We start from the raw sequence: 144,179 nt of genomic DNA, 5'->3' as shown, positions 1-144,179 counted from the left end.
GCTATTATGTTGTAAGAAATGAGAAAGTAGATTGTTTCAAAGACATATAATTTAGAAACAGATACAGAGCAAAGGAAGCAAAACTAGAACAATTTATAATGCAATCTATTGTACAATATAATACCTACTATGTGTCAAGAACTTGGGATAGAAATAAAAGAAAGATAGTCCACTCCTCATAAAGATTAGAATATAATGGGGAGAGATAACACATAAAAAGAGTATGGGAAGGAAAGAAAGGGAAGGCATTGTTTGGTACAGAGAAACATTGTGTTCTACATAGCTGAAACAAAGTAGATGCAGATGGGAAGAGGACTGGGTTTCAAAGTTGAAGTATTGCACTCTATAAAGTAAAGCTTTGGGAGGAGTTGAATTTCCAGCCAGAGGGGAGAAGTGGGAGAGTGGGAGGAAAGAAGATTCAAGATTGAGATATGAAATGACCAGATTCTCTCCTTTTCTTCCTCCTTCCTCCTTCCCTTCAATTTTTTTTTTTTCACATTTACTTTTGTTAACCGTATTTCCCTCTAATCCTATTCTTCCTCCAAATTATTGTATTGTCTTCTTTCACCCTGGCTCTCCTCAAAAATGATTTGCTTCTGACTATCCCTTCCCTAATCTGCCCTCTCTCTTACATCAATTCCCTCTGCTTTTATCTTCTTCCCCTCCTACTTTTTTGTAGGGTAAGAGATTTATCTATCTCATTGAGTGTGTGTGTATGTTATTCCCTCTGAGTCAATTCTGATGAGAGTAAAATTCACTCACTCCCTTCACTATAAAAACTTTTTCTTGCCTCTTTTATGTGAGATGATTTATCCAACTCTACTTCTTCCTTTCCCTTTCTCCTCGTACATTCCTCTCTTAACCCTTAATTTTATTTTTTTAGATATTATCCCTTCATATTAAATTAACACCTATATCTTCAATCTATATACACTCCTTCTAACTTCTCTAACAATGAGAATTTTTTTTTTTATATTTTAAGATCATCTATATAGAAATATAAACAGTTTAATCAAGTATCTTATGATTTTCCTTTCCTGCTTACTTTTTTATGTTTCTCTTGAGTCTTTGAAATCAAAAATGTTTGAAGATCCTCTATTTCATTAAATATCCTCTTTTCCCCTGAAGGATTATATTCTGTTTTGCTGAGTAAATTATTTTTAGTTGTAATTTAGCTCTTGGCCTCCAGAATATTGTATTCCAAGCCCTTTAATCCTTTAATGTAGAAGCTGTTAAATCTTATGTTATCTTGACTGTGGCACCACTACCATCCAATACTTGTTGTTTTTTTTTTCTTTCTGATGGCTTGCAATATTTTCTACTTGACCTGGGAGATCTGGAATTTGACTAAATATTCCTGGAAGTTTTCATTTGGGGATTTCTTTCAAAAAGTGGTCAGTGACTCTTTTAATTTCTATTTTACCCTTTACTCCTAGAATTTCAGGGACGTTTTTTTATAATCTCTTAAAAGATGATGTCTAGGATCTATTTTATATATCATGATATTATTTTAAAATTGTTTAAATTATTAACCATATTTCCCTCCTATTCTTCCCCCCAATGATTCTATTCTGTCTTCTTTCACCCTGTCCCTCCTCAAAAATACTTTGCTTCTGACTGCCCCTCCTTAATCTGCCTTCTCTCTCATATCAACTGTTTTAAAATTATCTTTCCTGGCTCTATTTTCCAGATCAGTTTTTTTTTTTTTTTTTTTTTTTTTTTTTTTAATGAGATATTTTACTTTGTTTTTCTTCTTTTATTTCTTCTGGTTTTCTTGGATTATTTCTTGATTTTTCATAACGTCAATAGCTTCCATTTACTCAACTCTAATTTTTAAGGAATTATTTTCTTCAAAGAGGTTTTATACCTCCTTTTCACTTAGATAATTCTACTTTTTAAGGATTATTTTCAGTGAATTTTTGTGCCTTTCTTTCCATTTGGCCAATTCTGCTTTTCAATCATTCTTTTCCTCTTTGGCTTTTTGTACTCTTTTACCATTTGTCCCAGTCTGTGGTTTAAGTTGTTATTTTCTTCAGTATTTTTGTATGTCTTTTTTACCAAGCAATTGACTTGTTCTTCATCATTTTTTTTCCTTCACTCTCATCTCTCTTCTGACTTTTCCCTCTACTTCTCTGAGGTTTTCTATTGGCTTGAGTGCAATTTACATTTTTCTTAGAGGCTTTGGATAAATGAGGTATATTCAGATTTTTTTTCTGATGTTGTTCATTTTCCCACACTATTTTTTGATTTTATCTCTTTGTTGAAGTAAGGCTCTATCTCCAGTGTGGAGGGAAAATTGTCCCAAGTTTCAGGAAGTTTTGTGCAATTGTTTTAAGAGAAACTTTGAGGGACATACAAGTTTTCAGTTCTTCCAAGGTGATATTTTCTAAGGACTGTTGTTTACCTCTCTCCTTCTTTGAGTTCTGATCTCTGAGTGACCACAGTTCTACCCTGGAATTGTGAAAAGGAACCATGATCTATTGTGGCCACAAGTTTTAGTGTGCTAGTGCTTCTTCTCACCATGGGACTGCCACCTAAGACTGCCACCCAGATCTGAGTATGGGCAAAGCAACAGAATCCTGCCTCAATGCTAGCAAATAGATTTTTATAATCTCTTTCAGACCTCAGCATTTTTGAGATCCCTTACTATTTGTGGGCTAAGAGTTTCGGAAGCAGCTACTGCTAATCCAGTGGCTCCAAGGCTTGCTCCTGATTTGCTATGGCTGGGGTTGTGCTGGCTCCACTGTGAACTGTGCTCCACTCCACCTTATAAGTTGTCTTTTGTTTGTGGGCTAAGAGGTTTGAAAACAGCCAAAGCCTTCACTGATTCAAACACCTGATGCCTGCTCCTGCTTTGCTAGGGCTTGATCTGCAGTGGTAATATTTGTGCTAGACCATGCTTTCTTCACTCTGGTGCCTTTCCTGTTGACCTTCCAAATTTACCTAAGTTGGAAGAGTCTTTCACTTCATCTTTTTATGGGCTCTGCTGCTCTACAATTTGTTTAGAGTCACTATTTGAAGGAATTTGGAGGGGTTTAAGGAAAAGGCCAGACAATTGCCTGCTTTCACCACTCTATCTTAGCTCCACCTCACCTCTCAGAGAACAATTAATGAAACATACTGTTTATTTTTTGACAGTTTTGATAAATTTAGGGTATTGGATAAAGATATACATGCATACAGTAGTGAATTTATTTTGTTTAACTATGAATATTTGTTATAAAAACTTTTTGTTGTTAATGTGATGTGGATTGGGAAGAGAAAAATAGATTTCTGTTAATTAAAAAAACATTAAATAGTAGAGAGGTGCTTTAAATATGAAATATTGCATATTTGAGATTAAGACTGAGATCATTGTATTATTAGTTTTACTAAATTACTTTACTTTGTTATGAGACCTCTCAAAGAATTAGGGCAATCTGGAAATATTTGCACTCCAAAAACAAAAAAAAAAGTCAATTTTTTTTTAATCATCTGCTATGCAGTAGTACTATAATAATATGAAATTTATAACAAAAGAAGACATTGTAAAGATTTTGTGTTTTTTCTGGCAAAAGCAAATAAATTTGTGTAATTTTAGTTTGCAAGATTTTAGAAAAATTCTCACTGCCAATTAGCTCAGTTAAAACATAATGCTAATAAAATCTAAGTCATAAGTTTGAAGTCTAAAAGAATAAGTTTGTTTCTCTCTTAGAAAATCTTTTGCAAACCACACAGTGGCCCATTAAACTTAGCCATTTCACAAAGGTGTACTTGACCACAAATGGAGCTATGCAGAAGAAACAAATAATACAGAGCAAAATCCATCTTTAAGCAAAATTTAAACAAATATTAAGTTCATGTGCTACTGTTAGAGATCAGAAGCACCAGTGGAAAAGAGTACTGAATTGGAAGCAGAGGAGTAGAGTTTAAATCCAAGTGAAATTAGGTCACTTAAAATCTATGGGACCCTGTTTCTGTAAAAATGAGGAGTTTGATTAGATGACCACCAATGTTATTCATAGTTCTAAAATTATGTGTGTATGTGACATATTTATGAATCACAGAATGTCACAGTTGTCAAGAATCTTAAAGATGAAGTCTAAAGGCCTCACTATATGGATCAGGAAAGTGGAGCCCAGAAATGAAGTGACAGATAGAAGCAGGACTCAAATACAAATTTTTGAAATACAAGTTCAATGCTCTTTCTATTACACCAAAAAGAACAGAACATTATTTCAGAATTCTACTCAGTATTATCAGAGATATGTTGATTCACATCTAGTTTCTGTCAAACTGCTTTCCATTTTGGGCAACTTCATCAAATGATAACTTCTTGCTCTCAAAGCTTGAATCTTTGGGTTTGTCAAGCACTAGATTATTGTGTTTATATACTACTATACATTGCCTACTTAATCTATTTCATTGACTCACCATTGATTCAATTTCTTAGTCAGTACTAGATTGTTTTGATGATTGCTGCTTTGTTATATTTAAAATATTTTTATTTATATTGAATATTTCTCCAGTTATTTAGATCTGCATTTATTTGTATGAAAAATGTTTTGTAACTGTATTCAAATGGGTTTTATTGGCAAGAAAAATCTCCAGCATTTTATATTGTTCATAGTTATTTAAATGAATTTTCTCATTCTCAATTTTCCTGACATGTTTTGTTGATAACATATAGAAATCCTGATTATTTGTGTAGATCTACTTTAAATTCTACATTTTTGCTGAAATTACTTTTTCAACTATTTTTTAGCAAATTCTTTAATTTTCTAAGTAAATCATTATGTAGTTTGTAAAGAATGATAGTATTTCCTTATTATGTATATTCATTTTTTTCACTACTATAGCTAGAAATTCTAACATAATAGTGAATAATAATAATAAACATTCTTACTTCATCTCAATTATTTACTTATTTGTTTGTTTTACTTAATAGTACTCTGGGGTTTTTTTCCTAACTATGTGTAAGTACAAATTTCAACATTCTTCTTTGTAAGCTTTTGAGTTCCAGATTTTTCTTTCTCTCCTCTCCTTCTCAAAACAGCAAGCAATCTCATATAGGCTATACATGTACAATCATATTAAACATATTTCCTTATGTGCCACATTGTGAAAGAAGAATGAGAGCAAAAGGAGAACACAAAAAAAGGAAAATAAAACAAAAACCACAAAAAAAGTGAAAATAGTGTGCTTCAATCTACATTCAAACTTTATCTAGAAAAAGCATTTTCCATCAAAAGTCTTTTGCAATTTTCTTAGATTATTGCATTTCTGAGAAGAACTATGTATGTCATCATTGTTTATCACTCACTCTTATAGTTACTTGTATCATGTTCTTTTGGTTTTGCTCATTTCCCTTAGCATCAGTAAATCTGCTTGCTTATTATTCCCTATAAAGCAATAATATTCTAATACATTCATATACTACAACTTGTTCAGCCATGCTGTAATGTATGGGTCTCAGTTCCCAATTCTTTGCCACCATAAAAAGAACTGCTATAAATATTTTCATACATATAGGTCATTTTCTCTTTTTATGTTCTCTTTGGGATATAGGCCTAGTAGCAATATTGCTGGATAAAAGGATATCCATAGTTTCATAGCCTTTTGGGTATAGTTCCAAATTGTTCCTTAGTTGGATCACTTCACAATTCCATCAACAATGCCTTAGTATTTCAACTTTTTCACATTTTTTTCAACATTTATCATTTTCCTTTTCTGTCATTCACTAATCTAATAGATATCTGATGTTTTAATTTGCATTTCTCTAATCAATAATGATTTAGATAATTTTTTGCATATGTTTATAAATAGCTTTAATTTCTTCATCTGAAAATTTCCTGTTCATATCATTTGATAATTTATCAATTAAGGAATGATTTGTTTTCTTATAAATTTGATTCTGTTCTCCATATATTTTAGAAATTATACTTTTATCAGAAACAGTGGTTGTAAAAAGTTGTTTCCAAGCTCAACTTGGAATATATATATTACATATATATGGAATATAAACTATATAGAGAACTTTGTGTAAAAACATTTTAAATTAATGAAACCAAAAGTATCCATTTTGCATTTCATAATGTATTCTATCTCTTGTTTGGTCATACATTCTTCCCTTCTTTGTATATCCAACAGATAAAAGCTGCTTTTGCTCAAAGCATGAACTCATTTCGATCTCATATTGGTATAGGGTGTGATGTGTTGGTCTCTGCCTAATTTCTGTCATACTAGTTTCCAGTTTTCCCAACTGTTTTTGTCAAGTACTGGGTGCTTATCCAGAAGTTGGAGTCTTTGGGTTTATCAGTCATTAACTACTGTGTCTTGTATACTTAATCTATTGTACTAATTCACTGATTTCTTAAGCCAGCAGCAAATGTTTTTGATAGTTGCTACTTTCTAATATAGTTTTATTAGCTACAATTGAGTCAACTTCCTTTGTATTTTAATTTTTTTAATTAATTTTTTAACTTAAAATTTAATTTAATTTAAAATTTAAAAATTTTATAATTAATTCCCTTGATATTCTTGATCTTTTGTTCTTCTAGAATAATTTTATTATTTTTTTCTAGCTTTATAAAATAATTTTTGGTAGCTTGATTGTTATGGCATTGAATAAGTGAATTAATTTAAGTAGACTTGTCATTTTTATTACATTAGCTCTGCATACCCATGGACACTTAATATTTTTCCAATTATTGTACATAGAACTTTATTTGTGTGAAGTATCATAATTGTTTTTCATATACTTCCTGGGTTTGTCTTGGCAGGTAGAATTCCAGATATTTTATATTGTCTACAGTTATTTTAAATATATTTTTCTTTCTATCTCTTGCTGTTGAACTTTGTTGGTAATACATAGAAATGTTGATAATTAATGTGGCTTTATTTTATATCCTGCAACTTTGCTAAAGTTGTTAATTGTTTCAAGTAGTTCTTTAGTAGATTCTCTAGGATTCCCTAAGTATACCAGTATAATATCTGCAAAGAATGGTAGTTTTGTTTCCTTATTGACTAATCTGATTTTTTAAATTTCTTTTTTTCTTTTATTACTAACTTTTCTAGTACTGTATTGAATAATAATGGTGACAATAGGCATCCTTGTTACATGCCTGATCTTATTAGAAAGGCTTCTAGCTTTTCCCCTTTACATATAATGCTACTGATGGTTATAGAGAGATTTTGCTTATCATTTTAAGGAAAATTCTATTTATTCCTATTTTCTCCAGTGTTTATAATAGGAATGGGTTTATAATAGGAATAGGAATGGGTGCTGTATTTTGTCAAAAGCCTTTTCTGCATCTATCAGACAATCATAGATTTCCTATTAATTTTCTTAATGATATGGTCAATTATGCTGATAGTTTCCCTGCTGATAGTTTTCCTAATATTAAACCAGCCCTCTATTCCTGTTATAAATCTCATCTGATCATAGTGTGTGATTTTTGTAATATAATGTAATAACCTTCTTGCTAGTATTTTATTTTTAAAATTTTGCAATAATATATATTAGAGAAATTGACCTATAATTTTCTTTCTCTAGTTTGCTGAAATAATAAACCAGAAAGAGTCCTGGTTTAAATATCAAAACTTTACCAATTTTCCCAAATAGTTTTATATAGTATTGGGATTTATTGGTCCCTAAATGTTTTGTATAATTCACTTACAAATCTATCTAAACCTGGTGATTTTTTTTTCCCTTGGGGAGTCCATTTCTGGCTTGTCCAATTCCTTTTTTTTTAAGATATGATTTTTAAGTAATTTATTTCTTCCTTTGTTAATCTGGACACTCATTTGACTTATAAAAGGAATATTAGGAGTCTCAATTCTAAAACTACTTTAACCATCAAGTTAACTAATTAAGACATTTTCACCCTCTTTAAAATGGATCATTTTTCTGTGAAGATAATTTAGCTTCTCCAGGAGAAGCTTTCTCTGTCTCCCTGTTACCATACAAACACACACATACACACACACACACACACACACACACACACACACACACACACACACACACACATTTATGGTGTATTTTATCAAGAGCAATCCAAAATGGAATGTATTTTGTCTATCAGTTAAAGTTAATCTTTAGTATATTGTACCAAAAATGTATTACCTCATTTCAGAACCAGTTCTATATATAAACTATGGCTTTAGGGATAACAAAAGGCTACTACTGTATAAAATTATCTGCTGTAGATATCCATTATTATTCTTGAAATTTCTTCATTAGATTTTTTTTGAACTGTCAATAAATCCCACATTAAATATTTAATATATGCCAGGAGCAGTGTTGGACACTGGGAACATAAAAAGAAAAGCAAAAGTTTGTGTCCTCTAGGAACTTATATTTTAATTATAGTATATTGTACAAATCTTTATAAAGCAGATACAAGGTAAGATTAGAGGAGTGAGTATTAATAGTTGTAAAGACCAAGAATGTGTTTTAAGGTTCATTTAAAAAATTTCATCTGGCCTGTTGATTAAACATGTATAATATATATATACACATATATTATATACACATATATATACACATATATTATATACACACACATATATATATATATATATATATTACACATACATAATTTACATAGGTATATGTGTTTGTTGTTCAAGGATAGACCTAGCTAAGTTGAAAGAAGTTTATAACCAATTTGACTTCAGGGTGTTGACTGTTTTTTAACCAAAGCAATACAAAGCTGTGTGCACGCATGTATACACACACACACACACACACACACACACACACACACACACACACACACCCTAAGTAATTAGAAGGGATGTAGTCCATATAGATGAACGGTATACCCACATTCTCAAAAGTACAATCCAAAAAGCATATCAAAGTGTGTAATGCTCAAATGATCCTGTCAAATGGTTATTGATTCATAATTTCTCCCCAACATGCAAATGGAAATTCATCCATGCCTGCCCATTTTCCATTTCCTCTATTAAGTTAAGCATAGAGAGTCCATCTAATACATAAGAAACCTTCTTTATTTATTTTTAATATCACAACAATACCAGTATAGCAGTTCAGCTATCCACATCATCCCTCATTTTTGCCACATTTTCTTTTCCTATCATAAAATGTCTTGATGATGTTTTGTTTTCTTCTTATGTCTCCCCATTTTCAAACAATAAGTATTGTAGATAAGAATTCTAGGGCTTTCTATTTGTGTCATTTTGTTACAGTTGGAAAGATCTCTAGCTTTGAACTCACACAACCTGCTTTCAAATCATGCCTATCTTACATAATACTTTAGTAAATTATTGATCCTCTCTGGACCTCTTGTCTTTCCTCATTTGTAAAGAGTATGGATAAAATGGCTTCCAATGTCCCCTTTAATCCTGTGCTTCTAATATCTTTAATATCTTAGGTATTATTTCATATTTCATATTCATATTCCCAATTATAGTCCATGATCATTAATTCAACATAAATTCAATGGGATGAAATGTGTGTGGAGGCAAAATAACCCAAAGGATAAATCATAATAGAAAACTGTGCCATGTTAGCTTTATAAGGTCTCACTTACCATACCCTGTTGAATTTTTACCTTGAATAGTCAAAAAAGCGTTATACTCGACACATTATTTTATAACATAGTCTGTGCTATTTTCTTTCTTTTTCTATAACTTATGAAAAAAATTATGACCAAGGATATCACCTGATGTTTTTTGTCTGTTATATCTAAATAGTAATGTATGCTTTGCTCAAATTCAAGCTTTCATCTATGTCTCTTCTCTGTTAGTGATAGTGGGTACCTTGCAAGCTGATGAACAGCTGAAAAAAATCACCCAAGATACTATATGGCACATGCTATGTATCTGTTTTATACAGTAATGGCATTCTTTGCCCTAAATTCTGTTTTCAGAGTTTGCAAATATGTTTCAAATGTAACAGACAGAATATATTAGCAAAAAGTGTTTAGCATATCAGGAACTTTCTCAAAATAATTGTTAAAAATACAAATGAGATGTAAATGTAGTATATTTTTGTATACAACAGATGATATTAAACAGCCTTGTAGATAACTTCCCCCAAAATGTCTCTGCCCACATTTGCCAATGTTTTAGGAGTAACACACCTGATGGCAGGAAACAGCCTTGGACTAAAAATCCAACTGAATATGAGCTATACATTATATTTTTATCTTTTTTTTCCCTTTACTAGTTTCCCAAAGATTAATTTATTATAAATAAAGTCTGATTTTTCTCATTTCTGAAACTGTGGATATATATGATCATCCCTTTATAGGATTATAAGAGATGGTAGCTACTACAAGCTGAAAAGAAAAACTTCCTTATTTAGGAGTTTCCTAAATTATCAGGTTAACTTGAAAATGACCAGGTACAAAAATATACACCAAACTTGACTTTGGCCTCTTGCTTGTGGTTTGATGTACTATGACCTGAATTTCTGACCTAACATAATTCTCTTATCTGGTTATCATCCAAGCAGTCCCAAGGGCAGTTCAGGTTTTTGCTTTGAATGTAAGAACCATTTCCTCCTTTGCAAAAAAACAAACAAACAAACAAACAAACAAACAAACAAACAAACAAAAAAAAAAAACACTTTCCTGGAAAGAAAAAGTCTCCAGTCAATGACAAGGTGATAATCGTGTGTTCTCATACAAAGATAGGAAGAAAGGAAGGAAACATTTTTTAAAAAGCACTGTGTGCCTGGCACCAGATTAGCAATTAAATATTATTTCTTTCAATCCTGACAACAATTTTGAAAAGTAGGTGCTACTATGTCCCTTTATAATGGATAAAACTAAGGCAGATAAAAAGTTAAGTGTCTTGTCCAAAATCACACAACTACTAAGTGTCTGAGATCAGATTTCAAGTCTTTTCTACCTCCAATATCAATCTTTTACCCAATGTACCAACAAGTTGCCAAATACCCAAACATATTAAATAACATTTGTAAAAGGAAAGTCAATTGAGAATTGGTTGAATATTATTTTTAGCACTGATGAAAGTACTATTATGCTTCAAAGCCTAGCAAAATCCTACCCCCATCAAATAATTCAACTCAACAAACTTATTAAGCACCTATTATTATGTGCAAAGCACCAGAACAGAAAGAAGAATAAGACAGAATCACTGCTCTTGAAGTTATTATAGTCTAGTGGTAGATACAAAAACATATATACTAATAATAAGAAAACAATAAAAAATGTGTATAGAAGCATAGAGAAAAGCATATAATTGCTAAAGAAAGAGGATCAGGAAAAGCTTCATAAAGGAAATAATAAGGCTGGAATATGAAGTATGGACAAAAGTAAGAGCAAAGAAAAGATAAATAAATGCATGTATTTTGCTTTCAATTGTTTCCATCAGCTTAGAAGGGGAATTGGTCCTTTTTGCTTTTGCCATGAGTTTTGGCATCTGATTCACATTTTTTTTTTAAATATGGGTCACTCTTGACCAGCTTGCAAGATACTCAGAGACCAAAAAGCACATTTTAAACAATTCTCTCACATTTCAAATTACCTAATATAGCTTTGAACATAAAAGAGGAAACTAAAAAAAAATTTAAGTAAACAAATTAATTCCTAAAAATGATAAGGTTAAATTCTAGTATAAATGGAGCCTAAAACTGGAACATGAAGCAGTAGGTTCTACCATTCTGTTTTTCAGTAATTATTCTCCTCAATCTTTCAAATACCTATTAAGAATTCAATTTAGTGGTGTTCTAGATCAGTTGTAAGCTAACTAGAGTCATTTTTAGTACTGTTGCATAGTCTTATAATCCATCCATGTGTGGCCAAGGGAAATTATATTTTCCTGAACAATTCTGACTAATGCTTCAAAAATTCAAGGATTTATTATTTTTTTCTCCATGATTCACTTATGACTTAGTAGATATTCTTCAGGAGTCATTCAGTGTGGCAGGAAATTGTTTGGCATATCTATTAATTCATTCATTTTGTTATTACTTAAGTTAAATGTGTCAGGTGTACATTTCCTATTTGTAATTCTGGGACCCTAATGTCAATCCTATTGGAGTCTTTTCCTCCTTCCATTAATCTACTTGTTTTCCTGTCTCAACACCCTCCTCGAGTTTACATGTCAGAGAGGGCTTTAGAAATAATGAGAACCATTCTGAAGAGCAATTTGGGACTATGTTCAAAAAGTTATCAAACTGGGCATACCCTTTGATCCAGCAGTGCTACTACTGGGCTTATATCCCAAAGAAATACTAAAGAAGGGAAAGGGACCTGTATGTGCCAAAATGTTTGTGGCAGCCCTTTTTGTAGTGGCTAGAAACTGGAAAATGAATGGATGCCCATCAATTGGAGAATGGGCAAATTATGGTATGAATGTTATGGAATATTATTGCTCTGTAAGAAATGACCAGCAGGATGAACACAGAGAGGCTTAGAGAAACTTACATGGACTGATGCTGAGTGAAATGAGCAGAACCAGGAGATCATTATACACTTCAACAATGATACTGTATGAGGATGTATTCTGATTGAAGTGGATATCTTCAATATAGAGAAGATCTAATTCAGTTCCAGTTGATTGATGATAGAGAAAATCTGCTACACCAAAAGAAGGAACACTGGGAATTGAGTGTAAACTGCACCATTGTCTTTCTACCCAGGTTACTTTTACCTTCTGAATCCAATTCTTTAGCGCAACAAGAAACTCGATTTTACACGCATATATTGTATCTAGGATATACTGTAACACATGTAACATGTATGGAATTGCCTGTCATCTAGGGGAGGGGATAGAGGGAGGGAGGGGAAAATTCAGAAAAGAAGTAAGTATAAGGGATAATGCTGTAAAAGAATTACCTATGCATATGTAATGTCAAAAAAATTATAATTATAAAATTAATTAAAAAAAAAAGAAATAATGAGAAGCTGTCTCACAATGGTTGTTTCAAAGAGGAGGCTCTTTGAATGTTTTTAGATACAAAATATCCAGATGAGTGGAAACAAGAGTCAAAAATTTCACTCAAACTCTTCTATCCCTTGGGAGAATATTGAGCTAATTCTGGAGGAAGAAAAAGAAATGAAGGAGAAGTCTATTGTTTCATTATCATCTTTCTACCCTTTTAAATTAGTTATACTAATCTCTGTTAAATAAAGTTGGTTTTGATTGAATTTTTTAATCAATGAATGCCTCATTACATTTTCACTCTCAAGCCTGAAATTGCTGGACTGCCCATGAATACTTTTTTGTCAATCTGGTGATGTTTCTCTGAACTTAGCCAGATTAAGTAGTTTCCTTGAGTTCAAATATTTAAGTGTATAAGGTAAAATTTAAAATGGGGGGAGCAGATAGGTGGCGCAGTGGATAGAGCACCAGCCCTGAATTCAGGAGGACCTGAGTTCAAATCTGGTCTCAGACACTTAACACTTCCTAGCTGTGTGACCCTGGGCAAGTCACTTAACCCCCCAGCCTCAGGGAAAAAAAAAAATTTAAATAGGTCTTCCTAACTTTCAGTCTAATACATTATTCACTGTGCTACCTAGATGTTTATACTATAGTGATTTGATTTAGTTCCTCCAGTATTATGTTCATTTATTGGTCACTGGACAATGATATCACAATTACAATTCTAACAACTTAGTTATTTAAAAAAATTAATAACTGTCCTCTAAATTGTGTGATTATTAGGATTTTTTGCTTTCTTTTCTACCACTTTGTCACCATCATTGAAGAAATTGAAAGGATCATATATAACTGGGAATCATTTAGTGTTTTTATTGGGTTCATAGATTGTGATGATAAAATTATACATAACCAGGTATCCATCTTACAGGGTGACAAATCCCTCTGTATTTTCTTATTTGGTCCTCAGAAAGAAGACCCAGTCTCTTGCAATGACAATATTTGAAACTTCTACAAACATTCTAAAACATGCTACGTGCTTTCTGATATTGCCAGTGTTGGCAATTTCTTGACTTCATGTTAAAATATTGCTCATGGATTCCTTTAGTCATTTCCACAGAAAGAATCAAAACATCACTTTCAAATTCCCACACACATTTTTGAAACAATTAAATTGAATTTCATCTTCTTCATGACTATTACAAATTATGGCAAGAATTGTCCCAGATGTCTTCATCTTCAAAAAAAAAAACCTTTTTAAATGTATCATTTAACTAATTAATATTTGTATTTTTGTTATGCACAAGGCAATATACTAGAAACTATTAAGGATACAGGAAAATGCCAAGCAAAATCCCTGCCCTCAAGAAGTTTGCTATCTAGTTAGGCATGAATTAAATTATCTCTAAATAGCTCTTTTAATTTTATCCCTTTATGACATGTATATAAGCAGTTACAGTACAAAGCAAAAAAATGATAAATACCATAGGAATATTTCAGACAAGAAGTGTTCAGAACAGGGAGAAATGCTCAAGAGTCATGTAACTAAATGCTGTTGCTACAAAGGAAGAGTATCAAAAAGAAATAAGAATGGTACTGCAATTAAATCCTTTGGAAAAAAAAAAATGTACCATAGGTCTTCCTATAGACTGCCTTTGACTAAACTATTTGGAAGAGTACATTCTAGTGAAGTACAAAACAAAATCAAACCAATCCTTTATTAAAAAGCACTTTCCTTATTACATCAGGATCAAAAAACCCAATAATAATAAAAATTCGAGCAGAAGTAAGGAAATACAGACTTCTATTCATTCTTTCTTTATTTTTACCTTGAAAGGTTCTTTGATACTTTTATACCTGCAGCCATCACTCTGTGTGTGTGTGTGTGTGTGTGTGTGTGTGTGTGTGTGTGTGTGTGTGAAATTGTGTTTTAGCCTCCCTCTGGACACTTGGGATATTAATATTATCCCCTGTAACAATCAGCAGAAGAAATAAGGCATTTACGTAAATACTACAAATTAGATTAAACTGCAGTTCTGATGTAACCCTGTGACATACAGTTTCAAGTGAATTAAATGAAATGTACAAGTATTTAATGACTAATCCTTTTAGGTATTTTAATGCCCAAACGAAGATTTATTGAGGAGGGAAAAAAAGCATATGCAGTTTTCCATTAGAGCCTGCCTGCAGGCGGAGGATTGAGCAGATTGGCTTTTTTTAATTAATATTTCAGTTCTTTGTGTTTTGGCGGGCCAGTTACACGTGGCTACTTGGTACTGAATGGACAGCTCCTTTTAGCTGGACTTGTTCGCTAAGGGAGAGCAGGCTACAGAGGGGGAAATCAGACCAAGAAGGAAGGGAACAAGGATGAAGAGAAAGAAAGGAAATGAGTCCATTCCCTAGGTCCCACACAGCCATCAGCTTTCCTCCTTCAGAAATTAACCTACTGATCTTTATTGAAGGAATTAGTCAAACTAGCAGCCTGCTCAATTCAGTCACAGAGGGGAGGAGAAAGCTTGTCAGACTCTCTGTCCCTCCTTTGGGCTTACTACAAACAACTTTCTTAATGCTGGGGGGGAGACCTTTGAAGATGAGAAAGATGAGTAAGCCTACATTTTGGGAATCCCTTCTGCAGATCAGTGAATCCCGATTGAAACCTTAAGGACCACTTTTTTTTAATGTTATCAATCTTTTTCGTTCTATAGTTAGAAAGGCATTATAGATATGTTTATTTGTATATTTTCAAGTATGTGTACATGCACACACAAACACACACACACACACACACACACACATTCTGCTTGATCAAGAAACCAAAATTATCAGTGGACTTCTAAAAAACTTTGTTTCTACTTAATGCAGTTACATAGGGTCTTCCAGCATTTGGAACTTAGTTGTGAAGATAGTTTTGATCTAAAAAGTAGGCATAAGGCATAACTGGACACCTGGCCATAAAATATTCTATTTGGAGTTTTGAAAATTCTAAGTAGTTATTTTAGGGATCTGAAAATGTCAGTTTCACTTGGGCATTTTTTACACTGCTCTTGAGTTCTAAATACTTATCTGATTCAGGATATTTTTAGGGGAAAATTCTAGGTTTATATTAAATGAATTGCATGTGTATTCTCTCATCCCCCCAAAAAGCATTTAAATTTAGATGTGATCCTTTCTATACGGAAAAACTCAAGCTTCAGATGGTCTGCAATTCTATTTATTGCACTTACTTGGGATATTGCTGAAGGTCTGAAAGTATTAATGATTAAATGACCAATTTCTCACCCTGGAAAAATGTTAGAAATTCTGATGATAAAAACATAGGTGTTCCTTTTCTACCGCATCTGTTCACTGCAACTTGAAAAAAATTTATTTATACCACAACTTTACTTGACTAAGAGATGGAAGTTTTAGATGTTTCACTAAGGACCATCAAGAATCTGGCATCAAAGGACATGGGTAAAACCAAGCAACAACTAAGTCTATTTATACATTAACTTCCCTAACCCCACCTACCATTATTCCCTCTGTCTTAGTTTCTAATGCCTAATTTAGTAAATGATTCTAAGTCCTGATCCTGTGAAAAGCTTAACCTATCTTTACAGAATTAGATTTTGTGGTTCCAACAGAAATCCAATTATTTAATGGTACTCCAACTATTGTTCCTTTTAGGTCTCTGCCAGATCATTGAACTAAGTTGAAACTAAATTCACATCTTTTTATCCTAAAAAATTTAATACGGCATTCAACCTGTTTCAGTGCAAGAAATTCTATGTGGCTTAATTTTAGTGAATTCTTCCTTTTGAGCCTAACTGGATATTTTATTTATTTTATTCATTTTATTTCTTTATAAGGGTTATATAAGAGATTTGTTTCCACATTATCCAAGAATAGTTGACATGCCTTCATCCTGTCAATAAAAAGAAAGAGAAAATATGACTCCATCTAGTATTTAGAAATCAGAGGTCATTCTTTGAACTTTTAGAACTTGAAGGGATCTTTGCAATTCACCTAATTCAACATTCTTATTTTGCAGAAAATTGAATCACAGAGAAGCAAAATAACTTACACTTATAAGTAGTAAGTAGCACTTTTTTTTAAATTACTAGATCTGCTGTCTCCTAATTCTTCCAATTATATCATGGTGCCTCTCTTGAATTTTATTCCTGACTTTTTATTTGCTTCTTATGTGTATTTCATTACCTGAGATGTTACTGACTTTGTCAGCACAAAGAGCTATTAAAACAATATCTTTCCTTATCCCATTTATGTGGTTCCCATATAAGTCAAGTAAAGGTTATTCTTACAACCTCACCTTCATCCTCAACAAAAATGTTTTTAATATATTGAGCAGGGCCCCTCCTTCTCAGTTGTGTTTAGGTATTTATGTTTTTTTCTAAATTGTAATTTTTTTTTTTTTTTCAGTAAGAGAGTCAATGTGAATGCTGTTTCAAGGTGGGCCTCCTATATTTAACTAAAGAAAGAAGCTACTCATTCTAACTGCTAAGGCATAAATATATGAAGAGTAGATTGTGTTCAATCATACTTTATTATTTATCAGAATGTCTGCATTTATTATAGATAATTCTAATATAAGGTACATCTTTAATACATCACAGGTTACAGATGTTTCTAGTTTCCTCATACAAGAGAAGTCTCTTCACTAGATTCTGTCTCAAATCCAAAGGGGACAAGGAAAGTCTTCCCCCCCCCCCACATCTAAGAAATGCCTTGGAGGAAGGTACACCCCCACACCTCTCTTCCTCAAAAAAACTAAATCTGTATAATCCATTCTATGACTTCAACATGTTTTTAAGGTAAACCCAATTTGAAAAGAGTCTAAAAGTCAAGTGGAGGTTCTCTTGAGAGTGCCTACTTGATTTCTCCAGCTTTATCTCTCAACTGAGATGCTTCCTTAGAGAGTAGTCAAAGAGATTCATCCCATAGAGTTGGAAAGCAGAGAAGAAACTTACATAATAGCAATTATAACAAAATAACTAGTATTTATGCTCAAGATTTGCAAAGCACTTTACAAACATTATTTCATGTGATTAACACAACCACCAGGGGACTAACTTGATAGCCTAGTGAAAAGGCCCTATTAAATCATGTTTAAACAAGAAACAAAGTAATACAGACAACTGCACTGGGAGTATAGAAAATTAGGCTTTGGCTCTGAATCTGCCACTGACTCTGATCTTGGTCAAGTTGTTTCACTTGAATCTTGGATTTTTCACAAGCCAAACAAGATTTGACTGGATGATATTTAAGACTTCATCCATTTCTAGCACTGTATAATTCTTCAGTGAGGCTCAAGTGAGGGATACTTTAGCAGAGGAGGAGGGGAAATAATTGAGGTATGAAATATGATGGGATATTAGGTAAATCAGAATAAAAAAGAATGATTTTTTTTTAAAAAGATCAGTATATTCAGAGGCATTTGGGGTAGAAACAGAACTAGAGAGACCTGAAGAAAAAGGTTAAAATGAATGGGCCAGAAAATTTCAAAACACAACTATTCGAGGGTAAGAAAGATAGGCATAAAGTCTAAACAACATTCTCAGAGAGTTAAGATTCAGTAAGGTTACATAATGAAGTCAAGAGAGTGTAAAAGAAAACACCAGCTCATGGAGTTGTGAAAGAATCCAGCCATTCTGGAGAGCAATTTGAAACTATGCCCAAAAAGTTATCAAACTGTGCATACCCTTTGACCCAGCAGTGCTACTACTGGGCTTATATATCAAAGAAATACTAAAGAACGGAAAGAGACATATATGTGCCAAAATGTTTGTGGCAGCTCTTTTTGTTGTAGCTAGAAACTGGAAGATGAATGGATGTCCATCAGTTGGAGAATGGTTGGGTAAATTGTGGTATATGAAGGTTATGGAATATTATTGCTCTGTAAGAAATGACCAGCAGGAGGAATACAGAGAGGCTTGGAGAGACTTACATCAACTGTTGCTGAGTGAAATGAGCAGAACCAGAAGATCACTGTACACTTCAACAACAATACTGTATGAGGATACATTCTGATGGTAGTGGAAATCTTCAACATAAAGAAGAGCCAACTCACTTCCAGTTGATCAATGATGGACAGAGGTAGCTACACCCAGAGAAGAAACACTGGGAAATGAATGTAAATTGTTAGCACTAATATCTGTCTGCCCAGGTTACATGTACCTTCGGAATCTAATGCTTATTGTGCAACAAGAAAATGGTATTTACACACATGTATTGTATCTAGGTTATATTGTAACACAAGTAAAATGTATGAGATTGCCTGTCATCGGGGGGAGGGAGTAGAGGGAGGGGGGGATAATTTGGAAAAATGAATACAAGGGATAATATTATAAAAATATATATAATAAAAAATTATTTAAAAAAAAAAAAGAAAAAGAAAACACCAACTCAGCCAAGTTGAAACATGAAAGGGTGATTGCACCAGAGAATAAAACAAATAAAATAATAAGATGCTCTACCAGTACACAAGGAAGAAGTCAATGAAAAAATAGAGAATCTGAGAGACTACTGAGATAACTGACTGGAAAGTCAGGAAGAGACTTTAAAATATAAATATATTTGAAACATTGGTCAGGTCCTCAAACCAAGAACAAAAGAAAATTAGAGGATATCTTAAACACTATTTCAAGGCCCTAATCATAGAGGCAAGCTGTTCTAAGAGTGAAGTAAAGAGAAAATTTTTTCATACCAATAACAAAAGTGCTCTGTGTTGAGTATGTAGCAGTTATCTCATGGAAACTTTCTTTTGATACCTTGTTTCCTCTTGCTTTCCTTGCCACATGTATCCCTGCAGATTTCCAAGTCAAGAACCTCCAAACATACTGTCTCTTCTTTTTAACTTAGGCTGGCTCCTTTTATGTGTCCACTATCTCCCATTTTGGTGCCACCCAAAAGGTGAATTGGTGAGAAAAGCATCACACACACACACACATACACACACACATATACACACGTGTGTGCGCACGCACACATGCGCACACACATGCACACACACGCACACACTTTCCATGGTTATTTGAGACACTTCCAGGTGTCCTGAAGCAAAAGAGATGAAAGGAGAAAAAATTATTTGATTCATCTGATCTAAAGTTCAATTCAGGATAAGGAACGCTACTACTTCAGGGTAAGAAAAAGTCACAAGTCAAACTAATTATATACATGGAGCATGGAGCATGCTAAAGCACAAAGGATGGAGGGAAAAGGGAAAGGGTGTGTGTAAAGGATATAAAAATGGGACTTGGAAACATCATTCCAATATAATTACATCCACTTGAAATGATAAAACAGACCTCTACTAACTAAAGGGGTAGGGAGAGGGCAATGCTTATTTACCTTACCATTCTCCAAAATGAAGACAATAAAAACCCAAAACCTGTGAAGCAGGTCACTTTCAATAATCTCTCCAGGTTTAACTATGCACTAAGACCACAAGTTTGATCCCCAGAAGGACCATTGAGTTTCTTTCTGGACTTCCAATTGCAGATCTTATATAAGAAATCAACTAGATACAATCTTTTCCTTTTGCAGATAAGGGAAGAACTAGAGGAGTATATGAAGCAGTATAGAACATTAGAACAGTCAGGGCTCAGGTTGACATGTGTTTCAGACCTTTACTTAGCCTTTTGACCTTGGGTCACAATTCTTTCACTTGCAAATGGAAAGGTGAAGAGAGAAGAGTCAACTAGCTGGACTCTGAGATCCTTTCCAATTTTGAGTTAAGATCTATGGACCTATGAACCTTTCTCAAAAATCCTGAGAAGCCAGAATTTGAATGTAATGTATGCACCTCTCTGCCCCACTCCTTAGCATTCCAAAGAATTACACATTTTGGTTTCCCCTAATAGAGAAGAGGGAGTTAAGAAAGGACAGTGTCTTAGTCACCTATGTGTCCCTCAACATCTACCATTGTGTGTTGCACATAGTAGGCTTTTAATAAAATTCTATTGTGTTGAATTCCTCCCAGACCATCCAGGAGAGGCAAAGGAAGATCCCATTATAATTAGGGCAATTAAAGCCAAATTAACTAAAGCCTGCCTCAAATGCAGGTCTGGCCACCAAAGAAAGCAGGGTCAAAGAAATAAGGCTCTGAAGCTACTTGCTTTCCTCTTAACAGTCATGCTCTGGAAGCAAGAAGGGAAATGAAGCCTGGACCCAAGAGACAGGATTTGTATAATATTAAGGTAAAGGATCGTGGGAGTCCAGATGGTTCTCAAGGAAAGGCTTGGGAGAAATGACTTTCCATGGGGGTGGGGGTGAGGCAGGAGAGAGAGAGACAGAGAGACCGAGAGACAGAGAGAGAGAGAGACAGAGACAGAGACAGAGACAGACAGAGAGAGACACAAAGAGAGAGAGAGAGAGAAAGAGAGAAAGAGAGAGAGAGAGAGACAGAGACAGAGACAGAGAGAGAGAGAGACAGAGAGAGAGACAAAGAGAGTGAGAGAGTTTTCTAGAGGCCAGGGGACCAAGGAGCTGGCCTGTCTATGCCAAAGGATCTTCTAGAAGGGCAAATAAAAAGAAGACATAAGGAAAAGAGAGAGAAGGAGAATCATTAGTTCGAAGTATCTATTTACAGACAGATGCCTATAGGATTTTCCCATAGAGAATACCTAAAAACAGGGATAACCTAATTAAGTTGGATTTCTGGAAGATGGTTATTGGGCTTCATACTCCTTATCTTTCTTTTAGCCCACATCTTCCCATCTCCCGGGTTAAGCGAGAGTGGGGTGCTCGCATGCTGACTAGAAGGGAAGGGAAGTTGGCCACCAGTCCTCCGGGCCTTCCCAACATCCACGCAGGCCCGTCACAGAGGCAGGCCCTACTTTAAGCTAGGTCTGCCGGCCCCTTTTAGAACCAACCAGTTTTGCTCTGGCACCGCAGGCTTACGCTGGGTCTCGGCGCCTAAAAGTTCTACAGTTATCAAAGAAATTATTTCAGACACGAATCTGCCGCCCCCCTTTAATTTTCTACTAATATATTCGTAACTCTTTTTAATTGGTTGCAAATGCATTTTCTTTGGACCATTCCCGAACCCGTGTTGCCTCTCGGCTGCAGCGCTGAAGCGGAATACAGATCTAAGTGAGACTTCTAACAGCCAGGCTGGAAAGCAGCATTGGACAGAGCAGATACGCTTTTTGGAAGGGGAGGCGGTGAAAAAAAAAAAAAAAAAAAAAAAAAAAGGAAAGAGGAATTTTAAAAATCAATGACAACTCTTAAACAGAAATGACTGGAAAGTCTGTCAGAAATGTTAATTTGCACTAAGTACCCCAAAGCTCTTATTTAAAAAAAAAAAAAAAAAAAAAAAAAAAAAAGCCGATTATGTTCTTTCATTAACAATTAGGTGATGTTCTGTTCCTCTGAAAAGTTCTCCGCCTGATGTAGAAGAATACGGCTTGGGGCTTAAAAAAAAAAAAAAAAAAGACTGAGTCATATTACCCATGGGAGATCGATCGTCAACATCCCTTCATACTACTAGGGGAAGGTGAACATCTTCGAAAGAGACTTGAAGTCAGCTTTTGTTTAAAGTTTGCCGTCTGTCAGAAGCAAGCGAGTCTTTCCCCAATCCAGAGTTTACACACTGAGCAAATAAATGTCTACACTTCCTCTCATTCTAAACTCCTTGGCCGGGGGAACCCTGTTAATTTCTAGATCTCTAGCCCAAATTTACAGTTTCCTAAAACTTATGGGAAGATTCTAGTAGTATTAAGTAAGATTAAGATATTTGTGTATTAGATTCCAGTAAATATCTTGCCTAGAGAAAGAAGCAGGTTTAGTCACAAACAAAAGAGTTCTGGCCTGGAGTGGCACGGAGGTAGGCAAGGATTGTAGTAAAAGATTCTGCATTCCCCTTTAGTTTCTTGAGGATTGATTTTAAAAAGTGGAGAGATTGAGTTCCCACTCTTGGAACAATGCTGAGAGTTATTTGGAGGTCTTTGGGAACTCATATGAAGCCTAGCTGAGGGAGTGGAAGTTTGGATCCCTGCCTTGGAATCATCAAAGGCCAAGACAAATAGGAGGGAAAATATTCTTCTCATTCTGGCCCCAGAAACAAACTCCTGCTTCTTCAGGAACGTTTCTCCCGAAGGATTTCTCTCTTCTAATATTCTCTTTTGTTTGTACCTCTCCATTGAACTCTGAACTTCCAGCCAGACACTATATTCGAGCAATTGATTTCTCTTTAGCTTATACACAAATTCCTTGAGGCCAGGGATTGGATTGCTACTCACCATTGAAGCTGCTTCAGTACTAGCTCAGTGTCCTTGCACGTAGTAGGTGTTCAATAAATTTTAGAACGAACTAGTATTGCTCTTTCTGTGAAACTACATTGGTTAAGAAAAAAAAAAAATTAGTTCTTTCAAAGATTTGTTAAATTTTCATGCTTGTATTTGCTGTGCTATACCTGGATGAATTGTGAGATGTATTCCAGATTATACATAAATTCCTAAGATTAAAAATCTACTGAAACACGTATTTATTTACATATGAAGAGAAAAAGAAAGATGCTGAAAAATGTATTTGGAATCCCATTTTATATGCCTATCCTCATTTGATTATGTGAATATGAAACAACTAAGGCTAATATCCTGGAGTTTACATTTTTAAGGTCTCACTGGTCTCCTAAATATATCACTAATGTTAGGTTTTTGTGAAAAAGCATCTCATTGCTTAAATTCAAGTGACCACACATTCACCCAAATACATTAAATTTTCACAAATAACAGACTTTCTGCTCATGTATAGTGAAGACACATATGGAAATCATCCAAGAATTCCAAAAGGAATTTTGAGAAGTAGTTTAATCTTTTATTTGGATATTTCAGAAAAGTGTAGGGGGATTGGGGTGAGGTGCTGTTTTTTCCTGCTCTATATATTTATTATATATTCTTATGTTTTATATACAATAATTCATGTTCTCTAATTCATTTTGCATTCTTCTCATAATCATGAACTGGATGAAATGTGTGGATTTTAACCAAGATGGAAAATATTTGGAGAAGGAAAAGTAACTAGGAGGGGGAGCATATGTAAATGGAGAAGTGACTTGAAAAAAAAAAGCAAAATGTACCTGTGTGGATGGTAGAGTTATCCCTGAATAAAGGTGGCAGATATTATTTCTATAAAGAAGACATGGATATCTTAAAGATAGCATTATGCCTGCCTAAAATGGTTTAGCTTTGATACTTCCTGGAACAAAATGTGGAAATAGGCAAAGGACTAAAGTCTTGCTGTTCTTGCTGTTTTTTCCAAGGTACCTTCTAACAACAAATCCTATGATTTCTCAAAATGATCAATATCAATCACCCATCAACTCCATTGACTACAAGGTGTATAAGTTTTTCCAATTACTTGAATCTCCCCTCTCTTATGGGAGGTACCCTCTTTCAGGAAGTGCTGTTAACAAACCATCTCAGACTAGAAGGAGCTCCTTACCACCTCATCAAAAAGCCACCAGCCACAGCATAAGAGCCATTGCTCTTTACTTAGCTAAAGGTTAGCCAAGAAAAGGAGAATGTCTAAAAGGGCTGTTATCCTTGGTGCAGGAAGGTTATCAAATGATTTACCTAGTGGATTCAATTACTCCATGTGTCCCCTCCCATATGTGTGGCTAGTCTTTCACAGGGAGTGAGAGGAAAGAGAAATAAGAATTAACTGCTGAAAAGACAGGCCTTTGGATTAATTAATAAGTGCAACCCAGATTGACTCGGGCTATTAAGTGGGGGGGGGGGGCTGAAAGACACACACAACTGTCTAGATGCTTTTTGGGGTGGGGGGAAGAAGGGAGACCTAAACAAACATAACGACAGATGGAAAGGAGAACTGACCAGTATGTGCATATGGCATGGCTGATTTCCTCAACTTTGCTTCAGACAGAAACAGCTTTTTTTTTTTTTAAGTCGGTGTGTAATGGGGAGGGAGGAGTTGTTGGTGATTAGATCCTGTTTCCTCTCAGTTTCGTTGGTCTTTCTATCCGTCTGGAGCTGGCCGAGAAGATGGGGGCAGGTGATGTGCAAATGAATTGTGGGTGACCTAGCAAAAGGAAGTCCTTATATAACTGTGTTCCCAATTTCAGTTATAGCTTCATGATCTCCCTGTACTTCAGGCCTTCTTTCCTGCTCTCCATTCCCAAAGTATGAATCCAAGGTATTGTTTATATTTACCTTTAGGTACTCCTAGATTCTTCTCCATCTTCCTTTGTAACCAAAGGGCCCCTTGATTTAGGATCAAAAGAGAAAGAGAATCTTAGGAAAATCAAAAGTAAGTGGATACAGTTTGCCTGCCTATCTGAATACTCATTCTAAAAGTCCCTCTCTCCTCAAATTATGCCAATAGAGGCAATTTGACTTTATTTTTGTCTCCTTTGCCCAGACAAAAATCATGAAGATCAGGACTTAATCCCAAGAATATCAGTAAAAGGTCTAGCTCCTTAACAGAAGATAAGCATTCAATGTGAGACAGTAAGTATGTACTAGGTCCTTAGCTCTTGAAATAAATTGAGTTTTATTGAATCAAATAAACTGAATTCAAAAGAACTCCATGCTACTTGGATTTTTTTTTATAATCCCTGTAAGTCTTTTAATATCAAAGGATTATATTGTCGTGTAAATAGTATTACATTGAGACATAACAAACTTGAGTTGCAGTACTGATTCCTTCACTAAGTGTGTGACCATTGCTAAATCATCTCATTTTCTCTTTTGCAGTGTTGGACTAAAGATTTCTTAAGGGGTGATTCAATCTAAAGTACTATATGCTAGGAGCAAGATGGTCTCCTGGGGCCTTCAGTGGCAAAGAAGCAGTCTTATGTAATGTGTTGTGTTTGGTGTTAAGAAGTCCTGAGTTGAATCACCTCTTTAGACAGGTACTAGCCATGTGACACTGAACTTATCCTATTTGAGCCTCAGTTTCATCATCTGTTAAATGGAAACATTTATAATAACTATCACAAGGATTTGTCATGAGAATTGAAAAAAGATGAGTATAAACTTGTTTATACATTCAAGGTACACACACACATATACAGAGAGAGAGAGAGAGAGAGAGAGAGAGAGAGAGAGAGAGAGAGAGAGAGATGAAGGTGAATCTAGGAAAAGGATTTACTTTGGCTTAATCTGATGGCTTCCAGAAAGCTCCCTTAGAGAAAATATTATATTATGTTTTTCTTGTAACTTCCAGTCACACATTTGATCCTTAATAAGTTTTTGTTGAATATAATGATGTTAATTATCGAGAGATTTACCTTATACACCTTAGAAAAGGCTAAAAGCCAAGAGGAAACATCACTTAACTAATTTTAGTTCTTTCTACCTTTGGAGAGGAGAAAAAGTTAACCAGGATATCTATCTCCTTTTAAATGGTTTTAATAGGCTTAAAATTTTCCTGGATAGTAATGGACAAGAGCCTTCACAGAATCTGCTATGGGTTTGGCCTTTATTTATTTATTTATTTATTTAGCTCTTTCTTTGATGGCTTTGAATAAGGTATTCATGTGACAACCAAATGTAATCAGCAGAGGAGTATAGTACCACTACTGGAATACAATACGGCCCTGGCAAACAAAGGCTCCTTTTGCTGATATTTCAGAAATCATCTGATCACTGTTTAACCCATAATCCTTACTAGCCCTTCCTTCAGTTATACAACCCCCCCTTTCCATTTTAAAAATGTTCTTCACTCTATTCCCTCCTCTCCAACACACACACACACACACACACACACACACACACACACACACACACACACATACACTTCTTTATTAGGCCAAAATGAAGTGAAGTAGAGACCAGGAGAAGGAAAGGAGAAACTCTGCTATGATAAGAGGTGGCAAGTGTTTGCTGCTGACCCCTGTGCATGGCTGGATAATAGCAGTTTTCCATTTCAGACAATGCATTTCAATTCTTGCCGTGTGCCTTTGTCCATCTGTATAAAGAAAGGAGTGCTGAGTGACAGCTCGGGTTAGCCTGCATGAACAGATACCAATAAACCCTCCCCAACCTGGACCTTAAAAAAAAAAAAAAAAAAAAAAACACATGCCTGCTTGCCTGCGGCTTATTATTAAGACACCTTCACAGCTTAAACACTTAAAAGCAAACCAAATTAAATGGCAATTAAGAGAGTGCTAAACCCTTTCATATCTACCAGATTAAAATTTGGAGATAGCCAGCTCTTATCAGTTAAACTTGGGCTGGAGAGGCTGAGAGAACTGGTTCCCAGTAAATAGCTTGGATATATTTCCCCTATGATGATCCCTTTCCCCACCCCCACCCCCCAGGGGTACTAGATAACTCAGTAGAAGAGAAGTTAGGGGGAAGAGAAAGCGAGTTTTGAAGGAACAAGAGCTCCGGTGTTGTTTGAAAATAGATAAATCCATCTAGAAGATGGATGTGGACGTGTATCCTCTCCTCCTTAACCCCCTCTTTGAAAAATGTAACTTTCAGAAGCTTAAAGGTTATTTTGGTTAATAATGTTCACACACCGAGTGTCAGCGTTAAATGGTCTCCACGAACCCCCAAATTCAGTGATATAAAAAAAAAAAAAAGAAAGAAAGAAAGGAAGAAAATGGGTTGGGTGGGGAGTGGAAGATAACGTTTTACCAAAATTCAGGCTCGTGTCATATGTCTCTATTCTGCTTGTATTAAATATATATATATATATATATATATATATATATATATAGAGAGAGAGAGAGAGAGAGAGAGAGAGAGAGAGAGAGAGAGAGAGAGACACAGAGAGAGACAGAGAGACAGAGAGAGAGAGAGAGAGAGAGAGAGAGAGAGAGAGAGAGAGAGAGAGAGAGAGAGAGAGAGAGAGAGAGATCTCCCGGCTACACTATTTCTTTATGATGAGAACTTGGGACTGTCCATCAGGGCTATTTATTTTAAAAGCTGTTTCAAAGTGTAAGCCACTGTGCTGTGTTGCCTTTCAAAAGGGGGGAAACCACCCAAATTCGATGTAAATAAGGAAATACCAACATTGTCTCCACTTAGGCAGAGCGTGCCACCCCAAAGTGTGTAATATTGGTTTGGGTGCAGGTTGGAAAAGGGAGCTTTCCAGCTCCCATGGAGTATAACCAATCGGAACGAGCACTTACCTATGTAAAAGGACTCTTTAATTAATATATATATATATATACTTCTATCTCTAATATTCGCGTCTCTGGGCTAGATCTGTTATCTTCACAATAAAATGTGTGCAAATTCTCTTCGCAGAGATGAGTCCCCACCATAGACTGTATAGAAAAGCATGATAAAGGTTGGAAAAAATGGATAAAAATGTTGAAAGAACCTACAGTTCCTTATTAGGCGAAGATACAATATTTATTCCTTGTCTCCTGGGATAAATCTCTTCTGCCTATTGTCCTCCCAGTACTCAGTGCTGATGCTTAATTTTCAAAACTTCTATATTACCAAGGGACCTACGACATCAGCCAAAGAAATACTCAGCAAGTACAAAATCTGTTCCAGGGAGCTGCTTTTGTGCAGAGGGAAAATTTTGTTCCTACAGGTTTTTAAGTGGGTACAAGGCAAGGAGATATCTGATCCGGGCAAAGCCATTACAATTTAGAACTCTATCTATAGATCATGTTTTTCCTTTAAAAAAAAAAATTGGAAAATACAAGAAGTTTGGATTTTTTTTTTTTTCCTGATTCTTTTTTGGAGGGGGAAATTGCATCGTAAGCTTTCGGAGAAACCCAACATGTCAACTACCTTTCCGGGACTAGTCCATGATGCCGAGGTATTATTACTTTTTTTTTTTCCCCTCCTTTTGCGCGCGTGTGTGTGGCTGCTGCGGCGGGCGGTGGCAGCGGTGGTGGCAGCTTCCCCTGTCTCTAATCTATATTGGACCGTTAAGTTTAATTATAATCTGGCTTTGGGGGGACTTAAAGAAGGAAAGGGGAGAAAGTTCGTTATGACATCTGTCGCCAAGAAGGGCAACTCACGGACACGTTAAGAAACAGTTGCCATAATGAGAAGGAAGGGGGGAAAATAATCCTAATAATAAAAGAACGAGGAGGAGGGGTAGAGGAGAACGAGATAGAGATAACGGATAGTCAGAAAGGCAAAGTAAAAAAGACTGGGAAGGGGGGAGGGGGGCGGTAGGTGGACAAGGGGTGGGAAGAACGATCCCCTTTGGAATGGGTTTTTCAAGTAGGGGAAGACAGAAATGAAGGGACTGGTTTTCTCCCCCACGCCCCCCCACACACACACACCAAAAAAAAAAAAAAAAAAAAAAAAAAAAAAAAAAGGTTTAGAAAGTTAAGCGTTTTGCATAGTTTGGGGTTTTTGTTTTTGGTTTTTTGGTTTTTTGGTTTTTGGTTTTGGGTTTTGTTTTTTTGGTTTTTTTTAGGGTATATACATAAATGGTGATTTTTTTTGAGTACCATTAGCCAAATGGCCTTGGGGGTCTGCGAAGGCTTTTGTCTTTAAGTATGGGCGGGGAAGGTGAGCTGCTGGCTAGATGAAGTCGTTTAGGGCTGGTCAACCTCGCTTGCGGAGACCATTAGAATGGACTTGTTCCAGACGCCCGACTTTGCGGCGCTCGAAACCGAGCGCATTTAGAAGGGGCTGTGCGCGTGTGTCACCCGCACCTATATAGGGTGGTGTGTCTGTGTGTGTGTGTGTGTGTGTCTGTGTGTCTGTGTGTATCTGCGATGTGTGTGTGTGAGTGTGTTTCCCTCTCAACTGAGGACGTGGCCGCCCACCCCCAGTTCTCCAGCTTTCATAGTTTCGGTGGCACAGTCGCCTTGCCCTGGCTCTCCTCCTAATCGTTGACTAGATGGCTATATAGATATCTCTCTAGTTCCATAATTACATCTAGATTTAGGTGGATGGAGAGCAGGGCTAAGGGAGAGTTGCGCTTTGGTTGAAAATGACAAACCTCAAGTTTTTTTGCTCTCCTTTTTCCCCCTCTTCCTTCCAGATACGTCACGACGGATCAAACAGCTACCGTTTGATGCAGCTCGGGTGTCTGGAGTCCGTAGCCAATTCCACTGTCGCCTATTCCTCCTCCTCTCCTCTAACTTATTCCACCACTGGCACTGAGTTTGCTTCCCCGTACTTCTCCACTAACCACCAGTACACCCCTCTCCATCACCAGTCCTTTCACTACGAGTTCCAGCACAGTCACCCGGCTGTGAACCCCGACGCCTACTCTCTGAATTCGCTCCACCACTCGCAACAGTACTATCAGCAGATCCACCACGGGGAGCCCACCGATTTTATTAATCTGCACAATGCTCGGGCGCTCAAGTCCTCTTGCTTGGACGAGCAGAGGAGAGAGCTGGGCTGCCTCGATGCTTACCGCCGCCACGACCTGTCTCTTATGAGCCATGGATCCCAGTATGGGATGCATCCAGATCAAAGACTCCTGCCAGGACCCAGCCTGGGGCTGGCCGCCTCGGGAGCAGACGATTTGCAGGTAAATACGCATGTAGCGGATTTTCTTTCCCCTCCCCCCTTACTCCCACCCTCTCCCTACTTCCCCTCCCCAACGCCCATTGATGCCTCTTCAATAACTCTCTCTCTCTCTCTCTCTCTCTCTCTCTCTCTCTCTCTCTCTCTCTCTCTCTCTCTCTCTCTCTCTCTCTCTCTCTCTCTCTCTCTCTCTCTCTCTCTCTCTCACACACACACACACACACACACACACAAACTTGTGGAAACTTTTAGACAAACAGTTCTTAAACAAGTAAGCCCTTCCAGTCCTCCTTGTTGGAATAAGACATCTCACCTGAATTTGTGCCCAATTAACCCTGCCTGCCCCTTCGGTTTAAATAGGACTTATTTGTTAATCTGCATTTACTCCGAAGCAGGGGCAGGTTGGATTAAAAGGTTTCACCCACCTTCCTACAACAATCCCTAAAGTAAAACTAAATTAATGGACAGCCATCCAAGCCCCAATACCTTTCATTTCGTGTGTATGACTGTGTGTCTTACTCTAGTCTCTGGAAGCCTTGAGATTTATTTGGAGACACAAATACTCTTTGAAAAATAGAGGCCCGAAAAGGGTATATACTGCGTCTTTCATCTCTATTGAAACTTTGGTCAAACATTCTAAATTGCTCTGAAAACTCAAATTTCACAAATTTCACAAAGTATACTATAAGATACAGAAACCTTTCACAAGCTTGTAAAGCTATAACCATTCTTTCTATTCCATTACCCGGGGAAAGGACTGTCTTGCTGGACTAGATACAGAATAATTGGTTTTATTTTGTTCTAGATAGATGTCAGTTTCAATCCATATATATTGATATCTCTAAGACAAAATATTTTAAATGGGTATCATAGTATCATAATACTAGATTATTCTTCCCCTCTTTCTTTTATTTCACATTTATGACATATGATATTTTATATACACTTGAATGCATATCATCTATCTATATATTTATATATAATGTATGAATAGATTAAAGTATTCAACAAACAGAAACCTACAGTTTCAACATCTTTTAATGATTGCAACTGTTCTTTCTCTTTTTAAGCAACTGCTTTTTTTTTTCATTTCATTCTCACAAAGCTCTCCAAGGTTTCCATATCCACTCTGTGGGCTCAAAGATTGTAAGAGCAGAATTTTGGAGACGTAGGAGATCCCTTGTTACGCACTGAAAAGCTTTTCCCCTCATTTACCTCCGAGCAAGGGAATATTTTAAAATTAAAGAAAAAGCCCTTGCTGTCATAACAAAAGAATGTTAGCCCTAGGATCAGCACGAAAGAGAAAAGATTTGGCTTCATAAACCTTGACTTTCTACATTTAAATTCACTAAATAATTTTATACGCTCAGGGCGTTTTTTTACATTTTCCACAAGGATCCCCTTATGTCTCAGGGAGGAAAAAAATCTGCCATTCAATGCTTAGCTCAACTAAAACCTATTTACTTCTTTTATAACCACGTCTGCTGCTGATTTTTTTGTATCTGTACAAATTTTTTTTCTGTGAGAGGCACAAAGCCTGGCATTTTTCAAAAGAGGGGATTAGAACATTTGCAAGCACCAGACAAAGAGCGAATCCTGTGCAAAAGGACACCGTAGTTTATCCAATTTTCGACTTAGTGCCATTCAACTGGTCATTTATGCAATGTCATCCGACCAAACAACATGTTTTACTGGGGGGGGGGGGGAAGGAGGGGGAAAGAGTTTGTAAAGCTGAGGGTTCCAGATTCATTTCTTCTAAGAAAATAAACATCTTAAAAGGCTCTGTTGGAGAGTCTATACCATATTACCTCGCATGTTTCATATACTTCGGCATGTACTCTCCCCCCACACACACCTTTTTAAAATGTCCTTAATCTTTCTTCACTCATTTCTATTCCAACTGGGACAAACACAGAGATACTAAAAGAAGTATAACCTATATTTCCCTGTTCCCATGGAAGCACGTTTGTGCAATCTGTCTCCTTCCTTCCACCCTCTTGGACTTTGTTGACAGAATGGAAAGAGAGAGAGAAAAAGAGTCATAGCTAGTTTTAAAAAGAGAAAGGGAAGGGGGGGAGACCCAGTCTCTCTTTTTAATTCTTCCTTTTTAAAACGTTCATCAGCATATGCCTCATTTCAAATGCAACAAATGTAAATATACTTTTCCCTGAACAGAATTTTAAATGAAAGTCCAATAGTTTGGAGGGCGGTTTAAGTCTGCCTAACAGATGCAAACAGTCTTGGGGCTTCAGTTCCATCTTTGAGTCCCCTAAAAAGATTTGCTATGGCCAACAAAGGAAACTGTCACACCTTTTCCCATCACCGCTTTAATTTATGCTCAGTCTCCAAGTTTTTTTTTTCATATTGATTTGATAATCACTTTAAGGCAGAACATTTAAAATAAGAAAGAGCCCAGCAGTGGATTGAAAAGGGGGTCTTACAGGCTTGCTTCAATATGGTGAAAATGGGAAGGCAAAGAGGGAGCCAGGACTGTAAAGGTTGTTTTGTAAAGTGGGTTTTTATTATGCACCGACTCTCTCCGCATTTACTTAACTCTTCACGGGCTGTTGGGTAGGTTAACACCCTTCAAGGTCTCTTTCATGTCCAATACCTCGTTTGTTTGTAAAGGAAAATGAGCTTTTAACACATTTCCATTGAGCAAAAGTTTTTATTTTATTCTGAACCTAAAATGAGGGGGGAGAACCCTTTCCTCATTCCCAACGCAAAAGGTTTCTCATTCAGGAAGGGATCCCAGACAAATGGGCAGCTCTGGAGCATGTGTCTGTGCCTTCTTCCAGAGATACACTTCTGTTGCTTCTGAGGGCTTTCCTGCCTCTGGGGCGACAGAACCAATATGTTCTGAATGATCTGCATGTGATATTTTCCTTTGAGCTCCCCAATATGGGTGTGCATTATTAGGGCTGGAATCGCCTTATATCATTTGCTGAATACAGTAGGTGCTTAATATACAAGTTATTAGTAGGTGTCATATACATGATGTATGCATAGCTAGGGAATTAAAATAAAAAAGTCCTCTGTGCTGAGATAAAAGGAGGCATTGCTCTTACAAGCCTTAGCTTACATAAAATCATGAAATACATTCCTTGAGTTTTAAAGAATTGTCAGGTCATTTTCCTTCCTTTTAAAACATGTTTTCTGACATTGGTGATTTTGCTACTCTTTTGCTTCTACTGCTAAATGTTCTCTCCTCCTCTAGGAGGGGGGAGAATGCTGATTAGTGGGGGCTGACAAACCAGTATCTATTTGTGTCTGTATTTGATTTCTTTTTCTTTTCTTTATTTTTAAGGGATCAGTGGATGCCCAGTGCGGGCTTGTTCTCAATGGCCAAGGTGGAGTGATAAGAAGAGGTAAGGATAAGTCACTTTTTCATGATTTCCAGTTATTTTAGGTGGCTCTTTTATATCAGATTAAATGATTTATTTCGTTAAAAAAAAATGAATTCCATTTTGTTTCTGATGTTTCTGAAATAAGAAGCCTCATCACACACCCAGAGGAATTAACATTTTTTAAATCTCCCATGTATTTCTTTTAAATATTGTATTTTACTCAATCAATAAAAATCCCATTTCTCTCCTTCCCACCTTAACACTCCTTCCCAATTTGAAAAAGAAAATAAAACAAAACTTCTGTTACTAATATGTATAAGCAAACAAAACAAATTCCACATTGGCCATGTCCAGAAAGAAGTATATCTCATTCTGTACTTAATCCTTCACCTCCTTGTCAGGAGGTGCATACGCTCCTATAAATTTCAGCTGCTCTCTCTCTTTGAAATTAACAGAGTACAATATGCAGAAGTAACATTAAGACTGAGACTGGAAAGGGAGGGTAGAAAAACCAACCATGATGTCCTAATAGTTTGCCAATAACGCATGTCACAATGACTAAAATCGAAGTTCAAGGCGAAAAAACTTCTCACACCCTCCGCCCCTCTGGAATACCACCTCCCCAAGCAGAATTTCAAGTTTCATTTACTCCCAAATGTGCCAGCCACCGCCTGTAAGATTTCAAGCAATGGTGTTAAGTTGAAGCTTTGAGGGCTTGTATAAAAGGTGTCCAGGAAAACTGCAGGGGAGGGTAATAAAACGCCAATATTGTAGCCACCCCTATTTTCCTAAATGTTCTGAACATTTCTTTCTTTAAGGGGGGGGGAGAAAAGGAGGAGGGGGTGGTGTTAACTGTACCGGATAAAGCTTTCTTGTTCCCATCTGTTAACAAAAACATCTGAATCCAGAGTTGCTCAGTTCAAAAAGGAATGGGGTGATCGAGGGGGAGAGAAAAGGAGGGGTAGGGTTGAATGTGCCCTTCATACATTGTTATGAGTTCATATCTCTGCATCACAACAAAGGAAAGCCATACAAACCTGGGTTTCCTTGAGATCCTTAGGATTTGATAGTCAAAGACCATAGCTGACTATACTAGTGGTGTGAGCTTATTCTTCCAATGATCTGAATAACCCAAGCCAGAGACCAGGGAAAGGGGACCAGCTGTTATCCAACTTCATAAGAATTAATAAGACATAGTCTATTCACCAAGACTAATTCTGCTTCATGTTGCAGCTCTCTTTAGTAAACCGAATCGTTATTATGTGCCGCCTATGCCAAAGACTAAGTCATTTTTTCCAACTGCCATTAAATGTACTTAACTCACTTACTAACCCTTTAATGCTCTTTGAAAGACTGAATACTTTTTTTGTGAAAGGGAAATGAATTGGTGGAAATGAGTGGGGCCTTCAGTGTTTGAACTACAGACAACATAACTGGAGTAGGTTAATGCCAAGGATGAAGTTTGGAACTTCAGACCGGCCTACTCATCGTTCCCAAAGACACTTTTTAAAACATGTCGTGGTCAATAAGCAAAAGATGTGAGGATGAGAGGTGGAAGAAACTGTAGGTCAACATTTAAACACAGATTTGTTAACTAAGCAAACTCCTTTATCAATTTAGTAGTGCATAAACCTGGAATAGGCCTGAGGATAATGACAATTTAAAGGGAAAAGCATTAGGATTTACAAACAGATAAAGTGTTAGAAATGAAACCAACATAGACTAGATCATTAAAGGTAAAGGAGGCAATTCAAAGAGCCAACCATATTTTTAAGGATGCAGATGGTGCTGAAGGACAGCGCCACTAATTATACGCTTGTATTCTGTTCTTGGAAGACTTTTTGTCTTTGTTAGTATGTTTAACTTTCCTTCTCTACCCTTTCCCCTCCTAAAAATCATTTTTAAATGCTTTAAATGGAGTTGTAATTAAAGATATTATCTTCTATAGTAGTTAGAAAAAGTTACTGGAAAGAAAAAGTGAGTGAAGAAAAATTAGAAAAGGGGTGAGGAGAAAGGACGTGAGAAAGTTCTGTGATTAGTTTGGATTCCATAAATCTTGATATACGGGATCAAGGATCATCTTCCTGCTAGAGAATTTCATTCTTGGAGTAGAAAATTTGAGCGCTGGCTCTTCAAGTTCTATGTAAAGAAAATTGTTTTCATGGGTGCTTGTTTCTCTCCTGTTTGAATATGGTACTGTTAATTACACCTGGTAAAGTTTGTCGAGCCTGAGATTATGAATCACTTGAGATTTGAAACACTTCAGTCATTAACAAAGAGAGAGGAAGAATACACTTTGGGATTCTTATGCTAAGACTGATCTCCCAGTTGAGAGAGGACTCTGAGCAGTTTTCTCTTGAAGAGTTTATTCCATTTCTGAAGCGCTGGTAAACCCGTTCTGATTATTGCCATAATAGATTTTAGCCAGGGTGTGTGCGTGCTAGCATATGTGTTTTCCTTTATATCAATTAAGATTTTCGAGGATTTAAAGATTGCCCCCCCAAAAAAAATGCAACTCAAAAATAATAAGCTTTTCCTGCCTCGTTCAAATAGTTTTTATCATAGAGCTGGTGCTTTATGAGCGCGTGCTTTAAGTCTAACAGAGAGAAGAAATGATATTTCTTGTTTTCTGCTTTAAAAAAAAAAAAAAAAAAAGCAGCCTTTTCCTCCTGTCACTGAGGCGCTACAGGAGAGCCCCATGTCAAACATTAGGTTAACGTGTTTTGTTTTGTTTTGTTTTTCTTCTCATAGATCAGGTGACAGATGCTAACTACAAAGTGGGGTAGATACTCCATGATTTGGGTACAGTTCATATTTAAATTGCTATTCTTTCATCACATACTTTCGTGTTACTTTTCACATGTAATTTAAGGGTGACATGAATTCGGGATGCGTAAAAATGCGCGACTTTTTCTTGATTCGTCCTCGTCGCCCATTAAGTCCTCCGAGATCATCTGAAACTCTTCTTTTCTAAGTTAAAGGAATAATAATATATATATATATATATATTTTAAAGCTAGATTTATTTACAGAGGCCACCAAAATATCTATCATTTGACTCTCGGAGCATAATCATGCATCTATTGTTTGTGTTAAATCTCTTAAGTGCCATTTCTCTGCTCACCAGATTCAGTAGTTGTATTTAGTTTTTCATTCCCTATCCGTCTGTCTCTGTTTTCTTCCGTTTGTGTTTATTTCTGTGTCCATCTCTAAATGTCTTTTTAAAAACATTTTCTGTCTCTGTCCGTCTTTGTCTCTCTGTAATTGTGTCCGTGTTTTTGTTTCTGCCTCTGTCTTTTTCTAATCTGCCTGTTTCTTTCTGCCTCTGTTCTCTATCCCTGCCTCTCTTTATCTGTCTATGTCTATCTCTACTACCTCTTCTTCTGCCTATCTCTGTCTGTCTTTCTCTGTCTCTGTCTATGTTTGGGTCTGTCTATCTGTATGTCTCTCCTCCCCCCCCTCCCTCCCTCCCTCCCTTTCTCTCTCTCTCTCTCTCTCTCTCTCTCTCTCTCTCTCTCTCTCTCTCTCTCTCTCTCTCTCTCTCTCTCTCTCTCTCTCTCTCTCTCTCTCTCTCTCTCTCTCTTTTCCCCAAGAAAAAAATGACATTTCAGGGTCTAGCTGATAGACGGGGCAATTAGTTTGTGTTTGCCTTTAATGAGGGTCGGGAAGTAAAAGAATGTACAAGAAGGCAGAGGCAGTAGTGAAGTAATTACTATCTAGATAAAATATTTGCCACCGAATCTGATGCAGCTATCCCTGTGCTATCACTTTCAGTTAATGGTGTGCAAGATTTCGCCCGGAGCTCCGCCATTCTAACCATCACAACCAATAATCTTTACTTTACTCGAGCGCTCTCGTATCGATAGCTTCTCTAGCCTCGGGCGTCTGCTTTGATATGTTAATATTTCTGAGTACCAAACTCTGCAGAGATCATATTAATGTTGTACATACAGAGTGGGGCTTTGCCTTAGTTGAATATTCAGATTCCCAGTTTCAAAAGACAGCTCTTGAAGAAATGAAGCTCCTATTTACAGGAGTCGTCTGTGTTTTTAATCATTAAAAAAAAAAAAAAATATTCAATCTTTTTTTTCCTCCTAGAATCTTCTCGGTTTCTCCTTTTCTTTTCTTTGTTAAAAAGTCTCACCTTTCATCCCCCAGTAGACGCATTTAATAATAAAAGAACTATAATAATCCTAACACTAACTGTAGTGATCATGATGGGTTCTTTCATTTGAATACTAAGGTAAGGGAGCCTCCTCTTTTGAGGAGCTTCTGGCTGAAATGGAGGTAGTTGGGGAAATGTAGTCTTACCTATAGATATTTGAATTTTTAAAAGCAAATACGATGACATTTGGTCCATGTATCTCTTTATAAAACTCAGCGAGAGAGAGAGAGAGAGAGAGAGAGAGAGAGAGAGAGAGAGAGAGAGAGAGAGAGAGAGAGAGAGAGAGGGGAAGAGGAGGTGGGGGTGGGGAAAAAGCTCTTGTTTCACTTTGTGATCCTTCTGCCTTCCTGCCCCAGGCTAATTTCAGAAACTTAAATACCGCTATAGCCTCTGGGCCACGAAGAGAGAGGGCCCAGGCTACCGGCAATAGCTCTTTCTTGATTGCCCTTGGCAACATAAAATACAAACTACTTTGAATCAAAACATTTTTGGGGAATTAATATGATCTGAACTCTGCACGTTTTAAGGCTCTTGAGTTTGTCAAATCGCTTAAAGGTGACTGACATGCCAAGGCTGAGGCGTTAATGCTCTGGTACAAACGTTGTCAGATCTTATTTAATTAAAAAAAAAATACTTTCTTACTTTCTTAAAAGCAGTTCAACTTCAGTCGCCAAAAATCTGCCAATAACGTCGTGGCCCAGGCCGTTAGCCTCCTCGACTTTTTTTTTTTTTTTTTTTTTTTTTTTTTTTTAGCACGTTGAGAGTATGGGCTTAGGGGAGGTACATAGTTTCCCATTTTCTAAACCCCCTCTAATTCTGCTCTTGGAAAACTCTGGTCTATGCAACTCCTTAGAAATCTGTCAAACTTGGAAAAAAAAAAAAAAAGAAAGAAAGAAACAACCCAAAACATCTTTACATTAAATTCCCAATCACAAAATAAAGGACATAACATAATGGAAGACAATTGTATCTAGATTAGAAATCTATAGGGATGGATGCTCTTTTCTAAGGCGCCTAATATACGTGATCCAACGCCTCCAATATGCTTTGTTTACTACTATTTATCACAGGTTTAAATAAACTCATTGTGTGACCTGGGGCCATTCACTTCTTTCCTGAGACTTGTTTTCACATTTCACAAAAATTGTTTTAGATGGTCCCTAATCCTATGACTAATTCTTCCCAGGCTCTTCCTTCCCAATTTCCCTGTGCAACAAAAATATTCACATCCCATGGGTGTGCCTAGACCATGAACTTCATGGATTAAGGTATGCTAGCACTTCCTCTCTAAACTCTGTTCAGGCCTTAGCTCACACCAATGGCAGCATAGACCACATACTCTCCATTCTGGGGTGACTCTTCTTTCTGGACTTTCCCCCCAAAGATTTCAATAATTTATGGACTCCGCCCGGAAGAGTTCCATCTCTGTTTCTTTTGTTTTGTCTTTTACTAGTCTTCTTTAATGAGGAGAAGCCTATTTACGCACAAACTAGCCTAGCTCTCCTAATCCCGCAATACTTTTGCGCACCAGTGTAGCGCAATTAAGATTACTGTCGCTTTTCCAAAGACCCATTGAATCCAATTAAATATTCCCCAATTACTTTTTAATTACGATTAATAACTGCTGAAGTTTCAAGGGGAATGGTGGCTCTGTGAGGAGGGGGGATAAGCGCGCGCGCGAAGAGGGGGAGGGTTAGTGGGAGAGGAGGAGAGAGTGAGAAGCTGGAGGGAAAGAGAAACAGTGAAGAAGCTCATTTAGAGACCCAGTTCATACAGCTGAACCTCCTGCAAATCCAACTGTATAACAAACAGGGACAGGAAACTCCAGTAATCGCTTACACATTTTTAATGTGTCAGAGAAAACGAGCTATCACTGGAGATGAAGGCGGGGGGGGGGGGGGGGGGGGAGAACGAAAATCCCTGCCGTTTGTATTTCTTTCATTTGAATTGTAAACATCTGTTTGGCTGTAAGGCGAACAGAACATTTATTTTGCTCTCAAGATTTTTCTCTAATTATGTCAACACCGACGCCACCGCGGCACAGACTGTTGGGAGCGGGGCGCTTTTTCTTTGCAAAGCTGTACGGAGACCCAAAGCTCGTAGGAGCTTCGAAGGAAATATTGATCTTGTCTTAGAAAGGGCGAAGAGTGGGGCTATTTGTTGGGGGGTTTTCCTAGAGGTAGGGAGAATCGAAACCCGTATAACTTAGAAGTTTCAGGAGAGTTGGGTTCCCACTTTTGGAAGGGAAGGCAAGCAGTTTTCTGAACCTTAAATATTGGGGGGGAGGGGAGATTTACAGGAAAGGATCAACTTTCCTCTGGGGCCAAAGCTCTAGAAGGTGGAGCTGAGGCCAAGACAGAAACTGAGAAAAGTAGGGCACCACTGTTAGAATTTAACACAGAATGTATTTAGCAATACATTCAGCCCAATTCCAGACCCAATTTACATTCCCGAATTCTTCTAAAAGGACAACCTTATCTATACACCACCACAAATTCCTAGCTTATAGCCCTAGATTTCTAGCTTTTTCCATTTCAAAGGTTCAGTCACTGTGGCAGACTCCATCTCCCCTAAAACCTTCTCCAGGCCCCAGGATATTAAGAGGGCTCGCAGGGATCTTAATTCTAGCCTTTTGGCGGCTTGTTCCCAGTTATTCCCGTAGCCCAGGTTTTCCCTCAGCTATTGGAAAGGTTGTAGTGTGTGTATTTCAACCGAGCAAGGAGGGCCAAAGATGTTAAATCTGCAGTAACTAGTCAAGGGGAGGAGAAAATGAGACGGTGTGTAAGAAACAGGTGAGATTCGCCACAAGTTTTGAACATTTTGTACTTCCTTAAAGCTATACTTGAGAGTATTTAAAGTAGTTATTTAATGTAATTATTGAGATTATCTATTGGGCATTCGGGCTGATCCTTACTTACAAAGGACACAGTGAAAAGAAGACTGGACTTGAAGTCAGGAGATTTGATTCAGAATCTTAATGTTGATTCCATTTGTTAAAGACTAGACATAGCTAGTTCATTATCTGTGCCAGATTTTGTCATTTGAAAAACAGTTGCTTGAGAGTCTTTTCAGTTGTCAGTCCTGTTTAATTTGTTTCCATTTTTCACAAATGGAAATAGTATATTATCTCACGAGATAGCTAGCAAAACATTTTGCAAATATTAAAGCACTAAATAAATGTGAGTTTATTATAAGTTATAATATACTCACATTTACATATCACTTTACGATTCACAGTGCTTTCCTTGAAACAAATCCATGACTGTGTAGTAGGCAATGCAAATTCTATTGTTTCGGTTTTACAGATGAGGAAACCAAGTCTCAGGGAGTTTAAATGACTTGCTTAGAATGAATGAATGAAAATCTCTTCTAATTACAAATTCAAGTGATCTTCCCGTGGCGTATACCGCTTTACCTCTCTTATGTAGAGTCACTTGGGATAATTGAAATATATCTTTCTAAGTGCCCTTCCTTGGTAAATCTATGATCTCCTGTTCCTATCTATGTCTAAGTTGTCTATATCTAAAATTTAACATTATTATGTATTAGAGAGTGAAATGAGATTCATTATGTCTATTATGGTCTTTTTCGAAGAAACTGTATTTCGCGCTGTATAGAAAGCTGAACTTAAAGCCAGAAAACTATTGGTTCAGATCCTACTTCTAAAATATTGGCTTATGACCTTGGGCAATTCATTTATTCTTTCATAATTCTAAAACTGTAAATTGCAAAGACTTTAATGCCAACTCAAAGTGATAGAGGAAATTTCCTCACTTTGGAGTTCCTTTGTAATAATGAATTAATTCATAGATCCAATCCCTATTTATTATGTTTTAGTGAAGAATTATTGCATATACCCAGAATGTAATTATTTCCACTAAGGAATTCATTTTGAGAATGTGCTGGGTAAGTAAGCACTGGTCTGCAAATCTTCACTTTTAACTATGACTTAGGAAGGAGTCCTCCTACTCTAGGTATTCTAGATATTAACAAGTTTTAAGACAAGGATTTTTTTTTTTAAGCAAACCAAAAAGCTAATTTCTTCTAGCATCCTGAAAATTGTTGGAAGAGGAGATTTTGAATTTTCCATGTTGCTGCAAACTCTACAAGTTGCCAAATCTTCAGTGGGGGTAGAAGGGATCCCCAAAGACTTCAAGAGTGCCAAGTATCAAAGCAACAGGAATTCCCTTTAAAGATGCTGAAACATTAAAAAAAAAAAAAAAAAAAAAAAAAAAAAAAAAAAAAGAAAAAGAAAAAAGAAAAGAAAAGAACTCAAGTTGATGCTAATACTGAATACAAAGTAAATCCTCAGGCAATAAATGTATGTATAAAAGTATAATCTTATCAGAAAAATATATGGCCCACCCAATAAGTACTCTTATTATGAAGTAGAATATAAACTTCTACAAGTCTGCAAATGGTATGTTCTTTTATCTCCAGGACTTACAGTGCCTGGCATATAACAGATACTTAACAAATACTTGCTGAATTACATTGGATTGAAGTAATAGTATGCAAACTCAAGTTGTCACTGCATTCTGGTCAGGGAATAGGGTAAAGATAAATTATAGAAATCTGTAAAATGTTGGCTTTTACATGCCTAGTAACATGCTTATTAGGTATCAACATTTTATTTAATATAGTTCAGATTGCCCCACAAAATAAATTTCCAGTAGAAATATGCATTCTATACACAAAAAAAAATTAATGTTTTTTTTCATTTGAAAGGATAGACAAGAAAACTATTTGACTCTTCTAAAACTGTATTAATAACCTACAGAAATTTGGAGAAAATGCTTGAGACAAATTTCCTTTTTCTTAGATTATGGATGGAAAGTTTCACACAAATTTATCCTTCCCCATCCTACATTAAACTTAAAATGAGTAGTTTTATTAGTTGTGTTCACAATTCTGCACATACAAATAAGTGTCAAAGAGAATGAAAAAGGGTATGTGCCTATAATACTTTCCTGTATATGTGCGATTAGGCTGTGTTTCTTTTGATGTGTATAAGTATGTGATACAAGTAAATAGATTTACTGATTTTTAAAGCACTATGTAAATAGTATAGCTATTATTATGATATGGAGAAGAGAAAAGGAAGAGGGAAAAAATTAAGTAAGTGGAGAATGGTAGGTGGGGAGACAGTAAAGGAAAGAGAACAGAGGAAACATTAAGAAAGGAAAAGGGAAGAGGCAAAGGTGACAGAAAAGAGAAGGAAAAGATAGGTAAACGGAGGCAAGGGAGAGACAAACAGATTGTATTTGTGTCTTTAAGATTATTATATTTTTAAATAGGAAAACATGTCCATTTAATAACTAAATACTCATATCCAAGAATAATTAGAAGGAAGACACGACAGAATGAGTTTAATCGCTTTTCGTTTTGATTCTTTCTGGAGTCACTTAAAAAAAATTAACCCTACAAAACACATTTATTGTTGTTCTATAGTGACACTGTTGAGTGAGAAACTAGAATAGACTAAAAAAAAAAATTCCCCCCCCCAAAAAAAACGGTTGGAATAATTTTCATCCTTTCATTTTTTATTATATTTTGTAAGGAAAGAATGATGACTTTTCAAGGCAGGTGAGGCAAATAGAAAAATTATTGTATTATTCCTAGGGTTCTATTCTAAATTAGTGTTTGAAACAAAGGAATCTACGATTGAAAACTAAGGAAGAGGGGCAGCTAGGTGGCTCAGTGGATAGAGCACCAGCCCTGAATTCAGGAGGACCTGAGTTCAAATGTGGTCTCAGACACTTAACACTTCCTAGCTGTGTGACACTGGGCAAGTTACTTAACCCCAGCCTCAGAAAAAGAAAAGAAAAAAAAGAAAAGAAAAGAAAGGGAAGATCTCCATAAATGATCCTGAAACAGGATTCACAGATCTACTTTTTAAAGTGGTAATAATAGTACACCTATCTGAAAAGGAAGTTGTGGTAGGTGCCCATAGCCCTCCTTCACACCATTTGGTGTTCTGCTGCACTCAACTGGCCTTCACTTTGGACATTTTCTCAGTCCTTATCCCTAATGATTCCTTAACCTTTCTCTTTACTAATGTGTGGAGCAAGTATGAAGTAAGGATATGGTGAAGAACTTAACAGTAATGCTAAATTCCTTTTCTGTATTCTATCTTCTCTAGGTCTCTGTGACCTGCATAGGTATGTTCAAAGTTTAGGCTACTAATTGCTTAGATTTTTGATGACACTTATGTCTGTCCAGGCTATCGATGTTTAGGCTACTAATTGTTTAGTTTTTGAGATATATGATGACATTCAATTAACTGGTGGGGAAGGAGGGGCACCTATCTCTTAATGTTCCCCAAACTCATGATGTAATCCTTTTGCAATTAAATCTATAAAAACTGTATATATTTCCTTAGTTCTTTAGCCCTTCTACCATGAGCTTTCTTTCTTTCCCTCCTCATGGTGGAATTGCTTATTCTCATGAGAATTTGTTAAACAACTTTTCTGCTTTTTATTTTGAGAGGTCTCTGAGAAGTCATTTTTGGATAGGATTTTCTATCCCTCACACTAAGAAACTTCTTGCTATGAACACCTGAATAGGATTCAGGATAAAATTTTTGAATTCTTGAAAATAGTCTTCCAGAGTTCCAGGGTTAGATTACTCACTGCCAATATGATTTCCCTATCCCAGATTGTAAAGAGGATAATTCGTTTGTCCAGAGGCCTCTTATCAGGCACTTTTCCACATCCTCAACCATCTACAGATCTAGACATTGCATCCCCATTTATTTCATTCCATCTTATTGGGAAGTATTGAAAAAAGAGAGACTCGGAGTAGTGAAAGAACCCAGTATTTGGAGTCAGAGAACTCTGTTTTAAAGACCAGCCCTGACATGTATTATCTCAGACTTTAAACAAGTCATGCTAACTTTCTGGACTTGAGTTTCTTCTTCCTTAAATTAAGAGAATTGGACTGAGTGACATAATTTATGACAGTCAGTCATAAATCTATTATTATGTTTGCTACTGTTGCAATGCTTCTCTTTCTCTTATCCTTCCTATTCTTTTATCTGGTCTCTCTTCCTTCCTCCCCTGTCCATCTGAGAAAATGATGTTATAGAGTGTAAAGAACCTAATTGACTCTGAAAGGAGACATGTCCTCAGGATCTTGCATGAAGAATTTAAATCCGAATAATCCCTAAATTCTGCTCTCAGGTGATAACGTTTTGTTCCATATTGGTTAGAATAACCAAGGATCACTGCAATGGTCTGAGCCCTTTGAATTCTCTTTTTCTTTGCCAGCCTCATCTTCTAACTCTTCTATTTCGAGTGGGCATGAGGACAGAGTTGTAATAATAAGGACCCATGGCTTTGCTCTCTTATACAATCTACTGGACGTTTATCAGGGGCTAAGTATTTTGATCAGTGGCTAGGGAAAAACTAACCTAAAGAGCTGATTTTGTAAACCTTAAAAGAGATCAGCTTCAAATCCAAAAAAAAGATTCTTTGTTAAAAATTAATTAGTACTAATTAGCAATTATACTAATTAATGATTAGTAGAATTAGTTCCTTGCTACCAGAAAAGGAAGGGAAAAGGAAGAAGAAGGAGAGGAAAAAAGGGGAAAAGAGAAGAGAAAAAAATAAAAGAGAAAAGACGAAAAGAGGAGAGGAGAAAAGAGAGGGAGGAGAGATCAGATTTATGTTGTGCTAAAAATGAGCAATTGGTTCCTCAAGAGAACTATGGCCTCAAAAACTTGAAAAGAGTGGGAGATGGAGTGAGCCAACAAGCACTTATTAATCTCCTATTGTGTGCAAGATATGGTGCTAAGTGCTGAGAATAGAAGGAAAAAAAAGAAAAATAAAAAAAAATGATGCTTTCAAGGAGGAGAGTAATAAGCATTTATGTTGTCATCATATATTAGGCTATTTTATGAGTATTATTTCATTTGAGCCTCTCAAAGTAAATGTTATTATTATCCCCATTTCCTAACTGAGGAAAATGAGGTTAAATAACTTGCCCTGGCTCCCACATCTTGGGAGCTTCTGAGGTTATTTGAATTCAGATCTTTCTTATTCCAGACCTAGAATCCACTGAGCAGTTACTTCAGGAAAGCACATAGTCTCCTGTAAGAATGATCTAGAATCAAAGTATTATACAAGATACAGGGTAGTCTTTGAGGGAAGACACTAAGACTAAAAATAACTGGAAAAGGTTTCCTAACTATGATAGGACTTTAGCTGAGATTTGAAGGAAATCAGAGAAGCCAGGAGGCAATGAGGAGGGAGAATGGGAAACAGGTAGTGACAATATTCAGAACTGGGAGATGATATGGTGGAACAAAAAAGAGGCCAAAATGGAAAACTAGACTAGGTGAAGGGCAGTAAGATATGTACTTAGTTATTATTTAGTCATGAAAAGAGAACTAAGATTAATTGGTGGAATGATGGGGTTTTATTTAAAAAATAGAAAAGTTTACAAGTATAAAATGAGAGAAATGATTTCTTTCTGGTCACCTGGGTTGTCCTTGAGACATTAATCTTGTTTAAAAATGAACAATGCAACTTGTAGCTTTTTCTAACAAAAAAGTATACCTATCACTTATGTGCCCTTCATTTTCATCACTAATATGTGGATGTCTTTTTTCTTTCTTTCTTTCTAAGGTGGCACTTGTGTGGTTAACCCCACAGATTTATTTTGCTCTGTCCCTGGTCGATTATCACTACTGAGTTCCACTTCCAAATACAAAGTGACCATAGCAGAGGTCAAGAGACGCCTCTCACCTCCTGAATGCCTCAATGCTTCCCTCCTGGGTGGCATTTTGAGAAGGTAAGACAAAGTTATTTGTTGGCTATTTTATATTATTCAGGGTCTTCAGTCCCATTTGTCTACTCCATCTCTCCACTTTATGGATGAGATTCTTCCTGGGAGAAATTGTTTGTGATCAGTGCTTTCTATGGATTAATTCAGATGAGTTTCCATATATTAGTTTTGTTTTGTTTCCCAACAGAGCAAAATCCAAGAATGGGGGACGGTGCTTGAGAGAAAAATTGGATAGGCTGGGCTTGAATTTGCCAGCAGGGAGAAGGAAAGCGGCCAATGTCACCCTCCTAACTTCCTTAGTAGAAGGTAGGATTTAGAGTTCTAAAAGTTAATGGGGTTTGCTAGAAGAATGGTGGTTGACAATTTTTGGCAACATGCTGTTATTATACATTTGTGTGTGTGTTTTGGTTATTTAACTATCAGTTAAGTGTCATTTAATTCTATATCCCATTATCTTTTAACTTAATTAGGGTGAATTTGCCATTTAGGGCTAATATTCCTTTCAGTCAGTAAGATAGAGGAAAAAGACATTAAAAGATTAATATATACTGAGCTTCCTAAATAATTCATTTGATTATAGATTTATCATTGTTTATTTGATAGTTCAGATAAAACTGATTTTAATTTATTTTCATTACAAGTAAGTAATGCCTTCTAAAGAATTATCTATGCATTACATACAGATTTTTCTTAAATTTCAGCAGATAACTCTTGTGACATAGTTGAATTTTATGATGTTATAGAATTGTAAATGAAATAAACAAGTGTTTAGTTAGTTGTTAAGTGTTATGTTAGTAGAATTCAGTAATAGGATATTATTCGACAAAACTTTCAGTGCTCGAAGATGTAATTTGTTGAGGCCTGATAATTTGAATTTATTAAAGGCAATTAGGAACTTTCTTACTATTACTTTACTTGGGTTTCAATTATCCCCTATTTTTATTCTATCTTTTCCAATACAAAAATCTTGATTCTTGACAGAGAAAGGAAAACCAATAACAACAATAATAACTATAACCACATAGTGTCTCCCTCATTCTATCATCCAATAACTATTTTAGCCCTTCTGGGCAATAATCTTTTATCTTGAATCATCTTCATGGTGGGGAGGGGAGGATAGGAAAAAAAAAAAACTTATTTTCTACTTATTACTGATTTCTATTTCATTCTCATAAAAACAATTGAAACAATTAGAAACAAAGAAAAAAAAAAACTCCTTACTCTTGCTTCTACTTTGGAGTTTCAAAGAACACAGTTACTGTAATGTCATATTGTTCTATGTTGTATTCTTGAAAGATTACCAAAAATATATAAAAAATAATAGTGGCTCAGGTCTTTTGTCCAAACTTAATGTAAACTAATTATTATTTTTTGCATGTTAAGTAGTTTTGAGAATTCCTACTAGAATCAGTATATGGGGAAAAACCTAAATCAATTGTTTGTAAACGTTTATTGTTAGCACACAAAATTTACTTTTTTAATGACATCTTAGCTTATTTCAATTACCTATGAGCAAGACTGATCATATTATGTAAAAAGAAATTGTTAGAGAACAATTGTGACTCGTTTCCTTAGCGATTTTGGCATCAGAATATTTTGTTGTCATAAACATATCAATTCATGCTCAAGGATAATGTTTTGTGTATGTGTGTGTATACTGAACTAAAATAGTAAAGGCAATTCCCATCCAAAAGGATTTAAGGGTGAAAATTAAGGGAAAAGCATAGAAACAAGCTCTATTTTTGTTGCTGTCCATGCCAGACTGTCTAGAGACTTTTAGACATGAAAGGGTTCTATGGCTATTCTTATAAATATGTGTATATAGCTCTTTATATATCTACATACACACACACACACACAAATACACCTACATATTTTATGTATTTGTATATATATGACATCAAAATATTCTCTAATTCTGTTTGTGAAGTATTGACTTGTATCACCCAAACTCAAATTAACATTCAGACTTTTACCTTTGTTAACCTCCCACCTTCCATTTCAAGGTACTTCAGGTTTCATATTCCTACTTTGGGTCCTGACTCAAGATTTTTTCTTAATTATCTATCAAATAAGTCGTAGGTGTTAAAGTTGAGAGTGATAACCTTCATGGAACAAATGAAATGAACTTCAAATGAAAAACTTTAGGATGCAAAGAGGTAACTAGAGGCTGCCAGGCCTTAGGTAAAAGCCAAAATTGGTCATCAGGAGATCCTGATGACAAGGGGACCTTTTTTTTTTTTTACTTTTCCCATTCTATCCTACAAGCAATCAATCACCTATGCCTAAGACCAGAACTTTATGCTTTCTATGGGGCTTCTTAGGAAAATGAGAATGTTCTAACGTGAGAAGAACAAGGAGTTGGCAAAAGAAAATAGATTCAAAATTGAAAATAGATTAGGGAAAAATTCTCCTTCATTGTTGTTGAATACATTCTTTTGTAATCTTTTTTTTTTTTTTTTTTTTTTTAATCCCTGGGTTAGGGTTCATTGATTTTGATAGTGATTGCTTCTTTCCAGAAAAAAAAGATACTCCTTCTACTACCTTGTGCTTTTTGCTGTTGTTCAGTCATTTTCAGTTCTGTTCCATTCTTCAAAATCCCATCTGGGGTTACCTTGGCAAAGAAACCACTGGAATAGTTTGCCATTTCTTTCTTACATTTTACAAATGTTTAAGTGACTTGTCTAGGGTCACACAGCTAGGGAGTATCTGAGTTCTTCCTGACTCCAGACCCAGCACTATATCTACTGTAGTACAATTCCTACATATGACTATACATATACAGGATAACAATTGAATGGGTATGTTTTACTTTTCTTCTAAAAAGTTCTAAAAAATTGTCAATCTCTCTTTGCTATGTGGCTAAGACTTAGGTTTTTCTGAGATTACAATAGGCATAAATCAGATGTCTTTAAATTGTGTCTCTTAGATTTCTAAAAACTTTTATACTTATTATCTGTTTTCCCATATATCTTTTGAATGCTTAAGACATCCAAAGACATAACATCTAGAGACATAATTGTTGCAATTATCTTGGCTTGCTTATGATCATATCTCCTTAAAATCATAGTGTCTAAAATAGTCAAAGGAGTCCAAATTTAGCAAGTTGCCAAAATTCAAGATGTGCGAATATTATAGTATATATATATACATATATATATATGTATATATATTAGTTTTTGCTTTAAGACCTGGATGATTCCATTATAATTTATAGATTCTTAAACACCTGTTTTGGGCTTGAGTTATAAAGTGGATTTTACTACTTAAGATACCAACTTTTTAAACAACTTTTGAAAACTCAATTGTAACAGCTTTGGGGGAAATATTTTTCAGTCAAGGATGCTATTAAGAGATTTTTTAGCATTGCAGCTCAAAAGCATTCATTATCCTCTTCTTTAAAGCACTTTTGTCTTAGGGAAAGCAATACTCATTATTAAATGGAATGTTCCACATATATCCTCCCTCTTGGCTTTTACCAATTTTGGTTGAGGTGGAGGGATGGGGGTAGATTGGGGGGGGGAAAGTACTACCTAAGAGTCAATGCTAGTAAGTAATGCAAATTTTCTATATCATTTAAAAGAAGTGAAAGTTATTGTGTATTTTGCAAATACTCAGATTCATATTCCCTGCCAACTCTGATCTTTTGCTAACTTGATCCTTCATTAAAGAACATAGATGGCCTGACCCTCACCTTTAGCATTATGCTTTTTGTCCCTCCATAAGCTTAAAGTGACCTCATCTCCTACTTCCATAGGTAAAATTTTGCTACACTTTTATTGTCCTTGCTATTATGGCAGAAGACCATTATAACATTTGTACATGAATAATAAGAACAGACTTACATGATAAAGTGGGAGAGCTCATCTATGTGCAAGAGATACTATTTAAAACATGGAATAGCAAAGTATTTCATAAGCAAATTCATTAATTTTTATCACTTTACACATCATCTGAGAAGTTGAGTAGCATAGAAGGAAGTAAGGAAGGGGGTTCAAGCCCCACCTCTGGCACACAATGACTGTGTGACTTGGACAAGTCATTTAAATTTTTAATGCGGCAACTCTTCAAGAATAAAAGTCACAGAAAAGGTGTTGATCTGTGTTGGTGAAGAGAATTATCTTATTGAAGAACCATTCACAAATAAAATCACACATTTAGTCCAAATAGATCCGTCCACAAACTGCAAACCCAATTCACATCAATTTAGTCTTAATCCATTATAGCAGTGCAGTTCCACTTAGGAAATCTGTTGTTGGAAGAACAATTTCCTTATATACATAAGATTGTAAACTGGTACTCAAGCAGGATAGATACCCATTTCCATATGTCAAAAGCTCCTAAAATCTTTCTAATTGCTAAGATAAGAATTAGCTTTACTTTAATGTTTTTCAGCTTTCACATTTGCTATAAATTTTCTGTCAGATTTCTTCTGTCAGTATTATTAAAGTATTAATTACTTAAGTGGGATTCTTTATCACTAAGTTCTATTCTATTGATATTCTTATCAAGTAACAATGTATTTTCCAGTTATTTCCTAAAATATTTTTAAGTTCTCCAAAAGTTCTTTTAAAGTATTTGTGGAATGCATTAAGAAAATTCACACTATCTCTATAAAAAACATGTTACCAAAATCTTAATGCAGTTTTAAGTTCTGGTAAATTAAATTGCACTAAGATTTTTGTGATACCAGTATAATATTCCTAATCCAATAAACACTGAGTCCCAAGGCTATGTCTTTAAAACCATCTAATAGATCCTACCATGGTCAATAAATATTTTTATCTGACTCAACTCAGTATCTGAATTTGTTAAATTCAGCTAAATGGAGGAGGACTTATTTATTCCTCACTTAGCTTAGATCTGTATATATTCTAACAAATATACACATATAATTAATAATAATCATTATTATTAATGATTTATAATAATAATAAAATGCATATGTATGTATTTAAGATTTGCAAAGTACTTTACATATATTTCGTTTGAGCCTCACCACATAGGTAGTTATTATTTTCCCTTTTTACAGATAAGAAATTTGAGGCTAACTGAAGTTGTAATTTATCCAGGATCATACAGCTAGTATGTTCCTGAAGCAAGATTTGAACTCAGTATGTTTTGATTCTAATTCTCTTACATTATCCATTATATCATCAGGCTGCTTAAATGTATGGTTGAAAGTGGGGGAATCTGTAAAAACTGCTTTGTAGATTTTGGTAATAGTTTTTGTTTGTTTTTTTGAGGAAAGGAGAGTTTGGGGGAGGGGTCTATATAAAGCAAAATAACTACTTTAACTTATTATTTCATGAAATTGTCAAGTTACTTGACTGAATTAATAAAATAGGCTAGTTAACTTCATAGACAACATTAAAGAGAATAATCAATCAATGGATTAATCAAAAGTCACTTATTAAACAGCTATTGGGGCACTATGTTAATCATTGGATCCTAATGCCTACAGTCATCTGAATCCTCTGCTAATATGCCTAATGTGCATAATATGCTTAGAATGCCCTGTAACCCGCCTCGATGACAAATTGATTCTATCTGGCAAATAGTGTTTAAGCACTTTTAACTATTGAAACAAGGCAGAGAGCATTTTCAATAATTGTTCTTCTCTAAATCTGATGTTTCTATCCTTTGGCCTCTTTCTTCATCATTTTTATTTTACTGACTTAACCTTTTCCCATATAGAGATTGAAAGATCAGAAATTGTAGTGCCAAAGTCAGAAGGAAGGACAGAGAGCAATTGCAAAAATAGAGAGAAGTTAACATAGATAGGATTAAGATATTGGTAAAGCTCAAAATTCAAACTTTGTGAAAGTGCTTTAATTAATTTTTTAAGGGAATAAGAAAGAGATTGAAGAAGTACTTGATTGTCTCCCTTGAACATAACTGATTGGAATCCTTAACCTGAATCCCTTAAGGAAACTGATCATCCATGGGAATCAGAATCTATTTAGTATCTTCTTCCAACCCAGAGAACTTGTGTCTTCTCATCTATCTCTGATAAGATTCAAAGCATGTAGATAACATTTGCACTTAGATTAGCATGATGTTTATGTGGTTCTGCTCTGTCAATATCTGCAATTGCTATCTCTAACTTAGTATAATTTCTTTTATTTATTGTTTATTGTTTTACTGATTTCTAGACTTGAATAGTGGAGAAAATGTTAATAATAAATCTTTAAAAAAAAAATGCACATAGTTTACCCTGAGAGCCCATAATTAAACATTTACCAGCCCAGCCCTTAAAATGTATAAAACTAGCTGAGAACAGTATTTGTGACTTTTTTTTTTTAATTGGTCAATTGTGTGTTTGTTTCCTTAGATTAAGTACCAAATTCCTCAAAACTGCCTTAGCTAACTCGCTCCACCTCTATGATCTCAAAATACATTGGATTGCTCCCCGACTACCCCCATCCCACTTTTAATTTTTGAAGTATAAAATTTTACTGCCTATAATCTTTCTGTCAGAGAAACACAATATGTTTTCTTGAGTCAATTTTCAATTGAGCCTGAATCTTCATGATCCCATTTGGATTTTTCTTTACAAAAATACTGGAGTGATTTGTCATTTCCTTCTCCAGCTCATTTTTCATCCAGCTCAGATGAGGCAACTGAGGAAAACAAAGTTAAGTAGCTTACCAAAGATCACATAGCTAGGAAGTATCTAAGACCAAATTTGAACTCAAATCCTACTGAATCTATCCAGGTCTGGCACTCTATTCACTTCACCACCTAGCTACTCCATTCCTGGATTATTTCAGTGCAATATGACAAATCATTATTAAGTGCCTAATATGTACAAGGAATTATTCTAAGTGCTAGAGATGAAATAAATGTTAAAATTTAGGGAGTATTTGCCCTTTGGGAAATAAAAGTGAAAAGGGGGGAACAAACATGTACAAATAAGTATGACTTAAGGTAGAAAGGGACAAAGGAGATGTCCAAAGTTCTGTAAGAAATATTTGAGAACTAATCAACATAAATTTATTAAGTATCTATTCCTGAGCCAAGTATTGTCTATATAATGACAAAAATAAAATATTCCATGCCCACAAGGAGTTTATATTAGATCAGGGAAGAGAATATGTATTCACATAAATATTTAGAAAATATATAGAAAATAAATTAATGGTCATTTGGGAGCACTAGAATGGTAGGAGTTGAGGGAAGGGTTAAGAAAGTCTCATATTGGCAATTAGCACTTGAAATGAATTTGAGAAAGAAGAGGTCATTTTCATTTGGAGTGAGGGTGGTGGTCAGGAAAAGCTTCTCAGAGGAAATAGCAACTGACAGGCATCACTGATATTTACTTTAAATAGCATTTCTAGATGACAGTATATTAGCATTTCTGGGTTGCAGAATTTGATCAAGGGAAAAGCTAGGTGAAGAGGAAGAGGTTAGTGCTTGAGACATAATCTCTGCCTTTATTTTGGATCACCCAGAAAATCAGAAAACCCAGGAGAGGTTTAGATCCCTTTTTTGCTCCTTCCAGCAAATGGCTGTCTAGGTAAGCAAACTACTTTGTTCAGTGGGCTTCTCCAGGTCTGCATCCATCCAGTCACTCCCAGACACTGTCCCTTTCAATCAAGCAAAGTGTCTTAGTCAGTTCTCAGACAACCTGGAGAGGGAGAACAGTCATTCAATCTTGCTTGCTCTGCTTTAAAAGTCTAACCCCGTAAGCTGAGTTTTAGGTTTTGCAAGAAGAAAAGAAAATGACTTCAAATCCTTTCTCTTTCCTCTAGATGAGTGAAGTAGATTCCAAATTAAATAAGGCAGGAACTTTATGTTTGTACAAATTAATAGTTATAGGTGCCATTGTTCTGAACATTTTAATAATAATAATATTTTATACAGCACTTTAAGGTTTTAAACATGTTTATTACAAAATTATCTTAAATTATTTTAAAATTATTATTTTTTAAATCTTATTTAATTCTTACAATAATCCTATGAGAAAAGCATATCAGATCATTACTATTCCAATTTACAGATGAAGAAATTAAGACTCAGAAAGTTAAAAGACTCAGCAAAACAAAAACAAAAACAAAACAAAAAACCATCGGACTTTAAACTAAGGTCTTCTTGCTTCCGACTTCAGCATTTTATCTATTACCTCCAGGCTACCTCTAAATGATACTCATTGATTGGATGTAGACTTCATTATTGCCATAAAAATCTCCTTTAAGAAAGGTAACTAGTAACAAACATAAGAGAAAATTGCTTGACACAAAATTGAGTTTATTTTCTAATAAACCTCTTCTTTCTCCCAGATTTCTAGAGATTTTAAAAAATGACTTTACTATAAGTTTTATATTGAAAATTTCATACACACTATATAATATTAGTAGCTTATGAACCTATAAACTCAACTAGAAATGAGATCCACTAAAAAATACCAAAGAATTTCTGTAGCCCAATAATGACTTAGAAGATCTCATATTAGCATCACCTATGTTATATATATATATATATATATATATATATATATATGTATATATATATATATATATATATATATATATATATATATATATATATATATATATATATATGCTTTAAAATCTAATTGAAACTATCTAAGATAGTTTCTAAGATCTTAGATAGTTTCAATTTGATTTTAATCTAGTTCAGACCCGCTCTTGCTACAGTTCATGATATGGCTCAAAGGCCTGCTGTTTTTTATCTCTGCTCTATGTGATTGGTATTACATGTGCTAAAGATATTCTTCTTTGCAGTGATAAGTGCATAAGCAATGCATTCTTTGGGGTATCATAATCAGTTGACAAATATTAAGTGGCCATTACATGACTCACCTGTACTACAGGTAAAAGATTAGCAGTGAAACAGGGCCTTTCCTCAAGAAACATAAGAGTTTAACAGGAAAGATCACATATGTTGGAAGGGATGAATATAAGGTAGATTTTTCCAGGAAAGACACTAAGATTTGAGGAAATCAAGAAAAGTTTTCCTTAAAAGAAAATGCTTGAGCTGGCCTAAAAAGGCAACCAAGGATTTTAAGAGGGAGAGATGAGAAGGAAATACATTTCAGAAGAGGGGACAGTCAATGCAAAGCAACAGAAATGAGAAACGCAGCGTGGTACATAAGGAACAGGAAATATGTCATTGTAACTATAGTAGAGATGGTTATGTAGAGAAAAGTATACAAAAACCAGAAAGTTAGAAAGTGGCCAGATTATAAAGAATTTTATCTCCTACAGGGTTGTGCTTAGGATGACTTGTCAGCTAATGGGTATCTAAGTGGTGTAGAACAGGGCTTCTTAAACTTTTTCCACTCTGGACCCCTTTTTACCTAAAATTTTTTTAACAAGATTCCAAGTATATATATATATATACTGATTTATACACACACACACACACACACACACACACACACACACACATATATATATATATATATGTGTGTGTGTGTGTGTGTGTGTGTGTGTGTGTGTGTATAAATCAGTTGCTGATAATAAATCATAATTTCATGACCCCTACATTCAGTTATGAGACCCTATATGGAGTCATGAACCATAGTTTAAAAAGCTGGGGTGTAAAGGGCAGAGAGCTCTGCACCTGTCTTCATGAAAATCTTAATTCAAATCTGGTCTCAGATACTTCCTAATTATGTGGCTCTGGGCAATCTTTCTGCTTCATTTTTCTCATTTGTAAAATGGGGATAATACCTCAACTGAGGATGGTTATAAGGATAAAATGAGATAATATTTGTAAAGTAATGCACCATATTAATATTAGCTATTAAGATTAATAAGAATTTGGATATGTTATAAATCCTACTGTTCAAAAATCTTAAATCCCCTCACTCCCATTCTCTAATTTCTGAAACTCTTACCTTAATTAACATTAAAAATGAAAGTGTTGTATGTGGGGGAGGGGAGGAGTAAAACAGAGGACTATAGTCACCATTAACACCTTGAGAATTATCCCTTCCATATTGAAACTTTCTTCATCTCAATTTATATATATGTGTGTGTGTTTGTGTATGTATGTATATATATACATATACATATACATATACATATGTGTGTATATATAATTAGTATAAAAAATTAAATGGGAATTTGAGGGGATTTTTGCAGAAAGCACAGGCAACAAATGCCAGCAAATGACACAGAAAAAGTGTAGAAACTCACAAATACATAAAACATATACATACATACATACACACATATATATGTAAATATATATATATATACATAAAGCATTATATATCAATATATTACACAATACAATAATAAATCAGACTTCTCTAGTACGGATGGAGTGCTCAAAAATGTTACTCAGATTTTCCAGATGCCACATGTCTATCCTCTCTTAATGTGGAAGGATTCATTTTAGCAGGTTTTCTTGAAGGGCTCAAAGAGAGTGGAATGAATTGATAACCTAGTATGGGTGGGGTCTTTCTGAAAAGCACTAAGGACCTTAGAGAGGGGAGGAGGAGGAATTTTGTTTAAATTGCCTAGAGCCAACCTTGTCCAAGGGGAAAGAGCAATGCATCTTTAATTCTCCTACCAGGAACCTTTTTTTTTTTTTTTTTTTTTTTTTTTTTTTTTTTTTTTTGTGCTGAGGCAATTGGGGTTAAGTGGCTTGCCCAGGGCCACACAATTAGAAAGTGCTGTGTGTCTGAAGTCGAATTTGAACTCAGGTCCTCCTGACTTCAAGCCTAGTGCTCTATCCACTGTACCACCTAGCTGTTTCTGGAACTAACTTTTTTTTTTTTTGGAGGGAGGAGTTGTTTCTTTCCTAGGAGACAATTATATCTGTGCTTACCGGAAAATAGGCCTAAGCACTGATTTTCTCTGGGTTGCATAGAAACTGGCACAAATGCTAATTAAACACTCCCATACACTCTTCTTTGCTTTGATGTAGATGCTTTCATAAGATCATGGCACTAAGTCTGAAAGAGATCTTGGAAGCCAGAAAACCTCATTTTATGAAAGATGGAATTGAAAAGGATGGGTAGGTGAACATATATGTCCAACATCACACAGGTTATAAAGTATCAGAGGTGGGATTTGGACACAATTCTCCCCCATCGCCATCCACCACCTGGTAGAGGTGGTTGTTAAATATTTCCCAGTGCATTCCTTTATTGCTCTAAAAATTTTGTTTGAACTCAGCAAGTATAGAATAGAAGGCTCAGGAAAATGAACTTATCCCAAACTGGAGGGCTAGTGGATGGAAGCTGATTACAACAATTGCAACTTGCCTTTGCATAGCTGGGATTTGCAAAATGTTTTCTATCTATTCTCTTACTGAGCCTTACAGTATCTTTGTATTTAATGCAAAACAGGGTATTTTGGGGTTTTAGGAAGCATCTTTGTTCCAAGATAAAGCTATATTAACATGTGTTTCTCTATCCAAGGAAAATATAAAGTTCAGCATCACAAAAATAGAACTAACTCTGGAGGTATAGTACTTGTGTTTAGCTCCAGACCAAAAAAAGAAATGTCTTTTATCATCAATAACAATCCTGTTATTGTTAACAGAGATAAAGAAATTTACTATTTACAAAATGATGTCATCAATTTTGAGATAGTGAAAATATATAGCTAGATGGCATAGTGCATATTTCTTTGGGCCTGAAGTCAGGAACACTCATCTTCCTGAGTTCAAATCCAACTTCAGATATTTATTAGCTGTATGACCCTGAGCAAGTCACTTAGCATTTTTGCCTCAGTTTCTTCATCTGTAAAATGAGCTGGAAAAGGAAAAGGCAAACCATTCTAGTATCTTTGTTAAGAAAACCCAGAATGGGGTCACATAGAATTGAAAACATCTTAACAACTATAGAAAAAATGAAAATATGTCTATTTAATTATTGTGTTATAAAAAAAATTTAGAGGGATTATGTGATTCCCCCAAATTAATATATCTCCTATGTATAAGAATCAGGATTGAAATCTAGGTCTTCTGACTCTTTTTATCTATGCTTTTATACATTGGAATCTAATGGCTTTTCTATTAGGGTGAAAATTCAAATAATCTTACTTATCTTACTTATAATATTTTTCCTGCATAAAATGATTTATTAATGTTATCATGAAATACATTTTCATAATGCCTTCAAAAGATAGTTTATGCCCACTGTGTGATGGATAAAAATAGATGCTATTTTATAGCATTCTGTAGTTAACTTTTTTATCTTCCTTCCTCCTCCCTGCTTCCCATCCTCCCACCCCAAATATGATCTTTCTCTATTGGTTTTGTTCCTTCTTATATGTAAAGAGGTTGAAATGTCTATAATTATATGGCAGTGAGAAAGGCCTCAAAAATCGGATCCTAAATTTCATTTTCAGTTGCATATTTTCCAGTCAGGCTGGATAACCTGTCAAACCCAGTTGCAGACAGCAACTCTCCTACAGCTTCTTATCTAGCATAATTCTTTTTTTTTTTCCTAGCATAATCCTTGCTCATGACTTTCCACAAATTCTTCATAAGGAACCCATACAAAATTGGGAGCCTTCCTCAAAGTCTTTTGACATATGTTGAGTATAACGACAGTATCTGATTTGTTATATAATTGCCTGCATTTTCCGTTTCCATATTTTAACCCATTTTAAATTCATGAACGTATGAGCTGACATCATAACTCCATGAATTACTTTACTTTTTTGGGGGGAGAGGGATTCAGTCCTACAATTTATTTTATTTTTATTTTTGTTTATTTTGTTTTTTTTTCTACAATTTCACTGATATAAGATGTTTCCTTTAAAAAAAACAAAACCTCTCTCTACTATAGATCAATTGCTGACATAAGACTTAAAAATCTCAAGTTGTCTGCAGCATTGAGAGTTTAAGTGACTTACCAATGATCACACAGTTGGTATTTATACAATGTTATACACCTAATATCTATAAAGTTCTTGAATGTTTGCAAAGTGTTTTACTCATATTGTTCCATTTTATCTTCACAACAACTTTATAAGGAAGTTTGCTACATTTTTCAGAAGATGAGATTCAAGTTCAATCATTCACTCAGGGTCAATCAATCAATAAATAGTACTATTAAGTGATTACTCTGTGACAGATTCACAAGCTAGTAAATGTCTGAGGAAAGAATTTAACTCAGGTTTTAATGAATCAAAGTTCTGCTATCACCTAGCTGCCTGGAGTAGAATTTGGGAGACAATACTGACTCTGAGACTTTTTCTCCATTTGCCATAGCAACTTACTTCGTTATATTTGACCATTATTTATATTCATCTTCACAATGTTCTCATATGTGTCAATACCCACTTCTTTCAAAACCCATTTCATCCATAACTCTTTCACTAATTCCTCTAGCCAAAGTATTCTCTCTAATCTTCAAACTCTCATAGCCTGTCATTCTATGGTATTTAACCATGTTTTATGTTATAGGTGTGTATAGAAGTATAGAAGTTTCTTAGGGCAGCTAAGTGGTATAATAGATAGAGATCCAGGCTTGAGGTCAAGAAGACTCAAGTTCAAATCTTAAATACTTGCTAGCTAGGTGAATCTGTTTGCCCTAGTTCCTTCATCTGTAAAATGAGTTGGAAAAGGAAATGGAAAATCATTCCTGTACCTTTGTAAAGAAAACCCCAAATGATATTGCAAAGAGTTGGACATGACTGAAACAACTAAACAGCAAAAAAAAAAAAAAAAAGAAAAGAAAGAAAAAAGTTCCTCAGAGGCAGAAATCATATTTTATATATCTTTGTTTTCCTAGCAGCACCTTGTTGCTCAATAAATGAGTTTATTAAACCCTTTCCTTATAATTTATAAGAAAAAAAAAATTCTTGCTTAATATAGTTCAACTTGAATGGCATTCTTAGGCATGCCATTGCTCCTAAAACAAAAGTGGGCAAAGCATGATTGCATTCCTGTTTTTTTATTTTTGTTTTTTTCCCTGACAAGTTGTTTTAACATATACTTGGCTGATTTGTTTTTTCCAGGAAGGAGGTGAAGTGGAGGGAGGAAAGCGATATGAATACTTTGTAACATTAACGATACTAATAATGAGGCATAGGCTGAAAACAGTATATAATCCTTATCTTTGCCAAACAAATCAGCCTTCACAGGATCATAGCCTTAAAGTCACAAGCAAACTCCTTGTGTTATAATTGAAGAACGTGAAATCCAGGAAAACGGAATCTTTTGTCTAAGGTCACATAGTGTCAAAGATGATATTTTTTTAAATCCTAGTCCTATGATACTAGAGTCAATACTCTTCTCATTTTGCCACACTGAGGGAGTAGAGAAGTAATTAAATGAATCTCTCTCTTTTTAAAGCAATTGAAGTTGTGTCTTGCCTATGATCACACAGCTAGTAAGTATCTGGTCACATTTGAACTCAAGTCCTCCTGACTTCATTTTGCCTTCCAGATGGCCTTGAAATAATATTTTATTTTCAATAGTATTTTATTTTCCCAAATTATATGCAAAATTAGTTTTCAACACTCACTTTTGCAAAACTTCACATTCCAAATTTTTCTTCCTTCTTTCACCCTTTGTGCTCTTTTAGATAGCAAGCAATCCCATATAAGTTGTAAACATGTGCAATTCTTCTAAACGTATTTCCATCTGAATGAATATTTTAAAATCCTGTTTATGACACCCGAGTCACAAAGAAAAGTGTGTATGAAATCATTTAACATAGGCGTTCTTAAACTTTTTCCAATCTCAACCCTTTGTTACCCAAGAAATATTCATATGACCCCAGGAAAATAGATATATAAAATAGATATACAAATCAAATAATTATTGATGATCAATAAAATACTCTTCAAAACACATATCTTCTTTAATCTCTTAGGGACAAAGATACGTGCATTTTCCTTAATTCTTTTTATTCAGTTTATACATCAACAAATCTATTCGTTAAACAGATATTTTGTGGTTGTTCAGTTATTTTTAGTCATGTCTGACTCTTTGTGACTCCATTTGGGATTTTCTTAACAAATATAGTAAATGCCATTTCCTTTTCCAGCTCATTTTACAGATGAGGAACTGAGGCAAACAGCTTATGTAACTTGTCCAGGATCACATAGTCAATAAGTGTCTGAAGCCAGATTTGAACTTAAGAAGATTAGTCTTTCTGATTCCATGCCCAGTGTTATATCTCCTGTATAGTACAAATCTTAACAATTGTGTTACAAATCAACTTCACCAATACAAAATGGAAGAATCAAGGGCCTAAACAGGAATTAGTCTGAAAAAGGTCTGGGCGTCTTAATGAATTGTGAGCTCAATAAAAATCACAAATACAATCTTCATCAAAAGGATATGGAATTATATTAATGGGGATAAACTCTTCATTGTTGCAGGTAGCAAATCTCCCTCACCTTTTGATCCAACATACCTTTTGTCCATGTCCCTCTACAAATTTTCATAGGGAGTTCACAAGAAAGATTGAATAGTGCCAATGTGCATTTGGTTTGTTTATTGATATATGTCAAGTCCACCTCCTTTTCTGATCATGCATCTATTTGATGGTGTCTTTTATGCCATTTATTGAGCATAACTTTTATTGGTAATTTGCTATAGTATATTTATAACCCCAATACATTTTTTATCTTACTGCCCTTTGAGTGATCACAATTTATTGATTTTGTGATTCATAATCATAGAACATCCCTAGAAGATGGGTGTTAATAAAATGAGGTTTGGTTTCAAGGGAAAGCTTGGGAATATCAAAAAGTGCTGTCTGCTTTTCCAAATGACATTTCCCTCTTTCCTTCTATTTAATTTTGGACTCAGTTTGTCATCTCCTTTCAATGTCTATCTATATATTGATGAACCAATAGCCTGGATTCCATGATGGTCATGAATCTCTTAGAAGTCTCTGTGGCCTTCTAGAGCTTAATGCAATATACACTGTCATTTGCAATTAGGAGCATCTGAAAGTCTTGACCATTTATGCAGAACCAATTTGGACTTCATGTTGAATATTCTATGTTATAGTAACATGTTGTAATGCTGCAACTAAAGAAGTTAATACAATCTTAGTCTGAGTTAGGAGGAGAAGAATGTTCAGAATGGGGAAGATAATGATCTCACTAAACTTTAGTCACAATACATATAGAGTTCTGTGTTTGCTTCAGAGAACTACAGTTCAGGAAAGACAGTGACAAATTGGAGATGGGTGACTAAGATTTTGAAGGGTCGTGATAAAATGATATATGAAAAACAAGGAAGAAGCTAGAAATTTCTAGACTGAATGAGAGAAGACAGCAAGTCTTTGAAAGACTTGAAATTGAAAATAGAATTACTCTTGTTAGACTCATTTCCAGAGGGCAGAACTAGGTGTAGTAGGTAAAAGTTGCAGAAAGGTAGAATTAGGCTCAATGTAAAGGAAATTTGCTAATAGAGTTACAGAATGGGATCCCTTAGGAGGCAGTTTTCATTAGAAGTCTTCAGGCAAAAATGAAATGACCACTTGAAGATGTCACTGAAATGGTTTTGTTAGGGCATAAGTTGGAATAAATAGTCATAGAGGTCTCTTTTAATTTTTATACTGTTTCTGTGAAAAAGACTATTCAAATTAACTATTAAAATGTATTTTAAATGCTTGGAAGTAAGGATAACTGTTGTTTTGATAAAATACAGATCTGATTAAGATCATTCTTTTATATAGCAATATGACTAAGGCATATAAGTTTTCTGGTTTAAAGACATATATCCTTATGCCTACTACATCAATATTAAAATGAGGCTTTTCTAAGTTTTAAAAATGGTCATTTTTATATGTCATTCAAGATGATGGCATATTAAGAGTAAAAATTTACTTAGACTTCTGACTTTTTATTATACACTTCAAAAACAATCAGTTATATAAATAGGAATTGTTATTTCTCATTTAGGTCCTTTAAAATTTAAGGTCATAAACATGTGATTTTTAAAACAAAATTTTAAATGAACTTGGGAATTTTAAGCACATATAAATTTGTACTAATTATCTTTGATAACAATAAAAAAAACCTGCTAAAATTGTCTTTATAAAGTAACATTGCCACTATAACAATTGTCAATTATCCTGTAATTGTTGCTTAGGGATGCCCTTGTAGCTTTATAGGATCAATACAATTGAAAGGGACCTGAACAACATCTAGTCAAATTCCCTCTTTTTACAGATGAAGAAACTGAGGGCTAATATGGTTAAGTGATTCATCTAAGGCCACACAGAATTCAGTTAAAATTGGTCTTCCAATGTATTTGACAACTCTGGTTGGGAAATATTCATACAAGTCTTTTCTCTCAGTACTTAGTATGATATAAAAACAATACCCCTCTTTAAGAAAAACCCTAAGTGACTTAAAATTTTGACAATCAAATAAAAATTTATAATTTAGTCTGCGAAAGAATATAAAGAATGGTGATATCCAGAACTATTTATCTTTAGTTCCATTTATTTGCCTCTACTTCTTTCCATTTAATCTAATTATAGTATCTAAGATATCTTACTACTACCTTACTTATCTTACTATAGTACTTTAATTCCTAATTAAATGAAAAATCTAAAATTCTATATGTAATCATTTATCCAGATTTTTTACATTGTGTTTTCAGATAAAAGTCCTGGATTCTGCCCATCCACAACACAGAATATAAGATAATATGTATAAAGCTCCTTGAAAATCTTAATTACTTAAATGTCAACTATTATTGAAAGGCACCATGCTATGTCAAGAGGAGTTGAAGGAGAAACTAAGTGGCACAGTGTATAGAGTGTGGGTTTGAAGTCAGAAAGATTCCTCTTCCTGAATGCAAATCTGGCCTAAAAAACTTACTAGCTAGCTGCATGACCCTGAGCAAGTCAATTAACCCTGTTTGCCTCAATTTCCTCAACTGAAAAAGGAAATTGTAACTGCTCCAGTATCTTTGCCAAGAAAATCCCAGACAGAATCATAAAAAATCAGACTGAACAGTAAAGATTCTTAGAACTATAGCCAAGAGATATGGGTTGGAATCCCCTCTTAGTTACTTACCAGCCCTAAAAAACAAGTCACTTAACCTCTTAGAAGCTGATTCCTCATCCCTAAAATAAGAGATGAATTATACTTCTACCTGCCTGCCTCACAGATTTTAAGTAAAATATTCTGCAAAACTTGTTATTTCAGTGATGTCTGATTCTTTGAGATCCCATATAGGGTTTTCTTGACAAAAATAATACTGTAGTGATTTGCCATTTCGTTCTCCAAAATTGAGGCAAAGAGGATCAAGTGACTTGCCCAAATTACAGCTAGTAAGTCTTGCCTCCAAGCCCTGTGCTCTATCCACTGTGCCACCAAGCTGTCCCTTCTGCAAAGCTTGGAGAGCTTACAAAATATTAATCCCTCATCTGAAATTACAGGTATCTGTTTATGGAATTTGCAGGTATATGGCCAAAAAAGTAAGTAACTTTACACACATCTATTCATCCTACCTTCCAAATGCTCATATTTTAAAAGAGGAAAAAAGACAGTAAGTGGAGTTGTATATTGCATGAATGGAAGATTTTAGAAAGTGAGATGGCTTATCATCAAGCAGAGCTTTTTATTAACATGTACTATTTTTAGCCTTTTTTAATAAGTGGAAGTGATTCCCCACTTCATCCCTTCCAAACTAGTCTATGCATCCAAACTTATTTCCTTGAGCATATATAAAGGGAAGCATTCTCTCTTCTCCACAAAAATTAACATATTTTCCTTAGGAGGAAGCTAGATGGCACAGTAATTGAAGTGCTAGGCCTGGAATCAAGAAAACCTCAATTCATATCCATTTTCAAACACTAGCTATGTGATCCTGGGCAAGTCACTTAACCTGCCTACTTTAGTTTTCTAAACTGTAAAATGGGAATAATAATAGGACCTAGGTCTCAGGGTTATTTTGAGGTTGTTATGAGATGATATGAAATAATATATATAAATAGTTTAGGACATTATCAGACACATTGTAGGCACTTAATAAATCCTTGTTTCATTCATTCTTCCTTTATTGCCATTCTTTACCCACAAGGCAATGAACTTAACTCATTTGAATCATGATGTAAGGTTATGAAATAACTAAGATACTAGTTCTCCATGTTAACATATAAATCAATACTTTCAGCAAATTATTCATTTTGCTTCTTGCCTTAGAAGGACCATTTTCTAAATCTTTAGGTCAGTCTTTTAAAAACTGATAGCAATGGTTTAATCATATCTTTATCTTGAATATCATGGATAATTTTCACTCATTCATTCATTCATTCATTCACTCATCCATCCATCCATCCATCCATTCATCTATCTATTTTTCCTTTCCTCTTCCCTCCTCCCACTTCCCTTCTTTCATTTCTGGGTTCTTATATCCAAAGCTTATGTGGATTGAAATACACATTTTAACTACATATCAGTGTGTCTTCACTTGCCATTCCATTTGATGTAGCATTGCTGAACATCCTATAACAATGTTATCTCACAAGCACAGAAAGCAGTAAACATAATTGGGGGAGGGAAAGATCTGGCTGTCAGTGTAAATGTAAATAGCAGCTGTTCTGTTCAAACTGTTTTAAGAGCTACCTCACGGTAAGAGTGTGGCATAAAATAGACCAGATCTCCAGGAAGCAGATTTTAGCATGAGATTTAATAATTTAAAAAAAAATGCTGCCATCCTCCTGTTTGCACCATTTTTTCTTCTTTCGCTATTGAACAAATTAGAATAGGGACAAACACTAAAGACACATCTAATAGTCCTACTGCAACCCTTCCCACAAACACTGCTAGTTTTTGTTTTTTTGTTTTTTTTCTTCATGTAACTTATAGGATATGTAGCTATGCATATGGAAAAAAAAAAGTAAACTTTCTATTGAAAGATAACAATACTAATGGAACTATTTTGTGATCTCCATATGAGTTATAAGGATAATTTTCCTTTTAGGTTAAATTGGATCATCATTTTAGAGTTTAGTCAAACCCTGTCATTTTACAGATAAGGAAATGAAGCCGGGTGATGTTAAATCACATAGGTACAAAATGGGAGAACCTAAATTTGAACCCAGAACCTATCATTTCAAATTTGGAACTCTTTCCATTGTTTGGCATGTCCAATCAGTCAACAAGATTACTAGTCTACTACTACTATTACTACTGCTGCTGCTGCTGCTATTACTACTACTACTACCATTTCTATTACTACTACTACTACTACTACTACTACCATAATAATAATTATTATTATAGTACCACTACTATAATATATATACCACTATATATACACCCTATATATACCTATAATATATATACCACTATATATACACTATAATATCTATACCACTACTAATACTACTACTACTATTAAAAAATAACAACAACAACAACAACAACATTACTACTAACCTACTAAGTTAGGGAAGCTAGATGACACAGGGAATAGAGTGCTGGACCTAGAATCATGAGTTCAAATAGAGTCTCAAACACTTATTGACTCAGTTTATTCATCTGCAAAATAAGTTGAAGAAGGAAATAATAAACCACTTTAGTATCTTTGCGAAAATAATAATACTAATAACTTGAATGGGTCACAAAGGGTCAGACACAGTGGGATTAATTGAACAACAGTACTATGTTTCCAGTGCTGTGCTAAATGCTGAGGATACAAAGAAAAGAGGAGGAAAAAAACCTTCTCTGCATTCAAGTAATTAATTATCTAATGGCGAGGCAGCATGCTAACCACTCCATATAAACAAACTATATATAGAATAACTGAAAATAAATTTAGACACAAGGCATTAGGATTAAGGGATATAGCAAAAGCATTTTCGAGAAGGAGGGATTTTAGCTGGAGTTTAAAGGAAACCAGGAGGCAGAAATAAGGAAAAAGAACAAAAGGTATGGGGGGCTGTTACTGAGAATGCATGGAGTCAGAAGATGGAGAGACTTGTTTGAAGAACAACAAGAAGGACAACGTAACTGGATCAAAAAGTTTGTAGAAAGGTGTAAAGTATAAGAAGACTGGAAAGGTAGGAAGGGCCAAGGTTATTAGGTATTTTAAAAGCTAAGTAGATTATTTTCTATTTGATCCTGGAAGTAATAGGCAGCCATTGGAGTTTGTTAAATAAGGGGAAGGGACTATATAGTCAGACCCTATGATTTAGGAAGATCAGTTTGATAGTTGAGTGGAGGATGAGCAGAAGAGGACTGAATGTCTTAAGAACTATGTCAGTGACTGTGGCTTTTTATAAATTTGCCATTTATGTCTCTTCCTCTTTTCTTTGGAAGCTGCCAATCATCTTGGCTCACATTAAGCTAGTCCCTTTCCAATAACTTCATATAAGAATAATTTGTTTTATGTTACTGCCCGGCATCACTGGCTACTTCACACATAGATTCTAAGTATGCTTGATAGTGATCTTGTTCTATTTCATCTGCCAGGTATACTCTAATACATTTTAATTCCAAAACATTTTCACAAGATTCTAGGGAAAGTCATTTCTTTTTAAATCAATATATCAAAATGGCAGCTTTATCACAAAGCTTAACCATCTCAGATTAATTTACTGTAGGAAATTCCATTTTACAATTTTACCCTTTTAAGTAAAATGGGGAGGGGATCATTTCACATAACATGTGTTATTTATTAAATCTAAAGACCTGCTGCTAATTCCTAGCATGAAAGAACAATTATCAAATTCATAAATTAGGGTACAGTTGTTATTCTTATTTCCCTTAATTTGCTTATATCCATTTTGTCACATTAAAATCAATAAATGATAACTTTTATGAATTTGTAGGAATTATATGAATTTATCTTCAAATTTTATTCCAGGGAATCAAGTTCACTTAACAATTTCACATATTTAAACATCAAATCTTATCTTACTTACTACAGTCAATACTTAACAACAGAGCAAAATATTATCTAAGCTTGAATGATTGTTGCCATCATACACTGACAAAGGGAAACCAAATTGACAAATTTTAATTTTTTTTCCTATAGGCATTAATCAATCAATATACAATTACATTACAACAATGATAATAAGTTACAAAATTTTTCCTCACAAGAGAAAGTATCACTTTTGAGGTATCACTTTCATTTTGCATATAGGGAAACCAAGGTTCAAGAAAATGAAATGATGACAGTCTTATAACAGTTTCAGAAGCAAGTCTTGAATTCACATCTTCTGACTAAATCCTTCACTTTTCAGATGGATTAATAAAAAACTTCACTTAAGTGCTGATATTTTTTTAAGTTATTTTGTATATACAGGGGGGGAAATGGAGCTAAAGTTACAAGGAAATTAATTTTTAAAATATTAAGATGAGCTGTAGAAAAGAAAATGAGATAATCAAGAACTTTTAAAAGGGGAAAAAATCTACTTCCAAATTATCTTTTCTTGGATCTTAAGTTGTTTTCTCATTTGGTGTTTTCTGTAATTAACTTCATCATTCTGCATAGAAATTTATCAAATACTACTCATCTCAGTCTGAAACTGTGAGATTTTTGGTTTAGTTGTTCATTTATTTATGAAATTTGTTCCAAAATGGTTTTAAGACATTCACTCCTCTGTAATACCTCTTATCTCTCCTATCTTATATCTCCTCTGCTTTCTTAGTAAAATTTGTGTTCTCTAGTTCATCCCTAAAATCACCCTTTGTTTCAATTTTTCTTTATGACAAGAAGTATTATTTTTTTTTAAATGCATGAGATGATCACCCAACAATTGATTTATTACATGTGATTGAATAGATTTGGCTGTTAGCCATGGTGCAGCTATTTGCTTTTCTTAATAATCAAAATTGGTAGATCATGTTATTATATGAAGCCTTCAATGATAACATTTTCTTTCCCAACTCTTTTAACTCAAACTCACTGCACTATTCTTTTCTTATTGTGTAGTTAATTATCTTTTAATATGATTGCCAATCACCAGCAAGAATTTATAGACCTTAAGCTTCTTGATACTTGTATTAATGATACTTGTATCACCCAGAATGCCAAGTATGTGATTTATACAGGCAATGGTTGGTAACTATTCAACTTACATTACCACAAAATGTTTCATTTGATCTATTTTATAAACATGATATGTCTTCTAAAAATGTTCTCTTATATTGTGTCTTTTGGACATTTCATTCTTATCTTTTTAAGAAGAAAAAAATTATATTTTATTACTTTAGAAGGTTTGTAATAAACTTGATAAAAGCTTTCATAGTTTATTGAAGCTTTCTTCCCCCCCCCCCCAGGCAAATGGAGTAAAGTGAATTGCCTAGGGTCACACAGCTAAGAAGTGTTGTATCTGAGGTCAGATTCTTTTGACTTTAGGTCTGGTACTCACTCTATCCAATGTTCTACCTACGTGCCCCTACTAAAGATTTCTTGAAAACAAAATAATAATATACATTACACATATAATGTATATTATTGTTTTGTGTTTTGTATATTGTATATATAAATACACACACACATATGTATATATGTTCTTTCTTTAACAATGTAATATCCTCATGCTGAAAATAACCTCTTTTATTAAACTTTCCAAAATGCATCAAATTCTTTCAAAAGTCCATTAATACATTTATCAAATAGCATTAATAGATTAATAGATTTCTTCCCAGGGTATTCATATGTTGAAATTCTGATGAGTATATAAAGAAAATAATATGGTCCAGTGGCTAAAACCTTCAATGGGAAACTGAGAATGCTGGCTTCTGTTTTTGGTTCTTTTACCAATTTTCTGAGTAATTAGGCAGAGAAGACAACTAGACAGTCTGGTGATTAGAACTCTGAGTCTGGAATCAAAATGATCTGAGTTCAAATTTGATCTCAGATACTTAGCAGCTGTCTGTTGCTAGGCAAGTCACTTGACCTCTGTTTCCTCATTTTCAAAGTAAGGATAATAATAACACCTATTTCTCAGGGTTATTGTGAGAATCAAGCAAGATTAAAATTTGTAAAGTGCTTTAGCTATTATTATTATTATTATTATTAATTATTAATTTATCTGTTTCCAAATTAGACTATAATATCTCTCTCTCACTCCATATGGAATTTATTAGAACAAATAGAAGAATTCCCACTTGGCCATACCTCAAGATGTATAATATTTTAAAAAAAAGTTATATGATACTTCTGTTAAGAATTTATATGAGGATTGATTTTTTTTTTTTTTTTTTCTTTTAACAGGAGAAGCTTTACATTTGGCTCGGGATTTTGGCTACACTTGTGAAACAGAGTTTCCTGCCAAGGCAGTAGGAGAACATCTTGCCAGACAGCATATGGAACAGAAAGAACAGACAGCAAGGAAAAAGATGATTCTAGCTACAAAGTAAGTCTAATGTGGGGAGACACCTGGCATTTTCATAGTCAGTATTTTAGTGTATTTGAACGAGGGAAAACACGCTAGGGATGCATCAACTAATTTAAAAGAGATCTTTGTGGGATCAAGTAGGGGTTGAAAAGCAGCATTCAAGCATAAAAGATAGGGAAGATAAAAGAAGAAATGTCCCCTTGACAACATAGACAATATAGCAGTGTTATTAACTGCTTTCAGTGAGCTATTTAACTACCATTACTACTGATAGAAGTTTCAGGAAAGATGGTTCTTAAGCATCCAGAAAATGTTCAAGAAAGTAATTTTAGGTGAGCTAAATTCTGAAAATTATGCCACTGTTTATTGTATGATTCAGCCAGTTATTCTTTAATAAATGCTGATATGATTTTCAGAGATTTTTGAAGGTGATCAAGACCCAGAGGCATTGTGTTAAAATGAAAAGAGTATTACACGAAAAGTCAAGTCAACAAACATTTATTAAGCACCTATTTACTAGACACAGTAGTAAATGCTAAAGATATAAAGGCAAAAATTTACCCTTCTTTCAAGGATTTTACAATCTAATGGGGAGATAACATGCAAATAGCTAAGTAACTAGGTGGTGCATTAGATAGAGTGCCACACTTGAATGCAGGAAAATCTTATTTTGAATCTTTTTTCAAGCATTTATTAGCTGGATGACTCTGGATAACTTCACTGTACCTTAGTTTTCTTTCATCTACAAAATGGAACTCTTCATAATATCAACTTCTCAGGGTTATTGTGAGGATAAAATAAGATGACAATTATAAGCTCTTTGCAAACCTTCAAACATTAAACACTATCTGCTAGTATTATTAGCAAGATGCAGTTAGGTTAAGTTAAAGGTAATACACATAAGGAATAGGATTATAATTTTGCTACTAATTAGTTACATGACCTGTGAAATGATGAATAATTGCTATAAATCTCTACTTCATTTGCCAAATAGGACTGATAATGACTATACTATCAGCTTCAAGAAAGGGTTAATAGATGTGCAAACCTTTGAAGGAAAAAATTGTTATGCAAAGGCAAAATATTGGGATTTGATTCCTTCCTTTCTGATTTAGAATGAAAAAAATTATGAAAATAAACCAGTGGAAGGCAATTAATTTCTTGGTAGCCTGGGATACCCAAGAATGTTATTGACAATTAGAGAATAAGAAAATGTAAAAGATAGGCCTTCAGGTTTAAGCCCTCTTCTTGACATTTTGAAATAATAACATTCATACAAATTTCCTACTTTATATTTGCCTCTCCACTACTGTTAGAATTTACAAATGATTTTTTTTTTTTTTTAATGAAAGGGAGGATACATAAAAATGAATATAAATTACTTGGAGTATATTCATATTTGGTCTATATTTACATTAAACATTAATATGCTTTTGAATATGAATATTGTCATTCACTTAAAATAATTTGGGTGTATGATGGAGATGAAAATGTGGGCCCTCAAACAGAATTCCAGCTATTGCTCAAATAATGTTTCTTGCCAGTACAAAAAGGGCTTCCACAAACATTTTTTCACATGTGGCTCCTTTTCTCTCCTTTACGATCTCTTTGGGATACAAACCCAGTAGAAACACTGCTGGATCAAAGGGTAAACACAGTTTGATAGCCCTTTGGGTATAGTTCCAAATTGCTCTCCAGAATGGTTGAATCAGTTCACAACTCCACCAACAATGTATTAATGTCCCAGTTTTCCCACATCCCTTCCAACATTCATCATTATCTTTTCCTGTCATCTAACTAATCTGAGAGATGTGTAGTGGGACCTCAAAGTTGTCTTAATATACATTTCTCTGATCAATAGTAATTTAGAACACCTTTTCATATGACTAGAAATATTTTTGATTTCTTTATCTTTATACAAATTGTCTATTTGTATCCTTTAACCATTTATCAATTGGAGAATCGAATTCTTATAAATTTGAGTCAATTCTCTATATAGTTTAGAGAGGAGGCATGTATCAGAACCTTTGAATGTAAAATTTTTTTTTCCAGTTTATTGCTTCCCTTCTAATCTTGTCTGCATTGGTTTTGTTTGTAAAAAAAAAAAAAAAAAAAAAAAACCTTTTTAACTTAATGTAATCAAAATTATTCATCAAATAATGCCTTAAATAGCTATAAGAAGAGTTATAAAGTGACTTTGAAGATCTTGCCATCATATAAAAGAAACTCATCACTTTAGACACTTTTTAATGATTATCTGGTCCAACTTCCTCATTTTATTGGTGAAAAAAACAGACTCAGAGAGTTTAAATAAGCTGTGTAAATTCACACAATTTGTAAATATCTGAGACAAAGTCTTGCATTCAAATTGTGTGCTTTTTCCTCATTTCTTTGACTGGTACATGTGATGTTTTTAGGCAAGGCACTGTTTGGATGGAGGAGCTATTGTTTTTTTATACCATATACAGACTTTTACCCTATATGACTCAACTATATACAGGTTAAGTCAATGGAATAAACTTTTTACCCTAACCAAACTGCCATCTCATCTCAGAGAGAAGCAAATGGAAAACAGGAACCAAAGGATAAAAAGATGAGGAATGGGAGTGAGAGAAATGATTATTAATAACCAATGATTTGGAAAGATCCAGAGTTCCCCCTTTTTCTAAATTCCTCATTTCAAGGTTCAGCCTCTGAAGAATAGAACAGATAGTAGAGAAGATTAGCATTCTCCTCAATCTAGGCATTGCTAACCCATCCAAGTTTATAAGCAATTTAATCTAAGGTGAAATTCCAACCAATTGTCTTCTGTTTAGGCTTGGATAGGGGATCTAGATCCTTGTCTAGATTTCCCCTGGGTGGAGTAATTTGGAAATAAATGCATATCTCCAACCCACCATTAGAATAAGTCCACCTCTCATTGTAATATTTCTTCTTTCTTATCAAGAGTCATTGCCTTCCTCGGGAACACCCACCTTTCCCTGGGCATATAAGCTTTGAATGGGTTCCATGAGGGGCTTCTGGCTTTCAAAAGTGTCACTGACTCATTTTATTGGTCATATGGTAATATTATTAACAAAATGATTAAAAACCCAGAAATTATATTTCTTAACCTTTTTAAAATGCCAAAGGAACAAAGAAGGAAAGAAACAGCTTGATAGGTTTTGGAAAAAGAAAAAAAAAAAAAAAAAAAAGAAGAAGAGACAAGAAAAGACAGAAAGGAAAAAAAGAAGATATAATATCTGAGCTTATATTGTTGAGACAATATTATTGTTGTTAAAGGTTCTGAAAATATGTTATGGAGAAGGACCTAAACAATTCCTTAGCAAAGATATTTTAATGGTTTATTATTATATAATAATACCTCCATTTAACTTAATTCTGCTTTATTTCCTTTTCTCATTAAATATATATCTTCCCAAGCCTAGAAATGCAGGAATTATTTAAGGGCTGATCTATTGATCAGTCTGAAAGCTTTGACTGGTTCTATTTCTAACCTGAGCTGGTTCACCCCTCTATAGACAAGCTGATACTCCTCCCAACCTTCTCCCCAAGGACTTCCCATATTAATGCAAAACTTAGTATGGATATGCAATTATCCCATTCTGTGAAAACCCAGAGCTCCCAAACTCAAGCAATCTATCATTTCCAGCCTCTCCAATAGTTAGGTTTACAGGTGTGTACCACCACATAGTCCACCACTATACCTGGTTTCTTCTCATTTTTAAACAATCCTTCTGGTCGCCTACTGGAAGGATCATCAGATATTACATATCATCTTCCTTCCTCCAGGAACTAAGCATGTTTGCAAGTGATTTGTTCTTAATGTTATTAGAAAAAAAATAATTACAGATACTGTAACCTACTTTCAAGAAAAAGGGAAACAATGTATTTAAGTTATATTTATTAAAGAACCTTAAAGGAAATCACTGATCAAGCTAGAGGGAAAATCCAGATCCAACACCCACTATCATGTGAATACTATTATATTAACTTTCCTCCCATAAGAGTTTTAAAAAATAATCTAAGACACCTAGGAGTAATATGACCTACGAAATACCTGGTAATGCCCAGTTGCCTCTTAACTCTCATTCTAGGGAATACCTCAGGAGGTATTCTCTGCACTGAGACTACTTATCAACCCACAGATCTTCTATGGAGGGATGAGGGACGACTCTAACTATCTTACTCCTACAAGAAGTTCTAATTCTAAAATAATGGCAGGGAGAAGTGGTTAGGTATATTCTGCCAACCCAATTGGTTTCTTTCTTTAATGTTACTTTCTGCATCACCTTGGAGTTCAGAACTCCTAAGAAAAACTTTAAAAGTGACTTATTATCTAAAATGCTCAAAATCTCATTAATCAGATAAAATAGTAAAAACATTATGATGATCCTTCAGGAAATAAACATGTGCAAGAGATTTGAAAATATATAATGCCATTAGAAAAGAAATTGCAGTTAGTATACCAAGATACCAAGATAGAAATAAATATTTAAGTATATATGTAGTAAAGAGTAATTTTATTTATATTTTATAGTTAACTATAAAACTTCATATTATATATGAAGATAGAGATAGTCAGAGCAATAGCTCTATAACCAATGGATTTTCTTTGTGATGATTATTTAACTTTCTTTAGAGCCAATATTATGTTGAGTGCTGGAGAATGTGATTTTATATAGCCCTTAAAAAGACCTGGTCATTTTAAAGATGAAAAGAGAACATAGTTTTAGAGGTAAAAGGGAACTCAGAGGTCATTTAATCCATTTCTATTGTATAAACTAAGATATTGATGTTCAGTAAGGTAAAATGACTAGCTCAAAGATACACAGGTAGTAGTGGCAGAAATATGATTTTTAAATCTCATCATGGGACTATATATATATATTTGACTTTTTCCACAGTACTACTGTATCTGCATTATGCCCAGCCTTTTTAATCCCAAAACACTGAATCAAAGAATCTGAGCAATCAAATGAATTAAACAGCTAATCTCTTCTACAAATAACTTCCAGATATTTAGTTCCCTGGACAAGTGCTGAAAGAAAGGAAAATGGGCTACCAGTCATAATCCTCTTAAAATGAATGACAAAGAGCAGAGCAAAAGCTAAATGAGTAGGCAAGGCCTATCTCATTTTAGATAGAACACCTAACATGAATGTAGCATATTGGTGACTCATAATTTCCCCAAGTACTTTTTTTGTTTTATTAACCTCAGTCCCTACTGAAGTACTATGAAATGGCTACTCTGTTCCAAGTATTCTAATCAGTTTAGGAAAGATGAATCATTATATCTGTGTAGATTTCTTCATTTGTACTGGAGGAAGGGGAAATCCTGAGGATTTGGTAATAAAGAGCCCATTCAGGTTGATAAGAAGGTATTAAAGGACAGGTGGATGTTGAAGAGGATTAAGAAATTGTTCTCAAGAAATTGGCAAAGATATTCAGGGTAAGGTCACTCAAGATGGAGATGGTTAATAGTGGAAAGCTATATTTATTTTTAGTTCTTCTTGGGCCATAATAAATGATCTTCAGTTTCCAATTAAACATACAAGAACACATGGTCTTCAGTCCCAACTCAGGTCTAATTTTTTTCTTAAGGGGAAATTTTAATTTGGACATTTAACTTAGGGTTTGAAGAGGGCTTTGCCAAATTCCTATCTTCTCCATGTAGAAAGGTGCACACAAATTCCTGTAGACCACAATGATTAAAGATCGAAGGTATGAAGGATATTATTAGGATAAAATTTACACTGCTAAAGTTTCTGAATACTGCTAGAGGAAAGGCCCTAAATTTCCTTAGTAAAGATACATTGAATAGTTTATTTCTTATGTCTTTCAATCTTATTCAGGTTCCTTCCTTCTCTCATTTTTAGATAACCCCAGGCTTTTATTTAAAAACACTATTAAAAATCAAGTATCATTTTCTGCCAGGAGTTAAGGATGTGTGTATATGATTTGAATGCTCACAATATGACTAAAAGGGAAATAGGAGATATAGGGATCATAGAGCCAGAGGTCATCCATTCAATATATACAATCAACATAAACTGCATAATAAAACAACAGAAATACATAATAAATTTATGAATATATGTAAAAGTAACATGATTTTTTTTGCAATATATTAAAGCATAACATTCATAAACTCAGCATTTGTTCTCTGAAACATGCTATTAGCAGTAGTTTCCAAAGTTCTTCAAAGGAAGGAATATAAATATCAATGGATATTTTGTCAATTCAGATACTGAAAGTTGAAATTAGGAGTCTAGAATTCTAGCATTTATCTCACCTGTGTTTGTAAGACTAGCATTCAAATCTAAAGAACTATCTCCCAAATTCATTGGCTTGCAGATTCAACTGCTGATTTGCATTGGTAGCAGATTGGATCGCATATTTATTTTTCACCTCAGTGAATAGCAGATTCAGTTTTATACAGTTATATTGCCAAGTATATGATTGTATTTAAGGCCCATTGATTTGTGCAGTTAGACTTGTATTTCCATTTTGTTTCCAATGTGTTGTTGATGAAATAAATATTTTGGTGTAATTAAGACACACTTTTAGGAGGGAGATAGAAGCTGAGTTAATTTTTTTTTTTTTTTTTAAGTTCTAAAAATGCTTCTAAGGAGACATTTATATACAAAATTGCACAGGAGTTCAATTTAGTCTATGTCTCTATGAGACTATATAGCTATGTGAGGTGCAGGAATTTAGATCATTTAGATCACTATGATTTTGTTCTTATAACAAAGGAAAGTGGAGTAATTAAATTGTATTGATGGCCTTTCATTAAATCACAATATGGTATCACAGACCAAAGGAACAGATCAAATTTTCAATTCAAACATCTGCTAGGATTCAACTCAAAGATTTGTTTGTTGAATAATCTTAAGATTTTGCTAGAATATTTTTATCCATAAAGACAGAGGTAGAAACAGTAACATTTGCATTTGTAGTTTCATAAAGATCATCTTTATCCACAACATTTCATAAAGGAATGTTTAATCTAGCCAAAAAAAGAAAAAGAAGAAGAAGAAGAAGAAATTAAAACAAAGAGAAAAAAAGAGGGATTTCACATGTGTTAAAAATAAATCTGTCAGCATTATAAATTTTCCTAATGTTCAATGATTTTTAAATACTGCAGTAAGTTCACGATAATTTACTAAGATTGTTGTATAATCAAAGAAAGAAAAAGACATAGTTCAGTGGATTGAGTATCAAACTAAAGCATCAAAAGTGTCATATAGATGACACAGTGGATAGAGCACTAGATCTCGAGTCAGGAAAATATGAATTCAAATTTGATCCCAGACACTTAACTAGCTGTGTAACCATTTAATTGTTTGCCTTGTCTATAAAAATGAGCCAAAGAAGGAAATAGCAAACCATTTTAGTGTCTTTGCCAAGAGAACCCTAAATGGGGTCACATAGAGTTGGACATGACTAAAAATGACTGAACAACTTGCTCATTCCAGCTTTTGTATCATGGATAAATTTCTTAAGAGTTATCAGTTGAGGGGATCTCTTTCTTTATGTGATTTTTCCAAAATATTCTCTTCCTGGCATCTGAGGGCAATAAAATTGGTAGATTGAAAAATAATAGTCTTACATCTTGAGAGTCAGATTTTTCATTTTCACAGGAGTTCTCTGTTACTGAGAGGCTGATTTCTTTTTGGTCATAGATTTGAGGATCTGCAACAATCATATAACTGGCTGAATCAACACGTACAAAACAACTAGAAAAAAAAAAAGTTTAATCTTTATAATATCCCAAGATGTTAGGTTTAAGTTCTACCTTGTCAATAAGAACAAAGTGAGTAATTAGTTTAAAATTGATACCTATGGGGGGGGGGGGAATCTATCTTTATTTCTAGGAAATGTGAATTTAAAAATGAAAATGTAGCATGCTATACAGACATTTGGCAAGGGAAAACCTTAAAGGATGATATCTCACTTCCAGTACTGTAATGTCCAGGCTAGCTTTATAGAGGACCTCAGGACCAGCCTTGATTTTAGTAGGAAGCAGGAGAGCCCCGAGGAGGATCATCAAAAATGGAATGTCTCTATTTACAATCCTCTCAGCCCTTAAATACCTCGGTATGATTTTCACCATTACAGCACACTAAATATGGGTGAACTAGAGAACCATTATCTCATCAATCATAATGAGTTAACACCCTTCAAGTATACTTTTCTCAGATTTCCCCAATATCTGGAGTCCTCTACACATTACATTAGATAAGGACTAATTTTTCCATTCTCTCTGTACTTACTATCTATTTACATATAATGATAATGAATAATTGGTTAGCTCCTTGATATATGAATAAAAATACTATTTCACTTTAAAATGGTGGGTTCAGTTCACAACCATATCCAAGTCTACATTGCAGTACTTGGTTATAGTGATCTGTCCTGTTCTTCAATATTCTGTATAGTATTGATCATAGCTCACAATACTGCATCATAGTTCACAAATCCACATGTTTTGGTAATCTTCAAATCTTTTGGTGATAGATTCTAGTGGATGGTGTAGACCTAATTATTACCATAGTCATAAGTCAAATCAATGATGACACTGAAGAATAAGATTCAGTTCATAGATAGTCTAGATTTGTTGTAGATTGAATATAATATAACAATGATTTTTTTAAAAATAGAATCTATTTCTCATCTATTACAGAGGGAAAGTTTTATACTTAATATTCCATTTAGCAACATGTGAAAAAGTATATGTATGAAAATCAAAGAATTCATAGAATTAATGTGATGTCTTTGCAAGGAGCTAAATCAATTGAGCTTATTCAGATAAATTAAAGCTTTTTTCACTGGAGTCTGATTTCCAATTCTTGTTCTTTTTGTTTTAGACAAATTTGTAAAGAATTCCAGGATCTTTTGAGCCAAGATAGATCACCGCTTGGATCATCCAGACCTACTCCAATTTTAGACCTCGATATCCAGAGACATTTAACACACTTCAGGTATGATTTTATTTTCTTTTTCATTGGAATGACAATGTTGGTACAGTTAGATAATCTATAGGTGTCTTTCTAAATTGTTAATTGATTCTTACTAACCCATCAATTTGTCTCCTGCTATTGATAATAAAATCAGATAATTACATTTCAATAACTACTTTCTCTTTAGTTGCATTATTTATTTATTGACCTGGTAGCTACATTTTAAAAATTCTATTTCTCTAAGGTCAAATTGGGAGCATAACTAATAATATTAGATGGAAAAGTGAAAATTACTTCATTCTGGATATTAGCCTAGTTGATGATGACAATGCTCATGAAAGTTAATATAAAAATTTCAAAGGGCACTTAGCATTTTTCTATTCATGGTCTTGGACTATTTAACAGATTCCATTTTGTTGTTGTTATTGTTGTTTTGTTGAGAAATGATAAAGCAGAAGAGTTTTCTGATTTCAGTTAAGTCATATCTCACAAGATATTTAAGACCCTAACATTACGAAAATACCCCAAAATTTCCCCCAATGGTATGGTCACAAAAAACCATAATGCATTCATGCATCATGCATCAAAGGCAATAGATGCATCAGAGGGCATTAACTTAGATACCAAAAAGAATTTCCTGACCATTAGACTTTATAGACCTTGAGGTGGCTTATTGGAAAAATTAGTATTTCTTTGTATTAAGATTCACATAGAAAAATAAAATAGAATTCCCTTTTTATTTTTCTCCATTGATCAACTTGAATAACTTCCAGTCTTACAGACAATTGGTGATCTTGATTTCTCAAGGCAATTTCCAAAGTAAACAAATCAAATATAATGGTTCTTATCAATGGAAGAAAGAACTACTCTATTAAAACATTAATTTTATAATTTTTTGAATAAAATTGGTGGTAAAGACTTACGACTTATTTTGTCAGGAGAGCTTTCCATCTTCCTTAGTAGCCTTGAAGTAAGTGAGCAATATATGCCCTTGATAAAATGAGAAAGCTACTAAGACTTAATTTCCCCATACCAATTATTATGCAGAGATATAAATATTATAATTGACAAATTTCAGTTCAAAAGTGTACTTGAGGAATTTTGAAATTAAACTTTGGAGTCATGGATACACATGACTCTGTTGAGTGCTGAAAAATTTGGAAGCCATGTGTTACATCACTGCTGCTAGGAGGAAGACTAGGTGCCTTCAATCACATGCATTATAATGCCATCATTAGACAATGAGCAAAATTCTTTCTATTTTGAATAGTAGTATAAAAACAAAATGTTCTGAGGCTTACATGTTGCTAATAATTTAGGCAAAGAGGGCACCAGGTGACAACAGTGAATAGAGTATTGGGCCTAGAGTCAGGAAGACTCAAAGTCGTGAGTTCAAATACAGTCTTAGACATTTACTGTGTGATTCATTTAACTCTGTTGCCTTAATTTCCTCATCTATCAAATGAACTGGTGAAGGAAATGACAAGCCCCTTCATTATCTTTACCAAGAAGACCCCAAAGTCAGACATGACTGAACAACAACAATAGTTAGGTTATACTATCAATTAAAAAAAAAAAAAGTTCATACATTTGGAGGAAAAAGGAAATAGTCATTTTGTCCAACTCCCTCCTTTCTTTCATATCCAAGAAAACTGAAGCCTAGATAATTGAAGTAACTTACTCAGAGTTATGGAAATATAAATAGCAAATGCAGGATTTGAATTTAGTTTCTCTGCCATCATATCTTGGGCTCTTTTCTACTGTACCAGAAATAAATATCATTATTCTCATTTCCCAAATGAGGAAACTTAGATTTTATTTTTCCAAAACCATGCAACCAGGTGGCAAAGGGATAGCACATTGCATCTAGAGTTAGGAGAACCTGAGTTTAAATATGACCTTGACACTTATCAGCTGAATGATGCTAAGTAAATTTCTCAACCACTGTCTGCTTCAATTTCCTCAACTAGAAAACAAGGATAATCATAGTACCTATGCAACAGGGATTTGTAAGGATCAAATGAGATAGTATCCGTAAAGCATTTAGCACAGTACCTGGTACATATTAGGTGCTTAATAAATGCTTGCTTTCTTCTGTCACTCCTTCTATGAAGCTAGTAAATGTCACTATCAGTATAACAGTTCAGATATTGTAATTCTAAATCCAGGGCTTGGATCATTACACCCTGTGGTTTCACAGCTTAGGAAAGATTGGATCTGACAAGCCACCAATATTACTTCCAGTTGGGCATGCCAGTTGCCATCACAGGGTGCTAACGGAAATAACATGTATCACAGTGAACCCCTGATGATCCATAGATAACGCAAAAAGCTGCTTATTTCAATCAAAATGACAAGAAACAGATATTCGTTATTTATAATTTGCTGAGCATGGTTACAAAAAAAAAATACATATTACTCTCCAAAATGCAGATCACACTAATGCAAAAGAAAACTGACTGGATTGAAATACACAGAAAATATCACACGTTCCAAAATTTCAGAAGTAATAGTACACATTAGATGGAGAAAGTATTAGAACACAAAAAATGGAACACATGCATAGAGGGAACACACAGGCTTTATTTTCTGGATATAGCTTTTGAAAATTCTATAAAATTGTCAGATTATTCCACCACCACTCCCTCCATTTTTCTCCAGTCTCCTGGGGAGAAATTGACTGAAAAACTATGTGGTGTATCAGAATGTTGAATTGTAATCTTGCACAATCTGATTTTGAATGCTGCCTTAGACCTTGCCTAGCTGGGTGACACTGAACAAATTATTTGATCTTCCTGAGCCTCAGTTTCCTCATCTGAAAAATGAAGATATGCATTCAACCTCATTGTTCTGAAGATCAAATAAGATGATATAGGTAAAGTGTTTTGCAAAGTTTTGAGTTCTATATACATGTGAGTTATTATTGTTATGACTCCTGTTCACTTTTTGATCCCCAGAACAAGTAAAGTTAGGGAAAGGCAGTGTGGTAAACAGAAAAATATATTGGCTCTTCTAGAATCAGATGACCTGAGTTTAAATCTTTTCTCTGATGCTAACAGCAATCTTTTGAAAGTCACCAAACCTCCATGGGCCTCAGTTTCCTCATCTCTAAAATGAAGGGGTTAGATACAGTAGTTTCTTCCTCCCAAATATATATTCAGAACTAGCTTCGTAAAATGAGCTGAAACAGTCTTAAAAAGAAAGTTGTGAAGTCTAGACTTAGTTTTCTCTCCCCTGACAGAAAGAATATTAAAATTAACATTTACAATGTTCCAAAAATCTTAGTTCAGTGATAAGTCACTAGAACGTAAAATTATTTTTAGTAGACATTTATTAAACATTTATCTAACCACTGTTAAAATTACTTGAAGTACAGCAAAACTATTTTTAAAACTAGTTTTAGGTTACTAGAGATTAAAAAATACACTAAAAGTTTTGGGACATCTTTTATAACACTTTAAGACAGCTATAAGTGCAGTTGTAGGGCAGCTAGATAATACAGCAGATAGAACACTGGACATGGAATCAGAAAGACTCATCTTCATGGGTTCAAATCTGGCCTTAGATATTTATTAGCTGGGCAAGTCACTAGTTGTTTTGTTGTTGTTGTTGTTGTTGTTGTTGTTGTTGTTGCTGTTTGTTTGTTTTTCATCTGGAGAAGGAAATGGTAAATCACTCCTGTATCTTTGCCAAGAAAACCCCAAATTGGGTCACAGAGAGTCAGAAAGGACCGAAACAACTGAATAACAACAACAAAGTTTGAGAAGTTCTTCACATACTTTAAACCATTTATTTGTCACAAACAATCCTAAAAGTTCTGGCCTAGAGGCAATATTATTCCTATTTTACAGGTAAGAAATGGAGGTTCAGTGCTGATGAATAACTTGCCCAAGATCACTCAACTAGAATCAGAAGTGAATATTGTACTCATTTCTTCTGAAATCAAGGAACAGCAGTCAATCTTCTATATAAGCTTGATATCTGAATAGACCATGAAAAAATGATGAAGACGTTTTCCCTTCTGTATTGTAGGCAGAATAGCTATACTCTGCCATCTTTCTGCATTTACAATCCCAAATCTATACAACTTCTGGTGCTTAATAAGGGAGGAGGGAAATGAAAAGAAAGATTTAATTGATGTGTTCAGTTCCTCTTTTTAAATAAAGGAAGTCCTTGGTTCTAGGCTTTCACTAGCCTAAACAATTTGGCTGGTTGCCAAAAGTTCTATCCATCTTTCCCCTTATAAGTGAAGACAGTTCTGCCTACTTAAGACATTTACAGAGGACTCTAAGTGAACTCTCACTTTCTTAGTGTGTTGTGCCTTCCTTATCATTTCACACTTTCTAATTTTTATTTTAATCATTTGTATGTAAGTATTATTTCCCTTATTAGATTGTAGATTTTTCAGGGTTAATGACTGTGTCTTTGTTTTATTTGAATAAATAACTTAACTAGGCAGCTTAACTAGTGGATGGATAGTTTGACTCAAAGTCAGGAAGATCCCTGTGAAAGGGCTGCCTCTGGTTTATGCTGGCTGTGTGACCCTGTTTATTTAACTTCTCAGAGCTCCAGGTGAATCTCTCAAACTTTTGTAGAAAAGCTGACAATGTACTTTAGTAGAGGTTGTTAATTACCCCACCTGGGAATTCTTTATATCACTGAAATCATAACTCCAATCCAATCCCTCTTTCTAATGCCCATGGGTTATATTAAATACAGAATTGGATTTAAAATAGGAAATTAGAGTCTTATCTCTGAAGAATTAGCTGTGAAACCATGATTAAGTCACATCAATCAATTATTCAACAAGTCTATTAAGCACTTACTGTGTGCTAGGTACTGCCTAGCAAGTACCTAACAAATAAATAATAAACAAATGAATAAATAAATAATGCCTGATCACAATGGGTTTGTGTTGAAATGGAGGAAATGACAAGTATGTATGAAATAGGTAAGGCATAAATAGGGAGTTAACAAATACAAGGTAGTTTGGGTGCAAGAGCACTAGAATTTGGAGAGATCAGAAAAAAGCTTCTTACTCCCAGGGAATTCTCTAAGCCTCTAAGTTAAAAACCAGTTATTTATTAGCTTCAATGAAGATTTGAAATTATAGATCCAGTTAAACCCAGACCCTCCCCCTCCCCCCAAAAAACCCCCCCCAAAAACAAAAAAACAACTCCAGTGCTTAGTTAGTGCCTTGCACAAAGTGACTGTTTGATAAGTATTTATTGAATAAATGAATGAATGATGAAAGCTCATTGAAAACAATAACTTTGTCTTTCTGTTCCTAATATATATCATTTTACTTGTTATATAGTAAGTACTTAAATCCTTGTTGGTTGATTGTTTCATTGATTGATTGAACAAGAAAAAAATTCATCATCACCTAATATAATCCTCCTCCCCACCCACCCTCCAAAATGGGCTATGGTTTAGCATCTTTATTAAGTGCTTCCTAGATTCTAACTTAAGTTTAACTATATTGAATAATAAAACTGTGTCAGTATTGCATTGGACAGGACATCATCAGATTCCAGCCCACCTGACAAATAGTATTTTGAAAAGGGATTCAGAGGCTTCACCAAGGAGATCCATGCTACAGACTCTAAGATGATAAGTTAGAGATAAGTTGATGAGTTGTATTGGTAGGGTGAGTTCCCACAGCAAGTGGGACTCACAAAATAAAATAGATATAGATTATGAGAAAACTAAATTATTAAATGTTAGGAGAATCTACCTGACAGGCTTCATGAGAATTTTTTTTCTTTAAAAAAAAAAAAAAGCCTAAAAGTGACGGTTCTATCCAAATTGAAAAATAAGATAATTTCCCAAAAAGTGTAGTAAAAAATATGACTGTCATTAGTCAGGTTTATAACCAATGGGCATCTGAGAGAGGAATATTTTGTCGTTAAGAATAAGGAAACTACCCTCTCCCAACTTTAAATTACATCTTAACACTGTAAAAGAATATGTTGAGAAAGAATGCATGGCAGTAATTCAAGAATATAGAGTGACTACTACATGCATGAAATACAGCATGGCCTAGGGAAAATACAATAGAAATATGATATCCCCTCAGTGCAACACCCATTTATTGGTTTTGATTTGTGAGTCAGTCCTCAAGAGGCTTTTTCATCTCAATAGATCTAAACCTGGTGGCAGTTTTGCCCAATTCCAGACGCAAACCTAGTCCTGTAAAATGTTGACATACTTCACACCTTGTTATAGCTTGACATATGAAATTTTTATTTTATGAAATGTAAAAAGTGAGCACATATATGGCTAATAATTTTTTCACATAATTTTCACCTTGTATTTTAGTAAAGCTACTTAGAGAGGCAGTTTAGTAGAAAGGACAAATATTGGCTCAGAAGTCTGGAAAGCCAGGTCCAAACAATCTACAAGAACTTATTAAGTGTTTACTATATTAGTACCTTTTATATACCAGAATCTTGCTAAATTTCGGGCATACAACAAAAATTAAATTATCCCAGTCCTCAGGGGACCTATATTTGATTAGGGAAAATATTGTGAATTAGGGGAAATAGCACTAATTTTCTAGTCAAAAAAACTAGACTTATATCCAAGTTCTAACCTTTTATTTCTCTAAATTGAGCAGTAGACAATCTCTAGAAGTGCATTCTGTAGGTATCAACAAAGATAGCAATTTTCCTGTACTATTCCTCCTGCTGAAGGAAGTTATCAACTATGTCATTATCATCTTTTTTGTCATTATCATCATTATCATCACTTAGCAATTATATAGTGATTTCAGGTTTACATGTTTTATAAATTATCTGATAAATTGTTCACCACTCCCCTCAAAATGAAGGAAGACTTCATAAATATATGAAATAGATATTAAAATTAAAACTATGAAGCAAAAAAAGACAGTGCTTAAATTCAAATCAATGAACATTTATTAGACATAGAGATAAAAACCCAGACCTATAATTTCATTGATAGAGAACTCCCACATGAAGAAACTGTCTTTATCAATGTAGGTTGACATCTTTTCTGAATTTTTAATCTTAGAGTTTTGCCTTTACCAAACAATTAATTTGTATTTTTGTATTTATGAGTATACAAAGATGAAAAATGACACAGCTTTCAAGTTTAAAATCTACTGAGGTAATTAGTTGTATTAAAAATAAGAATACTACAAGGCAGAATATAAAAATGGGAGAATAAAGCTGTCTAGACAAAATCTGATGCAAAAATATGAGAATGACAAGATTACCTTCAGCTACAAGAAACATGAAAGGTTTCAAGGAAGTGCTAGACTTTTAAGGAATAGAATATTTCAAGAACTGAAAATGTGGGGCAGCTAGGTGGCACAGTGGATAGAGCACCAGCCCTGAAGTTTGGAGGACCTGAGTTCAAATCTGGTCTCTGACACTTAACACTTCCTAGCTGTGTGACTCTGATCAAGTCACTTAACCCCAATTGCCTCAACAACAACAACAAAAAAAAGTAATTCATAAAAAAAAAAAAAAAATTGAAAATGTTGGTTGAATGTGTCCTAGTCAAATGCACAGAAACAGGAGAGGGCAGAATGAGATCCAAAATGAGATTAGGATTGTGCTAGTAGTCGATTTTCACTGGTACAGAGAAAACCTGAAGAGAAATAGAATAAAAGTTGGGAGATTAATGGAGACAGATTTTGGAAATCCTTGAAGGCCAGGCTAAGGAATTTGCTTTTGATACCATAGGCAACGGATAGTTGATGAAAGTTTTTAGTGACACCTAGGGATTATGAAGATAGTTTAGCAGTTCTGTCATAGATGGATTAGATAGGTGAAAGTCTAGAATCAGAGAGGTCAGGGAGGAAACTATTGTTACAATCCAGGCAAAAATGGTAATAGAGACCTGAACTAGTGTATTTAGTGGTGTAAGTAGAGAGCAGGAGATAACTATAAACTATTCAGTTATTTCTATCACATCACAAGAGTGAGAAGCACAGAGCCCTGGCCATTTGGAAAATCCATGTAAAATTTTTGGAACCTCCTTTCATACCAGATTAAAAAAAAATTTTTGTTCTTTTCTTTTTCTTTTATGGGATGTTTAGAGTACTGTATTGTAAAATTGGAATTAAGTATTTGGGCATAGGTTCTGTGTTGTCTGCTGGCCTTCATGGGTCATCTGTGGTTTCTGCAAAAATTCTTATTTAATTTTTTATGCCAACTCATGATATAATGAAACCATAATGGAGAAAGTCTGAAAGTGGAAGGAATAACTGTATATTAGATATGGAATAAATAAGACTTGACAGCTGATTTGATGGGGTTAGTCAGAGAAAGAGAAAAGAGTCAGAGATGACTTCAAAGATTTGAAACTAGGTGATTAACACTATAGTGATGCCATCAAAAAATAGGGAACTTGAGAGGAAAAGCCTTGGTAGAAAATGATGAGCTCCATTTTAAACGTTGAAGTTATTCCATGCTGCCCCCTTGCATTGGCCATGGAAATGTCTAATCCAATTTGCATATGTAGATGTGATTGCTACCTCTCTATCTCAGTGAGTTTATAAAGGAATAGAAAGAGGGGGAAATGCCTTATGGTAAAGGAGAACAAACAATGCAGGTATAAGTGTGCATAGAGTATAAGTGTGCACTCAGTCTGGGAGTGAACATTCCCACTTGGCCCTTTTTCTTGGGAGAAGGGGTAAGTGTTGGATCGTGAAGGAACAGTTTCTAAATTTGTAAAATGAAGGGGTTGGATTTCACTAGATGGCCTCTCAGGGTCCCTCTAGCTCCAAATCTGTGTTTCTTTGAATTTAACTAGTCACTGCTTTTCCTAATAAACAAGTATTGCCTTTTATTTTTTTATTTTTATTTTTTCCTGAGGCTGGGGTTAAGTGACTTGCCCAGGGTCACACAGCTAGAAAGTGTTAAATGTCTGAGACCAAATTTGAACTCAGGTCCTCCTGAATTCAAGGTTGTTGCTCTATCCACTGCACCACCTAGCTGCCCCAAGTATTGCCTTTTAAAATTTTGAAATCGGTTGTTCAGCCAGTTTTGCACTTGAATCTGACTCTTCCTGGCTCCATTGGATTTTTCTTAGCAGTTTCTAGAGTCTTCTGTCATTTCTTTCTCCAGCTTATTTTACAGATGAGGAAACTTAGAATTAAGTGACTTGTCCAGGATCACACAACTAATAAATGTCTGAGGTCAGATTTGAACTCATGAAGAGAAATCTTCCTGACTCCATGTCTGGCACTCAATTAACCCACCTAATTGTCTTCATAGAAATCTGTAAACATTACTTAGCCCATTTTCTCTTTAATCTGCTTTTCTCTCTTCCCCTACCCAATCTACCAGCACAGACTACAATAAGGCTGGGGCAGTAGCAAGGAAGGAAGGTAGATTTTTAACACTTTTTCCACAGGATAAAGAACATGTCTTGCTGATTTATTCCTAAGTACTGTACATCTTCTCAGTGATGAGGGGCCTAAACAAATCCCCATGATATTGGTTCTAAAACAGTTTGGACTGATAGGAGCTGCTATGTGCATTCTCCCCACCCAGACATTCCCAGAGCACCTATCATAACTTCCCTTTTTTGCACTAGTGCATTGTTTGCTTTTTCTTTCCCTTGAATTTTGTAGTAACCATTTTCCTGACAGTCATTTAAAGCTATATGACTTGAGCCTCCAGCTACAACTGGACATATAACCAACCAATCCATTAGGGAAACAGAGGATGACTCTAATGGCCCTGCATTATTACACAGTACTTATAAATGAAAGATGACCCGTAACAAAAATTCATTAGATTAATATGAAAATAGCTAGAATACTATAACAGGATTTTATTGGTGTGTGTTCATCTAATTGAAATATAGATAGAGATTATTTTAAAGCATTTACCAACAGCAAGTAGATACTTTGCAAGATAAATTGCTATAAATGTAAAAAAAAATAATTAACCACATGCTCTTATTGTTTCTGCATTTTGTAAGTTCTTTTCTCAATCCATTAACACCATAGACCAAGATGGTCTAAAAAATCCAACCAGATTCAACAAATATAGCCAAATAATGTCCAATGAAAAGTCCTGGTAGAACTTTCATTTCCTTTCTAATGGATATTAAATTATAATTGTATTCATTAATATATGGCAAAGGAGCAATGTACCTCTGCCAGTTCAGTATGAAAGAAATGCAGGTGTGCTGAGCAACCACAGGAGTTTGCTGGCTGACATGCTGCAGAAAGTTAATTCAATAGTTTTCATGATTTAATTTAAAGAGCTAATAGAGAACACTTAAGTGGGTTATAAAACTTATCCCAATAAGAAAAATCAGCAATGTGCTTGAAATAGCTTTATAGAAGCATGCCGTGATCCTTTAACAAAGTTCATAAAAGGCAAAAAAAAAAAAAAAAAAAAAAAGTATAGACTAGGGAAAAGGAATGATCATTTTGGCATCTTTTGCCAAAGGGGAGATCCTTTCATTATATCAGATGAATTATGTACTGACAAGCAGGTTTAGGCTTATATTTAAACACAAATCAGTTATGGGTCACAGAGTCTTTAAGTTTTTGGTTGATTAAAAAAATAAGTATTCACAAAAACTCTAAACTAAAAACTACAGTGTCTAAAATTTTGTCTAAAAGTTGTTTTTAAGTGAAAGTTGAACATGTGACAGAACAAATTTAAGGTTTGCTACAAAACCATAGATGTTTTACTTGTTACCTAACATCTGAATTTAAAGAACAGAATTATAGAACTCTTAGTTGCAAGAAAGTATAGGGGAAAAAAAGGGAAAGAATCTACATTTATGGATATACTTAGAGATCAGATATGCCAGCATTCCCTGAAGGCATTTGTCCTTTCTCTTGTTGATGGGAATTTTTGCCATATCAAGAATTATTAACCTTAGGTCTCTTGAGCCAAAACTTGTCTATGGTCAGATTTCAGAGGATCCATAAACTTGAGTAGAAAAAAAAATCTTGATTTTCAATAACATCTGATTGAAATGTGTTATTTCTTTCAATTGTTAATGTAAACAATAATCTGAGAACAAAGCCTTAGACTTCATGAAATCCAAAAAAGTGTAAAACCTCTTGTTCCACATAGATTATTTTAACTCATTATTCCAAAATTGTGCTATTACCTTATGATAAAAGTAGTGCCTCATTAACTTTCACAAGATTATAGATTTAGATCTGGAAGGGATCTCAAAGGTCATCTAGCCCAATCTCTTTATTTTATGGATAAAAACACTATTCCTGGGGCAGCTGTGGCACAGTGGATAGAGCACCAGCCTTGAATTCAGGAGGACCTGAGTTCAAATGTGGTCTCAGACACTTAACACTTCCTAGCTGTGTGACCCTGGGCAAGTCACTTAACCCCAGCCTCAGGAAAAAGGAAAAAAAAAAACAAAAAAACACTATTCCTTCAAAGCACATCCATCTTCTCTCTAAGATTTGTTGGTTCATCAGGGCACAACCTCTTTATATTCTATGGCACACTGGTATGTCATTATTAATTTCCTTCTCCTGTAGATATAATCTTCTTCTTTCCATTCTTTCTAATTCCACTGAGAATGTGAGATGACAGTTGCATCCGTATAAGCAATATGGTTAAAAGTATTTTTAAGAATAGGCTTGTTTTTCTTGAATGCAAAATAAAAGTCAAAAGTACCCTTATCTAATACGTGAATCATTCAAATTTGATATAAACTCAATATAGCATACACATGTATAATGCCTTAAGAGTTTTCAAAGTACTGTGTCCCATAAAGTATTAAGTATTAAAACAATTCTGACTCCAACACCAATTCAAGGAGGCAACATGGTGTAGTTAGCAGAAGGCATGTTGAATTTGGAATAGAAAAGACTTAGGTTTAAATCTTAGCAGTGTCTCCTATATAAACTTGCTACCTATATAAACAAAATTCTTCCCCCCTCTGGTTCTCAGTTTGCTTTGATGTAAAATAAAGAGATGGAAGTAAATGATTCGTGTCCCTATCAACTTTAGAAGTATTATTCTCTTTATTTGGTCACTCTATCAAAAGAGGTGACAAGGTTCAACACCCAGTTGATAAGTTCTTTTACAAATAGCTTTTTATTTTTCCAAATACATGCAAAGAAAATTTTCAACATTCACCTTTGCAAAATCTTTTGTTCCAGATTTTTCACCCTTCCTCCCTCTTCCCCTTCCTCTAGACAGCAAGCAATTTGATGTAAGTTAAGCATGTGCAATTCTTCTAAACATATTTCCATATTTATCATGCTGGATAAGAACAATCAAATGATTAGTTCTGAAAGATGAGAATCACCCACCAAAGAAACCAAAGTTAGTTGTTTCACTGGTCTCACTAATGTACCATCCACATATAGTCCTACATAAAAAGAGATAGCTGTATCCAGCCTTTCAAAAAAAGAAACTTCACAAGTTTGCATACAAGGGATTACTTTTTTAAAGTTGTTTTAAAATATCTTTAAAATAGACTTGTTTTCCTTTAATCAAAGTATATGTCAAAAGTACTGTTATCTAATGAATAGTACACTCATCATTGAAATTGGTTATTACTCAATGTAGCACTTGTACAGTTTCAAAGTACTTTATACATGAAGAAAATTTACAAAGTGAACATATGTACTGATTCCAAAGCCTTTTCACTATAGGAAACAGAGTCACAGATTCTCTTAGTAACTTAAATCTCTGGGTATCTATTTACCTCCACATAATAGTAGCTGATGAAAGGCATTCTGAAACTGAATATTTGTTATATATACTTTGCATCATTATTTTACTTTCCCTTAAAAAATCAAAAGTGTTATGACTATTTCTTTAATCAATATAAGTGGTCTGAAAGAGGTTAAAAATCCATTTCACACAAAAAAAGAAATGCTGGAAGGGTTAAAAAAAAAAAAAAGAGCAAGACTACAGGGTTGCATAATAAGTTAGGCAGAAGCTTCTGGTTTAGTCACCTCCCTCTGACACTCTTTTCACCAGCAACTTAAGAAAAAGTACGCTCTCATTCTTCTAAAACAACACAGAAATTAGAAGAAATACCCTTGATTCTAGAATAGGTTGTAACGACCTCTGAATAGGCCAATGAAGCACAGGGAATACAAATTAACATAATAATTATAGAAATAATGACTAAAGAAAAAAAAAACTAATGTTAAATCTAAATCAAATTTTCTGTAAAATTATCAGATGTCATAAAGTATACTTCATCTGGAATTTCTCAGCAGGTGACTTTATTGCTTTCCATAATTTGTCAGAGCTTTCCTGTTCCTTGGTGTGACATTAATCATAAGAAAATTAAATTAATAAGCTAGAATTCAGAAGCACACAGAGAGAACATAAAGGCAATGCTTTTTCATATTACAAGCAGGATTTGACTAACCTTAAACACATCTCACCACCCAAAAAACTATGTTTATGGTACAGTACTGTATTCTCTTTTTCTTTAAACTACAATCTCACCACCCAAAAAACTATGTTTATGGTACAGTACTGTATTCTCTTTTTCTGCCAGTTTCCTTCCTTTCTTCTTTCCTCTCTTCCTTCTTCCTTCTCTTTTCCCATGCCCAAGGGCAATTTGGTAAAAGTTTGCTTTACATATGTGAAACAGTCCACTTACATGAAGTAACAACTATCTGGAGAGAAAGACAGATAGACAAACATAGAGATAGAGAGAAAGAAATAGAGAAAGATATAGGGACAGACAGAGACATAAACAGGAGAGAGAGAGAGAGAGACAGAGAGAAAGAGAGAGAGAGAGAGAGAGAGAGAGAGAGAGACAGAGAGAGACAGAGAGAGAGAGAGAGACAGAGACAGACAGAGAGAGAGAGAGACAGACAGAGAGAGAGAGAGACAGACAGAGAGAGACAGAGAGAGAGAGAGAGGAGAGAGAGAGAGAGAGAGAGAGAGAGAGAGAGAGAGAGAGAGAGAGAGAGAGAGAGAGAGAGAGGGAGAGAGAGAGAGAGAGAGGAGAGAAAGAGAGGGAGGGAGAGAGAGAGGGAGAGAGAGAGAAAGAGAGAGAGAGAGAGAGAGAGAGAGAGAGAGAGAGAGAGAGAGAGAATATGAATTATATTATATATCTTGGGCAAATATCATGTATGAACAATTAGGAAGAGGAGATAGAGCTTGATTGTGTTTAGAAATTGCAAAATTTGTTAATGAAGCTAAGCTTTTCTCTGAAATATAGATTCTCATTTTTAAAATCAACCTTTTCCCAGCAATGAAACAAAGCTGCAAGTTATAGAATGTCACAGTCTCTAAAAATTAAGGTTGAAGTTATCTAGAAAGGCAACAGAGAGGAGCATGATTGACATGGGTAGGCTATAACATATTGACATGAAGAATTGTGCAGGAGAATGTCATAGGGAGATACAAGAAGTCTTTAAGTAAATAATCTATACATACATCCTGGATATGAATTGATGGAGATTTGAAAAGGGAAGAGACATATTTTTATAAGTCATAAAGCATTGTTTCATTACCAGGAAAATGTTGATGCTAAAAAATGGAGGCAGAGAAAGATATGGAAGGGAATTAAGAGATCATCTTGTGTAACCCCCCTCATTTTTATAGATGAGAAAACTGAGCTACACAAATATGAATGTTTAATTTGTTCAAAATCCTTGAGGTAGTCAATATCAGACATAGAAATGCGATTATCTGTGCTAATATTAGTTCACCTCAATACTTGATACTATCTGAGAGTTGGCTTTATTGTGGAAGTCAGAAGATGCCTATGTAAGTTATCCTCTTTCCTAAGAGGATATTTAATAATAATTTCTATAATTCTCTTCCCTTATTTCAGTACATTTAGTATTGTTTAATTTTATATAGAAAGGCTACAAAAGATCTTATGTGTCCAATATACTCATTTGTAGTTTCTTCCCCTGAAAAATGAGGGGAGCTGATGATTTTTAGGAACCTTTCTAGCCTGATATCTGTGATACTGATTTCAGGCATGGTGCTGTATCCATTACATCAGACTGACTCTCTCCACAGTAACATTTCATCATTCCATAATATAACCAATAATTCATTTCCCTGACTCTCTGATGATGATGATTTCAAAATGGCTTTAGAAATGTGATGATTTCCCAAATTATCAAGGCAAAAACTAACAGAAACAAAAAACATCATTGAACCTGGATCTGGACTTGAAGATCATTTTATGCCAGAGCTAGCACTCTCCTACCATAACCTTGTAGAAATTAGAATCACTTTTAAGTCCCCAATAAGACATGAGAGTACACAACATAAGTAACTAAGAAGAAAAAATTGGCTGAATTCATATAACTTATTTCAAATGTAACTGCCTTGTAGTATCAAGGATAAAGAATTGGCTTCAGAACTAGAATGACCTGATTTTGCCCTGGACCATATTTCCTGTGTGACCCTGGGCAAATTCCATAATTTCTCAATGTACCAGGGAACTCTCCAAGATTAGTAGAGGGATATTATCATGAGAATTTCCTGTTTCAGTAAAATCACAGGCCCAGGCCCTGTCCCTTTAGATTCAAAGATATTACTATATGTGTGAATCTGTACAGGATATTCCAGTCAGCTGTTTTTTGGCCTAGACTTTTTTTTTTTTTTAATGTAGGGAACTTTTGGCAAAGAAGTTCTCCTTATTAGTAAAGATCAGCACCTCTTCTTCAGTTTAAATTCTTAGAAATGCAATTCTTTAATTAAATTCTTAAGATATTACAAAGTGAAGAGGTTTGCCCATGGTGACATGTCCAGTGAATATTGAGTTAGATTATGAATACAAATCTTTATCACTTCAAGACCAGACTTACTTCTCTGTACATAACTATGTATTACAACTTAGTTATTTAATAAGTCCAAGATAAAGTATTTTTATACAGATATATTATGTTTGAAAATCCATATAATCTTTTTGTCCATGTTCCATATACATGATGTTTAAAAAAAATTTCTGAAAGTCCATTTATATTTCATAGGATTTTTTTTTTTTTATAGGGCCTTTAGAGAGTTGATCTGGTTCAACTCATATCTTGCTTCTGTCTTCTCTGGCAATCAGTCAAAAAGCATTTATTTAGCATCCACTATGTGCCAGGTATTGTGCTAAATGCTAAGAATACAAAGACATGCAAAAGACAGTCCCTTTGCCAAAGCTAATGACTGTCAGACTGAAAAGGGTAGAATAAACATGATTTAAGAGGGAATTAAAAATTGAAGGTGAGCGAGGAAATAGGAAGAGAACATTTAGGAACTAACAAAGAGGTTATCCCCTGACTTTGATGAATTAAATTCTAGTGTACTAAAAACATACAGATATAATATTCTTTAAGATAGGAATAAGAACAGTGCTAGAAGACTGAAGACAGGCAAATGTATTGATTAATATGAGATTTATAAGTTTTATATACATTCCCTATTATTAAAACCTTTGAGGACTAAAAGGAAAAAAAAATGGTGATCATTCCAGGACACATGGGTTAATTAAAAACATCATGACAAGCCAATTTAAATTTCTCTTAAAAAATAATACTAGATTAGCAGACCAGAGACATGTTGCAAATTTCATATGTCTTGAGTTTTACCAAGATTTACAGTTCTTTTGTAAGATAGGTGTGTTTGTGTGTGTGTGTGTGTGTGTGTATATATATATATATATGTATACATATATGTATATATATATTTGCACACATATTTGTGCACATGTATTTACATGTATATATACAAGTGTGTGAATATATGTGTGAATGTGTGTTCATATATGTGTGTGTGCAGTTTGGTGGCTTATTAGGCCTGGAGAGGAGAAAATCTGAGCTAAAATCTGTAACCCTGGGCATATCACTTAACTTGTTTGCCTCAGTTCCTCTTCTGTAAAAATAAGCTGAAGAAGGAAATAACAAACCATTCTAGTATCTTTGCCAAGAAAATCTCAGTGAGGTCACAAAAAATTGGATATGACTGAAATAACTCAACAACAATACAGATATATACAAATACATATACATAGATTCAGACATTTGTATACACATACATTTATATACATAGCTGTGTGTGTATATGCTATATGAATACACACTCAGAGAGATATTTACTACTGTTCGAATGACCAGACAAACCCAAAAAATTTCCCCCCCCTCCTGAGGCTGGGGTTAAGCGACTTGCCCAGAGTCACACAGCTAGGAAGTGTTAAGTGTCTGAGACAAGATTTGAACTCAGGTCCTCTTGAATTCAGGGCTGGTGCTCTAACCACTGCACCACCTAACTGTCTCCAAACCCAAAATATTAATGGATTAATATCAACCTGCAAAGAAGTCTTTATTAAAATAGGGGTTTTAATGTTTTAACATTGAAAGGGAGCCCAGAGGCTATCTAAATCCCATCCCTTGATTATTCACATAAGGAAACTAGGGCCTTCCAAAGAATCTAAGTAACTTGCCTAGTGTTACACACAGACAGTTAGACAGAGCTTGGATTCAAACCAATCTTTGGCATTGAATCTATTGTTTGTTTGTTTTTTCTTCTATATACTATATTATTTTCCCTGGTTAGGATTCTGTCTTTGGGGCTAACTTTTCAACTTTTAAAAAAATCAGAAACTTAAGCAGGTTTGACTAATCTGTAGAAGAGAGAAAATTGGGAAGGAGACATTGGATGACAGAATGATGATTCTAAATTATCTGGATGTAAATTATGGAATAGAACTAATAAAATCAAATCTAAAGCAGGTGACTATAAAGTTCTTTGCCACATGGTTCTTTCTTTAAATGGCTATAATATCAATAGAGGCATAACAGTATACTAAATCAATCAAAAGAAACTAAGGCAAACTTCTGCTTTCAGTTTTGTTTTCTTCTGAACTTTTTAAAATTAAAAAGTATTTTTTATTTCTCGTACCATCTTTCCCATTGAGATGGAAAAAAAGAAAAACAAAACTCTGGAACAAATGTGCATAATATTCAAGTAAAGAAAATCTCCTTATTATGACTTTCTAACAATGTATATCTGATTTTGCATCTTGAATCCATCACTTCTCTTCCAGGAGGATAATAACTTCCTTAGTGGGCTGTTATTGTATTGGTCAGAGGTCTTTAAAAGTGTTTCTATGGTATAAATTGTTCTCTTGACTCTGCTCACTTTATGCTGTATTCTTGAGCTCTATTAATAGAAAAATGCCCCCCCAAAATGGAAAATAATCCCATTTTTCTTCTTAGGCTTCTCCGAATTCTCTTAGAACACTATCAATTCTGGGTGTCATGTTTTAGCAAAGACATTAACAAACTAAAATGTGTTAAGAGAATGAAGACTGAAAATAGGGAAATTCGAAGCCATATTGTATGAATAGAAATTAAAAATAACTGGTTATCTTTAGCTTGGAAAAGAGAAGATTTAGTAGGAATATATAAAATCACTTATAATCATAACACATAGCATATTTCTAAAGTATTACAGGCCCATTAAAAACTCTCCTTCCAAATAGCCCTGTTAGATACACAGAACAATTATTATCCTCACTATACAAGAAAGGAAACTGAGGGACAGAGAGATCTACTGATTTGCCCAGATGGATAGGAAATATCAGAGCAAAGACACAAGGCTATCATCTCCAAATAGATTTCTCTCCCATGACTCCATAGAAAAAAGTTAGAGAAGTAGGTTTCAGTTTAATATAAGAAGTTCTTAATAATTAAATAATTTCAGTTGTGTAATAATGGAATGAATTGCTTTTCTTAGTGAAATTTCCAGTCATTGGAAGTGTCTAAGTAAAGGCTGGCTGATCCTTCAGGAGGAATGTTATCTCCTTTTATTTATTTGTTTGTTTGTTCATTCATTCATTTATTTGATTATTAATTTATTTATTTGATTATTTAATTATTTAGATACCATGCTGGTTTCAGTAATTTCACTGGTATGATATGTTGAGGCAACTTCCCTTAACAATAAAAAATCAGCAACTGATGTGAAATCTAAAATCTTGGAGAAGGACTACCTAGAGCACCAGGAGGCAGTGACCTGATCAGGTTGTATGAATACAACCATTATGTCAGAAGTGGAAGTTAATCCCAGGTTTTCTTGACCCTGAGGACAGCACTCTATCTAATATGGCACATTATTTCTAATAAAGGGTATAGTTAATAAATGTGTCAACCTTAAATGTTAATACAAGAAACTAAAAAGCCTCTAAATTGGTGGTATGAAATTCATGAGTGGAATATGACACAAAAAGACTTCATCTTGTTCAAAAGGAAAAAACTAGAAAGGAGTTTCATTGTACAGATGAGCAAATTGAGACCCAAGCATATGAAATGGATTGCACCTTTTTAGGCAGTAGGAATATAGAGAATAAAAGCCAGCTTCCAAGACATTGCAATAGTGACAAAAACAGAGTTGCATGTATCATTAATTTGACAACTAAAAGTCTCTCAGTAATTGTAACTTCCACATGTCACGATTTACCTATTTGAAAAGCAATGATTAGACCCTCAATATTAAAGCAAAATGGAAGAATAGGCCACAATCATGTAAACTCGTGATTATAAGCCCTATTCCTTGTTAGTTATCTTAGATTCTGAATGCCAGGATATCATTAATATTCATTGATAAGGCCAATATGATGCCAGAACCCCATACAATAAGGAAATAAGTAAGGCAGCACAATGTAGTAGTCACAGAGTAGGCATGGCATTAGAAATACCCCAATTCAAGTGCCATCTCTAACCAATACTGGTTGCCCAGAACTGAATGTGTGTGACTTGATACTGCCTCCTGGCAAATCTCTAATACTATATAAATTGAAAAGCAGTTTCAATTCTGTATTGATAAAAGGAGTACCTTGACAGTAGTTTCCACACCAATTATATAACAATTTTATGCCCTCCCAAATATTATGCTAATTCTTAGAAGCTGTCCTCAGAACCAGGTTAAATCAGTAGGGCCAGACTGAAATTACTATGTGGGAAGATTGCAAGGTGGTTCTGGGAAGAGGAGGCATAAAAACTGGGGGAAGGGAGGGAGATGACACTGCTGAGTAAAAGATTCCTTAAAAATTCCTTAAAATTAAAATATAAACAAGATGCATTAATAAGAAGAGTAATATTTAAGATAGAAAAGGATCACTTTGATGATGATGATGATGATGATGATGATGATGATGATGATGATGATGACAGTTAACATTTATATGGCACTTACTATGTCCCAAGTACTGTACTAAGTGCTTTAGAATTTTTATCTTCTTTGACTTTCACAAAAACCTTGGAAGGTATCCTCATTTTTACAGATAAAGAAACAGAGGCAAGCAAAGGTAGTAAAAGTCTGAGATTGGATTTGAACTCAGAGTTCCCTGATTGCTAGATGTACTTCACCACCTAGAAGGAAAGAAAATTCACCATAATAGGGAAAAAAAAAAAAAAAAAAAAAAAAAAAAAAGACAGATTGATGATGCACTGACTAGAGTGCTGAATTTGGAGATAGGAAACTTGATTTCAAAGCCTGCTTCAAACACTTAATGAGTTGCATAGCCTTAGCCAAGTCATTTTAAAATTCCTCTGCCTCATTTGTAAAACAGGGATATTAATAGCACCTATCTCAGAAGGCTGTTGTGAGGATGAAGTGAGACAACATATGTAAAAGGACATTGCCAATCTTAAAGAACTATATGCCACCATCATCCAGCATCCTTTCTTGAATGAGTGAATAAATGAATGAAAAATATTTATTAAACATCATGTCCCAAGCTCTGTGCTAAGCACTAGGGTTAAAAGCAGAAAATCAAAACAGTGTCTGTCCTCAAGGAGCTTATGTTTTGATAATCAGGAGATCGTGGGCTAGGAAGGAATCTATAAATAGATTTCAGAGAGGTCTGTGAATTTAGATGGGAAAATAATAACATCTTATCCACTGCCTTTATTTAGAAAACATTATTCTGAGAAGGGTTCTATTTCTTCATTGAACTGTCAACATAAAAGGGCTAAAAATGCTTGTAATAGAGTAAGGCAACACATATAGAAAATGGTAGTCAGGGAGGATTACCCTCCCTGAGAAGTTGTTGAGTAGTTGAGAAGTTGTTCTGAGAGGTCATAGAGATGGTGAAAGGAGCCATATAGCAAACGACTGACTGTACTTCCCAATAGTGGCATTACTGATTGCTTACTGTTCCACAACTGGAAGAAGAAATGGAGAGATAGAGGAAAAAGGAAAATAAACATTTCCAGAGAGTAGCATTTTGATTCTGGGCTGGATTTAATGTGGAGAACCAGGTCTAAGTCTGAAGGGTGAAAGAGACAACATATCATGAAGTTTGTTCTTCTGAAGCTCATGACATCTGACTAATCTATTTGGTATCTAAATTTAACACTTACTGTATTAGGAATTCCACACTCACTATCCCAACCTGTAAAGGTGATTGGGACCAATTCTCCCACATTTTGAAAGACATGTCCCATTCAGCTCTGAAGGATTCTAAGTATTTCACCAACTTCTGTTCTGTGTAACACCAAAATGCAGAGATGTATGTATAAAATAAGATTCAGAGAAAGCCTAAAATACAGACTGCTATCTATGTGGTGTGTATTTGTGTCTGGGGTCTTAGAGAGGGGACGTTTTTAGGTATCTTGACCAAAAATATCTTATGCACTGAAGTGTTGAAAATTTCTAGCTTACGGGCTTCTCCTTAAAGAATTTATTTTTAACATTATTTAAGGGGAAAGTAATAACAAATTAGCTAGCTAACTTTTAGAAAGGGGCTAGATTATCTCCTGAAAACCACTGTGATTTATTGCAATTTAGCAGATAAATAATGATTTAGAGAACAAAGCAGATAAGGAAGTTATATCAGTTAATCAATAATAAATCTAGGAAAAGGGAGAACAAGAATTTATCTTGTTGTTGATCAGTCCTTTCCAACTCTTTATAACTCCATTCGGGTTTTTTTTTTAGCAAAGATATTAGTATGGTTTGTCATTTCCTTACCAGTTCATTTTTACAGATGAAGAAATTGAGGCAAACAGAGTGGAGGTGGAGTGACTTGCCCAGGGTCACACTAGTGACTAGTTACTAGTAAGTGCTTGAGACCAGATTTGAAGACTGCTCTTCCTGAATTACAGACCCAGGAGTTTATCCACTGTACCACCTAGCTGTCCAAGAATTTTTTAAGCACTTAAAATACACTAGGCAGTGGGCTAAGAGCTTTAGAAATGTCAAGAGCCTTGGCGGGTAGGTGCTATTATCCTTTATTGTTTTATATTCAAGGTAACTGAGGCAGGCAGAGGTTTTATGACTTGCCTGTGTGACTTGGTCACAAAATTAAGTAGCATTTGGGGCTTAAGTTGAACTAAAGAAGCTCATTCAGTTGATCTGCATACCACCTAGCTTCCTCATTGCTCAACAAGTATGTTTTAGGCACATAATCTATGTCTAAGCACTGGGGATACAAAGAAAGGCAGAAATAGGATCACTGTTCTTAAGGAGTTTACATTCTAATGGAGGATTGGTAAGATATTCCAAAAGGAAGCCTGAAGCAGCCAAAGAGAGGACAATAGGAGTTGAAGGAGAAAAATGACCAAAAAAGAAGCAGGCAAATGAATAAAGAAAGAATGAGTATCAAAAACAGAATTTACCTATTTTACCATTTGGCCTAGAGTCCAAATAGCCAAATTGAGAATCAGTGATGGAAGTTACAGATTAGCCCTTTGGCTATATAATATATTATATGAATATTTCAGGATCCTAAATTTTAAAAAAATTATCCAACAGAAATGAGAAATAAGCTCCCAACCATGCACACACACACACACACACACACACACACACACACACATATATATACATATACACACATGGATAAATATTGTTGTTGAGTTGTTCTTCAGTTATGGCTGACTCTTCATGAACCCATTTGGAGGTTTCTTTGCAAAACCAAAGTACCTTGCTATTTCCTTTTTTATCTTAATTTGCAAATGAGGAACTGAAGCAAACATAGTTAAGTACTTGCTCAGGGTCACTCGAGTAGTTAGTGTTTGAGGCCAATTTAAATTCTTGAAGAGTGGTCTTCTGAACTCCAGGCCCAGAACTTTAACCACTGCATCACCTCATTGCCCCATATATACATATACACAAGTTTAAATATCTCTGTATAAAACACATTTATATGTATATTATGTATGTGAGTGCCTGTGTGTTGTATGTATACACACAGAGGCACATACATCCATGTAGTCATATCTGCATCCATATATTTCCTTGAGTCCATGTTCTTCTCAATGTGTATATTTCTTTTATCGTAGCAGATTGCAATATATCCATACCTTAACTTGTATAATTCTTGTCTTATGCTTCTATAAATCCTCCAAAGAATCTTCCAAAGTAATATTTTTACTGCTATGTGTGTGTTATATATTTAAGCATTATTCATATAGAAAAGATCAATGTATTGTCCAAGTTTAAGAGAGAGTTTTCACTTTTCCCATGTGTGAGAGGGTTTTGTTGTTGTTAGTATCTTCTCAAATAAAAAAAAGATAAATATGTTGCCAAATAAAAATTGCACTTTTGTGTTAAATATAGCTGTTCTCCTATTGTCTAAATAGATCATACACTTCTCAAGAACAGGGTGTAGTCTTAGAATTTTTCTGTTTATCACAGTCACTAATGAGTGCTAAAAGAAAAATAAGTAAATTGACTAATAAATATTTATTAATTTGGATGTGTTATATTTAAAAGGGAAACCTACTGTCCACCATCCTGATGAAAATCTTACTTCTTCCCTTCTTTTCCTTTGTAGCTTGATCACTCATGGCTTTGGGACTCCAGCAATATGTGCAGCCCTAAGCACTTTCCAAACTGTCCTTAGTGAAATGCTGAACTACCTGGAAAAACACACGGCACACAAAAATGGTGGAGCAGCGGATTCTGGCCAAGGACATGCCAACTCGGAGAAAGCCCCCCTGCGGAAAACTTCAGAGGCTGCTGTGAAAGAGGGCAAAACAGAAAAGACAGACTAGCTACATCAAACAGAATCTATTTCCAGAGTCTTGCTGCTGATATTTTTTTCTAATATATATATCATTGAGGGTGACTAATCTTCAGTGGACCAAATCTCTTCCCTCCTTATCCCTCTGAAAAAAAAAGAAAAAAAAAAAAAAAAAAAAAAAAGGAAATGAAACAAACAAACAAAAAAAAGGACAAAACAAAACAAAACAAAAAAATAACAAAAAAAGGAAAACAGCAGTGTAATCGTGTGATGAAATTGTCACCTTTTTTATTTTATTTTATGTTGCAATAAATTCCTTTTGTGCACGTATTTTATTGTTCCAAATTATCCTCATCACAGTTGCAAGCACTTCTGGACTTTGGAGAGGCAACATGTACTTTTTCACAAGCTAACTGATGCACTTTCTCAAACAAATGTGTAGTTAGGGATCAGGAAGCATGTACAAAATGGGAACCACCACCAGCTTTTATGGCTCCAACAATTCTCTTGACTTTAATCTTGTAACAAGAGTGCCTCATTCCACTAAAACAAATCAAGCCAGCAATCAATCCATCAATAAATGTTTTGGAAACCTGAAAAAGGAAAAGTCATGACGTTTTCTGTCCTGTGTAATAATAGTATATTTTCTAAAAGTGTGGTTACCTCCAGCAATCAGTGCCTTGGTGGTATTTTTAAATTCCAGAAATCTAGTCCCCTTTTATCTCTTGCCCCAAAGTCAAGTTGAGTTTCTAATGGTTTAACATGAGAATCGCACAAGGTAACACTAAAGTGAACAGGAACCTCTCTCTCACACTACTTCATATCAACACTTAAGAAGTCAAAAAAATGTCCGGCTATTAGGATTGGGGTAAAGGATAACACAGACCCTATCTATACTCGAGTTAATATACAATTAAGTGAAAGTCCTGGCCTCCCTTCTCTAGAAATATTCTGGAATGTGATAGATAATAAAGAAACATGCAGAGGCAATTCCTGACAGATAGGAGAATGCAAATGAAAAAAGGTGACCTTTGGAAATCTCTTAGAACCTAGTAACTTAAGATCATACAGTCAAGATGAGAATTCATATCTTTCTAACCTCCACCCTTTTAACCTCCACCCTAATACCTGAGCTCCAACATTGACAGAAAGTTTCATAGGAACAAAAATATTCATGTCTGTGTTCAGAAAAGTAAGAAACAAAATGTTAGAGAGATCTTTTAAGATGTTTCCTTCTTTTTTCACAGTTTGTTTCTAAATCTTCATTGTCCTTTAATTAAAAACAAAACAAAATAAAACAAAACTCAGAACTGAGTTCCTCAATCAATTCAACACCAAAAAGCAATGATAGGATCTGTCAGCTAATAGAAAGAAAATCTAACTTAGATAAGCCCAGGTTTTAGAAAAATCTAATAACATATTTGCTCTTTTGCTGTGAACATTAAGGAGATTTCCATGACCATGGAGGACATTCTTTATATCAGCAAATAGATCTATTTCAGTGCATACAAAATATTAAAAAATAGTTTAGCTTGAATGATAACTTCCCTCAGGACATCTTTTTTCCCCTGAAGCAATTGGGGTTAAGTGACTTGCCCAGGGTCACACAGCTAGGAAGTATTAAGTGTCTGAGATCAGATTTGAACTCAGGTTCTCCTGACTTCAGGGTTGATGCTCTATCCACTGCACCATCTAGCTGTCTCAAGGACATCTTTTAAGTAGTATAATTAAACAACACTTTAATATTACATGTTATCTCACTTGATTTTTCTCAACAATTCTGTCAGGTAGGTAATAAAAGTATTATACTCATTTTAAAGATGAGATCCCATGATTTACCCCTGTCATTTAATTAAGGTAAGCTTACAAAGGGAAAATTTATTCTTAGCCAAAAATACAAAATAGATTGGGCACCAGAAAACAAATGTATATTTAATAGAAGATAAAGAAGACTTAGAAACATAAATTAAGCAGCTGGGGGACTCAGAGAAAGTCATTTTACCAAGGTGAGATAGCTAAATAATGATACAGGTAAGGCTTAGATTTGGGAGAGGGGAACAAGCATTCCATTAAGCATCTATTATGAGCCAAACACTTTGTTCATTTATTAACAAATATCAGGGCTTTTGATTTCTAAGTCAGAGCCTTATTTATTCTACTGTGCTCACTTCCCATACTCCCTCCAAATATTCATGTTCTTTTTACCATACCAATAGTTCTTAATATAATTTAGGAAAAAACCGATCAGCATTTTTAACATCAGGAACACAGACAAATATTTCTTAAAAGTATTTAGCCCTTTCCAATTCAAGTCTTAATTTTGTGGCTTAAAAAAAGTTATGACTTTAAGAAGAATTAATTATTTTTTTCCAATTAAATGGAAAAAAGCAAATATATTTTACTGCAGTCCCAAATTTCAATCCAAAAATAGAGACTATCATTTTTTCCCACGCAAAAAAAGTCATTCCAAAAATTTACAATTCCCACGTGAAGCAAAAATTATAAATGATTCAGTGTAAATAAAGTAGATTGCTAATAAGTATCACTACATACATTAATTCCCCTTCCTGCTCATTCTGTTAATTTTTTTCATAAGCATTTGGTATGATTAATACAAAGCAAATTTCTGATAGGTATATTTTAAAAATCCACCAATTATACATTAACAGACAAATTAACAGAGTATACTTGTGTTGGCACATGTGCTTTCAATAATGCTTTCTTTAATGAACTTACAGGTTACTGTTCTTACTCTTTCTTAGCATTTCAAAGAACAAAAAAAGTATTAGCCTTGGTACAAAAGAGTAAATATAAATACAGATCTACCTGCCAGACATTTTTACTGATAATCTCTAATGGGACAGGAATTATTAATTAGCCATGCAAACCAGTGAGATATGTTGTTTGATGAATTTGGGCCATGATGTTTTCACTCTTTTTTTTAATTATCACATTTGGATAATCATTTGTGTCATATTCTTATCCTACAACAACCAAAAGATTCTTTAACTCTGTAAGTCTTTATAGTTTCTATATCTCTGACCTGCTTATTCCATTATACATATATATGTATGTATATATGTACATACATATATATTTATATACATATATATATATGTATGTATCATTTATTTAATTAATTTTCTTCAGTAAGGAAATATAGCACTTTAATTGCAAGTAGACTTCAAGAAAGACCTACAAAAAGAAATACACATACACACATATACAGACAGATACCAGCAGAAGTAAAGGAACAAACTCTGGCACTAGGCTACAAATGAAAAGAGAAAAAAAAAAAAAAGATTTAGAAACATAAAATTCTACTCATAGCTACTAATATAAACATTAAGTAAATTTTTGCAATGTCAATTATCATTTGTTCATCAAAAATATATCTAATCATACTTACATAAACTTAATACAGAAAAATGAATATCACTTCATCTAAATTACTTATTTCAAAGGTCAAGAAATATTCATTAGTTATATGTTTATGTGTAGGAATATCTATGGTGGTGGCTTATTCTAAGAATACTTCAGTACTCATTTTAGAAATCACTGTCCCAGCTACTCTGCATTGATACATTTTGACATGCTTGGTGAAGGGAAAGAAAACTTAAATTTTTAAGTTATTAAATATTTGTTCTTGGTTGAGAACAAGCAGGGTCTAGAAAGAGGACCAATCTACACATCTCCCTTCTTTCAAATGCCTTAATAATAATAATAATAATAATAATAATAATAATAATAATAATAAAGACAATTTCACCTGGCATCCTGATTCCTTTTCCTTCTCTTCTCCTTTAGGAATAGGTTTTCTTCACCAACATGGACTGAGACTTTTGCCTCATTAATAGCAGTAAAATTTCTGCTCAAGGTGTGAAATTGACTGTCACCCTGTATATTTGAAAGTCAAATGGTCATGTACATTTGTATCAATAATAATCATTATTATGGATAATTGAATTAATAAAATATTTCCCTGAATTCTTTCCTCCCATTTATTGACTATAAGAATCTTTTGAGATAAAAAATTCCTGAAATATATTCAACATTTGCCTATTTGTCTTTTCTTTGTACTTGCTTAAATTTTTGATTGATAAAAATTAATTCCTAGAATCCTCAAGGTTCATATTCACTATCGAGTTCACCTAAAGATGATAAAACTAATTATTTCTTCCATAGAGAAAAAGAAAACCTATATACACATTGCATATATATACATATATATCTGTGTGTCTATCTATCTGTAAGTAGATGGATACACAGTCATAAACACACACATGCACACACACACACATATATACATATAGAACTATGAATATATCATATCCATATCATAGATCTATGTCTCTATCTATTATCATGAAGGCATATTTAAGACTAATCTAAGGAGATAGCCCAAAATGAAGTGCAAGGATTATTAATGGGGCTGATCCCATTGCTGACTGGAGCAGAAGCTTTGACCTGCTTCATTTCTGACTTAGGACCATATAGCACTCCTTAGGCAATCTGGTAACTACCCCTCGCCATCCCATTCCTACCTCCAGAGTCTCACCATATTGATGACAGTAGAGAGCATTGGAAAAAAATTGCACTGCTAGATAATGGTTATTTCAAACTAGAATTAGGCTATTTCATGTTTCAGACCTGTTATCATTACTATCATGATCTTCCTGGCTCTGTCTCTTGCACATTAAAGTCCTATAACTATATTAGAAATTCTATAAGTACTTTTTAACTGTAAGAAAGTAAAAGGGAGGAAGAGGAATTTTCCTACATTAACATAGAAAACCTTTAGAAGTTTGATTATCAGTATGTCAGTCTTTTGAATAAATTGCTATACAATAGCATCACACACACACACACAAATACATACACAAAAATGTTGTTTGTCTTTTATTTTCAAAGCAGATTAATGACATCACAGAGTGGTTTTAACTTGAGTGTTAAGTGAGGTGGATTTGCACAAAATCATTCCATTCTTCAGAAGCATCAAAAGCCAGGGGTAAAGTTAAGACAACTGGAGATGACCTTGGCATTTTTAAGGTATAACCAATCTCTAAGCATTCTTCACCACCTATTTCAGCCTCCTTTATGGCCATTGGAACAAATTGTTCTCATCAACCTTCATATCCCCCTGATGCATTTGAGGTTTGCTGGTTACCCTCAACCTGGTTTAGCCCATCTGCTGAGACAGTTTTACTGGAATGTGGCTTCTGGGCATGTTACAGCTTCTTGGACCCACAGATGAAAGCTGAGTAAAAGGTTGGACACCAAAGGTAGATAAACAGCCATGTGTGTGTGTATGTGTATGTTTATTTGTATGCAATTGAAGTATATAAAAGAGATTGTGGAGCTTCTAATCTATAGACTAAAAATCACCTTTATAGATTCTGTTAAATAAATGTTTCACTCATTTGACAGTTGCAAATTGTTGATGCTTTATAACTTAGCTAATTGCTTTAAGATCAAGGTACTGACTATGAGAGGTCTGAATGACTTGCATCTGTTCAGATACAAGACCCCATTGCTACAGAGACAGGATGGGAAACCAGCTCTTCTTAACTACAAGACAAGACTCATACCCACTATATATACTCCTACTCAATTAAGATGCAGATAACTAAATCTTCAAATATGCTAACTAGAACACTAAAATGAGTGTGAATATGCTTACTTACTTCTTTTGAATTCTATTCATGAACATAGTCAAAAGTCAACACTTTTCTAAAATAATGCCAAAAACTAGTAGCAATTCTTTCCTTTCCTCCTTTCCTTTTCTTTTCCATTCCACCTCCTTTCCCTTTCTTCTCTTCCCCTTTCTCTCCTTTTGAGGTAATTGCTTCTACTAATTCAGATATGGAGCTGTTCCACAAATTATAGTCTTTAAAAAGTTGTTTGGAGAACTGAGAAAGAGTAAAAATGTTTTCAGCAACTTCTAAATTTCTGCACTCCTGAAATTCATTTACTTTCTCAAAGACAAAGTGCTATGTAATATCACACCAAAGGCTCAGATCAGATAAAAATCGTATGCCAAAATCTTACTAAGAGAATTTCTTAAAATGTATTTTAAACCTGTACTTAGACTGAGTCCTAGCTCTTTTCAGTCCTTTCTGTCAATCATTTTTTCCCACCCTCCCCACCACCCAATAGCTCCCTTTCTTTCTGTAGATCCTAAAAGTATCTGAGTAATTATTGATAACCAGTATTCTATCTGATGACCTTTTTTTCTGACCATATCAAAGAGAGACTTTGTAATATAACAAATAAATCATTAATATTTATGATCTTCCTAATTTAATTAATAGAATTAAAAGTAAAGATTTTTGTATCTATAATATGATGTTTTTGTGTAGGTATAGATTTGTGACTTTAAATGAGTGTTGGAGGAAAGATATGCACCAATAGGGTTGTCTATTTAAGAACTGACCCCATTTCTTTTCTACTTATCTGACTCTCAGGGTTTTGTTTAATAGGTAAAATTGCAAAGCTGGGATAAACAATCTCAAAGATCCCATTCAGGTCTTAATATTTCACAAGTCCATGACCCCCAAAAAATGAGAAGTAGAAGTTACTTCTCCCTGCAGGATGCAATCTTATTCTGTTCAACAAATCCTTCACATCATAGGACCTTTTTCTTATCTCCAATAGTTTCCTCTCTTTTGACTCCTTTATTTTTAGCTACAATATGTTCAGATATTCTTTCTACCTACATCTACTTATCTATATATCTGTTTATCTACTCACATATATAGATACACATATATACCTTTCCTTGACCCTGTTCTTCCCTTTATCCTCTTGTCTTTTCTCCCTTTGTTCCTAAATTTCTTAGAAAGAATCTCCAACTCAACCTCTAAAATGCCCATTTTAACTCCTTCAGTATGATTTTCGTGCGCACCATTCCACCAATTTTTTTCCAGTCATTAATAACTTTTGACACTATTAATCACTACTTATTTCTTGATACTTTTTGATCTTTGGGATTCAATGAAAATTCCCTGTCCTGGTTTTCCTCTTACTGTCCTCTTACTGTTCCTCTTCTGTTCCTTTTCCCTCTTCTTCCTTGGCTCCAATTTCTCCCATTAACTTTGTCACTTTTCACCCTTAACTCCAACCTGACTTTGCCTTTTTTGTTTGTTTTTTGTTTTTGTTTGTGGACTATTTTACCAAAAGTTGAGCACAAATAGCCCATGTGAACATTTGGGGTGGATGCTCTAAATTTGTGTATCTCATGTTTATTTTGAGCTACTTCAATTCTGCTTTGCTCATGGAGCAGAGATCATTCTTTGATGTGGACATACTATGCTGAGTGGTCCTTTGTTGGTCTTCCATGTCTCAGCATCAATTCCAAAGTTCTTCATAGGAGACCTTGAGAGTGTCTTTATATCATTTCTTCTGACTATGTGAACACTTAACTTTTGTGAATTCTCCACAAAATAATCTTTTAGGCAAGTATACATGTGGCAATCCAACAATGTAGCCAGCCCTGATGGGTTGTACGTTCTGAAGTAAAGTTTAATGCTTGGCAGTTTAGTTCTAGAAAGGACCTCAGTGTCTGGAACCTTATCCTGCCAGGTGATCTTCCGAATCTTCCTAAGACAATTCAAATAGAAATGATCCAGTTCCCTGGCATGGTATACTGTGCAAGTTTTACAGACAAACAACAATTAGGTCATCATAATGGCTCTGTAGACCTTCAGAATCAGTCTAATATTTCTCTTACATTCTTTCCTTCAGAACCTTCCAAACTGAGCTAGTTTTGGCAATGTATGCGACAACCTCATCATCTATGTATACATCCCTGGAAAGTGTATTACCAAGGTAAGTTGACTTATCCACAGTATTCAAGAGTTCTCCATTTGCTGTAACTGATATATCCACATATGGATGTTATGGTGCTGGCTGGAGGAGTACCTGTGTTTTCTTGATATTAATTGTCAGGCCAAAATTAGCACAAGCAGCCTAGATTTGAATACTTTGTTTTATTTCCTCTTTGGAAACTGCATTGAGAACATGATCATTTGCAAACAAACAAAAAAAAAAAAACATGCATTAACTCTCCTTCCACTTTGGTCTTGGTTTGTAGCTTATTGAGGTTAAATAATTTTCCATCAGTACGGTAGCTGACCTTGATGCTGTGTTCATCCTCACTGAAGGTGTCTGCCAACATTGCTGAAAATATGCCATGGGAGTAAGCACACAACCTTTTTTTCACTCCCCTAGTAACTGGGAAAATTCATAGAAAGTAATAGAATTAAGTTTAGGAGGAAAAACAAGTAAGTAGGATATCTTTAGAAAATAATTTGTTGAATGTGTTATATGCATTTTATATATGTGTATATTTTTTGTATAACATTTGAATTCTCACATTTAATCTGAATCTCTGTTCTCTTTTATATGTGAAAATATTCTTTTTTAGTGTTTGTTAAAATTAGATTAAAAAGTAAAGTGAATAATTCAAGGAGGCATGATCTGTTACAAAGTGATACATGAAAACTAAATTAAATCAGTGCAAATGGAAAGAACAAATGAGATATCTCATTTCTCTACTGTAACTCATTCCTTCACTACTCTTTCTTCTTTTCATAGAGGTTCCTCAGCTCCTTCACTTAGCTCACTTTCTGACCCTTGGAATTTTATATGACCTGGAGATAGGTCCTCTATTTTATACAAATTTCTTAGAGCATGACCAAATCTTTCACTAAAGCACTTTGATTGATTCTAGGAGGTCTACTGATCCCATTCACACTTGGTTTTGATAAATTCAATCAATGTAGAATATGTTCTTACCTAACAAAGGTAATTCCTTTTAAGTGGGTGGAATAATCAATGGAGCCTCCAGGCAAAACTTTCAGTACTTTGTGTTTAATGAATCTTCCTTAAATTGAATGGCTGGTTGGGAGAATTGGGAGTTGAAAAAACTCTTTAAAAGTCCTGATGAGTCTATAAAGATGTCATATTATTGGGAGTATTGTGAAACAGTGCTTTACTGGCAATAGATCTTATCTTTGTCCTATCATTCCATTCCTAGTAAGGCAAAAAAGACCTTTGGCCTTTCTGTCATCTAACAAATGTTAAGGCTGAAGAAAAGGTTCGATTCAATCATCCAGGCCTTTAATAAGTATCCTCTATGTTCCAGGCATAGTGCTTTGCAATTGGGATTACAGATATTATAAATAATTATATTGTAATTACATTTCTTCCTTCCCTCCTTCCCTCCCTCCCCCCTTCCTCTTTTTCTCTTTCTCCCTCTCTCCTTCCCCCCCCTTTCTTTTTTTTTTTTTTCCCCTCTTTTTTTCCTTTTTTTCCCCTCCATTCTTTTAAATTGTCTGAGGGGGGAAACCTTAAAATGAAAATTTTTGCCACCCAAATTAAAATAGGAATCCAAATAAATAGATTCCCCACCCCCCAAAAAAAACAAACAATAACAAAACAGAAATTACTCAAAGCTATATCCTCATCTAACAGACAATGTTGAAGGACTGAGGAATGGTTTTTTAAAAACACGTCTAGAGAACTGGAGAGAAATAGGACAAAAAGTGAGAATGGTATACACATCTCACCCTTATTTTCAATTATATGAAGGGCTGTCACATGGAAGAATAGTTAGACTTAGCTTGTTTGACACTCCCTCCCCCCCAGCCCCCGCTGAAACTAGAACAGAATATTGTAATTACAGGTAGAAATATTTAAATTTTATGAGAAAAAAAAATCCAAACTATTAGAGAGAAACAAAAGAATATTAAACTTTATCAAAGTATAGTGAAGTCCCCAACATTGGAGATCTTTAAGCAGAGTTTAAGTGAACATTTTTCATCTTTCTTTTCTTTCTTTCTTTCTTTTCTTTCTTTCTTTTCTTTCTTTCTTTCTTTCTTTCTTTTCTTTTCTTTCTTTCTCTCTTTCTTTCTTTCTCTCTCTCTCTCTTTCTTTCTTTCTTTCTTTCTTTCTTTCTTTCTTTCTTTCTTTCTTTCTTTCTTTCTTTCTTTCTTTCTTTCTTTCTTTCTTTCTTTCTTTCCTTCTTCCTTCCTTCCTTCCTTCCTTCCTTCCTTCCTTCCTTCCTTTCTTCCTTCCTTCCTTCCTTCCTTCCTTTCTCTCTTTGTCTCTCTCTCTCTTTCTTTCTCTTTATCTCTTTCTTTCTTTATCTATTTCTCTCTCTTTCTTCCTTCTTTCCTTCCTTTCCTTCTTTCTTTCTTTAATTCTTTCTATTAAATTCTATAAAAATCTAACATTACAACTTTTTATTTTATGCTTTTCTCTGAAACAGCAGAGAGATTTCCTTTCAAGACATGAAATGTGTATTTATAACAAGTTGATCAAGGACAATGTGTATTCTACTGCCCTCTACTGGAATATCATGAATGTCAGACCAACTTGTACAAGAAATTCTGCAGAACAAATTTTTTTTAAAAATGCTACTATGGATCTTCTATGAAGAAGGCACTGTATAGTAAGTACAGGCCTTTCATTTCGGGGAGGGAGAAAGTCACGAAGCTGCATTTTAATATACTAGAAAGTTATCAGAAGTTTAGTTCATCTATTCAGTATCAAGATAGGGCCTAATTACAAAGCTAACAAACTTTTCTACAATTGAAAACAGATCTCAAATAAACAGTAATGTATCATTTCCCTTCCTATACCTCCCTCCCCCCCCCAAAAAAAAAAAAACTTCTCTGTTTCTGGCTCTTTTTGTCTCTATCTCAATGTGTTTCTCTCTGTCTTTCAAGTTCTCCCTTTAATTTTTTTGGATCTTTTTCTATATTTGTCTTTGTCTCTGAGTGCTTTTCTTTCTCTCACTTCTGGCTCTGGAGTCAGGAGTGGTTGGATTCAAGTCCCTTCTCTAACAGATACTAGCTGTAAGGTGCTGGGAAAGCCTTTTAAATTCCTGGTACTATAATTCTTTAAGACTATAAATTGCAGAGATGTCAATATGCATTTGTTCAGGGAATTTTCATATATAGGAGTTCCTGCATATATCAATGAAATCACAAATCCAGTCACTCTCACTGTCCTCAAACTACATAGAAAAATGTAAGTCTCACAGTTTAGTATAAAGAATGTTAGATTAGAAGACAAGAGAACTGATGACTAGTTTCTGGATACCATCTTGAAGAATTTCATGAATCTATGCCTCAGTTTTCTACCTGATAAACTAAAAATTTCTATTTCTCTAGAGAGAAATTCTTGGAGAAAAATGGAGGAATAAATGAACTCTAGAATTCCTTAAAATGTAGGCTCTCTATATGATTTTATATCATATTTAGATGACAAAATTAACCTGTGAATGTTTTCTGTAAAATATGAATGGCTTAGAAATTGTCCCTGATTTGTTGAGCGCATGCCAGATATTGAATTACCATGTGATTTGGTCTTTAATTTTTACTTGATATTTATTCATTTTACATGATATTTATGTCCAAATATTTCCTCTCTAATTCCTTATTCACTAAGCAGCCTTGTGAAACAAAACAAATACAAACCAGAGGAAGAAAGAAAAAAGTTCTGCAAAACTAAAATATATATCAATGAAATCTGACAGTATCCCCACATGTATAATCTCCCACACACATTAGCAAAGAACGGAAAGCCATTATGCTTCCAAATGAATAATTTCAAAAGGTCTCTTTTCTAGATACAACCTTTCTTAGCAGAAAGCTAAACTTTTCCAGTTTGAGTCAAATCACAAATAGTTTCATTCACAAATCAGTAAGTCCCAGTCCCCTAATCAAGATGTCTTATTCTTACACACAACAATAACAAAATCTTAGAGAAAAAAAGAAATCCCCATCCTGGTTTTCAATAAATCTAAGTGGTGAGCAAGAGAACTGTTTTCTTATAATTTTATTATACCTCAAAGTCAGATAAGTACAGGCAGAAACCTGCCATTCCCCGTTCTTCGTCAATTAGTTTGACTTCCTATTTCTAAGAGAACTAACTCCAATTTTCTCTCTGCTGTATTTTTTTGTTTGTTTGTTTGTTTGTTTGTTTGTTTTGAAGAAAACTACCCTGAAACTCAGAGCAAAGAGCAAAGGTGGATAGATGGCAGCAAAGGATAATTCTAAAGCCAGCATTTCCAATGAGTATTTCTATCTGTATCTCCATCTAACTCTCTCTCTCTCTCTCTCTCTCTCTCTCTCTCTCTCTCTCTCTCTCTCTCTCTCTCTCTCTCTCTCTCTCTCTCTCTCCATTTCTCTCTCTCTCTCTCTTCTTCTTCTTCCTCCTCCTCCTCCTCCTCCTCCTCCTCCTCCTCCTCCTCCTCCTCCTCCTCCTCCTCCTCCTCCTCCTTCTCCTTCTCCTCCTCCTCCTTCTTCTTCTTCTTCTTCTTCTTCTTCTTCTTCTTCTTCTTCTTCTTCTTCTTCTTCTTCTTCTTCTTCTTCTTCTTCTTCTTCTTCTTCTTCTTCTTCTTCTTCTTCTTCTTCTTCTTCTTCTTCTTCTTCTTCTTCTTCTTCTTCTTCTTCTTCTTCTTCTTCTTCTTCTTCTTCTTCTTCCTCTCCCCTCCTCTCTTCCCCTTCTCCCCCCTCTTCTTTTGTTATTTTTTTTCCTGATCTTTTAACCTACATTTTGTGGTTATTATTCTAGAATATTTATGTTTGTTACATTGACATGCAATTTTTTTAAGGAAGAGTGACTCATTCAGCTATCTTAATTTGAGACATGACATTTTAGAATCCCAGTTTAAAACTCCTGCCTGGACTTAAGGTAAAGAAATCTCCATGGAAACATCAGTGTTTTTTTTCCCCTGATTAATAATACACTTTTTTTTCCTACTAACATTCTTCTAAAATGTCTCACACAGGCATGAAGGTAACACTGGGTTTTTGGAGGTTTTACCAGCTGAGCATAAGCCCTAGCATATACTATCAAGCTTGAAAGATTTCAAATACAGGGCAAAAATGATCTGGCTGTTTCTTGTTCAAGGACCGAGCTATGGTAGCTAAAAGTAATATAGTATGCTACTGAAAAGACAACTAGTCTACAGTCAGAGAACCTGGAATAAAAAGTGACTTCTTTATGTTTATTAACTGTGATTTTCGGCAAACTATTTAACCATAATGGGTTTTTTCTTTTATAAAACAAAATGGGTTAGATTATATGACCCTACATTCTATTTCAATTTGAGAACTATAATTTGTTTTTAGCAGAGCAACTCTCAAAAAGACCTTATCCTTAGAACATTTAAATAAACAAACATGTGGCACCAGTGAAAGAGGGTAAATGCAATAAGAGACTTTCCAGAATAAAGCACTTTTTTCAAGCATCCCCACCTTGTCAATGCTCTTTAAAATTGAGGATATAAAAAATGGGAATAGGCAAGGAAATATAACTCAAATTTTGCTCTAGAGTGAGGAGGGCCTAGAAGTAAAAAAGAAGTAGTGGAGATGATATAGCTGTTAAAGAATGGAGTCTCATGACTGAGGGAAGAGGAAGAATGAGGGGAGAAAATAGAAGAGGCTGAGAAAACAGAAAGCAGGAGAATGGAAAGTAGATTTTGCAACTACTGCATTTCCCAATGTGTTCCCCTCTCTATGAACAAGTGATTAGGTGGACTCTCAAGAAGACTTTCCTTCCAAACCCCCAGTTGAAACTGTAGGCAAAGAAGTTTTATTAAGATTTTCCTCCTTCTAAACTGCAGCAAAGAATCTGATAATTTTAAGCTAGAAACAACCTTATTGAAGATAAACACCAATCTTCACATTTTAAGTTGATGAACCTGAATTCTAGAAAGAAGAAACCTATGGTCATAGATAAACAAATGTTAGTAGCAGCCAAGAGGAAAAACAAAAATATCGATTTTATATCACTTTCCCCCTGCTTTCAATTCAACAAGCATTTATTAAATGCCTATTATGTGTCAGGCACTGTGCTAAGAGCTAGACACTGTTCTTAGTGTTCTCAATTTTATGAAACAAGGAGAATCAGAATTAAGTAGTGGCAAAGTCAGAGGCTTTGAGTTCAAATGGCAAGTCTGCTACTTTCTATTTGTGAGATCCTGGGTGGGTCACTTCATTTGTCCAGGGCTCCAGTTTCTCATCTGTAAAAGATGTTTTATAAGGTCCTTTAGATTTAAATCTGTGATGTAAAGATAGTTGTTTTGACCCAGTCATAGTATCATTGATCCTTCCTTACATGGAGAAGAGAATCAAAGGATTTTATATTTCTTAAGGTAAACTGCTCTCTGGTCCATATCTTATTTTATTTATTTTAATTTTTCATCAGCTGTCCTGTTTGTTTTCTAGTCCAGGGAAGACATCATGACTCCTTCAGAATAAGCTCATCATACTGGAGACTGATTCATCATTACTTCAGTTGCCTCTCCCATCTGATTGGAGAACTGGAGGGTGGAGAAATGAATTTCTCCAAAACCTCACTGTGTAAAAGGCAAAGAATTTTCCAGATAGCTCATCATTTCTCATTGGCTGTCCAGCTTGATTTCAACTCCTTAAACATCATGCCCTGGTAGTGGGTACTCTTTGATAACTCTGTACCTAGAGATTGTTTTTTGTTCTTCATTATGGAAGAGAACCATGAGAGGTGGTGTGATAACATCAGGGAGGTGATGCCATAATGTGCAAGTGAATTGGATTTGAGTGAGAGAGGTTGTGCAAGGTCACCTGCCTCACTTTCCCCTCCAGAGCCTTCTGTGTCCAGTGGACAGATATAGATCTGGACAACTGGAGATGGCCCTGGATGCAATGGGAGATTTTGGCATTTTTAAATTAAGGTCTTCCACCAGTCTCAGTTGGACTGAAGGCACACTCATTTAGTGATTAAGCTAGCAATTGAGGCAAAGAATCTCCTCTATTACCTAGGTTAAAAAAATCTAAATAAATAAATAGATCTAAAAGGGGAAAACCCTTAGGGTTTCTGGCCAGAGCAGAAATGATTGCTATTTACATGCAATCTGAATCAACACACCCACACATACTTTTAAGCTTTTTTTTTTTTTTTTTTTTTTTGTATATTCTCTACCTACATTAAATTGTAAACTCTGAGAAGTCTTTCTTTTTATTTACATTCCTAGCACATAGTATACAGTTTGGCATGTAATAGGCACTTTATAAATGCTTATTCACTAGTACAAAGAAAGCTGAGACAGGTGTAGTGTCTGGGTCAAGGTCACTCAGCTATTTAATGGCAGAATCAGTTCCAACATCCAGTCCAATCATCACCCTTCTCCCCAGTCCAGAAGAGACCTGGAGTGTGTGCATATAATTTTTTTCTTTTAATAAATTTTTTTAGGGGTAGCTAGGCGGAGCAATGGATAGAGCACCAGTCCTGAAGTCAGAAGGACCTGAGTTCAAATTTGATCTCAGATACTTAACACTTCCTAACTGTGTGACCCTGGGCAAGTCACTTAACCCCAATTGCCTCAGCAAAATTAATTAATTTAAAAAAAAAACCTAAGGAAGTAGCTAATAGTAGAGGAAAAGGCAAGGATGGAAGGTTGCTGCCTAGTATTTTCAAAATTTTCTGAATCATAAGTCTCCTTCTGTAAGGACTAGCTCTTATCTTGATATTACTTTGGGAAAGATCAATACCCTTATTAAACTAAGGAAAGTAGTTCAATCATGTTACAGTCATGTCTAATTCTTCTATGACCCAAGTTAGGGTTTTCTTGACAAAGTTACTGGAATGGTTTACCATTTTTTTTCAGCTTATTTTACAGATGAGAAAACTGAATTAAATGATTTAATCAAGGATACAGTGCTAATAAGTGTATGAGGCCAGATTTGATCTCAGATCTTCTGACTCCAGGTCCAGTATTTTATCCAATGTACTAATTTAACTGGCTTCCACTAAATTAAGGAAACATAGGACCTTAATACAGAGGTGGAAGGATTCACGGATACTATCTAATCCATTCTACTCATTTTATAGGAAACTGAGGAACAGGGAGATTAATGAGCAAAGCCCTCCATTATGCGTCCTGGTAGCAAGCAGGTGATCATCAAACATCCATTTGTTCCCAGGATTAAGCTCTAATTGACATATCTTCCATTATACAAGGCTTGTTTTTCTTTCCTTTCTTCCTTCATTCCTTCCTTCCTGTCTTCCTTTCTTCTTTTCTTTCTTTCTTTCTTCCTGGCTTCCTTCCTTCTTTTTTTCTTCCTTTCTTTCTTTTCTTATTTTTTCTTTTTTCTTCCTTCCTCTTCTTCCTTCATTCCTTCCTTCCTTCCTTCCAAAGGTAAAGAGTTCAGGACTTAGTGATAGGGTTACTTCACCCTCCCTTTATTTTAATTATAAAATAAAATAAAATAGGGACATTAACACACAATTTAAAATCATAAAAGAGAAGAGAGGAATACCAGGGAAAAAAACAGAAAATTTGGAAAGTTATATATTTAATTTATTATGTGCTTTATTTTATTGCATTTATTATATCTTTCACTACATCCATGTTAAATAATAATAACCCTCATAATAAATGTACATAATTCAATAAAACATTTCTCCATTATCCAGATTCTCTAACAAGAGATGAGTGGCCTATTTCATCTTCAGTTATTTGCATTGATCAGAATGCTAAAGTCTTTTAAAGTTGTTTTTCTCTGCGATGTTGTCATCCAATAAATTTTTTCTAGGTTTGTTTGATTCACTCATTAGTTTGTAGAGGTTTTTCCAGTTTCCTTTGAAACTGTCCATTTTGTCATTTCTTTTGACATGATAAGAGTCAATTATATTCATATACACTAATTATTTAGCCAGCCCTCACTAAAGGTGGGGGAGCAATAAAGATGCTCCTTTAGCTTCCAATTGTGATTAGTATGAAAATAACTTCTATGAATATTATTTTACAAATAGATCCTTTTCCTCTCTCTTTGATGTCTCTGGCACATACTCCTAGTAGTGGCATAGCTGGATAATTTACTATAAACTGAAAAGAAGCAGCAAGATGAATGATAATAATTCATGGCTTCACGAAAAAATCTTCTTTTTCTGTCTTTTTTGTACACAGAAATGCTCATTATATTAGGTGTTTGATAAGTTCAGAATTTTAAAAAATGTAATCTGTCCCTGGAGAGAGAATCTCAGCAATAACCTAAATGTATATTATGTTATTTTGCTTTTCTGCCACAATTTTCATTGCTTTTTATTTCACTGCTAAATTCCAGAATAAATAGAAACCTTTAAACATAAAAAGGGGGGAAGCTTATTTTACTCAGTGGGAAATGTTTATAGCTGACTCATGGAGCACTTTCAGGAAGTAACTGCCTCCTGGCGTTCTCCACAGTTTGAAGGACTAAGATCATCTCTCTGGAGATATGGGATATGGGAAAGGGATATTTAAGATCATTGAAACCGGTCACTTAAAAAAAGAAGGTAAAGAAACAGAGAGAGAGAGAGAGAGAGAGAGAGAGAGAGAGAGAGAGAGAGAGAGACAGAGAGAGAGACAGAGAGAGAGACAGAGACAGAGAGACAGAGACAGAGACAGAGACAGAGACAGAGACAGAGACAGAGACAGAGACAGAGACAGAAAGAAACCAAGACATCAAGAGAAAAAAAGAGTAATTCAGTTCCAAAGATTGCATATCATATCAAAAATATCCCTGAGATGCTCACAGATGCCAAAATTAGAATTTCATTCACTATCCTCAAATCCCAATTTACAGATAAGAAAACTGAGGCCTGGAAAACATAAGTGTCTTGCCCAATCTTACTTGGGTACCAAATATCATGACAGATTTGAGTCTATGTCCTTCACATTCAAATTTAAGGCCCCTTTCCACAGAGCATCCAACAAAAAAGTTTTCCAAATGTTTCATGTGAGCTCATTTAAGTTTCACAACAACTCTATGAAGTAGATCCTAAAAGTATTGTTATCCTCATTTCACAGATGAGGAAAGAGACATATATCTTAACGCCTAGAATCACACAGCAGACATACAAGAGAGATTAAAATTCATATTTTTAAAACTCCCAATCCAGTACTACAATGGGGGTTACTAAACCATAAATACTGATTTTGGGGGGCTGCAAGTTGACTTAGAAAACCACATATTAGTGTCTCTATATTTTACTGTATTTTTATTTTGTTAAATAGTACCCAATTACATTTTAATTTAATTAGAGCAGTATTCTAAACTGTTATGAAGTGCATGAGTTCTGGGCCATGCTTGATACTTCTGCAGTATAATATTCATTAAGATGAGCTGAAATCAATAAGAACCATATGACCATCTCAATAGATGCAGAAAAAGCATTTGACAAAATCCAACATCCATTCCTACTAAAAACTCTTGAGAGTATAGGAATAAATGGATTATTCCTTAGAATAATCAGGAGTATATATTTAAGACCGTCAGTAAGCATAATATGCAATAGAAATAAACTGCAACCTTTCCCAGTAAGATCAGGAGTGAAACAAGGTTGCCCACTATCACCATTACTATTCAATATAGTACTAGAAACGCTAGCCTCGGCAATAAGAGCCGAGAAAGAGATTCAAGGAATTAGAGTAGGAAATGAGGAAATCAAACTATCACTTTTTGCAGATGACATGATGGTATACTTAGAGAACCCCAAAGACTCTGCTAAAAAGCTACTAGAAATAATTCAAAATTTCAGCAAAGTGGCAGGATACAAAATAAATCCACATAAATCCTCGGCATTTTTATATATCACTAACAAAATGCAACAGCAAGAGATACAAAGAGAAATTCCATTCCAAACAAATGTTGAGAGTATAAAATATTTGGGAATCCATCTACCAAAGAAAAGTCAGGAATTATATGAGAAAAATTACAAAACACTTGCCACAAAAATAAAATCAGATTTAAATAATTGGAAAGACATTCAGTACTCTTGGATAGGCCGAGCGAATATAATAAAGATGACAATACTCCCCAAACTAATCTATTTATTTAGTGCTATACCAATCAGACTCCCAAGAAACTATTTTAATGACCTAGAAAAAATAACAACAAAATTCATATGGAAGAATAAAAGGTCAAGAATTGCAAGAGAACTAATGAAAAAAAACTCAGAGGAAGGTGGTCTAAGTGTACCTGATCTAAAGCTATATTATATAGCAGCAGTCACCAAAACCATTTGGTATTGGCTACGAAATAGACCGGTAGATCAGTGGAACAGATTAGATACAAAGGACAAAAAAGGGTACATCTATAGCAATCTAATCTTTGACAAACCCAAAGATTCCAACATCAGGGATAAAAATTCATTATTCGGAAAAAACTGTTGGGAAAACTGGAAATTAGTATGGCAGAAATTAGATATGGATCCACACTTAACACCATATACCAAGATAAGATCAAAATGGGTCCATGATTTAGGCATAAAGAGGGAGATAATAAATAGATTAGAGGAACAGAGGATAATCTACCTCTCAGACTTGTGGAGGAGGAAGGAATTTATGACCAGAGGAGAACTAGAGATCATTATTGATCACAAAATAGAAGATTTTGATTACATCAAACTAAAAAGTTTCTGTACAAATAATACTAATGCAAACAAGATTAGAAGGGAAGTAACAAATTGGGAAAATATTTTTAAAAACAAAGGTTCTGACAAAGGTCTCATTTCCAAAATATATAGAGAACTGACCATAATTTATAAGAAACCGAACCATTCTCCAATTGATAAATGGTCAAAGGATATGAACAGACAATTCTCAGAGGAAGAAATTGAAACTATATCCACTCACATGAAAGAGTGTTCCAAATCACTACTGATCAGAGAAATGCAAATTAAGACCACTCTGAGATACCACTACACACCTGTCAGATTGGCTAAGATGACAGGAACAAATAATGACAAATGTTGGAGGGGATGTGGGGAAATTGGGACACTAATACATTGCTGGTGGAGTTGTGAAAGAATCCAGCCATTCTGGAGAGCAATCTGGAATTATGCCCAAAAAGTTATCAAACTGTGCATACCCTTTGACCCAGCAGCGCTACTACTGGGATTATATCCCAAAGAAATACTAAAGAGCGGAAAGAGACATATATGTGCCAAAATGTTTGTGGCAGCTCTTTTTGTTGTAGCTAGAAACTGGAAGATGAATGGATGTCCATCAGTTGGAGAATGGTTGGGTAAATTGTGGTATATGAAGGTAATGGAATATTATTGCTCGGTAAGAAATGACCAGCAGGAGGAATATAGAGAGGCCTGGAGAGACTTAGATCGACTGATGCTGAGTGAAATGAGCAGAACCAGAAGATCACTGTACACTTCAACAACAATACTGTATGGGGATGTATTCTGATGGAAGTGGAAATCTTCAACATAAAGAAGATCCAACTCACTTCCAGTTGATCAATGATGGACAGGGGTAGCTGCACCCAGAGAAGAAACACTGGGAGGGGAATGAAAATTGTTAGCACTAATATTTGTCTGCCCAGGTTGCATGTACCTTCGGATTCTAATGTTTATTGTGCAACAAGAAAATGATATTCGCACACATGTATTGTACCTAGACTATATTGTAACACATGTAAAATGTATGGTATTGCCTGTCGTCGGGGGGAGGGAATAGAGGGAGGGGGGGTAATTTGGAAAAATGAATACAAGGGATAATATTATAAAATATATATATATATATATATATAATAAAAAAAAAAAAGATGAGCTGAAATCACTTTGCTCATAATTCTCACCCTTCTTTACCCCCTTCTAACTGTACTAAGTTATGGGCACGGTTTATTCTGACCAGAAGTAATCTCAAGTAAATACCTCTACACATAAGAATAGGAGAAGTGTAAAAATTTCACATCCCCATTCCCACTGATCACACAATCCAATCCAATCTTAAGAAAAGGAAGGAAAAATTAAAGAAAGTACAGTTCTATCACTTCACTCCCACATTCTCTACTTTAATCCTTTCTCTGTCCTTGATGTTCTGTCAAAAACTATACTCAGCAGACTGTCCACAAATGTTCTCTGCATAGAGAAGGAACAGATACAAAAAATAGCCAGGCCTCAAAGGTCAGCAGAAATCTGAAATGATGAAGGGAAATTGGGATTTGAGGATAGTGAATGAAATTCTAATTTTGGCATCTGTGAGCATCTCAGGGATATTTTTGATATGATATGCAATCTTTGGAACTGAGTTACTCTTTTTTTTCTCTTGATGTCTTGGTTTCTTTCTGTCTCTGTCTCTCTCTCTCTCTGTCTCTCTCTCTGTCTCTCTCTCTCTGTCTCTCTCTCTCTCTCTCTCTCTCTCTCTCTCTCTCTCTCTCTGTTTCTTTACCTTCTTTTTTTCCTTCTTTCTCTTTCATTCATTCAAGAAAATTTACCACAATTTTAAACATATAATTAACAACTATTTGCAAAAAGGTAGTTTGCAGATACCTCTGGGATATGCAACCTAAAGTTTTTCATATTTCCAGCTAAAAGCTTAAGACAAGCAAAATATTAACCCTTTCTCTTCACTTGAATCTGAGTGGGAGTGGGAAGAAAGAAGAAATGTAAATTTAATTATTTTTGCTATAGATAATCTTCTGGTCAATTTCAGCTATTTTCATTACTTCTGAAGTTTCTGTTATAATATTTTAACCACATTTCCTTCTACAGAATGTTTGCATCCTTGTTTGTAAGCCACCATTTAATGTGACCCTACAAAATAATACTTTTTTTTCCTTTAGCTGTTTTCCTCTGAAACTTTTTATTCAATTTGTCTGAACAAAAACCAGTCCCTCCTCCCCCTAAAAAATTTCCAATTTTCAGAGGAAAACATTCTTAGTATCCTTTACTTGTGAGCCATAAGATTTCATGGTATATGGTTGAACTCTTTGGTGACTTGCTCATTTTTAACACTAAATTGAAATTTAAGAGAATTTTCATTCACCTTGAAATCTATAATCCTATGAATTTAGGTCCAATTTCCATGGAAAGAATTATATTATTCAGCCTGACATTCTAACCCATATGGTACTTTCTATTCAAAACAGAACAAAAACTAGAATAAAAGAAAAGGAAAAACACCTAACTTTTTATGCCTAAAGATTTATTCCAAATTGACAAGTCCATTCCTTGTTAATGACTTTTACTCTTGTCCTTTGAAGATCCTCATTATTTATATTCTATATCTCACTTAGATTCATCCTATATATTTTTATTGCTTTTTGTGTTATATTCATTTTTAATTCTTTGAATATTATTTGTTCAGTGCCTCAAAGTCATGAAATAAGACTCAGTGAATAGCAGTAATTTTTTTTTAAAGGAAAAAAGATCCCCCCAAAAACTAAGGTTCTTAAAAGGAGATTTACCATTTTTGGAAGCAATCAAGATTACTATCTTTCTGCTTAACTCTGGGCTTACAAGTACATTTCTGTCCCATATACACATACTAATAGATAAACTATTTGTTGTCCATCCAAATGCATGTCATGATCTGAGGCCTAGACATTTTCCATCTATATGGTCTTTTCTGTAAATGTTTAAGCCAAACTATTAAAAAATGTTGTTGGTGTGTTTCATTTTTATATTATTAAATATTTACAGATTACTCTCACTTTGAAAGAAATATTGGGGAACAAGATGAAGCAGCTAAATAAGACTAATAGACTAATCTCATCTGAAAGTACAAGAAACATTTCTGTAATATCTTCCATCTCTCCCTCCCTCTTTCCTTCCTTCCCTCTTCCTTCCCTCCCTCCCCCCTCTCTCTGTGTGTCTTTCTCTCTCTTTAGTAATGTGTATCTCCTTAATAATATTAAATTATTTTAACAAATATGCATAGCCAAGCAAAAGAAATTCCCTTTTGAACTAAATATCATAATATTATATACACCAATATATAAAATAGATATTTCATTTTACAAACCAAATCTATTACCTCTCAGTAATGGATACATGTTTCACCATCAATGCTCTAGAATAATGAATGATTATTGTATTGATCATATTTCTTACTATTTTCCAAGTTTTCACAATGTTGTTCTTATTATTTAAATGCTTTTCTTGGTTCTCCTCATTTTATTCTTCATCAGTTTATAAAAGTCCTTTAATTTATTAATTTATAACATTGGTATGTTAGCACAAATTGCTCTGGTTTTATTTTCTTCTGTATCAATTCATATAAATCTTTTCATGTCTTTTTGAAATCATCTTTCCTCATTTTTAACATTATTTTATCACAATAACATAATACAACTAATTTGTCTATTCCTCAATTGATAGGCATCACTTTAGTTTTCAAGGGAATTCTGAAAACATAAAAATAAATATTATAAATATTTTTATGCACAATTTTTCCCCTCTTTTTTGGATCTCTTTTGGGTATGGCTAGGTCAAAGAGTATGCACTATTTAGAATCTTCTAATGTATAATTCCAAATAGTTTTCTGGACCCATTCACAAGTCCACTAACAATGTATCAATAAGCCTGTTTTCTTACAGCTCCACACCATCTATCAAATTCTTTTTTGTTACAATTGTCATTCACAATTGTTAAGTAGAATCTCAGAATTGCTTTACTTTGTATTCCTCAAATTCATAGCAATTTGGGGTTTAATTTCATATGATTATACATAGGCTGGGTTTGAGAATTATTTGTTCATATCTTTATACCATTTATCAATTAGGAAATGATTACAAATATTTCCCAGGAGATTCTCCAAGGATTTAAGTCTTAATTCAATCAGAGAAATGTCATCTACTAACAGTTATCTGAAGGACCTCACAGTCCAAAGGAAATACTTCTTTAACTTTGATCTAGATCTCCATCACAGTGTTGAATATCTTTGATAAGGCTGTTTAATGCCTTGATGACCATATGGGCCATTGAAAAGCATTCCTATTGTTACATATTTCAAGGAATTTTGCACACATTAATGTATGAGTGGGAGATACATTTTTGAAAGAGAACTTTTAAGATTAGGTTTTGATGTATTGAGTCAAATGCTTTTTTCATAATCAACAAAGAATAAGCACATTGTGATTTTGTCTTCTCTGTATCTTTTAGCAAATTGAATAATATTCTGTTATATTATTATTTGCCTGTTCTTTATCTATGTATTTTATTTTATACACTAAAAATATTAGTCTGAGAGAAGATATATAAGCTTCACCAGATTACCACAGAGGTCTATGACATGCACAAAAAAAGAACCCATTTTATACTGATGAAATCATAGGTCCAAATATACTGAATCAACAAATATAGAGAAAGAAAGATAATAGACAGAAATAAGATATATGTATGTGTGTACCTAAATATATGTGCATATATATATGTACATACACACACACACATGCACACACACCTATATGTGTATATATAAAATTTCCTGTTTACTTCTCTGTGTATGTATTGTCACTACCCAACCTTTCTCTAAATTAGTACAATGTAAGCTTCTTGAGGGCAGGTCTCTTTCATTTTTGTCTTTGGATTTTTAGTACCTGGAAGATAGTAGGTATTCATTAAGTGTTTACTGAACTGAAATGAAAAGAGGGATCAATAAAGAAATGAGAGAACTTAAATTCTACTTCTAACAAGTATTTGCTGCCTGATTTCATAGAATCAGGTCATTTAATTAGTCTGTACTTCTCAATTTTCATTTGTTTAAAATGGGTATTCATAAATCTTGTCCTGACCCACATTTATTATGTTTTTAATTTTGATGACATGTCAACAATACATGAAAGCTATCAAGTCTTTAGAATAAAAGTGTGCCATAACTGCCAGTTTAATCAGGCAAAGATTAAAAAAAGAAAGTAGAATTTGAGTTAAACCTTGAATGATGAATGGGACTTGGATAAAGAAGAAGAAAACAAAGTAAAGCAAAATCCTGGAAATAGGAAATAGTATTCAAAATGTTACAAATGGTGATGACATAGGGATAACAACAAAGAACATTCATAGATTTATAGATGTTTAGGGCTGGAAAGAACCTCATCGAACATAAAATTGAACTTTCTCATTTGGAGGCTGGAGTAGAAAGAGACTATGGGAAGTAATGGCAATTAAGAGTGAAGAAGTTGTTCCACAATTGACAAATGGTCAAAGGATCTAAATAGACAGTTCTCAAAAGAAAAGTCAAAGCTTTCCATAATCATATAAAATGCTCTAATTCACTATTGATTAGATAAATACAAATTAAAACAACTCTGAGGTACAACTTTATATCTTTCTTATTGTCTATTGTGAAAAAAAGGAAAATGACAAATGTTAGAGATAATGTGGGGAAACTGCATTGTTAATGGAGTTGTGAATTGATTTAACAATTCTGCAGAGCAGTTTGGAATTATGCCCACAGAATTATAAATCTTTTGACCCAGCAATATCACTACTAAGTCTATATCTCCAAAAGATGAAAGATAAAGGAAAAAGACCTAAAATACAAAAATATGTGTGATGGAAAAGAAATGGAAATTGGGGGAATACATATCAACTGGGGAATGACTGAACAAGTTGTGGCTTATGTTTATGGTGGAAAACTATCATGGTGTAAGAAATGAGAAGCAAGATGCTTTCAGAAAAAATCTGGATGCAAAATCTGATGCAAAATGAAATGGGCAGAACCAGGGCAACATTGTACATAGTAACAACAATATTATAGCATGATCCATTGTAAAAAACAGCTTTTCTCTGTGATGTAATAATCTAAGACAGTTCCAAGATATAGAATAAAAAAATGCCAATCACCTCTAGAGAAAGAAATGATAGTATATGAATGTAAATTGATGAATTTTAAAAAATTTATATATTATTATTGGGTTTTTTAATCTGTGTGTTCTTCTGACTAATATAAAAATGCTTTGCATAATTACACTATAATTTATATCAAATTGTTCAAGAAGGGAAGGGAAAGAGAATTTGAAACTCAAAATAAAAAATGTTTTAAATTGCTTAAATATAACTGAGAAAAATTAAATTAAAATTAAAGTAAAAGGCTGAATAACTTGGTAGAGAGTCACTGTAGAAACTTAAAGAGAAAGGGAAGTTTAGATTTGATGAAATAATGAACCAATTTTGGTTCTTGAATGGAGACTTTATATTTTTAAAAAGATATTTTAGTAATATTGAATTCCCATAATGGGAAAGAAGTTGAATTATCTGCTGCTTTGAAACAGGAGAACTATTTATACAAGAAGTACAAAATTGCTAAGTAAAACAACTTTGAAATATTTAAGAACTCTGATCAATGCAGTGACTAACTATGTCTGTAGAGGATATAAGATAAACAACATGTTGCCCAATTCCTGACAAAGAGGTGATGGAGTCAAGGGGTAGAAAGAGACATACATTTTTGGATTTGCCTATTGTGTGGGTTTATTTTGCTAGACTATGCTTATTTGTTATAAAGTTGTTGCTGTTGGGTTTCCTCCTTTCTCTATGTTAACTGGGAAGGGGCCATGCAGAGAGAAGTTAGCAAAAGTAATTCCTCCCCCAAAAGAAAAAAAAAAAAAGAAAAGAAAAAAGAAAAAGAAAATATATTGTAATATTTATTTTTAAGACACAGATTAGAGAAGGAAGTTCACAAATAAGCACAAACAAGGCGGGTGATTTTGAGAATAACATACAAATTATTATATATTTTTACAATTTAACAAATGGTATGAAATGAAGATTCATTATTTCATACAGAATTATTTTTTTTTTTTTGCATTCTGCTGGAATTTGGAAATATCCCCTCCTTTATTTTGTGTTTAAGTTAAGAATAAAAAAATTAATAAAAGAACTATCTTTTGCTTTTCTACTTCAGCTTCTTTTTGAAATAATACATGCCCTAAGCATAGTAGATTTCTCACCTGTGTCTTTCCTCTTCTTAGCTTGCTTCCCCTACCACTCTGCTTTACATATTCCTCATTTAAAGGAGAAAAAGAAGCTCAGATATATCCACTCTGTACTCCTCAGAGGGAGAGGTAGCAAATTAGAATTATTCTATCTGCCCCCTAAATATTGTTAGTTTAGGAGAAAATTATTTTTACAGTCAAGCTATTTCCATGATCACTATCCCTAAAAAGAGAAAGAAGTGTAATTTATATCCAAAGACAGTGATTTTCCATCAAATGCTAGTTACACAGACACACACAAAATCACAATTACCAAATAATAAATAAACTATTTTCCTAAGCTGATAGAAAACAGAATGGTTATACAAATTAAAATTGAATATAATAATCAATACAAAGAATAAATGAGTTCTCTCAGTCAAATAGATAGGGAGAGACAGATATGGGTGAGAGACAGACAGACAGACAGACACAGAAACAAAGACAGAGACTTTTATTTCACCCAAGGGGAAATTCCCTAAAGTTTCTAAGGAGACAAACTGGAATCCAAAACATGTTGTTTCTTGACAACTCAACATTTCTGTAGCTTCCCAAGGTATTTTTTAAGCATCTTTCTCCAGGTTTCTCCCCAAAGGGACTCTGGAATCATGTGTCTCTTGAAGAATGAAGAAAGAAGGTTTTATTTCTTCCAAGTTGCTGCACTAATACCACCCTTCACATAAGCACAGAGTGAAAAATCTTCATTCTTTCTCTCAGTGAGAAGGGTCTTAAACAAATGATGCATATATAAACCTGAGGTCATATACACATATCTTCTTAAATAATGACACTTTCAGTGTCAGCTAGAGTGGATTTGCTATGTTAGTCTAACTCTTGCTTATTTTGATAAATTACTTAATCTGTGCCTTGTTTTCATTATATGGTATTTCTAACAGTGGTTTTGTTTTTACTTTTTATATTTTCTTCAATTACATCTTATATTTTGAATTTCAAGTATGATTATTTTAAAGATCTTAGTTCTTGTAAAAAGAACTGAAGTGAAATGATGAGAAGAACGACTTAAAAAAACACTGGGAAGTCTTATAAAGACATATGCTAAGTAACATGAGAACTAGGAAATCATATATTATAAGAACAATATTGTAATGATAATCAACTTTGACAGACTTTCTGATCAATACCATGATCTACAACAATTCCAAAGGGCACATGATGAAAAATGCTATATATTATCAGAGAAAGAACTGATTAATTCTGAGTACAGACTGAAGCATATTTTTTCACTTTATTTTACTTGTTTTGGTTTTGGCTTTTTCTTTTAAGCTTGACTAACATGGAAAAAATATTCCAAGCAATGCATGACTGATCAGTTATATACTCTTTGCAATCACAATAATCGTCAACACTTAGAATACATTGTGGAGAAAAGTAAATTATGTTAAATAATTTATCTAACTTTACACAAGGAATCAAAGAAATAATTTGGTACTAATTTTTTTTTTGCAACCTCATTTTTGAAGCTTGTGTAAATGAGGTTTTCTTTCTTTTATAACATGTTAAAATGATTCAATTAGAATGATCTTTCCCCCCCACTTTTTCTGCATCCATTTCTTTTTACTAAATGATAATAAACCATCTAGTAAGTTACTATGAATATTGAATTCAACAACCTGCATCTCTTCTGTTGTCTTAAATGCAATCTTATGGAAACAGAGAGTACATGAAATCTCACAGCCCTTACAAGTCCTTATACCTCTTTGGAATATATGTGACATGTATTTTATTAAATCCTCCAGAACAATTTTAACAAGGAAGAAATTATTCTCTAAAAGAGGATTAGGCTTTTTTTCATGCTTGGATGGTATGTAAGTTTGTGTCTTCTTAATCTCAAAAGAGATTGTTTGTGATTACTAAAATAAGTTTATACTTCAATCAAACAAAAAAGGGAAAAACTATTGGTGATCAATATTTAAATATGTTGGTAACATTTTTCCTTCTCAGTATCCACAATATGGTTTTGATAATATTTGTCACTGTAATATTTTCTATATTAATATTATAATCCTGTATCTAGATACTTATTTTTAGTATTCTTTATTCTTTTTTATTTTTTAAATTGTCTGATAGTACTGTAAGCCAAATTTAAATTATGTGAATTATAAAAGGTATCATTCCTGGTAAAACCCAAGCCATTATATATAATGTACATGTATATATGTTTCTTCCCTTACCATATCTACATATTATATTTTACTACTATTATAGCATGGTTTAATCTGGAATGTGGGCTTTTAAATTATAGATCTGACTTATGTTATATTAAGGACACTATATTATGAGTTATTCCTCAAATTAGCACAGATTTCCAGCTTATGGACAAGGAATATCAACAAAGTCTAATAATTCCCTTTAATGATTGAGAGACTTTGATATAGTGAAATAGTGTTATAGATTAGCAGTCAGATAGATTTGATTTTTATCTGTGATACGAGTTAGGTGAACATGGGCAAAGCATTTAACCTGCTGAGCCTCAATTTCAAATGAAAAGTCTGGATTAGGTGATTTCTGAGGTCCATTCTAACTCTAAATCTATAGGCCTATAAGTATATGACTAGAGAAAAAGTAAATAGAATAAATGAAACAGGGAAAAGTTAAAGAAAATAGAATAAGCAATCATTGAATTAGCAAGTTCAAATAGGAACATACTCATAAATGGAACCCTTTCAAGACAACAGCATCTACCACGTAATGAAATAGATTATGTATTAAGGTTATCTGTTTTTGCTATTGACTTGATAGGGTGTTGACTTCAAATCAGTCACTTTAAACTCATTGTGTCTTACCTTCTCCTTATGGAGGAAAAAATGAGTTTAATAATAACTCTCTTAATTGTTTTACCTAGATGTAGTGAAAATAAATAAAAGTTGGTTTAAAAAAAACCTATTATTTATATCACATTACATACTTCACTAAGGTTTTAAAATAAGTGGGGGTTTTTTTGTTGTTTTTTTTTTTTTTTACTAAATGAAAAAGTACTCTCTCCCTGCCATCTTCCTTCTTCTCTCCCCTTATTGATAAAGGAAAAACAAAACAAAACTCCTGTTACATTTATAGAAAGCCAAACAAATCCCCACAATGGCTATATCTAAAATACATACCTATATGTGTCTCAGTATGGACTCTGAGCCTATCACTTCTTTGTCAGGAAATGGTTAGCATGTTTCCTTATGAGTACTTTAGAATGATGATTTCTTTATTGTAGTAATCAGAGTTCCTATAGACTTGAAGACTAAAATGAGAATTATTGCTTTACAAATTCCTATAAAGTTTGTTTCATTTTTATTCTCAATTTGATTGTTAGTTATAAAAATAAATAAAATGCTATTAAAATAAAGGTGCTATTATTATTTATTTATCCACTTAAGAGGTTCTTATACAACTGAATATGCTTTATGCCTTCATTCATTTATTCATTCATTTGTTAATTTGTTTAAATAACAAACAGCCTCATCCAGTGGTAAGCTGGTAATGTTTTAACAAAAGTTTCTCTGAAAAGCAAAAATATACACAACATACTTTTAATTTAATCTGTATTATTAACATTTCCTTCCATAACTTAAGTATGGATAATCAATATCACAATAATTCAAGCCACAATCTATAGTATTTGTCAATTTCTGAGGTATTAATAAATGCTCACATTAAAAATCTAATGATCAATTGTACTCTCCAACAATGGGGTGCTGGCTCCAGTATATGCCTGATTACTAGGCATCTACCATTGATTACCATGGGAGCTTTGACCTCTTTTTCTAACTTCAGTCACTTCACCTCTCTTTAGACAACCCCACTTTAGCAGCTTACCATATTAATGCCTAATTTAGTGCACATTGTTCAGCTCATCACAGTTCAGAATTTTCAAACTCAAAACATCCCCTAACCTCAGCTTCTCTAGGAATTACAATTACAATTCACAACATCTGGTGTGAACATATTTTTACCCCTAACATAAACATTTGTAAATTATTTTCTTACAAAAATTGGTAGGTTATTATTATTAGTGTTACTATAACTGTTACAGGTCAGAAAATAACCTCAGAAAGATAAGTGATATGTCCAGAGATTATACAACTAGTAAGTGTGCCATTCTCTGAAAGACTATCAAAATTAGAACTCAGGGATCTTGGCATTAGTTTCAGTGCTCTTCTTGCTAATCTATAGTAGCTCTAATGTGCTAAAATTTGTTAGTTGTTTATTAATTACACAATTATATATATACATATATATCATCATAGTATTTTAGGGACTTATATTTGTCATTCTTGTCTCTCTAGAATTATGCCTAATTGGGATAAATAAATCACCATACTCAGGGAACAGATTATCTACTTCCTAAGCAACCACTAGGTTAATGGAAAAATACATTCATTTCAGTTAAAGTCTATTTTCCTGTGTTTGGATGAATGCAACATTCTAATCTGACAGTAACATTCTTGGCAGTTGTACCTAGCTTCAATCCTGGTGATATTCCATTATAGTATCTATACACAGAGGTGTTTTGGGTCATATGTATCAGGAGCAGGGTTATGGGGAGTAAAAGATAATTGATAAAATAAAAGCGAGCAGGATTCATTAAATTGTATTTTTATCGCTTAATTGACTTCAGAAATAGAGCTTCAATTATAACTGAAGAAAAATTCAAATACAGAAACATATCACAAGATCAATAACATGGTGTCTCAACTCCCTGAATCACAAAATTTTAAAATTGGGAAAGAGCAAAAGTAGGTGGTTATCTCATGAAAAACATACTTTAAAAGAACCCCCTATTTGATGTGCCCAATAATTAGTCATTTGGCTTTTGTCCAATCATGGGGGATACAGCTATCCAAAGATAGTCAAGTGGTAGAGTGAATAAAAAACTGGACAGGGAGTTAGAATTAACATCCTCTCATAGACACTTAATGGTTATGAAATACTCGTTAAGTCATTTAATTTCTCTGACCTTTAGTTTCTTTGTCTGGATAACAGCATCTACTTCATAGAATTATGAGGGCTCAAACAAGTTAATATAATTAACACTTCTGAAAACTTTTAAGTGTTTTGTAAATGTTAGTAATTAATAACGCTATTACGTCCTGAGGCAGCCAATTCCACTATGGAATACTTTTAATTGTTAGATATTTTCTCTTGGTGTCAATCCTAAATCCTCTTCTTTGTAACAATATTGATAACAATCCATTATATCATGACTTTGGAGCTGAAAGAAACTTTAGAGATCATCTAGTCTAAAGGTATCAAATTTACTATTCATTGACTGCAAATGGCAGAAAACTAGATGAAAATATAATTGGGAAATGTTTAACATAATAAACAAAAATACAATAAAACAGTGCTATATTGTGATCTTCTCAGTCACTATACCTCAACAGAAATCTTTACATAAGGTTTAGTGGTCCTATTTCTATTTAAGTTTGGCATCATTGATCTAGTCATATTTATAGATGAGATAGCTGAAGCCCCCAAAGTTTCGATAACAGTCAAGGTCACACAAGTAATAAATCATAAATAAGAATTTGAAGCTTTGACTCTGCTTCCAATGTTCTGTCTGTTGCTCCTATTTCTATTCTTTGGGATAGAGTATATGGGGTTTTCTAGGGAGGACTAGCACCTCAAGTATGGGGGCTTGCTGATCTCTTTTCTTTTTTATTGTTTTATTTTGCTTTTTATTTTCAAAATATATGCATAATTTTTTAACATTTACCCTTGCAAAACCTTGTATTCTAAATATTTTATCTTCCTTCCCCCATTCTCTCCCCTAAATATAATTTAATATATGTTAAATATGTGCAATTCTTCTATGCATATTCCCACAAACATCATGCTGCACAAGAAAAATCAGATATAAACAAAAAAAGAGAAAGAAAACAAAATGCAATCAAACAACTACAAAAAAGAATGAAAATACTATGTTGTGATCTACATTCAATTCCTATAGTCCCCTCTCTGGGTGTAGATGGCTCTCTTCATCACAAGATCATTGGAACTGTCCTGAATCATCTCATTGTTGAAAAGAGCCATGTCCATCAGAATTGATCATTGTATAATCTTGCTGTTGCCATGTATGATGATCTATTTGTTCTGCTCATTTTACTTAGCATAAGTTCATGTATGTCTTTCCAAGGTTCTCTGTATTCATCCTACTGGTCATTTCTTATAGAACAATAATATTCCATAACATTCATATACCACAACTTATTCAGCCATTCTCCAATTGAGGCATCCATTCAATTTCCAGTTTCTTGCCACTACAAAAAGGGCAGCCACAAACATTTTTGCACATGTAGGTCTTTTTCCCTCCTTAATGATCTCTTTGGAATACAGGCCTAGTAGAAACACTACTGGATCAAAGGGTATGCAGCCCTTTGAATATAGTTCCAAATTGCTATCCAGAATGGTTGAATCAATTTACAACTCTACCAACAATGAATTAGTTTTCCCACATCCCCTCCAACATTCTTCATTATCTTTTCCTATCATCTTAGCCAGTCTGAAAGGTGTTCCTCAGAGTTATCTTAATTTGCATTTTTTTTTTTTGAACAATAGTGATTTAGTGGCTAACCTCTTTTCAAGGCTGCTCTTCTATCCTGCTCTTTTATCTTTGGTGTCCAGTTCTCACTTGTGGTTCCATTTGCAGTCACTCCCAATAAAATTGTCTCAGTAAACAGGCTAACCTAGCTTGAGGATAACTGATAGGTCCCAAACCAGGCAGTGAATTAAGGGGATGTTTATTTAAAATTGTGAAGATTTCTCCTGAGAGAATGGGCAAAAGGGAACAATTTGTTCCAAAGGCCATGAAAATGAATATAGCAGGTGCTGTGGAGTACTTAGAGGTTGATTAGGCACCCAAGATGCCAAAGTCATTCACTGTGTCCTGGGCCACTATGCGCCATTTTGACTTTTATGCTATCACTAGAGTTTGATGACTCAGGAAGAGAGAGTGAAGTTCACAAACTGTGTGCAACTTTGTCTCACTTAAATACAATTCACATTCAAATCAAGACATTACCAATGATATTATTGTTCCTCTTTGAAATTAAGAACAAATAACTACAAGTGTTTGGAACAAAATATAACAAACTTTATCTCTCTTCAACATGCTATCTCTTCAAATACTTGGAGATAGCTCTCATGCCCTCTCCCCTCCCAAGTCTTCTGTAGATATTAAAATATTTAGACTGGTTTTTCTAATTGATATTCATACAGCCTGTGTATGTAGTCCTTGTTGCATTTTGGCTTTTTCTTTAGATTATCAATGTCTTTCCTAAATTGTGGTTCCTAGAATAGTAAGCACAATACCTATAACGTGGCCTTACTACAGCAAACTATATAACACCTACTGCCTTATTCCTGACATATCCTTCTCAATATAGTCTGAAATCACATTAGTTTGTTAACACTCATAATCACATTGTTGCTTCCTACTTAGCTTATACTCCACAAAAGCCCCAGATCTTCAAAGGAACTGTAGAACTATATCAGTTGTTATGTATCTTCTCCCTTTTGGACTTGTGAAGTTGATTTTTGAACCCAAGCATAAAACTTCATGTCATATTAGATTTTCCCACTTGTGCTTCAGCTGTCAAGAATTTTTTTGATTTCAATTTCTGTCAACTTGTCTTACTCCCCACTTTATGTTTGATAAATATTCCATTTATTTCTCTTTTGAAATAATTTACATAGAATTAGATAATATGATACCAATGGCAGATTTCTGGGTAATTTACTGATTTGTAACTACATTCCTGTATTTATATAATATGTACATTCCTGTACATATTCCACATTGGGTGGCTTTCTTTCAAGATTGTTTCTAAACAATCTATACGAGACTACTTGAGCAGAGAGAGAAAATCAACTAGAATAAAGAGAAGCTTTTTATAGGAGATGGTATATGAGCCAAACCCTGAGGAAGCAGTGATTCTAAAAAGTAAGGATAAGAGAGCATTCTAGTGATGGACACCATCTATGCAAAGCATGAATATGGAAGATGGAAAAATGAAGTGTTGAGTTTAGGGAATAGCAAGTAAAAATGCTTATCTGGAATATAATGTGAAAATGAGCAATGTGAAATATGCCTAGAATGATAAGCTGTAGCCATATTCTGAAGTGCTTTAAAAGCCAAGCAGAGGAATTTGTATTTTAGTCCGGAAGAAAAGTATTTAAAGTATTTGAGAAGAGTCTTATGGTCAAAATTGTGCTTTAGAAAAATTAAATATATTTTAAACATGTAGGAACTTGTTTTGTTGGACTATGAATATTTATTATACAGATTTTGTTTTTCTTTTAATTTGGGGCTGGGTATGAAAAAGAAAAATACTTCTTAATTTAAAAATTGAATTAAAAATTTAAAAACAAAAAGAAAGGATATATTTGGAGATAAACAAAAGATGAATTTGAGAAGGGAGAGATTAGAATCTGGGATTCTGGTACAAAAGCTGTTGCAATAGTTCAGATAAAAGGTGATGATGGGTTGAATGAATGTGGTGGCTATATGAATGTAGAAAAGAGGATAAAAGCAAGAGTCATTATGGAGTTAGATTTTGTAACAATTGACAATTGATTGGATATAATTTGGGGTAGAGGGACAAGTTATAAGTGGTACTAAAAACTGTTGGTTGATTAGAAGAATTATCACATATTCAAGAAAAATAAAAGAAATTTGGATAAAGGTATTGTTAGAAGAAAATAATGAGTTCCTTTTTGACCGTATTGAGATTTGATATGTCTACAAGACCTTCCAAGGACAGATGTTCAACGAGTTGGAACTGGAACACTAGGAAACCTTTACTAATGGATATAATCATCCAGAAGATATCTGGATACACAACAATTGACTTGGATGAAAGTTGATGATATCATAAAGAAAAAGATTAATTAGAAAGAAGATAAGGCTCAGGACTGATTCTTGGAATATATCCCCAGTAATGACGCATGACAAGGTGATTCAAATGAAACTGAAAAGTGGACAGAAAGAAAACCAAGAAGCACAAAATCCAGTCATAGGTACAAATCTAGTATATTTCTTTCTTGTTTAAGAACCTTTAGCAATTTCTTATCCCTAGGCTTGTTCTGCTTTTCTTTCTGGACCCAGATCTTTATCATTCTCAGAACAAAGACTAATGGTAACTCAAGTTTGTGCCAAAATTCAAATAGGGTTAGTGGTGATTAAAAAAAAAAAATTAATAGTGGGTGAGTGGAAAAGAATGTGAGACTGGCCCCTTTAATGACCAGCATTCAGAACTCCATTAGAGAATTAGAGACTGATAATTCAAGATCTAACTAGGACTTTATTAACAAAAAGTATTTAAAATAGTAAGCTATCAGAATAATATTATCTTCTTGTCATGGGTAAACTTTTGAGAAAAGTTATATGGACTCTTTTTCTCCATTTCCTCTTCTACTCATTTCTCAATTACTTGCAATCTGTACCCAGACATTACTGCTCAACTTAATTCTATAAGGCTATCAAGAAAGTCTTACTTGCAAAATTCAAAGATCTCTGCTTAGTCCTCATCTTTCTTGACTTCTCTGAAGCTTTGGAAACTATTGATCAGCTCTTCTCCTCATAGATATTTTTGTGGAATTGTGCTCTCTTGTTTTTTCTTTTATCTAAATGAACATTCTCAGTCTCCCTTGCTGGATCATTACCTATATCTTACCTATATCAAAAGGTATCCTGTAAGATTCTGTTCTGGACACTCTTCTCTGCTCTCTTCTACTCTGCTATTTTTTTCTCCTTTCCTCTTCTTTCCTCTTCTTCCCTCTTCTTTCTTTTCTTCCTTTCCTCTCTTCTCCCCTTCTTCAATCTCCACTCCTCTCTTTCCTTTTCCTTCTCTTCTTTTCCCTTCTCTTTCCTTCTTTTTCTTTCACTTTATTCTCTTCTCTTCTCCTCTCCTCTTCTCCTCTTCTGAAGAAACTTAGTAGCTTTCTATTTCCTCTATGATAAAATACAAGTTATTTATACAGATATTTAAGCTGGCTCTACTATTTAATGCAAGTTCTTTAGATAATTTTTAATTGATTTTTATATTCATTCTAAACTATCTATTCCCAGGATTCTTTCACATTATTCCCTGCACATACTTTTTGTTCCAGACAAACTTTTCTCTTAGGTATTTATTAACTCAGAATTGTATCTTCCACTCCTTGACTTTGCATAGCAATATCCCATGCCTGAAAAATATTCACCTTTATTGCTTATAATTCCTAGGTTCAAGTCTCAGTTTATGTGCATCCACAAAGGACAGCCTTTTCTGTTATGCCTACTTTTTATTCTTCCTTTCCTTTTCAAAATACCCTGTACTTGAAGAGACTCAGATCAAGAAGGAATTGGACTTAATGTGTGTTTTCATGAGTAAATTTCCTCTATTAAAGAAGACTGATGTTTATTTGGTAGGAAAATAATCTTATCGAGTTGTCAAGGAATTTCTCATATGTCTTTCTTTATTTTTCTTTTTTCTTTTTTCTTTTTTTTTTTTCCTGAGCCTGGGGTTAAGTGACTTGCCCAGGATCACAAAGCTAGGAAGTGTTAAGTGTCTTGAGACCAGATTTGAACTCCGGTCCTCCTGAATTCAAGGCTGGTGCTCTATCCACTGTGCCACCTAGCTGCTCCCTCATATGTCTTTCTTATTTCTTATTCCTTCTGGCTTTCTTTCTGATCTCTTCACATTTTGGAGGGAGAGAATTCTATTTTTATCCAACATATCTTTTCTACTTCCTTTTCCTTTCAAATAAAACAAAGTGGAGGGGAGGGGGGTGTTACCTTGTACAATTATATACAACCAAGCAAAAATAAATTCTCACATTGACTATATCCAAAAATGTATATCTTATTCTGGTTTTTGAGTTCATTATCTCTTTGTGGGTCTATGTTAGTTGGTGAATGGCATGTCTCATTATCAGTGAATCTGGAAACATGGTTGATTATTGCATTGTTGAGTTTGTAATTCTTTAAAAGCTATTTATTTTTACAATCTTGTTTGTATTCTACAAATTATTCTGCTACCATCTTACCTTCAGGGATACAATTTACCAACTATCCCTTTATTTAGCCATTCCAATATCCCAAAAATTCTGTCTTTTCTGCATATCAAAACTAGAGGGTCCTTAATGTGTCCTTGCTGTATATGGGGAAAAACAAACAATATTGATCTCTGACAAAAGCCAAAGCATAACTATCTTGTGAAGTTCAGTAATAGAGATATTAATGAAAATGGCAGAAACAGAATATAGAATGATAGAACCTGGAAACTACCTTGAAATCCTTTTTTTTTTTTAAATTTGCATTCACCCTCTCACAGTTTGATTAAGAAGAAAAAGAAAACACAGAAGAAAAATTACCTTACTGCTAAACACAATAATATTGCTCCTGACTACTAAGTTGAATGTATTGGGTTGTTTATGATTAAGTGCAAGTTATTACATTTATAATATAGAATAGTTCTATTCTAAATCTAGAACATAAAATGTTGTTTCACCTTAGGAAACACAAAAGTTAAACATGGTTATGAATGGTAGGGATTTCTGAGACTCTTAATTTCAAATGAGTTGACCAAGAAATTTCTAACTGAACAGATAAGAAGTGATAGCTAAAGTTGATTGGCAACCATAATTTAGTCATTGAAAGGCTAATTTCTTCCAATGATCCTACAATACAAAATTAGACTCAAACTAATGCAATTGATATAAAACATTGTGAAAACACATGCTTTATAATTATTTTATTAATATCCATGAAAGTTTTATGAAGAATATAAACAACCCTTGGCTATTAAAGATGCATTTTGAATGCATATCTTTGAGTGTCCTTTCAATTGTTTAAGAATTCTGACAAATTAAAAAAAAACCCTTAATTTGAGTTCAATCATTATTTAAGTTCTCTATATTTATCTCTCTCTCTCTCTCTCTCTCTTTTTTTTTTTTTTTTTTTTGAGGCTGGGGTTAAGTGACTTGCCCAGGGTCACACAGCTAGGAAGTGTTGAGTGCCTGAGACCAGATTTGAACTCGGGTCCTCCTGAATTCAAAGCTGGTGCTCTATCCACTGCCCCACCTAGCTGCCCCATATATTTCTCTTATGATTCAAGGAAATATCTCTCTCTGATGGTAATGAGACATTTTAGTTATTCAGTCAATAAATAAAATATTCTTTAAAGTTGCTCATGAAGATAACAATACTATTAAATAAACCATGATTTAAAATAATAACAATAATGGTAACCAACATTTATTTAGTATCTATTATATTCTAGGAACTATGCTAAGCAAGATTACAAATATTATTATATTTGATCTTCATAGCAATATTAAGAGATAGATGTGATTATTATTATCCCCATTTTATAGCTGAGAAAACTGAGGTAGACAATGAGTGAAGTGACTTGTTCAGTCATACAACTAGTACAGGTCTTTCTGATATGAGAACCAGTGATTAATCCACTATATAATTTAGTGTGACTGTTATAATCATTACTATCACTATTATTTTATTTATTTTGTTATGTTTATTATTTTATCCTATTATTTCTATTAAACAATTCAACAGAAAAAAATAAATTGATAATGGCAAAAATAATAAAAAGCCAAATTAAGAAACTAATATTTATCTATTAAAGTATTGAACATAAAATTTGTAAGTTGTTTCTGTAATTAGAAATTAGATAAATTATGCATTACAGGAAATTGTGAATACTATATTAACTACATTAAAATTTCTCTATATAAAACAGCATAGAGCTGCAGGTATTGTGTTCTTTTATGTAACTATGTAAATTATAATAATGTTTAATGATTAAGCTGTTAAATTAACAATATGGAATCAATCCAAATAATTAAAAGCAAGAAGAATGACAACAGAAATTTAGAATTGATAAAATGAAAGGGATATTATCTTGCCCAACATAAAGCATAAATCCCCTTTGCAGCTTTCCTGATAAATGGTTCTTCCTCCACTTGCTGACTGCTTCAATTAATATGGAATTTATTATTTTTTGAGGTGTTCATTGCAGGCAGTTGTTAAAGAAACAGCTAGGAAAGTCTACAGAGACCTGGTCAGGAAGACTTGGGTTCAAATCCTGGTTTTGATACATATTACCCATGTATTGGGTAAGTTGCCCAATTTCTCAGTGCCTTCAAGTAATTCCATCAGAGTACAGTCTTCTCCTACCTTATAAATATAATTTGTTCCTGGAAAAACTCGCAGTGCTAAATTCTCTCACATCAAAACTCAACAATTTCTTTTTTTTTAAATTAATTTTATAATTATAACATTTTTTTGACAGTACATATGCATAGGTAATTTTTTTTACTATTTCCCTTGTACTCCCTTCTATTCTGAATTTTTCCTCTCCTTCCCTCCACTCTCTCCCCTAGATGGAAGGCATTTCCATAAATATTAAATATGTTATAGTATATCCTAGGTACAATATATATGTGCAGAACCAAATTTTGTTGTTGTTGTTGTTGCTGCAAAAGGAAGAATTGCATTCCAAAGGTAAAAATAATCTGAGGAGAAAAACAAAAATGCTAACAGTTTATACTCATTTCTTAGTGTTCCTTTTCTGGGCATAGCTGATTCTGTCCATCATTGATCAATTGGAATTGGATTAGCTCTTCTCTATGTTGAAGATATCCACTTGCATCAGAATATATCCTCATACAGTATCATTGTTGAAGTGTATAATGATCT

The 144,179-nt window shown here is 34.2% G+C and overlaps 1 protein-coding gene across 2 annotated transcripts; it reads left to right on the top strand.

Annotated features, from left to right (window-relative positions):
• Positions 1-28,456: 28,456 nt before the first annotated feature.
• TFAP2D (transcription factor AP-2 delta) lies at positions 28,457-103,913 on the top strand. 2 transcript variants are annotated; one of them, XM_074310671.1, is made up of 8 exons: positions 28,457-28,602; positions 29,788-30,285; positions 33,589-33,649; positions 46,421-46,586; positions 46,768-46,886; positions 70,722-70,863; positions 79,719-79,832; positions 103,542-103,912. In XM_074310671.1, the coding sequence occupies exons 1-8, from the start codon at positions 28,564-28,566 to the stop codon at positions 103,759-103,761; spliced, it is 1,359 nt and encodes a 452-aa protein (XP_074166772.1). In that variant the 5' UTR covers positions 28,457-28,563; the 3' UTR covers positions 103,762-103,912. The 2 variants fall into 2 exon arrangements, with proteins under 2 accessions (XP_074166772.1, XP_074166771.1); XM_074310670.1 differs by lacking the exon at positions 28,457-28,602 and having other exon boundaries at positions 29,574-30,285; positions 103,542-103,913.
• The last annotated feature ends 40,266 nt before the right edge of the window (positions 103,914-144,179 follow it).

Source organism: Sminthopsis crassicaudata, chromosome 4 (assembly GCF_048593235.1).
Source record: "Sminthopsis crassicaudata isolate SCR6 chromosome 4, ASM4859323v1, whole genome shotgun sequence".
Lineage (NCBI taxonomy): Eukaryota > Metazoa > Chordata > Mammalia > Dasyuromorphia > Dasyuridae > Sminthopsis > Sminthopsis crassicaudata.
Note: the sequence above shows the minus strand (reverse complement) of the source record. Positions and strands in the feature narration are given on the sequence as shown.

Excerpts from the sequence above, each read along its gene's own strand:
- TFAP2D (XM_074310670.1), top strand. The coding sequence starts at position 29,737 with ATGACAAACCTCAAGTTTTTTTGCTCTCCTTTTTCCCCCTCTTCCTTC. Across the intron at positions 33,650-46,420 it reads AGGTGGAGTGATAAGAAGAG|GTGGCACTTGTGTGGTTAAC; the intron begins GTAAGGATAAGT and ends TTTCTTTCTAAG. Across the intron at positions 70,864-79,718 it reads AAGATGATTCTAGCTACAAA|ACAAATTTGTAAAGAATTCC; the intron begins GTAAGTCTAATG and ends TTTTTGTTTTAG.